This window comes from Antechinus flavipes, chromosome X (genome assembly GCF_016432865.1).
Source record: "Antechinus flavipes isolate AdamAnt ecotype Samford, QLD, Australia chromosome X, AdamAnt_v2, whole genome shotgun sequence".
NCBI lineage: Eukaryota > Metazoa > Chordata > Mammalia > Dasyuromorphia > Dasyuridae > Antechinus > Antechinus flavipes.
In genome coordinates, this window is record NC_067404.1 from 60,888,442 (window position 1) to 61,032,620 (window position 144,179).

Consider the following 144,179-nt stretch of genomic DNA (forward strand, 5'->3'; position numbering starts at 1 on the left):
GCTTTTGAGGCCATGCACGATCGTATCCAATGTAGCTTTTACGTTATTCTCTTTCATATTCACCTTGAAACCGATTTTCCACTGAATACAGCGGGAGGCAGGTGGTGCCAGTGGGCCTGGAATTGGAGTTCAAGTTTGGCCTTAGATGTACTAGATGTGCAGCTCGACCCAATTATCTGTTTCCTCGACAGTAAGACATTGGTCTCCCAGGACTAGCTGTTAAGAAAAACAAGACACTCAGTACAGTGTCTGGCCCAGACTAGATGCTACATAAATGTTCATCTTCTGATTTCTGCCTCTCAGAAACCAACCCATCCATTTTCTCTCCAATATCACCGGTTCCATAAAAACCTTCATGATAGTTCTTCTTTTGGCTTTCATGCCACCCTTTAAACCTTAAGTATTTATCATACTCTTATATGTGAATGCACACGTGTGTGTGCGCGCACACATACACACACACACGCACCTAAACTCGAAACTATAGAATCCTTCTCAATTTAGATCCAGCCCAGCCCATTGCACATACTAAAAAATTCATTGGAAGGCAGGGTTTTTTCCTCCTATGTCTTGACTCAGGACCTTTTTTAGGTCCCAGTCACCAAAGAAACCCTTATGTTAGGAGCCAATTGTTGCCACGGCATGAGCAGCCTTACCCAAAGACACCAGTCTGTGTTTATATATGGTGGGAACCCATCTGGGTAGAAGATACCTTGATTTGTGATGTCTATCAAGAGGGGCATACAAACATCACAATTTTCCAGATGGAAGGAGGGTTGCTGGCTATCCACCCATGTACTAAGCCATAAAATCCACCAATACAGATCTTGTTCCCTCTACAACCTAAGTCATTGAGGCTGAAAAGTTTCATTATTTGGGGTTGCAGCCCTTCTAGTGATGAGCTTCGCCAATTGTCCTCAAGACAACCGGTTCCTGGTCTTGTCACACTGGTGGTCTTTCCAGGAGGGAAGGACCTGTCAGAGCTTGTGCATTTCTGGTACAGCATTCAAGAGAGCTTACTCCCGCCTCCCCTCCCCAAATAAAGCATCTAATAATTTATTAACACCCTAGAGTAAGAGACCCACTTTATCAAACACATCTGTCTCAGAATGGCGAGAGAAAAAGCTCACTTCTAGTTTGATCCCTCGTGACTTCCAGATTGCAGTTCTTCAGGACATTTTTTGCTGACTGTGACTTAAGTGAATGGCATGTTTTTGGGAGGAGCAATACCCAGTTTTGTTTTCATTTGCTGTACACAAAGAAATCAGTGATTCAGCGTCAAACTCATTATGTGTCCCAGAAGCACAGCTCCGAAGGCCCTCCTTGATCATGCAGACCAGCCCTAAAGTGAGCAAAAACCTCCTCTAAAATTTTCCCAACAGATGACTAGATTTCTTTCTGAAGAACTCCAGTAAAGGAGGCCCTCATCTCCTCAAGCAAATACTTGTGCAGATAGCTTTTTTTCTTACCAAGTTCTTCTCTACTATATCTGTCAAACCTCAGTCTGCCTCTCTTCAGCTTCTACCCATTCCTCCTGTCAGCACTTAAAAAAACAATACTTCAGCACTGTATTTTTTGGTTGTATTTAGCTTTAAAAATAATAATAATAATTTTATGCAGGAATAAGAGTGCCACAGAGCACAAAAACCACCCAGGTGGAAATCAGCTTTCTAAAAACTTGGGAGACCTTGAAGATGATATGCCAAGTCAATATTTAGAATTCAGTACACATCTTGAAGATGAAAAGACAAATTCCAAAATTGCTGGAAGTAAATTCAATCGAACGGGATACCGAATGGGACTACTCTGCAAAGAGACTTATCGTCGCCAATTAACAAAGCGATACAAAAATCAAATCCAAAGCAAGAGTTTTATCTTTTTTATTAAGACAGCTGGAAAACGATAACATCTCAAATTACATAAGTGAACTCCCCCCAAAATTTACAGATTTACATGTTTATAATACAAACACTAACAGCTCATTGCATATAAATATTACATTTGGTCTGCCATCATTGGGTGGCATTAAAAATCCCTGAAGTATATTTATTTAAAGGGACCTGAGATTGAGGCTGTAAATATATGGGCATAAATATCCCTTGAAAATCAACACCCAAACTAAATGTCTTAGTTCAATCTGTTTTTGTGCATTTTTGGTGGCCTGCTTTAAACTGTCAGGAACACATAAAATTTTAAGAGGTTAGACAGTACTTAAACTTTGTTCTGAGCTCAAGTGGAAAAAAACAAACAAACAAACAAAAAACCAAAACCAAAACCAAAAACACAAATGAAGTCCAAAGTGATCTTGCCCAATCAATACTGCTGCAAAGAATATATTATTTTTTCCTAATGAGAAACAATATAGGAAAAATTTTAAGACCCAAGGAAATTTGAAAAAATGTTTCTGTAATGTGTCAAATGGAATTTTTAACCTAATAAAAACAAACAGCTTCGTTTTTTTTTTAAACCCTCCCAATCCTATCAGCTAAAGGCCATTGTCATAGCCACTGGGGGTGCCAGAAAGAGATGGGTGATAAGATTTCTTAAAACAGTTTATTTCTTGAATTTTGTATAACAGAAAGGAAATGCGTAAGTGTAGTCCGATCCTTGGCCAGCCAAATAATCTTGAAGCCAGTGAAGTAAGTTCTGGGCACTGGGAGGGAAGTACATGGCTAAACACAGAAGGTAAGGAACTAGGCTGAAAAGTCCCTATTAGCTGACAGAGTGATAGCTCCTTCAGCTTCTGGCTCATGGTCACCCCCACCCCCCTCTATCCCTCCCAATCCCACCCAACACCACAAACTTTCCACCCTTTGCCCTCCCCACACATTTTAGTAAAGCACCACTTAAAATATTACAGTTAAGACTGCAGGCAATTCTGCCCAAAAAAAAAAATCAAAAATTTCAGGGCTTTGTGGCTCAACTAGAAAATCTTGTTGTGAGCCAGAGGAGGGTCTGAAACATCTCAGTCTTGAGGTCTAAAACACTTAAAAAGTGTTGAGACCAAAGTTTCTAAAGTTGACATTTCAACACAGCGAGCCGCCCAGATTTCAAGTGTAAACATCAGATTTACCACCACTAAAAGTGACCCCAAACGTATTAGCAGTAACTATTTCCAAGTGAAGGAGAATCCTTCATTCTTAGATAGCAGGAGGCTCCTTATGTCTCTCAGGTAAACAACATTTTTAAAACATTCTATGGCAGAGAAAGAACCAAAAAAAAAAAAAAAAAAAAAAAAGTAAACGCCAAGAAATGACATCTTTCTAACTATTCAAGTTCCCATCTGGACCTACAGTGAGAAATTCCCAGTGTTATCTGCCATCTTCTTGACGCTTTGCTACCGACTCTCCTCATAACCATGAGTTAAGGCATAAAGTAGCAAGAGTGCATTTTGGCAGTGAGTTAGTCCAGTATTTCCCCCCTCAAAGAGTTTCTAAAGAAAGTGTTCCTTTAACCAGTTTTGTTTTGTTTTGTTTTGAAAGCGAAGTCTCATTAGCTTGGCTTCCTCACTGAAATTTTAGTTTCATAGACCCTTTTATTCATAAAACAATATATCAATTACTTCAGGGTCATTTCCCTTCTCAAAACATGGACCCTAAGGACCAGATCACTGTACTATTAAATACTACGTAGGGGCTTACAAAGGAACAGAGTGATAAAACACAGGACCAAAGAAGTCATTTCCTGATTGCCATCACCACACACTATTGGTTAAGAATTCGAATTTTTAGTACCTCCTAATAGCTAATATCTGTTTATATAGAATTGTAAAAATATTTCCCAACCTAGATTTCTAAGGAGTCTGCTATCCTTCAATTTTGCTTTCTAGAAAGTACTAATCATTCTCTTCTTAATCCACGAAGGTCTCCTTCTCTAGGTTTAAGTTAAGTGTTACAATAACAAGTGAGTATATAGTTAGGAAGACAAACACACCTTATTTAATTCTAAGCTGTAGAGAATTTCTATTTACACAATTGCCAGTCCTGCTGACTTGTGCTAATGTAGGTAGCAGTTTTATATCACAGAAAGTGAAATAAAGAAACTGGGCATGAGAACACCAAGAAGATGGTGGGAAGAGGGGAGGGGGGGGAGAGGAAAGGAGGAGATTAAGAACACAGATAAAAAAACAAATATTAGGGAGATCTGAGTGTCACTTATATGGCATAAATGTAGCACCTGGAAAAATGGCTTTAATCTTTATACTGGCATCAAAAAAAATTTTGTAACATGGAAATAATCACTTTCGTGTCAAATAAAAAAAAATAAAGGAAAGAGCATGAAAAATCTCCCAAGATGTTTTTCAAAGCAAAAATTCTTTGGAAAGATGTTGCAAGATTCTGTTTCCATTTTGACAGTTCTTCAGGTATCATAAAATGTCACTTGATTAACAGTCAAAAATGGATCTTAAATATCAAAAAATGTGATCTTTCCTAAATAGTGTAAATTTCAAAAATCAAAACAGTGATGATCATTTAACATTCCAATAATAAATAACTAATTATAGTTAACTTGAGATGTTTTAAAAATTGTGCAAAAATCCCAAAGTCTTAAGTGAGCACCTGTTGATAAAACTGCATGAACTCATTGTCAAGATACGCAAAACCAGCAAAAGGTACCCTCAATTTACCATCGAAGCCAGAATAATATACTTGTGAAAAGGCTCAAAAGAACAAAATTTAACAATATCATCCAATTTCGATAAAGCTACATGGGAAGTGAGCCTACAGAAAACTTTAAAAAAAAAGAGAGAAAGAAAAAGGAGGAGGAGGAGGTGTGAAGTGAAACAAGTTCTACTAAATTCTGAACGTGCTTTGGGAGAAGGGGTGGGAGAAAAGAAAATTCCAAATGTGGACATTTTGTTTAAGACCCCAGTTTTACAGAACAAGTTCTATGATTTCTATTCATTAGGTTAACCTACACTTCCAGGATGGATGGGAGCAGTAATACAAAATCTTCAGGGAAGGAAAAAAGGAGAGGAAAAAAAGAGGGAAAAAAAAGGTCAGTAAATTAAGGTTCAACAGAGGCATCTGATGTGTACCTAAACTGGATTGACAGCAGTTAAGTCAGGAACAGTAGGAGAGATGCAAGAATTGGATAACCATGGAATAAGTTCCTTTTCCTGTCTGAGTAACAAAAGGTGTGAAGATTTGGGGGAAATATAAATGCATTAAAAATGCAAAAACTAACCAGGATGGTGGGGTTTGGGGAAAACAGTTCTTACCGCTGGAAAAAAGAACCCCAAAAGAAACCCCAATACACCTTCCAGACCCAAACACTCAAACCATTTTTGTTTTAAATTTACTCATCGCGAGACTCTTAAAAGCATTAATATGATGGAAGCCCATAGGCTGGCTAGCATCTCTGCTAAACCACTTATAATCTACAATATAAAGACCAAGCTCACGACATGTGTACATAAATACCTTATTGGAGCTAAAAAGAAGTGGTCTTGCCTAGGGATGAAAAATGCTATGTCCATCTCCCCCCCTCCTTTCTCTCAATTAATCTCTCCTGCTTTACTTTTCCTAGGGCCCAAAGTCTAGCTTAAATAAATGGGCTCTGAGAAAAAAGTGGGAATGACAAGGTAATGAAAAGTTTAAAAAACTCTACACAGCATCCTATGAGACTTTCAAAAATACTATCTAAATCGGAAACCAAAAATTCAGATATGAACATAAAGACTCCTCCAAACTGAGGCTATTTTCATGCATCCAGAAGGTCTGCATGCAAACGGATGTTTTGCAGTCAACAAAGACTGCTTTGCTCTGGCACAAGCTTCTGTCTTGTTCTTACCATTCCAACCCAGAAGATTAAGACTCACACTTGAGCCAAATGCTGCTTCACTATTAACTTCACAGTATTTCAAAAGACATAAACTAAACTCTTCAAAGAAAACACAGTTCACCTTATCAAAACGATCTCACATCAAGAAAAATGTCTTGGGGACTAAACAAATTTCTCTTTTTTGAAATAAATAAATAATGCTTAAACTAGCTAAGATTAACATAAATGGCAATTCTACTACAGCTGAATAGAGGAATGTAAAAATTATGCTAAGAACCTCGGATGGTATGTATTAGAGTGTGCATACTAACTGAAGTGTATCCATGTTACACTGTTTACTGGAAAGTCCAGGAAAAGAATAGCACAAACTCTTCCAAGTGCATAAAAGAGGAGTGACTGAAATAGTGCACATAGGCAAAGATCCATGTGAAGACCAAGATTGCAAAAGAAATCTTGAATTCACGCCTAGAATGGAGTTTGGAATCAGTGAAGAAAACAACAGAAAGGTAGCAGTGACATTTACCGTACCAAAAAGCAAAGTTAGTGCCATTAACGTTTCACAATAACACTTCTGTTAAGCCCAAACATCATTTGTATGACAAAACAAAATAGGCTCAAGGATGTCAGGCCAGGATGTCCTCCTCCATTTCATTTGCCCAAAGTTTCATGCCTGTGTGTGTATCGTGTGTGGATGTATACACTCCTTCCTTTACTTTTGATGGAATTATCAAAAATTAAAGCATCCAAAAGCATGGAATGATTTGTAGGTAGCTTTGTAATTAAGTACTGATTTAGGATGGCTGAATGAATCAACCGCTTCAAGGCTGATCCCGTTAAGTAATGGTCAAGTCCAAGAAATCTGCTACTACTAGCTGAATCGGAGCCGATTTTCTTCATTCCATCACAATCAATACCTGCTACTCGATGAGTGCGAATGTCTCAAATTCAAGAAATAAAACAAGTCTTTTGACCCAAACTTTCTTATGGCACCATATGTAAATTCTATTGCTGTGAACATGAGCACGAGAGTTTTCAAGTCTTTCCCTATCCCCGGGAAGTCATAGATCAAAACATCAGTATAGAGTGCAACAACAGGTCCTTTTCTAAAAGACTGTAACAGAAGAGCCCTTTTTTAAAAAACAGTATGAACAGAAGCTACAAAAGTTGACCCCAAATATTAGTCAGTTAGGACATCACAGCGCAAACTAGATGTTAAAAGTTTCAAGATCTGAATGAAAACCAAAGCCACATCTATTAAATAGTAAGTAGTAGCAGAGACATAGAAAACAACAGCCCAATATACTACTTACACAGACAAGTTCTAATATAAGCTAAGGTAGAGTACACAAGGCTTGTGGAATTTTGACAATTACTGCTATTAAAGTCAGAGCCAATAGGATCGTAGACAACCTTTTGGCTTATCATTTGTGAGCAAAGCATTTCTAATGATTGGCTACTTCTAATTTCTTCTTAGTAATGCAGAACTGCATCTATTTTCTTTTAGGTTTCCAGTAGTTGTAGTTTATGAGAGGTAGCTGAGCTACTGTATTCAGAGAACTTACTCTGTGCAGATGAGGAATTTTTCACCTTTAGCTACACAATGTCTAATGCATTAAAATATAAGAAAAAGAAAATAGATGCAAGTAACTTTTGCATTTGGCACCTTTTGTCTAGATTTTGATACTTCTCAAGTATTGTTTTTTTTTTTTTTAAATAAAGTTAATGCACACATCAGGACACACCACAGCAAAGATTTGCTACATATTTACAAGGCACCAACCCTTTTCTCACTTTTAAACATGAAGAACCAATGAAAATCATATCAAGATTCTCCCCCCCCCCAGCTCCCCACCTTCTCTCTCGCTCAGGTCCCCTCCCCTTCCCCCTCCCCCCAAAAACCTGTCGTATAAATATACTTCAGCTCAGTACAATTTGTGAAAGTTTGGCCTGGGATGATTAAAATAATCCAGATCCTTCTTACAATATAGAAACTGTAAACATTTTATAGCTGCCTTTTAGGATTGCTGTATTGTGCAAAAGTTATCATTATTACTGTGTATAGGAATCAAAATGGTAAAAAAAAAAAACAAAACAAAACAAAACAAAAAACAAACTATATAAAAACTCTGTAAGAAGGTGCTGTAATTTCTATAATACAAAACCAAAAAAGGGCGATTTCCTTTTTGTGATAAAAATGTCATGCTACTGTAGAGAAGCCAGAAGCTCCTTTAACATAGTAAATATGTAGTGTGTGGGGGGAGCAGAATTTCTTTACTTTAAGGCCTAATGAGTAAGGCTTGCAGGGAAAATTGAAGTGTGGAGAGCTCGAGTCTCAAAACAAACTTATACTGGCATAATGAAAAAGCACCACTGGAAGGAAGCAGAAAATCCCCACACAATTTGCTTGGTAGATTTGCCTGGTATATTCCCTGTAGGAGAAGGCCATTGGGATGTGATTTTTAAAAATTTACCTAAAGGTTCATTTACTAATAATTCCATCCCATGAGATGACTGACCCGGGCCTTCTCTGTCATTTTACGTACTCTGCCAGATCTGGACGTACCAAGATTCAATGGATCTTCAGCGGGAACAAAGCTGTCATTGTCGGAATCGTCATTATACAAAACAGTTCTTCTGCCTTGGTTTCTTGTTTTAATTCGGGGCAGTCTACTAAATCGAACTGACAACATGTTGTCAAATTCATCATCCGCAACGTGTAAACGTTTGGCTCTAGAGCTTCCTCTTGAGATTCCTCTCCCTCTTCCTCTCCCCCTTGCGCCATTTCCTCTTCCTCGACTTCCACGACCTCTGTTTCCTCTTCCTCTTCCTCCTCTGCTCCACCGGCCCCATCTGCCCCATCTACCACCTCTTTCTGCATTTCCTCTGGTCTTCCACGGTCTCTTTCCACTGGCAAGATTCTTTCTGAGCTTTCTTTTAGGTCTGGTACGAATGACTTTGCTGTAGTCGTGGTCTCCCTCTACATAATCACGGTCCGTTCTGGAACTTGAATCGGAGTCCGTATCAGAGCAACACGAACTTTCAGAACTGGAATTAGACTCCCCACTCTCTGATGAAGATGAACATGCTCTCTCTCGTCTTTCTTTCTTCTGTCCTTCATCATGGCTTTCATCATCTTCTGATGTAATAATTAATTTTCTCTTCACTCCTTTTTGGTGTTGTTCTCCATCGCCATTTGTAAGGGGCTCGGCAAGGGACTGATCTAAAACAGGAAGGATGATTTTTAAAGGTTAAGATGGAGTTTGCAAAGATGGCTCAAAACTGAGCTAAGAAGAAATGAAAGAGGGGCAGCTAGGTGACACAGTGGATAGAGCACCAGCCCTGAAGTCAGGAGGACCCGAGTTAAGTCTGGCCTCAGACACTTACTACTTTCCTAGCTATGTGACTCTGGGCAAGTCACTTAACCCCAATTGCCTCAGCAAAAAAAGGAAATTTTTTAAAATGAAATATACAAGGGATCTTATATACCTTAATAGCAAATAGGCATATTAAATTCATCTTGCTTTTACAACCCAGAAAAAAATATATGGTCTTCAAAAAATTCTTTGGGGGGAAAAAAACTACTTTAAAGACTCAGTTTCTATTTACAAAGGCCTTATTTAATTAATCTCTTAATTTAAAGTCTGCATAGAAAACAAAACTACTCTTTCCCAAAAGGTTAACATGAAAAAAAGTGTATCAGCTAGTCTTCAGTAAAACCAAAAGGGAGAAATTTGGGGTTGTGCGAGTATCTATGTGTGTACATATGTGCACACAAATCATTCCATGTACTTGTTAAGAGATTTCCTATCACATGAGCATTTCTCAGAACTCATTGCCATGGGATTCTTGATCAGATCAGGAAAACTTTCCTTTCTACCCAATCCCATGCAGCACCCTAATACCATTCTTTTGTCTTACTAACAAATTATAACCCGTACCAAGATAGAGATAATGTGCTAATCATCTCCCTGCAGCATCTACCGTGTTCTTTTGTAGTTAATAAGTCTGAAGGAATGAGGGAAACTTTTGCAAAGACTGCATGAATCTGTCTAACATAGTGCCGGCCACGGAGTGAGCATGTAAAAGTTTGGGGATGCAAATAAAGGGGAAAAGGAAGTTCCTGCCCTCAAGCTCCATGTCTCAATACACCACAAATCCATATGGTGTGAAGAGAAGAGTCATCTCAGAAAGAATGGGGAAAGCGTTCCTGGAGAAGGCAGAATTTGAACAGTCTTGAAGGAAGCCAGAGAAGCTTTAGAAGCAGGAAGAAGACTCGAGAAAAGCCAAAGAAAAGGTAGGAAGCACAAAAAGGCCAGTAGTGCTACATCGGAGAATATATATGTGAAAACTGGAGAAGCAGGAAGAGGCTGTGTTGTGGGCGCTGCACCAGACAAATGAGATTGTGTATTTGATTCCCGAGGTAACGGGGAGCCACTGGGGTTTGCTGCATAGGGAGCTCAGATGATCAGGCTTGATCTTCAGGAAAAACATTTTGGGAGCTGAGCAGAGAAGGAGGGAGTGGAGTGAGGAGAACCTTAAGGATGGCAGCCCCACCAGCAGGCTACTACAATTGTCCAGGCATGAGGTGATAGAGCCTGTACCAGGGCAAGGGCGGTGTTAGAGAAGAAAAGGGGAGATGGCATAAAAGTACAAATGACAGGACTTGGTAACAGAACGAATACCGATGGGATGAATATAAGCGAGAATAAAGATGGAAGTGCGAGAGTCTGAGTGACCACAAGGATGTAGGGGATATCTTGACCACAACACTGAATGTTTAGAGGTAAAAGAAAATAGGTTCAGTTTGGGACACGTTGAATTGAAGATGTCTACAGGATATTCAGTCGGAGATATCCAAAAGACAGTCGGATGGAGGTGCCGACAAAGATTGGGCTTGGATATATAGACGTCAGGTCACCAGCAAAGAGATTATAAAAGGAATCCATGAGAGCTGATGAGATTACCACGTGGGTAAAGAGGAAGAAGAGTCCAGACAGGGGTCACCCAGGGTTAACAGACAGGATGTGCATGAAGTTCAAGCAATGGAGACTGGGAAGGAGCCAGCAGAGAGGCAAGCAGAGCACAGCATCACGAAAGCAGAGAGGAGAGACTATTCAGGAAAAGGGAACAACCAACAGTGGCAGAGGCAGCAAAGAGGTCAAGACATACAAGGACTGAGAAAGATGACATTTGCCATTTAAGAGACCCCCTTCCCTAACTACAGAGAACGCCAAATAGAGAGAGAGAGAGAGAGAGAGAGAGAGAGAGAGAGAAGGGCTTGATTTTATAGGACTTTTTCCTAAGTTTAGCTATGAATGAAAGGAGAAAAACAAGGTAAGAGCTGGGGAGTGATGATGGGATTGAGGAAGAGTATTTTAGGAACGAGGAAGGGAGCAGTTTGTAGACAGCACCGAGGCGGCCAATTTACAGGGCAAGAAGAATGGTGGTACCAGAGGGTGCAACTTGGAAAAGAGGACATGGAAAGAGTGCACATGGAGACATTTGCCTTGGCAAAAGGAAAGAAAGGCCCTCTCTTCACATGAGATAGGTAAAGGAGGAGAGAGTAGAGAGAGACATCTGAGATGAAAGAGGAGAGGAAAAGAAAGAGCTCTTAGTAAATGGCTTCATTTTTCCCCCCAGATTAGAATAAGGCCAGGTTCTCGCTATAAGTGAGTTTAAAAAGGCTGAAAACTTTTGACAAGAATTACTGTGGGGAGTGAAATATTGAGTCATTTTAGGGAGGTGTAAAAGGATTACTTTACTACAGTGAGGACCCATCCAAGATCCACTAAGTGGATCAATTCAACAACTTCATAATTGCTCTCGCTGCTCAGCATTGTATCAACAGAAAAAGAGCCTATGAGAATTTCAATAAATTAAATACTCTTGCATGGGTTTAGAAGACATATTAAATGTATAATGAGTGGCAGCCTGCTCCTTTTCATCTCCTTTAAAAAAAAATTCTTTGTTATACAGAAGGACAGTCCGTTATGTAGAAGAAAGGAAGAAGAAGAGACACTGGGAGAACCGGAGGCAATGGAAAAGTTAATAGTAAATTAGAAACAAACAAAAACTACAAAACAATACGTGGATATGAATGGTGGAGGGAAAGCCAAAGAAACTTTGAGATTATAGGTATGGGAGGATGAAGAAAGAAGGTGACATGGAAAGAAATAATGAAAACAATAGAAGGGGCAGATTTAGGGAGAAAGAAAAAAGATTAGATACAGTTTGAATATGTTCAATTTGAGGTGCTCGTGTAAGAACAAAGTCTTATAGGTAGCTCGATATGAAAAAAAGGACAACTAGATACTTTATCCAAATTATTCAGGCTGGCAATTAAAGGGAAACACCATAAATTTAGATTCCCTTTTTTTAAAAAAGAAAGAAAAAAATCTAGTTTTTATACTTTAAATATAATAGTTCTTAAATGACTTATCTGTTACTTAAAAAGAAAGACTGTAAAAGTCAATCAAATTAAATTATCAACAAGTATTTATTAAACAGCTCCATAGCTAGAATAGGGAAGGAGAGAGGGAGGAAGTAAGGAAAAAAAGAGTCCAGTCCCTGTTCTTGAAAAGCTTACATCCTACTGAAAGGCATCAAAAGAAATTATCGATTTATTTATTTCCTACCTCTTTCAGCTGATGTAACTTTACTCTGGGATGATGTACTTTTGCTTGGAGCAGTACTATTTTCATTTTGGCTTTGTACATTTGGATTGGAAGAACTTTGTCCCTCAGTAGCTTCATCAATTACATATCCACCAGGATCATCACCAGGCTCTGAAACTTCAATTTCAAAGAGACAGCACTGAATAACAGATCTATACTGTAATTTGGGACCTGAAAATATGGCTCGTTTGGCTATACTATGTTAGAATTGAAAACGGCAAAGTTCAAAACTTGATTACGATTATAGTGAACATCAACTTGTTCTAGGAGCTTTTGGTCAACGGGATCTATGACAGCATACTGGAGGAGCCATACACACCCACCATTTCATTTTTTCATGTTTCAGAATGAGTTCAAATTATATATGACCATATAACAGCAACAGATACATGGCGGTTAAGTTTAAATCACGTAGTCTGCACAAAATCCCAGATTTGGGAGTGGACCCACAAACGACTAGAGATATGATCTAGTCAGAAAACCTCATTTCTAGGGGCAACATCATTGGCTGGCCTCTCATTTGCTAACACACAACAAAGCATTTCAGGTTTCAAGGCCACTAATTCAGAGCTCCTACAGGTGAGAGGCAAAAATGGAGGTACAAAAGACAGCAGAATGAACTTTTAAGACAAGCGTCTAACAGAGGCAATAAACAAATGAGCATATTTACCATGAGATGAGACAGAAGAACTCGTCCGGGTCAAAGGGAGGGAGGTATTTGGGTCACTTTGAGACTCTGTCTTCACTTGTTTCTTTTTCCCTTTTGGACTAAAAAAAAGAATGTTCAATCATAAGTAGATAGGCTATGTTAAAAACCAATTTACAATATGAAACAAGATATTTTTATGATGAGGTCATTTAGAAGATATCCCCAAACAACAACACATTAGCAAAATTTATTCCTCCAAGTTTTATTGAATTGTTAACAGATCCCAATAAGAAACAAAGGAATAATAATAGCTAGCATTTACATGACACTCAAAGGTTTAAAAAGCACTTTCCCTATTTCAATCATTTGATTCTCACAACAATCCTGTGAGGTAGAATTCATTTTACTGAGCCCACTTTTAGATATGGACACTGAGGATGAGAGAAGCTCATTGAGCTTCAGATTAAATTCCTAAGGTAGGACAGAAACGTTGATCATCCCTGACTCTAATTCCAACACTAGCCATTGTGCTTTCTAAGCTAAATTATCAGTGAATTATTTTAAATGGATCCATACCTATGGACTACCTACTCTATCCATTCCACAGAATTCCAGATAAATCTGTCAATGCCATTCAGGAAGCTGAATAAAAAGAATATGCATATAAAACTGCTTTGAAATGTATAAAGCATATGGAAGGATGGACCAGGCAAGGCCGCAGAATTGAAAGAAGCAGTATTGGCCAAACCACTAAGAACTGATCATTCCCAAAAGATTTAGAAAATGTACCAGACCAAATGCTAATTAGGAAACTCAAGGGGGAAGAGGGGAGGCTAAGTAAATCAGTTTCCCAGTAGAGAAATAGAGAAAGGTCTGTGCACATTGGAGATGGGCTTTAGGACAAATTTTCAAGGAATTCTTCCAGCATGAGAAATCAACAAGGGCTTGTAGCTGTGAGACAAAGGAGGTCCCACGTACCAGAAAGAAAGGTGCACAGAGGGACCTGATTTTGGGCAGGTAACAGAAACAGATGTTAACTGGCAATTCTAAACCTTCATTAGCCTCTAGTTGGCCATTGATGGATGAATGCGGCAAAAATCTATCTATGTGAGCTTACTTAACTGGGTGAAATCAACAGCAATGTCATAATTGTACTGCTCAGATCAAAACTTGGGCTAGCAACTATCAGAACTTAGAAGAGAAAATCAACACCAAAACTTCTGCCTGTATTAGATCACTTGGGGATCGTGGGATTACTTAACATTCAATAGCTTAAGAAAGCAACAGAAAGATTCAAGAGGACACAAAAGTAGATTAAGTATGGCCCAGTCATTCCTGTTAGAAGTAAACAGGCACCAGACCTGGAGTCAGGAGGACTTGAGTGCAAATGCAGCCCCAGACACTTGCTAGCTATGTGAACCTAGGCAAGTCATTGAACCCTGACTGTCTTTAAAAAAAAAAAAAAAATGCAGAGAGCCTGGTCAGAACCCAACATGCAAAGACAGGAGATAAGACCAGAAGAATGAACAAGCAAAAAAAAAAAAAAAAAAGGAATCATATCATAAAGAACAATTATGGTGACACGGATGTTCAAAACACATAAAAGAGACAGACTCTTAAAAGAAAGACAGCTTGGATGTGAGTTCCCCTAGAATTCCTGAAAGATATGAAGCATTAGTTTTAAAATGATTTTCTAAATGAAACGAAGAGGTGCTATAGGGGGGAAAAAAGCCGGCTAAGAAACAAGAGTTTAAAAGAAAGAAGTGAAAAAAGATCAACAGCTTGGCCCAAGTTAAAAACTTGACCCAAGCAACAGAATGCTTAAAAATCAGAATGGATCAAAGAGAAGCCAATGAATCCCTAATGTGAGAAAAACAAAAAGAAAGCTAAAAGATTGAAAACACACCCTCCCTGCCAAAATAGAAGGTATTTAATGTAAAAAGTGACCTAGGAAACAGATCAAGGAGAGATTACCTAACAATCATTGCACTAGGAAGATGAAGCACAATCACTGGTAGCACAAAGGTGTAAAGTGAGCTCCTGTTCCAAAAAGATCTAGAAAAAATGTTACACTGAATCCTGATGAGGAAATTCAAGAAAAATTCCTTTTCCTGTCCAGATAGGCACAGGGAAAAAGAGGGAGTGAAGAACTTTGAGGACAAAGCATGTCAAGCAAAGATACCTCACAAAGAATGGCTGTGTACTACGTCAAATTCATGCCAGCGGACTTGGACACAAAACGGGAGACAGTCTGCCCAATACTCATTCTCAGGTCAAAGATGCAAGGCGGAATGAGGAGGGGATCTGTACCCAGTATTTGTTCAGAATAAGTCCTAGGCTGTGTATCAAGGGAAGCTAGGAAGCTCAATGGATAAAGAGCTGGGCCTGGAACCAGGAAGCCTCAGATAGCTGCTGGCTGCATAATCCTGGGCAAATCACATAACCTCTGTTTCAGTTCTCTTCTTTGTAAAACAGGTATAATATTAGCACCTACTTCTCAAGGTTATTGTGAAGATCAAATGATGTAATATTTGTAAGGGGCTTAGCATAACACCTGGCACACAGGAGATGTTCCGTTAGCTACTTATTTTTACTATTAGTAGAAGGCTCACTACACCATCAAGAGAGGACTACTTTCACAAACAAACAGGTTGTTCCGACTGCAGGTCCACTAATCTATCCACTGTACCACCAACCAGCCACAGAATTCATTTTTTATAAATTTTCACTCCAGTACGTTTCAAAACATTTAAATGATCGTGTCTCAGGTGTATATAAAGAAATGAGACCATTAAAGGGAAAAGCAGGAGAAAAATGAGCACTATGGAAGAAAGAATTGGAAAGGGACTTAATAATACTTTAGCAAAAGAGGCATAAATCCTGCATTCAACAAACTCTAAAAACCAGAAAAGACTAAATAGAAGCCAAGGAGGATTTGATAAGAAATATCAAAACAAAGTCCAAGGAATGAAAAAAAATATATATATAAGAAAATGTGACTGAAGACAACGGAACCAGAAAACATGAAGAAAAAAATTTCAGAATCTCAGGAGTAGCTCAAAAAATCTCCCTTCTGCTCCCCCCCCCAAAAAAAGGAAAGGGGGGGAAAAATTTACTTCCAAAAACATCTCCCAGGAAGATTATGGCCCCAATCTAGAGCTTTCAGATCAAAGAATCAATACTGCAAGCAGACAGAAAGAGAATTCAAGTACTGAGGACCAGACACAGTTTAGAACCACCATTATGAAGCAGTGGAGCATTTTGAATACAATGGAGCAGAGTTTTGAAAAAGATAGGTTAGTCAATAATCCTTTAACTAGCTAAAACTATAATCTTGGGGTGGAAGAGAGAAAAGAAAACAACCTTTAATGAAACTGAAAACTTCTAGGCACTTGAAGAGACCATAGAGATGTAAAAATCCTAAGATTTCAAAAACCTCGCGAGTAGAGAGAGAAAAAAAAAAGATAAACACGAATGAACAATCACAAAAGACTACACAAGGATAAACGGCTGATATTTAAATAAGGGTAAGATGTTACATGTTACCCCTCGAAACCCTATTCTTATCAGAGGTCAAAGAGAGTCTACTTAGATAAGACAGGTAAGTGGTCCTGTTATGTCATAATCTTAAGAGAAGGGAAGAGGAAAACACTAGGGATGGCTGGGGTGAAGGGAAAGGAAGGAAAATTCTCTCTCAAACAAGATGTAGAAGTATCTAGGAAAAAAAACAAGGAAAAAGGGGGTAGGACCCTTCTAATAATTGCAACACCACCCTCATTTAAACTAGTCAAAGGAGAGAACGCACATTGTGACACAGGGAAGAAATGCTGGAAGAAATGATGAACAGATCATGTCACACAGACCTGGGAAGACTTGTATGAACGCATGAAGGACTGAAGTGAACAGCAGATAACAACGAAACAATATGGCAAAGATGTAAAATTTTGAATTTTGAATTTCAATACAATAAGGTCCAATTACAATTCGAGAGGAACCGATGATTAAACATGCTCTTGACAGAAAGATGGATTCAGAATGCAAAATGATGCCTATTTTTTAATATAAGCAATGCTGAATTTTTCTTTATGCTATACATCTTTTTAATGTAGATTTCATTTTTGTTTTTATTTTGTTTTCAACTAGAAGGTTGGAAAAGAAGAAAAAGTTGTTCTTTGTTCCTTGAAAAAAAATAAAACTTAAAACCAAAAAGAAATCTTAAAAGAAGACAGAAAAAACCCAGCAGTCAATCGCTTTCTTATAGCAACTTCAAAATGAAACTTTCTAGGAACATCATAGTCAAAATCCAACGACAGCTCAAAGAAAAATTACTGCAACCATCCAGAAAGAAAGAAGTCCAATTACAAGGAGTTACAGTCAAGACCATGTATCATGTAGAAGCAACCATTATGAAGGAGAAGAAAGCCTGAAATATAAGATACAGACTTATGACGAAGAATTAACTTTAACTGGAAGGCCAACATCTAATCCTACAAAGAGAGAAATGGATCTTTAATAAAACAGATGGATTTTCTAGCCATGGCAGACTTTAAAAAAAAAAAAAAAAAAAAAAAAAAAAAAAAAACCAAACTGACTAGAAACTCTTGAGATATGAGCAAGCAATCAAAAGAGACTAAACAATGATTAGTGATTAACATTTGCATATGGGAAGATACTACACATGCCCCCTCAGAACCCTAATATATCCTGATAGTTGTAGAGGAAATTGAGACAGGGAACCATTTTTCTATGTTTTCAGGATCTTAAAAGAAGGAAGAAAAGGGAGGGGAAATGGAATACACAGGAGGAGAAAATACAAGAGCTGGGTAATTATCTCAAATAATTGGAGTATGCTAGTGGAAAAATGTACAATCAAGAAGGAATGGATAAGAGAACAGGTGACACTTGAAATGATCAGATGAGAGAAGAACAGTTGGATGCAGAAATACATTTCAAACAACAGAGAAAAAGAGGAACAGGAAGCAAAAAAGAAAATTAGAGGAAGAATTAGTTCTAAGCCAAAAAAAAATCTCTCGATGAAGCTTTTTTCAGGAATACATCATGTAAGGACGTTTTAAAATAAAGAACAAGAATATGTGAGTGGGTTCCAAAGAGAGCAAGAGGGCAGAAGGCTAAAGAAAGCTCTGGCGTGGAACACACATCTCAATCTCTACCCTCTTCTTTATAAAGGAGTGACAAAAAATAAAAAGGAAAGAATAAAAAGAGGATGGAAGGGAAATATATATTTCCTAATTCTGTGAATGAGATGATCTCACCCATAAAGAAAAAAGAAAAGATCACAAAATATCATCCAACAATATATTGTTTGCATGAAACACACTTGAAAGAAAGAAGCACAAAAAATTAAAATAAGGGAAAAAAGTTCATGTTTCAGCTAAAAGTTTTAAAAAGGCAAAAAGGTACAATCATGATCTCAGAAAAGACAATTAAGAAAATAAAGTTAACATATGCTTTTCAACTTAGATTAACTCTGCCACCCTAGTGTGCCCGCCTCATCCCACCCACCAAAAAAGGGGTTTAAAAAGGCTGAACAGAATTTCCTAAGAAGTAGATGTGACAGTACTCTGGTCATCATTGCATTGGAATAAAAAGGAATATACATAACTTAGCTGTGCATGGAACCTGTATAAAAATGACCATGTGTTACAGGATAATAATCTCACAAACAAGTGTAGAAAAATAGATAATGACTATGTAACAAAATTGTTGAGATGTGGTCAAGACGGTCCTTAGGGGAAATTTTCTCTCTCTTAATGCTTTCATCAATAGAAAAGAAAAAGAATAGCTCAACAAATGAGACAAGCAACTACACAAAAAGAGAAAATAACCCTAGAAAAACGAACAAATTTTAAAAGCCTAATTAGATACCAAAATAGCCATCTTGAAGATCAAAGATATTAACAAAATGGAAGGCAAAACCACCACTATTTAATATCAGGAGCTGCTACTGCTGTTGGTTCTTTTTGGTTTTTCTGTTGTGTTTTTTGTTTTTGAATTGGGGGGAGGGGGGCGCATGGCAGTACCCCACATGTGCACGTGCCAGGGCAGTGGGGTTATAAAGAAATATATCTGTGTTGTTATCCATAAAAATTTTTTAAGAGGAAATACCAAAAAAAATTTGATACCTAAACCAAGGGCAGTCAAAATAGAGAAAGAACATTCTACACAAATATACATAATGAATACAGATGCAAAAATTTTAAATAAAATACTAAGGGTGCTATAGCAAAATGTCACAAAGATTGTACACAATGACTAGTTTGGATTCATACCAAGAATTTAGGGTTGGTTTAATACTGAGAAAAGCAAAGAAGGAAAAAAATGGAAACAAGCATTTACTAAATGCTTACTATGTTCCAGGTACTTTGTAAAGATATTAATCATATTAATAACAAGAACAAAAATTCTATTATAGTAAGATGCAATACTCATTCCTAGGAAAAATACATGGTACGGCAATCATAGGATCTTTCTTTAATTACATACAATGGGAATAAAATCGAGTCTTTCCCAATAAGATCAAGATGACCATTATTACCAGTGCTATTTTATTTGATGTAGGGTTTAAAATGCTTTAGTTATATATTTAACATGTATTGGTCTACCTGCCACCTGGGGGAAGGGGTGGAGGGGAGGAAGGGAAAAATTGGAACAAAAGGTTTTGCAATTGTCAATGCTGAAAAATTACCCATGCATATATCTTGCTCTTTTTAAAAATGTTTTAATTATTAGAAAAAGAAACAGAATAAACATAGGCAAACAGAAAATAAAGTTATTTTGCTTTCTGCAGATGACACAATGGTTTACTCAGAAAACCATAGTGTCTAAAGAAACTAAAAATCAACAGAAGCAATACAGAAGCAATAACTTACAAATTTGCAGGATGGAAAATAAACCCCCATTAATCACAGTATTCTATATGTTATAAAGAAAACAACACTGGCAAGCCTATTGGAAAACTACATACTAAAATATCAATGAAGGGTCCAAGTAATTTAACTAAAATACAGCAGGAAGAGAAAAAAAGAAAAATTCCATTTAAAATAACTCTGTAATGTGTAAAAACCTTGTGAGCCTACATGCAAAGTCATGAATTTAACAGAGGCAGCCAGGTGGCGTGGTATATGGATAGAGCACTTCACCTGGAGTCAGGAAGACTTGAATCAAAAAAATCGATCTCAAAAAAGCCTCCTACTTGTTTGATCCTGGGCAAGTCATTTAACCTGTCGATTTCAGTTTCTTCAATGATAAGATGAGGATAATAATTACCCATATAACACAAGGCTGTTGTAAGGTTTAAATGAGATGAAATTTGCCTAGTTTTTACAAATCTTGATGTGTTTTAATACTATGAATGCTAGCTATTTATGACAAAACAAAGACAGAGCTAAATAATTAAAGACATTAATTGGTCAGGGGTAGACACCAAGTCAATATAATAAATTTTGACCACATGGCCTAAATTATTCTACTTATTCAGTCCCATACCAATTACATAGTCACAGGATTACTAAAAGCTATCTAAAAATAAGAAAACAGACCTGGAAGAATAAAAAGTCCAGACTTATAAGAGGAAAAAATGGGGGTGGGGAGAAGTGCAAAGCAAGTCAAATTATAAAGCATATTAGTAGTTTACTACAATAAGTAATAAAGGGATAAGAAAGCCAGAGAAGCAAATGAACCTAGTAGTCTAGTGATTGATAAACCTATAGATTCCATACACTGAGCTAAGAACATCATATGACAAAAATTGTTGGGAAAACAGATTCTGGCAGAAGCTAAGACTACAAAAATAGTTACATGACAGACATACATAGGGGAAGATTTATTTTTTTAAAAAAGTAAGGAAGAAATTATCTTTCAAAACTACAGATGGGGGAAGGGTTTCCGATCAAACAAAAAATGGATACGATGCCCACACGTGAGAAACAGTTTTGATCACAAAATTGCGTTGGAGAGTGAGATGAATTTCTGTTGACTGAAAATGATTGTAAGTAAGTTCATTGAAAGTAAGACATCATTTTCAGCCCTGAACCCTGTCCCAGAACAAATTCACAAAATATATTTTGGCAGGAAAAATAGCCTGGATTTGATTAAGTCATTCTTTTTAGGGTAAAATAGAATATCCCTAACTATATAAGAGAAAGTCACCATGATTGGACATCACCAATGCAACCGATTTGTGGGATTAAACTACTGACTAATGATTATTAAATAACTAATTATAAATAATAAATAAATAAATATTTTTGGTTGGTCACTTTTTATACTTGCTATGAAAGTCAGGGCTAGGCAAAGGAATTTCTGGTGTTATTAGTATAAGGAATTCTCAGCTGAAGAAATTCTGCCCAAATCAGGTAGATACCTTCTCTGTAACTAAATCTTAGAAAAGTCACCTGGAATTCAGGTATAGAATTCAAATAAAAAACTGACTTCTGTAGCTGCATGTGAAATTTGAAAATGACAAATGAGCATTACTTATGGAGTATTGTATCTTTCTAATTGTGTTAAACACTTCACACACTTCTGGTTTGTAATGCTAAGTGCTAAGAGTCACACTGGCAGAATAGGGCAAAGAGAGCAATTCTCATCACCACAAAACATTTCTTATCCATTGGACCACCTTTTCATATTCAAGTTCTCCTCGCACCCTAAGGATGAGCAAAGAAATAACTATAATTTCGTGTTAAATTCTTACTGAATATTACAGGCCTGTGGTCTACCCAGGCTTCTTTTGCACTGCACTATAAACACTTCTAATGCATCATTCCCCTCCCACTTTGGGCTTATTGTTCATTTTAAACTCAGTGTTTTTATAGAGATGATCTATTTAATTATCACAATAAATCAGTGAGATAGAATGAAAAATGCATGATCAATGATTTGCTCATGATCACACATTGATAAGAGTTCAATGGACATTCCAGGTCTCATAATTCCCAGGTCAGTTATCTGCTAACTAAACAGACCAAACACTGGGAACCATTACAAAACAATGGTCCTTTTATCCCTCAAACTACTATTTTAAAGAAACGACTTCCAAAACGACGATGATGTTAATAATAATGATATAATTTGATGACTGACGATGATGGTGATAGCACATAAGAGGAAAAAACCCTACAGTAAACACGTGGAGGAAAAGACAATAAAAAGCTGGGCAAAGAAGGAGCGAAGGACAGCAAAATTATTGGAGAGTTTGTTCTAAGTATAAAAGGGGTCATTAATGAAATGGAAAAAACAAGAGTACAATTACCTCGATGCTCTGCTACTATTTGGTGAACTACTGCTGCTTCGGATCCGTTTTCTGTACGGGGGCTGTTTCCTCTTCTGACACTGGATGGTAGATTTATAATCAGAGATTATATTTTTAATATGATTTTCAAATAAGGCAGATAAGCGAAGAGTCATGCTGTAGATCTGAAACCAGGAAACATAACTTAGTTCTATTAAAAAATAGAGTACGAAAATGCATAGAAACATCTGTATCATCATTCCAAACAAAACTTATATTCAACAGTCCTGAAATTTCACTCACCCAAATGATGAATTAACTACAGTAGAACTCATTTACATATGACTATTTGGTGAGAAAAACCATTGTTGAGAATTGACTCAATGTAAATGTGGTAGCAGTGGAGACTATATATAAATTGCCTATTTTGCTCAGACAGGGTATCGGGAAATACTGAATGCAATTAAAATGTTAAAAGTTCCAAAGAGTGTTTCATACCCAACTATGGAAATGAGGATAAAACAATCTACAGATCATAAAAATATTTTACTTATGCCATCTCCACAATACCAACCACCTTTCTCGCAAACAATATTTATCAAAAAATTAACACTGGCCTAATTTTTCACTTACTACTTACTATTGTCTTGACCTTTCTCTGATAGCCTGAGGTAAATATGCAAACATGAATAGGAGGCAAGTGAAAGGAAGACAAGTTAATTCAGTATTGCTTATATAACAAAAGTACCTTGGTGTGTAACATGCATGCTTATTATTAAACCCAGGTTTTAGTAGAGATATTTCAAGACACTAAACTAGTATATTCATAGTAGCACCTTTTTTAACTTTAAAAAAGTGATCAAAGATAACTGTTTAATACAAATGACTGGTTGCCTAAATGAGGTTCAAGGAATCTTTTTTTTTTACAAAATGGTTAAAATAATTATTCCATGAAGAATACTCATACCCTTGACTTTTTATTAGGAGTATAAGCTTTTGAGTTGGTGAATATTAGGCGAACATCCTTATAAAATTCCAAAGGACTGGCATAGTTTCCTGCTTCCAAAGTTTCTTTCACAGTGCTGAAGTCCATAGGAGTGTCTATAATATCTTGATAATCCTAAAAGTATTAATGTATGTTATCATATCTAAATCTTGGCAACAGTGTTCAACAATATACAAGAGAGAGGTTTGCTTAGTATAACGAGTAACTCTATAAGCTCCATTATGCTTTAGAAAGTACCACCCAAACCACCCTAGACTTCCCAACCTTTCAAAATCAAAACAACTATATCACAAAGTAGGGATGTCTGATGCGACTAAAACCCCTAGAAGTGAAAATAAGCTAAGAAGGGACCTTAGCCCTATTTCCATTCTGCAAAAGCACATGGCTATGCAAGGATTCAATAGAGAAGATCAATCCTTAAAAAAGTTTAATTTCCTTTGCTCTAGCCCTGAACAGTCTCCAGTGCAGAAAAAGGTTCTCTTGACAACCATCCCAGCCCTTTCCCAACCACAAAAAGGATTACTCTTCTCTAGAATGGAGTGACAGAACTAAATATTTTCAGGAATCTAGACTCTCATCACAAACTCCTCCTGTGTATAGGGTTATCACAATGGTTCAGAATTTGATTGGAATGTTTTTAAAGAAAATATTCTCTAATTGTTTCACCTTGAACTCTCCTTCTAGTATAAATAACTAGACCTATATGCCAACAAAGGGTTAAAGTAAAAAACCTTTAGTGATAAAGTCTCAAAATGAAATTTCTCTCTATCCATGCAGAATTATGAGACAATAAAACCAGCATATTCTCTGAAAAGAAATCAAATAACAGAAATTTTTAAAAATTCCTCTTTAGGAAAAAAAAAAAATTCCTCATTTTCTTCAAATGAGGGACTCAAAGAACCCAGAAGCAACTTCTGTTTGTTTAAGTCATTTTCTAAAAAGCTAATATCTATTCGGAATGGCTTTTTAGATAATCAATTCAGTCCAAAAACCAAATGTCAAAACGTGATAACTGAAAACCATAATGCAGAGCTTATCAAGGAAGGTGTTGAGCAGGTAAATGCTCGATCAGTCTGACCTTAGCGCCTCTCAACAAACAAATGCCTTGTGGAAATGGACAAGAGAAACTTGAAAGTAGAAATCCATTACATAAATGGCTTGTAACCTTTTCTGTGCAATTTTGTTTAAATGGCAAAGAAAGAAAAAGGACAGAAAAGCTGTTGGACACTTTTGTCAAATTAGAAAAAAAGTTCACTGTAATATGGGGAATAAAAATCAATTTTTTTAAGTTGGTTTTTTAAGTAGGTACTGAGCCTGTACCATAGGGAGAAGAGATTCTTTTGATGCAAATGCTACAATGGATTTCAGCATTTTTCTTCCTTGCTGCTGCTTATCCTAGGAGAACATAGAGCACATACTATGTACCCAGAATGCTATTACAAAAATATTAAATGCCAATAACGCAAGAGTTTCCAAATAAGAATACTATATTAGTATTAAAAAATAATCCTGAAATTTCCCTTTTTCATTATTCTTTGAAATTATCCCAGAAAAAGACAAAACCTCTCTATCCTTCAAAAAAACAAAGAATGAGATTTATCAATTGCTGTTTGCAAATGCCTTCTCTGAACTAAGGTGTTTTTTTCCAAAAACCAAAAAAAAAAAAAAAAAAAACCCAAAAAACCCAAAAAACATGTTGATAGAGGAAGACATCTTGGGAGTGATGAATTCAAGGCTGGGTCTGATCCAGGAGAGAGGCATGAATTTGCTCTTTAAAATATTTCCTTAACTATTTTAAAATAAGTGGTTACCTTTGTAACCTTACATATGTTTTTATGCATTTAGAAACATTTCCTTAACTATTTTAAAATAAGCGGTTACCTTCGTAATCTTACGTATGTTTTTATGCATTTAGAAACATTATTCTGAAAAGGGGTCCAAAGACTGCATCAGACTGCTTTTTAAAAAGCCAATAAAATAATATTAGAAATATATTCTAATGATCATTTCCTGTATAGTCTCTCCCTGCTAAAATAAAAAGTAGTGTTATCATTTCCTTGACTATTTTAGGGATTGCACCAAGTAAAAAGATCCAGTAAGAGTTAAGTCAAAGTGGAATATTTTGTGCACTTATGCACTCAATGTGTACAATGTGCAAAACTCTACTGTAATTAAAAATATATATATTAAGGAAAAAACTTTAAAAGAAAAATAGATGACCAAGATAAAAAACAGAAAAGAAGCACAAAAAGAGTTGAGTCTCAAAGTACAGAGTATAATTTTTCAAACTTAGCATGCACAGGCATCCCACAAGTCAATGGCATTAGCAATGCTGAATCGAAACTTCCTGTATGTAGCGAGTATGAATTCTGGTTCTCACTGAATGTAGCACACACTTACCGGGTAAGACAATTGATCGACTGGTTGTCGAAAGTGCTCAGAGTCTTCACGTTCATAAATGAGGCTCAAAAGTTCTTTACACTGTTTTACCCATTCAACAGGAGTTGCTTGAATGGAAGTTTTGGGTGGGCATCTTACCTACAAGTTTTATGGGAAACTACATTTAAAAGCTAAGTTTGGAGCAGGTAAAAGGGATTTATTTCTACATGTTAGATACTCAAAAAAACTTTCTGAAAAATGATGTTCCTTTAAAAAATGTTTTCCCTTGTTTTTAAAATTGATATTCAAATAGGTACCTTAAGTAAGTCTAACTATAATAAAATGTTCTCCTCTTAAAATGGAGGTTAAGTGCATTTACTGCTTTAAGAATATACTTCATGAAAATTCTAACCTAATAAATATTTTAGCCTTTGGAATCTCCAAAAGGTTTAAAAAAAAAAAAAAAAAAAGCACACTTGCAAGGGCCCCATCCATTCTGGCAACTCAAGTTTTCCATTCTAACACTTAGAACAACATTTACTCTTCTTACTGAATCAATCCATTGTGGGGATATACAAATTTCACTTGACAGTATCCTTTTTAAGAATCCCCTCCGCTTTACAAGCGAAAATGGACCTTAAAGAAAGTTATAAATTTACTAGTATGGAAAATCTTGGAAAAGGTATTTTCTTCTCAGCAGTAGGCTCCTTTACTTACTGTTATTCCAGAGGATGTTCCAGGACCATCAGAATCTACATCTGGCGCTTGTACCACCTAGAATTTAAAAAAAGAAAAACATTATATACTCAATGTTAAAAACTACTTGAATAATTAATTATAAATCAAAAATAGCCAAAACAGTCCTCAGACTTCTCAGAGGGCTCCTTTCTTGGTGACAACAACAAAATGAAAGCTTCAGGAGGTACTAAAAAGCTTTTCTTCTCTTCAATCTGGGTGGCAATGCCAGAGACAATCACTAGGACTGATTGCTTGCTAGTCAAAAAGAACAAATAAGCAAAATGTTTGCAATATTGCATATACGTGCATGCAGATACACATACACATAATTAGTGACTGATCTCAATGCTTTAAAAAACTCACTTTCATTAAAAAAGGAAAAAACCCTACACCAAAACATGAATGTGGAGAAGTGCGTGCTATAAGTTGTGGTTGTACTATAGGAAACATAGCTGTAACAAAAACAAAAAGGCTTAAATAACTTAGGGCTGCACATACATGCAGGCCCTGAAAATGAGGGTCAAATGCCCGAGGAGGATGGAAATAACCTTCTAAATGCTAGTAATTCAAAACCAAGGCATGAATCAACTGAAACCAGCATAAATCCCTTATAGATATGCAAATGTTGAATTCATTCTAATTAATTTAGGACTTACATTCGGTGCCACATTAGCTGGAAGAGAACTGTTGCTATATCCTAACCCTGAGGCAAGTGCTAGGTGAAAAACAAAATGCCAGATTATGAAAAGGATAATGATCTGTGTGATTCGTGGTAATAAAAAACCATATGGGATTTTCTGTGTTTTCCTGATTTAAAGAACAAAATCTAACTCACTACAGCAATACATAATTACATTTTCCATCCTCCTATATTTGCCAAGAATACTGTAAATGATGTTCATGAAGGCAAATGAAGACATCTCATCAAGCAAAAAATTTGAATCAACTCAAAACTAAGTTTAAAATACACTAAGCTAACATATATCATCCAAAGAGTAAAAAACTTCATACATATTTCAATTAAATTAATCGATCTTCTACCAAATAAATAGTAAGAAACGTTAAATGATTTCTTTTAAAAACCTTAAAATCTGAAATACTGATGCTTCATTACTGAAACCTCTTAAATAAATAACAGGTGACCTATACTTTAACAATAGCCAATTTGGAATGTCCCTACAAAAGATAGGGAAGAGAACTCTTCATTTTAAACAGATGCAGACGCTGAGCAAACAAATTGCTCACAGCCAATTAAAACACAACCATTTTAAATATTCACAGTCATTCACTTTTTCTTACATTCTTACCTCATTGCTACAGTCCTGGTCCCCATCTTCCTCAGTGCTTATAAAATCTTCTGCCTTAACTTTGTTATACGTGGACAGAATATCAGTACAACTCTGATCACTGCAAAACACAGCATCAAATCAAATTTTGGCCCATGACAACTTTTAGAATTAAAAAAAGTTTATCTCTATGAAAAATCAAATTATTCTCTTACCCAATAAAGCGAAGTAAAACATCAGTTACAACTTTGGCTGCTTTAACTATAGGACTGTTTGGCTCATTAAAAGTCCTGGCATTATGCTCAATGTATCGTACCTCCCACATCAAAGCTGATATTCTCCTGAAAAAAGGAAAACTTATCTGTCAGGTGCCAAAGATAAGTACATAAGCCTTAATGCAGATATTCTAGAAATTTAAAAAAAAAAAATCTGAAGTAACACTTTGCATAACACATGAAAGGTGATCAAGCTGATGTGCGCGACTGACATGCCCACAGAAAAAGAGGAAAAAAGAGATGATGTAGAACCAGAACACCAAAAACTTGAGATAAAAATGAAATTAGCATGTTCTGGGTAAGAAGTGATTTAGAGGATTATAAGGGAATGAGAGAAAATGGAGAAAAGGAAGAACACTTTAACAAAAGTTCTTCTAGTAGTTACTTTTATCAAGCTGGATTAATGTACAATTTTTTTTATTTTTTTAATTATGTGAATTAGGGATCCAAATTTACTAGACAAAATTGTGATGAGTTATTTTGAACAATTCCTCATTTCCCACTATAACAATGCAAACATTACTAGTTCAAACTAGCTCCAAGAAAAACACACAACCAATGTTTTACATTTTCAACAAAGATTATAAGGACTCAACTAACCTATAAAACCGGTTTTCAAGTCTCCGTCTAATTGTGTTGAGGTCAGTCGGATAAGCGACTACAGTGCAATACAAGGGATAGGCACTAAGGTCCACGGGAACAGCAAAAGGGCTAGCAAAATCTACAAGATCAAACAAGATAATGTTAAATGCGGAATGACACTTTTTTTTATTAACAAATGAGATCCATTTCTCATCAGTGCTTATAAGGAGAGGGAATAAGCTACACTTTTATATCATAGAACAATGAATGTATAGCTAGTTTCAATTTACAAAAACATTAAGCTTAGAAAGAATAAAATCTACCCCTCCTAATGAAAATTTAAATAATTTGGTAGAACACATTTTTTAAAAAAAATCAAATGGGAAACTATAAAATTTGATTTTAAAGTCATATTTCAAAGAAGTCTGTGGATATTTTATAAGTAAACTCCATGTTTCTTTAGTCATATAATTTATGACATTAAGCAAACCTTGCAAATAAAAGAAATAACTTTACCCAATGTCTCTCCCAACGAACCCAAGTGAACAAGAAAACTGTCAGGGGGCAAAACTCTGGGGAGTTATCTCCTTATTGCCAGTCACAATTAAATGGGAAGGACAAAAGTACCTGAGATCTGGCAGACCTACCTTTACCATTAATCCCCTGAGAACATCAGAAAAAGCACAGCAGTCATTACTTTGGACAGGTATTGAAAAGCTCTGATACTAAAACAAAAATCTGTTTCTTCCCTACTAAGAGAAATGTGTAGCTGAATATGACAAACTGTGAGATCAGATTATATATAAGTTCACTCAGTCTTTTAAATCCATCATACCCAGGGTAAGAAGATGATCGATGCCCTGAATAATCCGTTCACACTCCTCATCTCTAGAATGCGCCCCCCATTCTCCTTCTTGGGGCCTATAGAGCAAAGCAGTCAGTTCTTCCTGAGATACAGGGACACCAGCACCAACTTCATCTGGGAAGGGAGCTTGGGGGGAAAAAAAAAATCAGAAACAATTAACTAAAATTTCTGGGGAATGCCATGATAGTTTCAGAAGAATGAATTTTCAAAAGGATATTTACTTCCTTCTGGAATTGGTTCCATGTCCCAGGGGCTCATCTTTTCTCTTTCGTTATTGTCCCAACTATTAAAAAAGCAAAAAGAGAAATCAAATTCACATGCACTCATCTTGACAAACATAAGAGAGAACTTTCTGTGTACTATTTTAAAAAGTACAATGCAATCTTCTGTGAGAACATTTTGCCCAGACATAATTAAACTTAAGAAATAAACATGGGCAGACTGTGACCTTCAACTTCTCAACCCAAATTTACATCTAATACTGAGTCAAAAAGAACTTTGGGAAGGGGATCCATTCTGTAAATTTCTTCATTCTATAACTTAACAGTTCCCTGTTGCCCTTAGGTGTGGACCCAAAAGTTAGGAAATGTCTTTTCCAATCTGTAAAGAGTAAACCCCTAAAATCAAGCTCTGTTGAATGATTTCTCGGAAATAAAACAATATAAAAATCTAAGGATGAAGAGTGTGTTCATCAGGAATCCTCAAAGTACAAAATTAAATAAAATGCAGAACCGTTTCCTGATGCTTTAATCAATTACATCAAATCAGAGGATGCCATATTTTAGCAAGATGGTCTCAGAAGAGAATCCTTGTATAACACACATAAAAACAGACAAGAAAAAAACATGAAGAAGAAAGAAATAAGATCCCATTTATACTTCCTTGTTTGGTTTTATGCAACGGGCCAACCATGAAGTGGTTAAATAATGACTTAATATTCTCACACAGAAAATACCCAATGAGATTTATAAAAGCCATGGATTTATGGATTTACATATTGTGGCATTAATCACTGTAATCAAACTTACTGAACACTATAACACTGGAAAGAACTGTCAGGATACTCTGGCTGGAAAGGTTGTTGACTCTCCACAGTTCCAAACCACCATGCATCATCGATTATACTGCGAAATCTGTCACCTAAAATTTTTATTAAAGAGAATTTTTAAAAGGTACTCATACATCTTATTGAACAAACTAAAATCTATATACCTAGAAAAGTAAGGATTCTAAGCAAAGTCATTTTTGAAATTAACAGAATCTTACACTTTTCTAGTACCACAGCATCTTAAAATAATTTTTAACTAATTATAATTCATTTCTATGAATTTTTTCAAAAGGTATTATATTTTTCTCTATTTTCTTAAATGTACAATACTGGAAATAATGTATGGTTTTCAACATAAAACTATCTATTGCTTACTATTAAAGAAAATAGTTATGCTCACTACTGAGTATTTTTCTTTCGAAGTCACACTGCCTAAAATCGCATCATGTTTCACTGTGCCTAAACCTAACGGGATGAATGAATACCATCCTGTTACTACTTTGCTCTGGCTCAGAAATTCAGAATACCAGATTGATTAATTATAGTTCGATAAATATGAATGAGACTCTAGATATGCTGGGTAAGAATGCATGTTTTCTTAATAGGAACTTGCTGGCAATTTCTTCAAGGAACTAAGTTTAAGATGTGAGGAAGAGAATAGCACTATGGAGGGAATCAAGACTATATATATATATATATATATATATATATATAGTCAACTATAAGTTAGAGGCAACTTTCTGATTTTCATTTAGTGCTTCTGAAATTACACTGCAGATACTTCCATAACATCAGAATTCCTTTACTGGGGGTGGGCTTAAGAGGAAAAGGCTGTGGATTGTGAGTTCATCACTAGAGAAAGTTACCAGTGAAGAAATTTCCTCTGTAATTCATCTGCAATTTTTATAGGATTAGAAAAGTTGACAGGAGAACTAACAGAAGGATTAAATGACTTTTCCAGGATTACACAGCTAGTACATTATATGGGAGAAGACATAAATTCAGCCTGTCCTGACTCTATCCACAGTTAAACACTGTCCTCTTTGGTTTCCACTAAACTAAAAGAAATGATTACTCCAAGAACAAGGGGATTCTATTTTATTTGGGAAGAGAGGTGTTAATTCATTTAACACTTAAGGTGAAAAGAAGTTCAGGAACTGACATTAATTTAAATGAAAAATTTGGGGTGCTAAAAAAGGTAGAAAAAACAAATATTCCTTCTACATTGGGACAGGAAGGCATGGAATGCTGATTACGTTGTCAAGAAGTAGTTCCTTTATTGTTTGGTTTTGCTTAAAACTAGATTTCTTTGGGGCATGGGAAAGATGAATATACTAAGATGTCACTTATAGAGATGAAAAGGCATGTTCAAAAATAATGATGGAAAATATGTTCGTGAAAAAACATCTAATCCTATTTGGTCATTGATAGTGGAAGAGGTACACATTGGCAGGTGACTGATAACACACAACTTATCACATGTGGTAAAAATGACTTATCAATCATTCTGTAAACTACCGTAAAGCTTCCCAGCAGAATGCAATTGCCATAAATTACAAAACGACTAGCATCTTTAAGCCAAATTAAAAGATTATTGAAATGGATGCATTAACACGTGCATGTATGTTTATTTATTTGCAACAATACAGCCTGTTGCTGATTATATACAAAGACATATGTATATTTGTTTTCATACATATGGACAGATTGATATTCATTCAAGAATCATTATTTTAAGAAATAAAACAAAAAGTTTGAGAACAGGGGCAAATCAAGTGGGCATAATTATATAGAACCGAAAACAAACCAACCCACAAAAATCTATTATTTGGTTTCATGCCAGTATTTTGCAAAAAAAACTATTCATGGAAAGGAAACTGGCTCATAAGTTCCAATGGTGAATAGGATCATTTTACGAATAGAAAAGTATTCATGGTAAATATATGGCCACTTCTGTAAAGAGTAAGATAACTGGGTAGGGAAAGCCTGATTTAAAAGTTGTACAAGTGACTATGGAAGACAACACAGGGAACTATATCATTCAGTTTTCAGATAAGCAGTCAACCCTTCTGGATAGTGAAATTTCAAGGATAATAAAAAAGAAAAAAGGAGAGAGAGAGAGAGAGAGAGAGAGAGGGTTGAGAAAAACTTCAAGAAGACAGAATTGAAATTATACAAGGAGTATCTTCAATGTGGTAAGGTGCATCACTGGTTTTTGACCCAAGCCAAAAAATCTGAAGTGACCAGACAGAACACTTAGAAAAACAAAGTAAGTTAGAGGAAAAAAAGGCCCAAGATTCTCCTTTGTTCAGAAAGGCCAGTAAAATACAGGGTATGATTAACATCAACATCAAATCAGATTACAGAAAAACAAAGGTGCATCTCAATCTGAATAAATAGGAAAGCTTTGATTATATCAACTCAAAAAACACATCCGGAAATTAGAGAAGGTCCAGTGAAAAGAAACAGTGCTTAGCACAGTGCCTGGCACACAGCAGATGCTTGATATATTTATTGACTAACTAGTTAATAAAATGATCCCCAAAAAAGTTCAGCCACTGTGTGAATACAGTCTAAATTCATCCACTTTTTTGGTTTCCAGTTCACTAATCTGGCAAAAGAAGGGGTTACATAAGATCAAGGCTTAAAGAGGGATCTATTCATCTCATTCCATTTAACATTTCCAAGGGGCAATAAACTTAGGAAAAGAATTAGAACCTGATTTTCACTAATCTATGGGAAATTAAGGAATTCTTTCAAATATTAATTTTTTTAAATGAAGCTTAAAAGTAATCAATAAGCACCATCAGTTTGCCAAAATTTTCCATGATACCAAAAGTTTAAGAGAAGTCCTGAATTAGATGACTTGAAGATTCTTGTAATTTAGGTAGTGTGAATCTCTACTTAAGATTACTCAGGCTGGAAAGATTGAGAACAGACAAAATTGAAGACCAAAACTACAGAGACTGTGTACCAAGATCAATGTTAATATTTGGGTTGGTAAGAAGAATCCCTGGACCTAAGAGAAGTCATTCTTTACACAACAGAGAGTATATCGTGCAGGCCTCTGGCTATTAAATCGTTAAGCAATGAGATGTAGAGAATTAAAACAAAGAGGTCTACAAAAGGTTAACATAAATTTGATTTAGATCCATGGGGAATATGTATACTATCTGTTAAGTATTATGAAATTATGTCACAGAGAGAAACCCTTGTCTTCATTCAACTTTCCTTTGTTACGAATGCCAGAAACAAAATTCTGTGCTAGACACATCTCATGTCAAATATCCCATCCACTAATCACTTTAACGAATTCATCAACAAACTGAAAAGCAATGGAGATAAGCTGATGCAATTTTGCAGTTAATAACCTTTCTTCACCATTAATACTACATCCTTTTGCTCTAATACAAATGCATTTCTGAGATTGGTTACTCACCAACAATAAGAAAATCCCCACTTATTAACCTTGAAAGATTGGCCATAAGAGGTGGTAAGAACTTACCATTCTGCCAGTTCCTTTCTTTGGCTTCATTATAAAACTGGTGGAGAACAAGGAAATCAATAACATCTGGCATATCGTGGTACCTTTGTAGGGGGAAAAAAAACACTTCTATAAATATGTCCTGTGTTCCTCTACATTAATCCATGACAGTACTCAAGAGTAGGAATTGTCCCTTGGGGATTTCTCTTAATACTCACCTCACAAGTGACAAGCTGATTAAAAAAAAAAAAAAAAAAACTTGTTCCTGAATCAGACAAATAAGATTCTATGACCAGAGTGTGCTACTTACTTAATGGAAAAAGATTCTCCAGTCATTTTGCCTGAGATGGGATCCAGAAATGCGAGCTTCAAGCAGCAAAGTGTAGGTGGTCCAATTTCATATTTGATTCCCACAGTTTTTACAAATTCTTGTTCCTGTTCAGAAGAAATCAAAAGAAATATTTTTGATGGACTTGCATTACATATATATCTTATTTTACTATGAGGAGAGTCTGTAAACTACCCATTTTTACCATCACAGGGCTATAAAGTACCTTGTTAGATAATCCCATCATGTGCTTTTCTCAAAGAACTCCATATAGTTTCTTACCCTATTTCTAAATCTGCAGAGGAAGTCTCAATTACAGTGCCCAGCATACCAAGGACTTAATTTTTCATTCACCTTTCAAATTTCTACTACTAAAATAAAATACACCCCTCCTTTTATCTTTATGGGAAAAACGACTTCAACAAATATTCATGGTGTATCAGCGACATATAAACAAAACACCTTCTCAGCCTCTTTTGCTTAGATTTTCATCCATGTCATACGCACTAACTATGGGTGCCCCACAAAGCTCGCTTCGCCCTCAATGCATCTCACATGATGACTTCATCAGCCCCCATGGATTCAAGGTCCAGCTTTATACAGATGATTCTCAAATCTAGCTCTAACCTCCCTCCTGACCTCTAGCCTCACATCTCACTGTCTCCTAGCAGCTGCCAACTATCAATGTCCCATACACACCTTAAACACATGTGTAAAAGTAAATTCACTGTCTTTGCCTCTAAACCTTCCCCTCTTTCTAACTTCCCCATTACCGTAAAGGGCACAAAATCTTCCCATTCAGCCAGGCTCCCAACATGGAGATTATTGTCCCTGACACCACACCCTTGCTCACTCACAACATCCAAAACATTTGTGAAGGCCTGTCAAATGTTTCCTATCCTGCAAATACTTGGTAAAATATGCAGACCACAAAAAACATGGGAGATTTTTTCTGGAAATGGGCATGAGGGTGATTCTAAAGATAAAGCCTTGTTTCTCTTAGCCTGTTTCCTCAACTATAAATAGTGATAAGAAGAGCACCAACTTCACAGTTGCTATGAGGATCAAAAGAAATCATTTTTGAAAAAGCATTACATAAATCTTGAAGCACTCTACAAAAACGAGCTCCCATCATAATCTTTCCCCTAAACACTCATCTCATTCCGGAACTTCCTTTTTACTACAGATGCTACCACGAGACCAAGCAGGAGTCTCTCAATTAGGATAAAAAGAAAAAAACAGATGAGAATGAAAAAAAATCAAATTAAATTAAAAAGTGGAAATATGACACAACACTTTGAATTAAACTCTGGATGCCATAGGTCATTTTCTCAGACGACTCCAAGCCAAACTGACTTCTACTTGGACCATTCCCTCCACCTGCTTCCCACCACTACCTTGGACTTTGCCCCTACCTGCCCCTTCGGCTCTCATGTGGCTGGCAGAGCAGAGCCACTGCCAATCATCCAAAGGAGGAACTATTCCTGCAGCCCTGATGGTAACCACAATGCCTGGCACAGATCAATACTAGTTCGGTATATGTGAGCACTAACTGGGCAATTCAACAATGACTGACTGACTGACCTCAAGGAACTTTTGCTCTTTCGGAAGGATAAAACATGTACACTGATCAAGAAAACACTTGACACTCTAGGCACTTTAAACTTTTAACTAATTTGATCCTAACAACCTTGTGATGTAGGTCTTATTCTCCCCTACCCCATTTTACATATGAGGAAACTGAGGCTGAGAAAAAGGCTTGGCTCAGGGTCAACGAACTATTAAGTGTCTGAGGCAATATGTAATCAGAGTTCTCCTGACTCCAAATAGAGCAATTTACCCACAACAGTTTGAATGGGGACTCTAACGAGGACTTCCCAGAACCCAGAAGTGGGAGGATACAGGAAACGTATGGAAGATGAAGGAATGTTCTAAAGTTTATTGGGGAGACTTGACTACAGGAGTCCACCTGTGAAAGGTCTGGAAGTCACTAATATTCTGTGCATAATAGCGAAAGGACATGCCCTGTGTTTTAGAGCTATTGATCATCTGACTGTGTGGAACGAAGAGAAGCGGGAAGGAGAGAGTTAATTGCAAGAGTACAAAAGAGCAAGCCGATAAAACTGTCAAGAAGTCACTGAATTCATTTGCAATGGTACGTCAGAGATATAGGTTTGTGAAATTTGGTAAACTTACCCTGAGGTCCATTTTGTTCCATGGTTGTTTCTGTAAATTAATACTGTATATTTTTGCTTTTCTAACAGCCCGCACATAAGCTTCATGGCCTTGCCTAAAATATATAAGCTAAGGGAGAAAAAAAAGAAAGGTATTGAAGAATATGGCATTTTGAATCTACCAAGCATTATCTTCTGTTTGTGTCACCCACCAAACTGTCCCCAGTGCTCATCCTTGGGACCTATGTACTATAAGAGGAAAACAAAACAATGCCTTAAACGATTTAATGCCCAGGTAACAGCAATCATTCACACAAAAAAAGACAGAAGATAACACAGAGACATGTTATTTAATAAGCAATTTAGTAGTGACTTTTCATTAAGGCAGATCTTCCTGCAACATTATCTGCAAAGTGCAATATAAGCCATCTTCCAAACACACAACCATTAACGATGAATGTTTGGTATGTTCATAGTTATAAAAGGGATGAGGTTTCCCTCACATCAAATACAACTAGGTAAGAGTCCAATGTGAAAATGTCGACTGCTCAGTAGTATAAATCAGTACACTGCACAACTGCAGGAGTTATGTAAACGCTACTACTTTCAAAGGGTACTTTAAGCATTGACTTAATTTTCAATTATGAGGACCAATATGTTTTTGAGACTATGTTACCCTGATAGGTTGAAATAAACTAAAAGAACAGAATTCAGGACTTAATGAAAGTAGCCACATGGTTACTAATTAGCCAGTTTTGGATAACTGCTATCACATTAGGTTTGCATGGTTTCATTTGGAGGTATTGATACCATGATCATGCTTGCTCTTTGGGAATTCACCCTTCTCTGAGATAACTTAAAGATGAATCCCTAAATGCCTTGAAAATTCTATCCTCTCTCACAGGGATGTATTCTTGTCCTCTGGGTCCAGTTTCTTTTCCCCCTTTGCTTTCCTTGAATGCCATTTCCACTTCCAACTAACATACTGATAGACTAAAATGTGATCCTTACGTTACTATCAATTATGTGAATGATCTAAATATGTGCCTTAAAAACCAATTTGTGGTTCCCTTTTGATTTTCACTTATAAAAAATGTTGGTGGGTTGAAAATGACTTAGTTGAAACTAATGTAAAGCTAACAGAGATTCATTTTCCCTAACAATGACTTCACACTTCCAACTAATGTTATACCTTAGCCGCCATTTTTATTTTCAAAGAGATATGTAAGCGTTTTCTGGATAAAGTGTTTTCTTGGGTTTCCTTTGATATCCCTGTGAAAGTGAATTACTTCCCAACAAAACTGTTATTAAGCTAGACTCGACATTCATCTACTTCCTATTTTTCAAAATCAAACACCTATTTGAATATAGACACCACACTAATAAAACAGCAGCTTGGTCAAATAGACAGACTGGGATCATATGTGGTACTTTTTAATCTATAGTCTTTCATCCAACTTGATTTTAAATTTAACTTTTGCTCTTATCAATTGATCTGATTATATAATTTAGAAATAACTACCACATCACTATGTCATTTTTTGCTCTAAGAGTTCATTTCATTTTTTAAAGTTATTTGGAGTTCACTAATCCCAGGGTTTTTGGACATTGATCCTAAAAAGAGTCGACATGGAACGCAGGATTGCAGATACTTAATAATCTTTGACCACTTGCCCTCTATTCCCAAACCACATAATTCCACATGCCTTTCATCATAATTCCCTATCTCTTCCCTATTGTCACCAAGTAGCAAACTGGATAGAATTGGTTATAGTCAAAGCATGCATTTCCTCAACGATACTTGTTACAAAGGTAAGAGATAGGAAAATTGAGATGCTGATGCCAGCAACTGAAGAATGAAACAATAAATGCATAGAAAAGTATCAGAGAAGTCTGGAAGTAGACAGCGGCAAGGGAACTTGATTGTAGGGTAAAATTTTAATATTTGTTAAGTTCATATTAAATGAAATTTGAATTTTAAAAGTGAAAAAATAGCAGTTAGGATTAAATTGTCAAGTTCTTCATAGAATTTCTCTCCTTCAATTTTAGAAACATGTTGGTACAAAACTATTACCAGCTTTACCACACTCTCAAGGCATCATGAGAAATACAAAGCAGGATTATTAAGTACCCCATTTATTGATGTTTCTTGTGATCTTTGGGCATGAGGCTATCACCTTTGCTAGTGTTTTTTGTTTTTTTTTATTTTTAAGTCTATGAGCTACTCTTCAATTTTGCTGTGATGTCTGTTGTCTTTCTATAAGACCAAAATGGAATGCTTTCAGTTCCTACACTTAATGTATCAGCCAGAAGGATATCGACTACACTGCAGATGGAGCAAGGTCTCTCATTAAGACAACCAAGAGATTTTAGTGTTTGTAAAATAGTCAAAAAATGATGTAGTTCTTAGGACCTTTTGCACTAAACAAAATACTTAATGAAAAATCAAACTTTCTAAACGCAGTCTTGCAAATAAGTTCTGACATTGCAAAAGTATAGATACTTTCAACATCTCCTTGCTCAACGAAGGCTGTCTTCAGCTGACTCCTAACCAGTGTGGTAGTAACCGAAAATTTTCCAAGCCAGCAGAGCATAGAACAGAAACTCCCTCAAAGTTCTACCTAGGGAAAAAGGCTTTAAGTACATTTTAAGCAACAAACTGTCTGTCTCAGCCAATGAATATTCGGCCAATAATCAAAACTGAAGTTCTGCTAACATGTTGGAGAAATGATACAAGTCTTCTGGTTCTTAAGTGATAACATCACCATTTCCATAAAAAAAATTAAGAGCTATGATTTCTTGTTTATAGATTTCCTTAAATTTTGTGCCAATGATTATGGTTAATTACATTCATTAATTTATTCCAAAAAATGCCAAAAAGGAAGAAGAGCTTTTATGTTTTTTAAAACGTTTCCAATTAAATTGATGATGTTCTGAAAAATGCCAATCTTCCAGAATTAAAACTTGCATGTAGGATCAAATGGCAATAGTTTATTTTTTAAGTTAAAAAACAAAACTTAAACGATGTTGTTTTAAATTAATAACAAATAAAATGGGCATTTTCATGTAGAACAACAGAAAAAGAGGCCTACACATAAATCTGCCCATCTCTTCCTTCTCTTTGGAAATTCAAAATGCAAATTGCAAAGATTCCTCTGAGTTTTTGTTTCTACTTTTGTTCTCAAATGTGCACTTACAAATATGTTCCCAAGGAAAGGGACTGATGGGCAAACATGATTGTGGAAGCCCTTTTAGGGGCAAGAAACTACAAAATGAATGGATGACCATCAGTTGGAGTTGAATGAGTTATGGTATATGAATATTATAGAATGTCACTGTTCTATAAGAAACGATCAGTAGGATGTTTTCAGAGAGACCTGGAAGAGATTTACATGAACTGATACTGAGTGAAATGAGCAGACAGATCATTGTACATAGCAACAAGATTATACGATGCTCAATTCTGATGGATGTGGCTCTTCTCAACAGTGCGATGATTCAGACCAATTCCAATGACCTTCTGATTTAGAGAGCCATCTACAACCACAGAGAGGACTGTGGGAACTGAGTGTGGGACCACAACATAACATTTGCACTGTTTTTGTTGTTTGCTTGTATTTTATTTTCTCCCTTTTTTCCCTTTTTGATTTGATTTTTCTTGTGCAGCAAGATAATTATATAAATATGTATGCCTATAGTGGATTTAGCATATATTGAATTACTTGGTATTTAGGGGAGGGGGGAAAAGGGGTTTATGTTGAAAAATTATGCTTATGTTTTGAAAATTTAGAACCTTTAATTAAAAAATTTTAATTTAAATTAAAAAAAAAAAACCCCATACACAAATATCTTTTCAACTCAAATATCAGAAGTGAGGTCATTAGAGAAAGTAATCATTTTCATGACTGCGCAAATCAAACAACAAAAGTCACCTCATCTCCCATCTGCGGAACTAATGGGGAGCGGCGTGGGAGAGTGTCCAAGATCCACTGGGGTGCAAGCCATTCTTCACTAGGTTCACCTGCTACTGCAGGCAGGCCACTTGGTTTCTTAAATATAAAATTAAGACATCTAGAGTCATAATAAATACACAGACAATGACATATATCAAATGCTAAACCTATCTGGTCCATAGTGTTGCTTACCAATTCATTTTCAAACATTTTCCTTCAAGGACTAATAAAAAGTTTTATGACAAGATAAGCCTTTCAGGTACTAACCATACTGAAGCAAGAAATATTAATTATTTTAATCTGTTCCAGGAGAGTACATGGTATCAAATGCAATCCATGTAAGCCTTTTCTGATTCTAGATCTCAATCTATCAATGAACAGATTTGTAAAGTGCTAGAGTATTTTACAAAATAAAGGGATTACAAGTTATCATCAGGTTAAGGTTAAAATGGATAAATAAAATTGTCACCAACAGCTACAAAATGAAACAAAAAATTAATAGTAAAGGAATTATACAGCATGCAATTTACTTTTTGCTACCTTTCCATAGAGGCAAAAAAAAAATTATATAAATTCAAGACTATCAGAGAAAGAATTTGCAGTGAATATTTTAACTCTGACAATTTGAAACAATCCAAAGACCAAAAACTACCTTTTGAGAAAAGGAAAAAAACAGTCTAAAACTAATTATGTTATCACAAAGTGAATTTTAAATCCATTGAGTCTTTCAATACTAAAAACATATGAAAGGCCAAAGAATCTAACCCTCAAATTCCAGACCTTTTTTCTTGTCTGTTTTGGTTTATTTTTCTTGGCTTCTATTGATTTAGATTCCTTCAAATTCTCTTCCTCAGAGCTGATACATATTTTCCGTGTTGTCTGCCTGGTTTGTCTCTTTGGAGGTTGCAGATTTATTCCAGCATCTGCTGTCCAATCAGAATAGTCACTTGATGAATCACTGCAAAAAAAAAAAAAAAAAAAAAAAAAAAAAAAAAAAATTTTTTTTTTCAAAATACATGCAGAAACTTTTTATAACATTCACCTTACAAAAACTTCCAAATTTTTCCCTTCCCTCCCATAAATAGCAAGAAATCCAATACAGGTTAAACACATGCAATTCTTTTAAACATATTTCCACATTTATCATGTTATACAAGAAAAATCAGATCAAATGAGAAAAAAATGAGAAAGAAAAAAAAAAAAAAAGCAACCAAACAACAAAAAAACGTAAAAATACTATGTTGGTTTACATTTAAATTTCACAAGTTCATTTTAAAAATGTATACATGATGAGTATTTTTGTCAGCATAAAGAGAAAAATTTTAACTATAGTAGTGAAATTATTTCTAATGAGAAGCTTTTTAATTAAAAAAAGAAGGCACCTAAAAAAAATCCAAAAAGCAGTATGAATGAATTTTGAAATAGGTTCTGAGCAGAGACTTTCTAAATAACACTATTATCTCAAAGACTAAAATACAATTCACATGTGTAGTGCTGAGACACACATTATTTTAATTTGTATTTTAGCAAATTCATGAACTTTCAGGATCTATCTTCACCAATACAGAAGAAAAATTTGGATAAACACGGTTATAAAAGTACCTGGAAGAGCTTTCCATTTGCCATTCAGCTACAACATCATCTGCAGATGCATCGCTCGTGCCTCCAGTTTCCTCTTCCTGTAATCAAAATCAAAGTCACCACTCTTTCCTCAAATCACTATACCTCAATTGTTCTGCTGTAACACCTGTTTTTACAACTCCAAATTTGTCCCAATGTGATTAATATATCAGAGAACATCTATAACAGAGGGCAATTTCTCGTTTGCTTAGGAGAGATCTCCTCCATGAGAAATATGGGAGAATGTAGACAACTGTATTTTCTCCACAATAATTCCTAAGTTGCAATCCTAAAGATGTCCCACTTACTGGGTGGGGGTTGACTTCAGATTCTTGAATTGATACATAATGTTCTTTTAAAGTCTTTTAACAAATTATTGGACTAAACATCAAAAGTTAAGCCCACATTTGCACTAAGGGCAACCTGGTGCAGGGACACAGGATAAAAAACATGGAGAGCAGCCTATGAGAGGAATGCAACAGTGCTCTATTTATTGGATACCTTCTATGGGCTGTGGGTCAAGGAAATTTGGTTCACACCCCCTCCCTTGTCAGTCCTGAACCTTGAATCACCCAATGGCCAAAGATTTGGCCACACTGGGTTCTGTGGAAATTAAGAGGCAGGCCGACCAGTATCCAAAGGCATCAACCAATATTTATTGTAGTATTTCTAGATTTCTGAACTAGTTACAATTTTTCAAACACCGCAATCATTTTTATTAGGTTTCTTATTTATTAGGCAAAGTAATGAGTGTTGCACTCCTATTATTTCCCATAAGCCTCGCTATTTTTATTTGAACAATTTTGTATAGTTTGGTGATTTGGAGGAACATGTATCATGAGATAGCAGAAATGACTATATGACAAGGCACTGAACAACTTGAGTCCCAGGTAAACTGCAACATTGACAAGCACTGAACATCTTGAGCCCCAGGTAAACTGCAACATTCTAATTAAGTATTTGCAGGATTTCTTCTATGCATCTTTGTGACTGAATATAGTACATGCTTACAATAAAGCACAAGTTATAATTTCAATACCAAATATTAATGATGCAATTTTCAATATTTAAAATCCCAAAGTATCGCTCTTAAGCCTCAGAATCTCCTTAAATTCAGAATTCATTATTTAAAAAAATAAGTAGCTATCTAATCAATGAATACCCAGTTGTTATATTAAATCAAACATTTCAAATATCAAGACTTCTCAAGCTGGGGGAGGCAAAACATGTAAACCAAGTGAAGCAAATGTAGAGGAAATATTATAACATTTTAAAAAACTGATAAATCCTACAGTGGAGTGGGAGACCACAGGTGTAGCACACATGCTGTCAGGTAAGGCAAAGGTGGTATTCCTGGGTTTTGCTTGGCTGTCCTTTGTGAAAAAGGTGAGGAATTGGGGAAAAGAAATAATAAGGGGAAAATCACCAACAAAATATTTTAAAAATTGTTCAAGTTTTTAAAATTTAAATAAAAAAAAGTCCAATAGTACACGACAAGCATCACATCACTGTGAGAGAAAAAAAAGTTAAAACAGGTGAAAATGAATGGGAAAGTGAGGCAAGGAGGGAAAGAGAAGTTTTATCAAGTTGTTTTCCAAGTTCCCTTATATTTTCATGTGATGTTGATGGCTTGTTTGTGTGTGTGTGTGTGTGTGTGTGTGTGTGTGTGTGTGTGTTTGTTTTGGAGAACTCCTCATTTATACCCTTTTTAGACTATGGATCTTAAACTGACATATTAGTATCAATTCCCTTCGTTTCGATTATGAGATCCATACTGGGGAAAAATTGGCTGCAAAGATCATTTACCAGTTTGCTGTTCTCCTTCTAATTGCACCAATGCTATTTATACAAATGATCTGCCATTTTATGTCTCATAAATTATACGGTTCTTTTGGAAACGTCACCATCATTTGTTCAGAAGCTCTTCTAGCCATAGTTACTGAAGGTTATCCCAACACGCTTATGCTACGACTCTGCTCAAACATCCTCAGTCCCATTAAATGGGAGGGGGGGTAACTTCCAACAAGCTGTTTGGATATATCCTACCTTCCATTGTATCATTCTACATATGACTTTTACCTAGCAGTAAAGGATCTACCAGATAGACAAAAATGCAATTAAGCCAAATATGCATACTGTATGGATTTCATCAACACCATTTGCATTTCAGTTTCTTACTGTCATTAACTATATTATCAATAATTGTTGAAAATACATAATTTTGGAAGCATTTTGGCAACAAACAGACCAAGTAGATAATAGTTTGATTCAATAAATATAAAAGTTCTGTTCTACAATGTGGCCTCTTCAAAATGACAAAAGGGAATATGATTAGAGAATTGCAGCTGTGGAAAAGGCCCCAGAGTCCACAGAGCACAGCCAAGACTGATACATACATCCAAAAGCAGGTATCACTTTTAGCATATATAGCTATAATTATTAAGCAGCTATTCCTTACATGAAGCTCAAATTTGCCTCCAATATATTCTAATTTCTATCTCTGCTCAGCAAAGATCACACAAAATAAATTTAATCCCTCCTTAATCCCTTCAAATATTGAATAATGTCTATTATAAATCCTATCACACAGGCAAAGCATCTCTGGCTAGTTCCTTCACACAAGCCTCACATGGCAATTTCAAGGCCTCTCACCCACCACTCAGGGAAGCTCTCTACATTAAGGTCCTTCTTACCAAAAGTGTTTTCAGGAAGCAAAGTTCCACAAAGTGCCCTAAGAGCGAGAGGGGTGCCTGTCTAAAAGAGGAAGAAATCAAAGGCCCATAAAATCAAGTGACTTGCCCAACATCAAAGAACTAGTAAGTAGCAGAAGCAGGATTCCAATGGAGATCCCCCAAATTCAGCTGTCTCTATTCCACACTGAATTTGCACGGCTCATTTCAGTCAAATTGTTTTGAAAATCATCAGCTAGAAATCCATGTGCCTTAAGAGCTTTTGGCTTATCCCATCTGAATCTAGGAAGCAGTGATCTTGAGCTGAACAGTCTTGTTTTTACTAAGTTGACTCTATCCCCTAGTTCATTCTCCTAGTTTCTATCAGTCCCTCTGCCAGAAGCTGCAGAGGGACAAAGGAAGAACCTAATCCGGAAAGGGCAATACCACGTCACCACCCTGCCTTATCTCCATACAGACTTATCATGGCAAGAGGAGCAGGAGGCTCATCTAACAATGGGTCTGCTCCCTCCCAAGACTACTTCAAGGTGGTATCAACTTCAGTGGAACTTCCTTGCCCAGCCCTAAGCCAGTGCAGAGCTTCAAACTCATCAGCCATCAGGGAACAAAAACAGACAATCAAGGTCATCATTGAGAGGCCTGCCCCCATTCTCTAACCATAGAATCTAAACAGAGCTGCGGTCCACTGCCTTTTTTCTCACAGGAATACAAAAGGCTTTTTACAAAATCCACACAAGAGCTTTGTTAGCAAGCCTTCCTTTGTTAAGCTGCTAGGTGGCGCTGCAGTGGCAAGAGTGTAGAGCCTGAAGTGAAGACTCCTCTTCCTGACTTTAAATCAGCCTCTGACACTTTCTTAACTGTGTGACCCTGAACAAGTCATTTAGTTTCCTCCTCTGTAAAAGAAATGGCAAACTGATCTAGGATCTCCGCCTACAAAACCCCAAATGAACTCATGAAGACTCAGGCAAGTCTGAAAAATGACTGAACTGACTCCTTTTGTAAATGTTTTATTTACCACCCCTTTTCTTTTAGAGGCAGGATGGTGGAGAGTGGAGTCGATTGAAAAACAGATAAATAAATGGCAGCCAGATTTGGATCAGAGATTTCCTTAGTAAAGGGAACTCACCTAAATTAGTAGAAACCTTACCTAAGAATAGAAAAATCTCTCTTATCTAGACTCACATAGGTAGCACTTATCTAAGTGCTTAATTAATTAATTAATTAATAACAGAATCTAAGGTTTTATCATTAACTAAAGTCAACTTATTAGATCTATAATTCAAAAATTTTACAATCTTACCTGGCTTGAAAATCATCAAGTAAGCTCTCAAGTTCTCCATGCTCATAGCTGTGCTGCTCAGTAAGCGTATCCCCCAATTCTTTCAGTAGGTTGGGAAGTACATTTTATGGTGTCTGTTGGCTTGGGCAAAGTCCAGCTGAACTCATGGGGTACTTCTGTTATTTTCTTACATAATCTTAATCTTAATCTCCCTAATAATCTCTTTGGTTCCATTTTCTCCATTCCAGCCCCTGAGAATCATTTAGTCTAACTCAAGTAAAATGATTGTGGCTCAAGGTCACAAAACTTGTAACTGACACAAGAGAAACGAGAACCCAAGCCTCAAAAGCTTTGTCCCAGCCTCATTCCCTTCAGTTGCTGTCACTGCTGCCATCACCACTGTGGCCGTCACCATCGCTGCTGCCACTTCTTCCTCTTCTTCCTCCTCCTTCCTTCCTTTCCAACTCCCCCTCCTTCCCCACTCTCTCCACCCCAACCTGACTATGACTGCTTTCTCACAGCCAATCAATTAAGAAAGCGTTATTAACAATCTAACATGAGTGAGCCAGTGCACTAAACTCTGCTAGAGATGAAAAAGAAATGGTGCCTGCCCTCAAGAAAATTTATCATCAGTATAAAAAACTTGGTAGTGAACTTGCTAGCAAGATCAGAGGGATGGAGAACGGTGGCGCAATCAGAACATATAAGAACATATAACATATAACTTGAGCTGAATTTTGAAGGAAATCTGGAATGTCGAGCTACAGAGGTGAAAAGGGAGTGCATTCCTAGAATAAGGGATAATCAGTATAACTGAAAGGAGACAGCAGATGGAGCACGCCTGAAGTTGCGATCAGTAGGCTGAGGCAAGTACGGCAAGACTGCAAAGAACAAAAAGTAATGATAAAATAAAACAAGACTGGAAAAGTAGGCAGGGGTCTTTGTGGGTCGGTCATAGTGGGAAGGAAGGTAAAATGCCAAACAAAAGAATTTATGTTTGATTCTAACTGTAACAGGGAACCCTTGAAATTTATGAAGTGAGGGAATGAGCAGCAAGAGTGACCTGGAGAGACACGAGCCACAGAGATCAGAAGGTCACTGCTGATAGTCCAAGGCTTAACCTGAGGGTGTGAAGTAAGAAATGTCATGTTTTTGCAAAAAAAAAAAAAAAAAACAAAAACAAAAACAAAACAAAAAAAAAACCCTAAATGTCCTGAAACAAAATGAAGTAAAACCGTCCTTGGGAGAAGAAAATGACAAAGAAACAGGAAATAAACAGGTCTCAAGATGTCAACTGTTTGGAAATGCAAATTTAATAAATGCACCATTATAAAAGGAATGACATATGTCTAACCTCTGAGGAGCTTTCTGATTCTTCCTGGGCAGCTGTACTTTGACTTGATACTTGTGGATTATGCTCTATGGTAGAGCGTGTTTGGTAAGCATGTTGGCGCTTGCGCTGCGTTCTTCGTAAAGCTCGTCCACTACCAGGTTGAAAATCAGTCTTCGGTAAATAAATGGAGAGGAAATTAAAGATTTGAATCTCATGAATATAGCATGGACATATCCACAAATACAAGCAATTAGAGAATGAAAACAAATATTTAGAAAAATATGAAGGAAAATGATTAAGATAAATTTAGGATTCTGGTGCATAACATGTCATTTAAATCTTTAAGTCTTCGTGTTCATAGGACATCACAATCAGAGGAAACACCAAACATCCAGTTCTAAGTAGTAATTTTGCTGATTAAGCATAAAGAAACAAGGACTGAAAACATTAAAAATTTGCAAAGAAAATTAACTCAAAATAAAGGAGGTATTAACCAAAAAATCTTCAGAGGTTTCACTAGAAAAAAGTAGGCTCTAACTACATCAAATAGATCATCAAATGATGTTTCATATAAATTACCAACCCATAACTGTTACAGTCAACAAAGGACTAATAAAGAGGTTACAGTTAAACCTAAATTGCAATTACATATGAAGGGAAAATGATATGAAAACTTCAGACAATCACAAACCATTTGTCATTTGGTTTTAGAATGCAGCATAACCCTAACATTAAGACACCAATTTGCTTGAGGTACACGGTGTCCAACATCAACCAAGATCAGACTTAATCCTCAAAGTTCCATCCCAGAAGGAAGTGAACAAGATACAAATTGGATATCTACGGATGAACTTGGAGTGAAAGTTCAAAGGCAGAAAATGCATACACTTAATAGATGAGCTATAATAGACTCATATAGCATAAGATATGGAATAAAATGGATCTCAAAGGCCATCTAATCCAAAATACTCAGTTTACTCTTGAAGAAACTGAGGTAGAGGAATACTGATTGACTTGTCCAATGTCACACAGGTCTTTTGAACAGAGAGACCATATTTTTTTACAGTCAATCATGAAAAAACCATAAATGTTTCTGCCACTTTCTAAATGTTAAGTTATCATTTTTCAAAAGCAAGTTTAACAGTCTTATAAAAATTGATGACAAGGGAAAATTTTGAAGTAGCTTTGTTGCTCAGAAAATATTTGTTATTATTCTTATGCTTAAAAAAAAAGTCCTATTTTTGAGTGTGAACAAAAATCTTTCAAAATCGCATCTCTCTTTTTAGATCATTCTGTCCTTTAACAAACTGGATTACAAGGAAAAGAGATTAACTGGAAGCAGTGCTTAAGATTGCTATGAAAAAAATTCAACAAAACAAATTCTACTTATAAAAAAATCATACTACAAAATGTAAGTATTAAAACAATAAGCTAAAAAAACAAACACCATGAACATAGATACATTAAAATGACCTAGGTATATCTACAATAAAGGTTGGGATTTTTTTTTCCCTTTTGGAAAATTACCTAAAATGACCAACCAAAAGATTTCCTGGAAATCTGGCCATCAACTTTTCATTTATGGATTCATCAATATGCCTACTTCTTTTCCTACTCTAGTTCATCCCGAGGTTTCCAGGCTAGGCAACTTTTGGAAGAATCTGGATATTTAAAGGGTCACGTGACCATTCTCCCAGGTAGAATAAAGAACTCAAGGCTTGCCAATGAATACAATCACCATTTAATACAATTCAACAGACATTTACTAAGCCAGATAATGGATGGGATGCTGGGAAAATGTGGCGATCTGGTCTGAAAGTGCAATTTGAGTAATATGACGAAATAAGAACCTAATCATGTATTATAACTGTATAACAAAGGCCAAATAAAAAGAATTGTCTTAAACTACAAGAGAACTGCTGCAGTACTATGTCCCAAAGCCCCTAGACATTTACAAAATAAAAAATGTTCAATGTATAAAGAGCACATATCAACCAATGGTTAATCATCAAATACTCACTCGCTGGATGGTGTGAGATGGTTTTCTTTTCTTTTCAAAAGTATAAATATTAACTTCTCTTTCACCTTTGGCAACTCGACACTCCTCCTGTACCCTAATGAAAACAAGTAAAAGGTCAAAACGATGCAAATTTACCAAGATGCATGCTCATATGCACAGTGGGAATGAAGGACAGAAAAGGTCTCTACGGGCAATGGGAAGAGAGACACTCTAATAAGGGATAGGTGTAGCAATGATTTGGTCAGGTTCAGAATCACCGAAATGGGAAGGATATGAGTATGGTGAGAGTGTGCTGTTCAATGAGAAATGAGGCCAGATACAAAGAGTATCAAGAGCCAGAGAGTTGTCCTTTGAAGGTGGCGGATGGTTGGATTGTTCTTGGACCTCCTTCAATCATGGTATCTGATGATGTTAAGTCCTGACTTCAGGAAAGGCTACAGGAGCAGTTAGAGTTATGACCTGAGGGAGTTTGGACAGGAAGCAAGAATCAATGAAAAAGGGTTCATATATGCCAAAATATTCCATTTAAAATAGAAAGTAGGTGGTCATCAATTAAAGAATGACTGGCCAAAAGAAATAATCAGTACTAAGATTTCATTGAAATATGCCGAGGCACATATATCTATTAATACAGAGCAAAGAAAGAAGAATATGGATATACTCGGTCAACAAGGATCTATTACGTGTAAATAGCTATAGCGAAAGGAAACTACTAAGATTTTCTGAGCCCAGCTTGTGGTCTCTTCCCTTCAATAGCTTCTTAGGAAGTACTGGGCCAACTGTGGAACCAGGCCGTCGATCTATGTCTTCATTACTGAGACGGCCCCCAATGATCCCAATATTAGGCCAAATCTCAACCGCAGATTTCCAGGGCATAAATCAAGACTCAAGTTGCCTTTCTCAGGTCAGACTCATACAGAATATTATAGTGACGAAGACAGAATACTCTTTGCTCCATTTCCAAACTTTTCTACTACCTCTCAACAACTTTTCCTCCTCTGAGGTTTATTCAGTTAAAATAGAACACCCACTCAAGATTCTGATGTCATCAACCAACTCTCATTGGGCATTCTTTCCTTCCTCAGTGAGTCCAATGAGTTCAGTCTTTCTCCCCACCTAATTACTCCTAGGGGACATCAAGATTGACACGTCAAGTCCCTCAGAAATCCTCTAAGTTCAAGGTTGCTCAATTTCTGATCTCATGATCTACTTCCTTCTCTGCTCTACCCTTAGATCATGTCATTAGCCATAAATATTCTTGGATGTTCTCAAACTCCAAACTCCAAAATTCCCTTATTTATCAGATACAGATGATAATTTTTCATCATTTCAGCTTTCCCTGTGCCTTACAACTCTTAAGCCTGCTCTTCATCTTCACCAGGCCATCTAAGATCTCCACCCTTAGGTTCTTTCCCAGGCCTTTAGGCCTACACTAGCAACACTCTTGCTTACTTATCTTCATTCCTTAGTGAACCAGTTTGATGCCTGTAGTAATAGACTACCACCAATCAGGCCTTGCCCAGCTCAAACCTTGGATTCTCCTACCATCTGTTACCTTCCTCCAATTCAAATGCTACTTGAGTTACAGATAATCCGAAGACTATTCTGGGTCCATTACAAATTTACGATATGTAATCTCAATTGGGTCCTCATGAAACCAAGGTAATCCTTTCACACCTTCCCAAGTGATTCCCTACCTGACTCACGATAGGAACTATCCCAAATGTCAGGCCCTCTCTCTGCCTCCTAGCTGAGGACCTTTCCTTCATGCTGCCATGAAAAAAATTTTTAAACAGAGGCCATTTTCCCAATATAGCTCCCTCTTCTCCGCTCCTAATCTGACACCTTTCAGATATTATTCCATGGTAACCCCTTTACATGGATCCTTGCTCTCATTCCATCCCTTCTTCCCAACTTCCCTAGTCTTATCATGGATCCCGATGTACTTATCTTTCACTCATTACCCCCTCCCCCATCCAAATCAATCTTTTCTCAAATCCTTTCATTCTACTTGAGCTTCATCATTTCTATATGTCTCCTCTCTTCTCTGACACTGCCTCATCAACTAAATTAACCCTCCTGGTTAATTTCCTTGACTCAGATGTCTCCTTAGCTCTAATACACCCTCCATTCAGCTGTGAAGGGGACTTCTATAAAGTCACTCCCTAATAAACTGCAGCAGCTCCCTATAGCCCCAAGGATCAAATTTAGAGTTATCTGCATGGCTTTTATGCCATTCATAACCTCACCTCATCCTACCTTTCGAGTCCACTTATACATTACTCCACTCTACATACACAAAAGGCCATTGACTCTAGACTCCCTATTTCTTGAAAGGCACTCCTTCCACTTCTTATTTCTCTCCTCCACATCAACCTCCCACCACCCCCAAATCTCACACTTTCTACAGGACTCAGCTAAAACCTCACCTTCAAAAAGAAGTATTTCACAAAATGTTTAGTGTTAGTGCCTTCTCTCAGAGATTGCCTGCATCCAACCTGTATATATCTTCTTTGGAGAGTTGTTTGCACGTATCCCCTCATGAGAATGTACATTTCTCCAAAGTGAGGACTTTTCTTTTTTTAAATTTGTATCTCTAGCACTTAGTAGAGAGCCTGGCACAATTTTATCCCCTTGTTGTCATCTCTACGATAATGCCCTTCCATTTGCCATCCAAGACTTTCTCATCATTCTTCCATATCTTCCAATCTCCTGGCTCTTTCCCCACTGTCTACAAACATGATCGGGTCTCCTACATTCTTAAAAACCCTAATTTAATTCAACTATCTGCTATTTCTTGTTCTTTATTTCTTTTCCCTTTCTCAGAAAAGGTCCTTAAGGAACATGTCTCTAATAGGTACCTCTACTTCCTATCCTCTCACTACATGCAAAACCCTCAACAAAGTGGCTGCCAACAGCATTATTTAACAGAAACAACACTCTCTAAATTTACCAATGTCATCTGAGGCACGATTTTTTAAGAATTTTATTTTTATTTTCAGTTCAAAGTCTCTCTCCCTCTCTCTCTCCTGCTCCAGTCATTAAGAAGGCAAGAAAACAATATCCAACATTCTTTTTTTCTTTAGAGTTTAGTTACAAAACTTAAGTCTTTCTCCCCAACCCTCATTCTGCTTGACTTCTCTGCAAGCTTGAATACTTGGTCAACCTATTCTCCTGGGTCTTGCTGTTCTGTTTTATTACAAGCCTATCTCCTGGCTCTCTTCCAATCTATATGACCACTCCTTCCAAGTCTCTATTGCTTGAAACTTCTCTAAGTCACATCCAATAACCCTCAGTGGTTTTTTTCTTTTTTAAAAGAAGGCTCTGTCCTTGATTCTCTTACTCCTTCTATAATATCTTTTTCAGTAATCTCAATAGCAATCGTAGGTTCAACTATCACCTCTCTGTACAGCTCTTTTTCCAGTTGTCCAAACTTTCTCTCCTGACTTCTAACTCCCATCATCAAATGGCCCCAGCAACCAGCTTACTTGTCTTCTTTATCTACTCATTTACATTTGACCCACGGATCCGAACTGTTGTTAAGTCTTCTTGTTCTATCTTCATGAGGAAGAGTCCATATTTGGACTTCTCAGTACATGCCTTTCACTCCACTCGTTTTATCCCCGATGGCCTTCATCCCCTGATGCCTAAACTGTTTTCCCAGTCTCAAGTCCCTTCTCCTCTACTCCCAGGCTCAACTCAAGTTCCAAAGTACTCTTCCTAAAAGGCATATCTGACAATATCACCACTACCCTTTTCTTCCAAAAAAAAAAAAAAAAAACTCTCAAACTAGCTCCCGATTACCTACAGGACCAAATGTACTATAATGCATTAACTCTAAAGACAAAAATATTCTACCTCTCAAATCTGGGTCTTTCCATTGGCTCTCCTCTTTTTATCTCTGATTTCTAGTTTCCTTCAAGACAACTCAAATCTCACCTTCCCTGTCAGTTACACTGCTGGTATCTACCCAGTGAGGTCACCTGCTCAAAACATATCCATCTAACTGGATAAATCTTGTACGTATTGTTGTTGCCATGTTTTCTCTCCTCCTTTAGGAGAGGGTCTGTTTTTTTCTTTATTTCTCCAACAGGGTATGTTATAGCTTACTGACAACATTATTAATGAAAGGAAGCTGCACTCAGATCAAATGTCATCATAATTCTTGGTCCCTGTGGAGATGATGAAACACACTTTCACTCATCTTAATAGAAAAGCACTGGACAAATAAAATGTCAGATGTGTGAGACAAATCAGGACATGACCAGGCATAAACCTGATCGAGGAAAGTACTAAAGTGCAATTATTGCTCTACTCACATAGTCAAGAATCCAAATTATCAATCACTTATATCCTGATAACTCATCTCTTCCATGCCCCCTCCTCCACGTAAACATGTAACACTGCTTGTGGCCAATTTACCCTGCAATCAATAATTCTATCAAAAAAACCTCTTATAAAAAGTCGTGGTAAAAGAATCGGTCATAATAGCATTTGGGGATTATCTGTAGATGGTTTCTTATATGAGACTTGTCATGTACCTAGACTTCACTTTCCAGCAAAGAACTTACTCAAAGAATAATTATGTGATATGGTATATAAATAAAAATAAATAGCAATCACTATTGCACGACTGTGGAATAAGAATCATTTCATGGATGTGACACAATAATGTGAGATTGATGCTTACCTTAAAAAAAAGTGAACTCAAAGCAAAGTGTGAAATGATTCTGACCTCTAACTTACCTACTAACACCAGGATGTAGCTCACTGACCACTACTCTTCGGTTCCATGACATGAAGTCCCTCTGAGGGGACAACTGACCATGAGAAGAACTAGGCATTTCTTCATCTTCTTCCATCTGTTGTTCAGTGGATCGGAATCCAGTATTTGAGGAAGAGTCCATATTTGGACTTCTCAGTACTGAAAAATCGGTAAAAAAATAACAGTTTTCCAAAAAAGTTCCCAATACATTTTAAAAGAGAACTAAAAATGAAATGAAGAATTGTAAGATGGTGTTGAGGAAGACATGGTGTGGAAAAGAAAAAAGACTGATGCATAACCCGCAGTATAAAGATGAATAAAAAGTGACAAGGAATTAGATTCTCTCTGTCTTTTTATCTCATAAGCAGACAATGTATTATAAACTAGGCGAGGGGAAATCTCCTCCCAAAATGTTCTGACCAATTGCAGTTAAGATTCTTTATGGAAGATACACTTGAGTCTTTCCCAGTGGATAAATGGATCTTTGAAACTCTAATACAAGGGAGGTCCAGTTGAAAAATATGGTGGATTTTGAGTTACACAAGCAAGATGCAAACTCCACCTCTGCTACTTACTATCTGTGTGACCTTGGGCAAATGAGTTGTTGCTGTAGAGCTACTGTGTATAAAATGAAGGGGCCAAACTACATGACTTAAAAGGTCCCTTTCCTTTCTAAATCAACGATTCTAAGATTTAACAAGTCATCAGGAATTGCTCCATGACTTCTAAATTAGAAAAAAGACAAAACAACTATTTGACAGCAGAGGATCATTGACCTTTGTTAGCTTTTACTAACATTTAACAAAACATTAAAGAGTGTGTTTCCTACATAAGATTAAAATATTAAGGAGGTACTAAATCAAGGATGTAATCCAAATTTTATAACTTAGGAAGAAAGGGACTTAGAAATGTTAGCACCTAATACTTGGCTTGATCCAGAAACAGAAAATATGTTTAGGTTTACAATTTTAAATGATCTAAAAAGTAAAGACAAAATCAAGACATGGGCCTAATATAGTATGAATCACCTCAAGTTAAATTATATTTTGTTATCTGGCCACAAGAAACCTAGATTAAATGATGTAGTCCCATTATGGCAGTACAGCAAAAAAACTAAAAATCTCTCTTAATATTTCCAATACGAAGCAGCACATGTTTTTAAAAAATGAGACTTTGCAGCTCATTCCTAACATTGAATGTATGCAAGTATCTATATGAACACAATACTTATGCCTCAAATACATTTCACATACTTTAGGGAAAATATACAATACATAATAACCACATGAGAGCAATTTTGTCACTTTCAGTCATTATGAATGTTCAACTTTTGCAAACATGGTTTTAAATATAAAAGCTTAAAACAATGCACCTGAAAACAAGAGGGTAGACACGCCTGAAATGCAGGTTTTTAAAGTCCTGCAGATCAAGGTGGAGGACAAATGTCCAAAAATTAAATTTTAAAATAGAATGCAGCTAATATTAGCCACGTTTTAAATCAGTAAACATTTAAGGATCTCTTTTATGCCAGACACTATTCTAAAATTTTCTAATATTCTAAATTTTTCTTGTACACATGTTTAAAAAAGCCAAAAAACAAAGGTATTATGTAAATAATTTCAAAATATTTTCAAGCGTAATAAAAACCCTCCATCTGGATTGACCTCACATAGGCAAATAATATGGCAAAAAGTATAAAACTTCAATGATAATGATACATACCTCCACTAAGAGAATATGGCCTATTAATATGAATAAATGAACTTCCTTCTTCATTCAACAGTCTTAGGTCCTGCTCTCTCTGCAGTTCCCTGATCATTCCATCAAGAACATGCTCATCTTGATCAATGGTCTGCTGACCAATCACCTGTTCTATCACTTCACCATCACCTTAATTAGAAAAAGAAGACGGAGGGGAAAAAAAAAAAAACCCACACGTAACATCAACAAAATAAGCATTCAACAAGTACTTCTTAAGCCACTAATTGATGCCGCTTGGTGTTTATAAGGCGTACAGGAAAAAAAAGTTAAGAATTCTGATCTCAAGAAACTACATTCTTGACATCATCTTAAAGAAAACAAATATAATTTTTAAAAACATCAGTTCAAGCTACCACATATAAAGTTCTTTTTAGGTGATTAATCAAAACGGAAATATTTTTAAAAAACTAGAAACATAGTACACACGAACTGTAATTAAAAATGCATATTTGTAGTGATTTTTTTTTTAAAAATCTGTTGGAAAAAAAAGCAACAAATTAGTAAAGTTCTCAAACAAGCAAACTTGATATATTATCTTCATTTCTCTCGTCTCCAAGAACATTCCATTAATTGTGTAAAAAGGAACATACTTTAAAATTCATTTTTACAAGGAAATGACAGAGTAAAGGAAATAATTAAGATTCTACTTAATAAAAGTCTGGTCATTATTTTGTATTTATTTTATGACTATTTGTGAAATACACTTAGGCCCTTTTGAAGATTTCCTTTTTATACCAAACGCTAGGAAACAACAATCAGCACTAAGGAAATTCTCCTTTTAGGGAATATCAAAAATTAAGATGTAGAAATATATTAAAAGCAGTATACACTTCTTTCTTCCTACCCATTCCCAAAGAAATCTGATAGAGGGATATCTGGGAAGGAAGTTGATTTGCTTCAATATGGAATTATAGAATCTAGCAAACACCTTTGTCTTCCAAATTACATGTCTGTCTCCCACTCTGAAAAACTAGAGAAATCCTTCAACATCATCATTTTCAGTCACAAGCTATGAAGAACAAATAGCCACTTTCGAAATGAGGATTAAGCATTATTTTTCTCTACTTACAACTTACAGGCCAAGAAAATGGAAATTTCCAACCAGGTGAAGCAGTGTGTAAAGGACTAAGCCTGGAGTCTGGATGACCCACGTTTCTATGTAGCCTCAGACACTGAGGTCAGGAAACCAATTTGACTTGTTCACCACTGCCTGGCTCAGTTTATTCATCTATAAAAAGGGGATAAGAGCACCTACCTTCCAGGGTTGTCTTGAGGTTCAAATGATATATAATCTTTGCAAAAGTTAAAGTGCTATATATAAATACTAGTTATATTTATTATAAACTCATGAAATGATACAGAAGCTCTATCAATAAGAACCAACATTTTCAACTATATTTGAAAGTAAATGCCACAGGGGACAGCACAAGTGTATGGTCAATGTTCTTAAGTAAGAAAGGCATTATAGTTGCCCTACCTTGAGAAAAAAAACAGTTTGTCCTGATGGCCCCAATCCCACATAAAAGATTCTTCTGCCAAGGCAAAGCAAGCCAGTAATGTACCACAGTGAGATCAGAGACAACGTAACACCATTAATACTGGCAGGGACTACTTTTGACCATGTCAGCAAGATAATGGATTTCCAATACAACTAAGGAGTTAACATACCATTAGCAACATATCCCAGTTGTGGTATGAGGTGCTGATCCTTGCAATGTTCCCGTCCTGGTACCAGCCTTTGGAATTCTGTAGGATGGGGGTTGCCATCCACATCCACCAAAAAGGGGGGAGGCATTAAATGAGGGGCTTGTTGAGTCTGTTCATCCAATACAAAGTTGTTAGCATCTCGAATGAGGGGTCGATAATCCGTATGGAAGAACATCTGATCTGGAATCTAGATAAGAGATTATTGGGCAATTAAAATATATCTCTCTCTGTGTGTGTATTTATGTATATGTATTACACATACACGCACACACATCTATCAGCACTTTATTTTCTTTTTGGAACTCTTTTGCATTCCAAACTAAGCATCTTTTCCATTTTCAGCACCTGAAACACACTGACCAATCAATCAACAAGTATTTATTAAGTGCCCAATATGTATAAAAAAGTGTTGCTCAAAACGCTGATGTGAAGCCAAAAAATCAAACAGTCCTTTCTTTCAAGAAGCTAACATCATCTTATGACAGGCAAGAAGCAAAGAAGAAAGAAAAAGGAAATGAGGGAGGAAGGAAGTAGGTAAAATGAGGGGCATAAAGACAGAAATCCTCAGGAGAGATTTCATGGAAAACATAACACCTGAGCGAGGGTTTCAAGTAAGCATAAGATTCTAAAAAGGAAAAGTGAAGTGCGAGTATATTTCAGGCCCACAAGACATTGGAGACAAATGTGGATTGTTACAGATGAGACCACTATTTTGGCTACACTGGAAAGTATAGGAAAGAAAGCAATGAAAATTTAACAAGATCAGAAAGACTGTTTATTAAAACCATAGTGAAGAGCTTTAAGAGAAGCAAAGAAACTCATATTCGATTCTAGAAGAAGCAACCATGTGATTTAACTGGGTAAGAAGTCATACTTCTGCTTTAAAAAAATCTAACGGGTATATGGAAAAGGCTGGATACATAAGGTCAGGAAAGCAATTAGAAGACCACTGTCAGAAAGCAGGGTAAGGGGCTGGCTATACCAGCTGATAGAGGGGACAGGCACAAGAAAAGGTAATATCCGGCAAGTGATTGCTTGTGTAGGCAAAGGGAACAATCAAGCAGAACAGCAACGTGTGGGAAACTAGGATAATGGAAAGGCCAGGCTGTACCACTGACACAATGGAGAAAAGTTCGAGAAAATTATGCATAGATGTTGGGAGCATATATAAAACTTTACTCTATGGTTTTAAATTTTTTTACTTTTTTTCTATATTCATTTAATAAGAATAAATGAACTCTATCAATGATTCTGTACTAGAAGTGGCACGTCTCAGTCAAATAAAGAGGACTATATAATTAACACATTTATTACTTGACTTCCATAGTAAAACAACCAATTTCTGGGGCCATACTTCAAAATGGGGGGCACAAGTCAGAGCAATCCAGAAAAAATGAACCAGGAATTAGGATGTTTAGGCAAAGAGAAGAATGAAGGCTGAGGGAGGTGCTTCGATGGTTTGTCTCTTGAAACATTTGTAGGACTATAATATCGAGTAAAGTAATGGTGCTTCACTTCCAAGATTGCAGGATTTAGAGCTGGAAGAGATTTTCAATATCATCAAGTACAACCTCATCCCCTCATGTTACATTTGAAGAAAAGGAGATGAGAGGTTGCAACCTTCCATTCTGTCCATCCTCAAAAGACCAAACTTCTACAAAAAGCTATCAACTCAAGGCCTTCACTTTCTGACTTTCTACAACCTCTTGCAATTGGGGTTCTGACTTAAAATTTAACAGAAACTACAGAATCCAACAACTTCTTAATTCCTTTTCTTAGACCTTTTGTTGAACTTCTTATAGCATGTGAAACGATTATTCCTCATGCCTCCTCCCCTCTTTGCTGGTTCTCTTATCTTGTTGATCCCTTCTTCTAGGCCATCTTTCTGAATTACCCTCTGTACCCTACTCCAGGATATACATCTATACTTCAGGATTCTGCTTGGGCCTTCTCGTCTCTTTTTGGGTCAACTTATCAGCTTTCATGAATTTAATTGTCATTTCACTGCAGATGACCAGCTCCAAATCCCACAGATATTTCACACTATTATGCACTATAAATCACAATTCTCAAACTTCACTGCATTTCTAATCATTTTGGTACATACCTTAGCTCAGAATATTATCAAGCTACCAAGTGAAATGAGCAGGACCAGGAGATCATTATATACTTGAACAACAACACTATATGATGATCAAGTCTGATGGACGTGGCCCTCTTCAACAATGAGATGAACCAAATCAGTTCCAATAGAGCAGTAATGAACTGAACCAGCTACATCCAGCAAAAGAACTCTGGGAGATGACTAGGAACCACTACGTAGAATCCCCAATCCCTCTATTTTTGTCTGCCTGCATTTTTGATTTCCGTCACAGGCTAATTGTATACTATTTCAAAGTTCGACTCTTTTTATACAGCAAATTAACTGTTTGGACATGTATACATATATTATATTTAACTTCTACTTTAACATATTTAACGTGTATTGGTCAACCTGCCATCTGGGGGAGGGAGGGAGGGGAAGGAGGGAAAAAGCTGGAAAAAAAGGTTTTGCAACTGTTAATGCTGAAAAATTACCCATGCATATACTTCTAAATAAAAAAGCTCTAATAATTAAAAAACAAAAACAAAAAAGTGTTCTCCAAATTTGCATTTCTACAATAAACAATGCTTGATGTTTCACTGTAAAATGAAATAAATTTTCATTATATTCTTTAAAAAAAAAAAAAAAAGAATATTATCAAGCCTCCTCGGGGTCACTCCTCACACCCAAACTTCTCATAGGCCAAATCTTGTGAACTCAAACGCATAAAAATCTTCCCCATCTTTATTGTTTTTTCTACTCACACAGCCACCATAATAGTTTAGGCTCTAAAGACCTCTTGCTTCTTAACCAGTATCTTTGTCTCTAATCATTCCCTTTGGGAATCTATCGTTCACAAAAATTATCAAATGGATATTCCTAATGCACAGACCTGCTTCAAAAGCTTCAGTGACTCCCTAGTGTCACAGAAATGAGAGAAACTAATTCCCTGGGCACTCAAAGCACTTCAAAAGCTGGTTTCCTTAGCTTTGATTTCTACCCTAATTTCACATATACCATCTTCTAATGACTACCCTCTATGCCTTTTGCAGATCTGGAATATGCTTCATCTTCACCTTCCCATCTTGGAATCCCAAGCTCCTTAGTCCCTCAGTTCAGCTCCACTGCCATTGCCACATACAAACTTACAAGATCTCCCCCTATGTGTAAGTACCTAACACCCCAATTACTTTGTGACTATTCAAAACTACAGAGTAGACCTCAAAAAGTAGAAATCGAATACACACAAAATTTAAAAGCAGACTCATATAAAAAAAGTAACAAAATGAAGTCTGAAAATGTGACCAATACATGTGCATTTTCATCTCTCATTAGGGAGTTTCAATGGATGAGTACAAAGGAACACCTTTATTTGAATATACATAACCATCAACAGTAAAGAATTTCCCAAAGCAGCTAGGTGGGATAATGCAGAGTGCTGGGCTGGGAGGCAGGAATAACCGAGTTTAAATCCAACCTCAGATACTTACTAGAGCTAAGTAACTTTGGAAAAGTCACTGAGCCATTGTTGCTATAGTTTCCTCATCTATAAGAAGAGGATCACAACAGCACCTGCCTCCAAGGTTTATTGTGAGCAACAAATGAGATAATATTTGTAAATAGCTTAAGTGTCTGGCACATAGCAGGTGCTACATAAATGCCTGTTTCCTTTGTACATGTTTCACATTTGCTTATCTAGATGCATCATTTTTTACTCTGTTACTATTTAAGCTCCCTGAGGATTAGCACTATTTTCATTTTTGTTCCTGTATTCCCAGTGGCTTCCTTCCTATCTAGTATTTTTTTCTATTGCTCTTTCATGAACCTGACCAGAGGGATCAAAAAAACTAGCATCTGACTGCAGCAGAACTGGAGGAAAATGTAATTGGGAAATGTTTAACAACATGATATCACATCAGGTTTTCATTTATTTTATTAATGTACCAATGACTGGTCTCTATTTCCATATAAGTTTGACACCACTGATCTAGGCAATAGACACTTTCTTCTTGTTGATCCAAAAGGATGCAGCTCAAAAGCTATAAATGAAAAGGTGAAGAATTAAGTACCATAGAAGAAAGAACTTTCTATCAATGGAATAGATTGCCTCACAAAGTATTAAATTCCCAGATACTCTAAAGTATTCAAAAAATCTTTGAATAATTAACTATAAGGGAGTACTAATTATAAAAGGGTTTACTGCATAGGGCAGGAGGTTAGACTATATAAGTGGGAACTATATATGGGGAAAATCGGGTCACTCAGAGCTGAAGTGACTTGCTCAAGTGGCAGAGCCAGGATTCAACTCCAGGAACATTCAACAGCAGGCTCACTAGCAGGTAAAAGAAATAATAATGCATATCTTTAAATGCACCAGCATATTTTCCTTAAGAAGAAAATTCAGCCAAAAGAGCACTATTGTATGCTAAATAAGGGGCAGGGGAGTCTACCAGATTCTTTTTCTCTCAGCAAGAAAATTCTTTCATCCACTTTTATGAATATACTGCCCCTAAAGCTTAGTATGGATTTCCATAGGGCGACTTCTTCATTCTGTATTTTATAAGCAACTCACAATTACCATGTGACATCCAAAAGGGCTCACCTAAAAAAAAAAAAGTATGAAGTAAACTCAAAAATATTTCCTGGACAAAAACAGAAGAAAAAACCCTAACCTTGTCATAATCTCTACTGCATCCAAAACCAAACAGCAGCAAATGCCCATGAGAATCTGTACATGCAAAATGTTGCCCATCTGGTGAGAATTTGCAATCAAACACAGCACCATGGCCTTGGCCTTCGATCTGAAACAAAGAAAAACAATCTGAGATGCATTTGAAAATGGTAATAACAACAGTTAACATATATGTATGCTAACTTATATGCCATACAATCGAGCTAAATGTATAACAATTTCCTCATTGGATTTTTTAAACCACCCTGGGAGGTCGGTGCTATTATGATTTTTATTTTACAGGTGACAAAAATTGAGGCAAACACATGTTAGGCAATGTCTCCAAGGTCACAAAGTTAGTAAATCCCTGAAAGTTGTATTTGAACTCAGATTTTCCTTACTCCAGACACACCATGCTGTAAATTAAGTTCTGAATAACCATTTGTTAATATGCTATTTGACTCATCAGCAATTCAATATGCTCTATTGATACCAATTTGGACATGGTTCTAAGTAAACGATAAATCACAGAACCGTACAATTTTAAAGTTGGAAACATCATTAAGTACAATGGCCTCATTTCAAATGAGAAAACCAAAGCTCAGCCACTCATGTGACCTAAATTGATATTGGTAGCAAACAACCTAGCCAGGATTCAAAGCCAGGTATGGATTCTAATTCCAAAACCAGTGTCTTTGCCTATAAAATCCCTGAGATTCAGGGTGGTTATTTGCCTATGGTCACAAACTGTTATCAAATGTCAAAGCTGGATTTCATACCCAGCTTGCTTCACTCTAGATGCAGCCAACAAATCTTTCAAGTCATAAAAATAATTTTTAAATAGAAATGTTTAAAATTTTCCTACATTTTATTCAAAATAAAAACCTTGTAAGAATTGATTATCATCAGAAGATCTCTGCTTGTCTGGTGTGGAAAGAGGAATTCCATCTGGGGTTTCTAAAAAGTTCTACTATAGATTTAAAAGAATAGGTGACTATGAAGAAAAGCTTAGAAAACTCTATGGATTTCATTTAGCACAAAGACATGACAACTAAATACAGAATGATCTCATGATCAATTCAAAAACAGTTTGCATTGTAATGTCCACAGATTTTTCCAAGTGCAACTGACTGGCATAAAGAGAATAATCACGCTCAATTTCCTCTCAGATGTATTCCAAATTTCCCTTTGAAAAGTAAATGATGCTAATCATCTCATTTATTACCATCTGTTGATAACATTATGATCTACTGGAAGGAAGTTATTTTTTTAAATAAAATAAATCACAAAATACCCAAATGAATTTCTGTCAACATTTATAGAGTATCTACTAAGTATAGTTTATTTATTTATATTCCAATGTATCTCAATGACTTGAAAAATCCCATCATGGATAGAAATCAAAATCTATCCTTTAGTGACCCATGCTGCGTAACTCTTGTTTTATACCTTCAAATTAATTCACCACAGGAGGTTCCTCCTTTTCTCATGAAGATGTATGTTTCAAATGACACATGGGCTACCAACTGGCTATTACTTTTATTATTATCCTTTCTTTTTTCTGGCCAGGCATTCATATATATTCAGGAAAAGACAGAAATACCTGACTTAGCATTTAAAAAAAAACTTTAGGGTAGAAATTAAGGGATTCTGAGAATATATCTTAGAAAGTTAAATATATAAATGTGCAATAAATAAAATGCTTATGTCCACAGAGGCAGTTTAAAAAAAATTATCTTCATAATCACATAAAAGGACAACTAAAATACTTAAGATTTTTTATTTTTTATTTCCCTGAAAATGCCCATAGGTCATTTGGAAATGTGGGCACATTATTACCATGTCATCTTCAATAGCCCTTTTATTATATGCATTACAAGAGAAATAAGAACACTAAGGTGATTTAAAACTCAGCTCTAAGATTAAACAACCCAAGCTTCTCTCACCATGTTAAAATAATTTCGAATTTTGGTTCCTCGGTCAAGATCCCAAATAAAAACGTTCCCATCATGACCTGCAGAAAGCATGATCCTTTGGTCAAACGGATGTGCTTCCAAAACGAACACTTCATCATCGTGTCCCTATGGTACAAACAGGGTTTAAGAAGAAATGTTACCATCTGCTTTTTGTCTTCCACCAAAGGCCCAGGAAGAGATTCATTCATAGTACGCACGGTGAACTGGCAACTGCAATGAGGCAATGCACACATACTCATTTTACACTTACATACTAATAAAAACCACAGAGACCTTTTACATGTCAGCAACTTTTGAGGAGAATCTTCAAAACTCAGAATATCAAATTGAAATGAAGAAATCAGACAATCCAAATAACTAGAAATCATGAAGAGAAGTCTTTGAACAGTGGGGCTGATGTTTCCCAGCCTCACTGTTTGCAGGGCCTCAGAAAATTGAACAAAGGTCTTTGAGTGACCATGGGCACACAGACAAAACCGTACTTTCATCTACATTTTTACACAAGCAGCTGCATGCTTTCACCAATAACTCAAAAATAAAAAAATAAATCAGTGAATATCACTACAACATATCCATTAGATGCTGCTATTTATTTTACTATTCCCTTTCTGGCCAAAAGGAACATTTATAACTGGTGGCTCAAAAGGCAAAGGGGAAGGGCAGGGCATCCCAAGTACCTTCTTTGGGGAAGACAGTTACATAAACCCCTTCCAAACATCTACAGCTGCCTAAAAACTATTTTGGTCAACTTGCAATACTTGCAAAAACAAAATAACAGAAATGGAGTACTTTTCCCTAACACTTTCTGGTTCATAGAATATTCTTCCATAGTCCTAATTTATAGAAAGAAAGAAAGGAAGGAAGGAAAGGAAGGAAAGGAAGGAAGGAAGGAAGGAAAGAGAGAGAGAAAGAAAGAAAGAAAGAAAGAGAGAAAGAAAGAAAGAAAGAAAGAGAGAAAGAGAGAAAGAGAGAAAGAAAAGAAAAGAAAAGAAAAGAAAAGAAAAGAAAAGAAAAGAAAAGAAAAGAAAAGAAAAGAAAAGAAAAGAAAAGAAAAGAAAAGAAAAGAAAAGAAAAGAAAAGAAAAGAAAAGAAAAGAAAAGAAAAGAAAAGAAAAGAAAAGAAAGTCTCATCAAGTGTATACAGAGAATCAGTCATTGAAGCCCAGATTCAGAGAGGGAACTGAATTCGGGTTTTTTCGATTTGAAATCTCATTCCACCATGTCAAGCTAACTGAGCTAATATCACTGTCACTACTTCAATGAATAGTCCACTATTAAAGCATGCAATGTGAACATGTATGGAAATACTGAATGGAAACACATGATAACTAAAATCTTTTTGATGAATATCATAATAATGGGTTCCAAATAACAAACTAGACTTAAGTCCCAACAAGTGTCCCCAAACTGGCTTCTCTAGGATTTGATCAAATTAGGACAATTATTAAAGTGCTGATTCACACATATATACTGGAAGAATAAAAGGAGGGAAAAATCAGAATTGACCTAGTACAAAAACACATAGCAGCTTTTACCTTCTACCTTCCTCAACTAGTTCCCCCAAATCCAAGTCAGAAACATTCCCAAATTTTCAAAACCATCTAAATCATTCCCATTCCCAAAAAAGATAATGGATCTTAGTGGTAAAAAGATGTACACATAAGACACCTCATTTCTCTTAAGCTGATAGAGAAAAACCATCTTGGTTTTGCCATATCTAGTTCTTCAAATGGCCAATTACTAGAAATGCATTAATATAATAAAATAACAATTAACAAAAGAATTTGGATATAGCATGGAGTACATAATACTGTACATATTAACATAATTCTGCCAATGTGACACACCACAGCTATTAAAAAACATTTCAAAAGTCAATCTGAAATAGTTAAAAGCTGTGAAAAGGCAGTTTTCAAAGGAAGAAATCCAGGCTATTAACCACATGGAAAAAAGTGTTTTGAATCACAACTAACTAGAAAAATGTGTACTTAAACAAGTCTGATTCTATCTGATATTCAGCACAAATTCAGCAAAGACGACAAAAGGGGAAAATGACAAATATTAAAGGGAGTGTGTGCAAACAGGCACACTAATACAGCTCTGGTAGAATGCCAACAAACCAGCTAATCTGGAAAGCATCTTGCAACATAGCAACAAAGTGCCTAAACTGTCTATAATCTTTGACCACACCATTACCAGGTTCACACCTCAAAGAAAGCAAAGAAAAAAGAAAAAGGTTCCATATGTACAAAAATATTTATGACACTTCTTTCTGTAATAGTCAAAAAAGTGAAAACTAAAAGGAGTCCAACTATTGCAGGATGACTAAGTTATAGCATATAACTATAATGGGATATAAACCTTAAGAAATGATGAAACTGACCAGTTTCAAAGGAAATTGGGAAGAACTTTATGAAGTGATGCAAACTTAAGTGAGCAGAACTAGTATATCTCATAAAATGATTCAATAATAAAGAAAAACTCCTTTTTAAAACTTTAGAACTCTGATAAATACAATCATGCATGAATCATGGTGCCAGAGGAATAAAACTGAAGGACAGAAATATGTCTTCTATTATCTGCCAGAAAGGGGATGAACATTAAATGTAAAATGAGACATTCATTTTTGGATGTAGCCACATTTGGGGCTTTGTTTCACAAAACTATACCTATTTGTTATGGGATCCTTATTAATTTTTAAAATTGTTCAAATTGGGAGAGGCTATTGGGAGGAACAGATAATAAATGTGTAAAAAAATAAAATGTACTACACTGGGGGGGGGGGGGGCAGGGTGAGAAAATATTTACTTGGAGGTAAAAAATAGAAAAGGGTAATCATTCATATCAGGCAAAAGCCTGGTTTTGACGAAAGGAAACTTCAAAACACTTTTAAGTTACAAGATCAAACTGTAATTTAATAGAAAGCCTATTTTGTAAATTTGGGAATATAATTTCTTTCTTTCTTTCTTCTTCTTTTTTTTTCCACAACTTAAAAAGTGAGGCAACTAACATGTATTTGCAAAGAAGTTTTTTGGTGATGGGTTATTTATACACAAGATTATTGCAGGTGCTTTGGGATAAAGGAAGGGTAAACGGTTTCTTAGTAAGGGGAAGACAAATGCTGATATTTATCAATACTCTGCTTTCAGAATGAAAGAATTTTAGACTTCCAATATCATCATTGTATTGCCATAGCTAGGATCCTCTATTCAGTTCCTCCCTTCTCCCATATCTCAGCCACTTGAATCTTTGGTATACTAACATCTCTGAAGGTGTAAGGATGATATTAAACAGAAGCTAAGTATTTTACTTAAAGATACTACAAAGTGAAGAGAACAACAAAACTCTTGACAGATACAGAGTCAACAAAACCAAATCCTAATCTGTACTTTCTGTTCAAGGAAATTATACCTGCTCTTTAGCAAAATTTACAGAAACCAAATAAGGAAAAAGACATCTATCAGGCTTATTTTTGAGATGTTTGAGCTTCAGTGAATAAAATATTCAAAGGCATGTGGGAAATACACAATGGATCCCAGAATGGTATCCTTCCTTAGAATCCTAAAAAGCTAAGGCCGTTTAATGTAGGAACCAGGAGGATGGTCCACCCTCAGAAGTCTGGAGCAGGAACTGGGAGGTGCAGGTTCCATTCTAGACTTGGCTACTGTGACTAACTTTCCAAGTCTATAAAGGGAGCCAATTGAAAAGAGATCCTTCTCCCAAGATGCCTTTCAACTCCAAAAGTCTTTGATTCTATGTGAAAGGTATTGGAATTAAGCAGTTAAGAAGCAAAGCTCAAAAACTCTCCACTCAAGAGTGTGATCTAACCCAGAGAAGAGCATCCTACTGCCAACCCTATTCTCAATCATGCAAAATATCTTGAGTTGTTCAAAAGACTCTGACATAGAATTTATAGCAATATCCTAATTGATATATCAGACCAAGAGACTAATTTTATATCCTGAATTAGGAAGAGGGGAAGAAAAGGCTATCAACACTTCTAGATATTAAAACCTTAGAAAGCACTATGTCCTCCAGGTAGCATCATAACTTTTCACTGGTTTTGAAAGGGTCATTGATTAAAAAGAAGCACCCACCTTCAACTTTTAGACAAGATCTCTCTTTTGAATGGATCAGGAAAGCAAAACAATTTGCCCCAGAGATCAAAAACTAGCAGTGAAGGTCATTCTTAGGCTTTGCAAGAATGAAATGAGTTCAAGAAAAGAAGCCTTACTTGAATCATGAGAATATTCAACCATTCCGAAAGGATAATAATACTCACAGTCAGATTATGAAGAAGCTGCCCTGTGCTGGAATTCCATACTTTCAAGAGGAAATTATTCACTGCTGTAATGACAGTGGCATCATATCGGTCCCAAGCCACCATAGTCACTTTTAATTTACTGACTTTGTCTTCACTGGGTAAGTTGTGCCTGAACAAAACAATGAATAAAGTTGGCAATGATGGTTTAAAAAAAAAATTAGAAACTCATGATAAAAGGCCTATGGAAAGATATGCACAATAAGCCCAAGCTGATGGGAGGTATAGATTTGTTCAGCTGTTCTAGAAAACAATTTAGATTTATATAAGCTAATACATGGTTAATATATTTTTGAAATTCAGAGAATTCAAATAAGAACATAAAAATATTTCTAGCAGGAACAGTTCTGATAACAAAAACTGTACCTAAGAATAGATAAGTAGCTAATCAAGCTGTGATGTATTAAGGCAATGGGATGATAAATATGAAGAATTCAGAATAACATGGGGAAAATTTAATGAAATGTTCAGAGTGAAGAAAACAGATAAAAAAGAATATATAGAATTATTACAACCCTGTAAATAAAGGCAATACTAAGAACAAACAGATACTAGTCAAATACAAAAGTCAATGTTAACACTAAACTATAAAAGTTAAAGACCTTTGTTTTTCTGTTAATAAAGTAAATTTTAGAGGAATATACTACGTGCATATGTACACATATATGCATGGAGGAAGGTGTTCTTTGTTTCTTAGGAAATATCTTGTTATGTCAAAATAAAACTCTATTCCAAAATCTGAAAGTAAAATAATAAAATATTCATAACCCTGTAAACTTAGTAAAAGAAAATGAAATTCACAAACCATGACAGAATTTAGGAAGCTACATGTATTTTTTTTTAACTCACGATGTTTAGAAAATACATAATTATAGAAAAGGGGGAAATGTATGCCTCAGACATAAAAAGCTGTAATCTAATAACCATGTTCATTATTTTCTTTTTCAAATACCATGAAATGCACAAAACAAAACAATATTAGCTACTAGCATATATGAATAAGAAATTTTGTTCCATCACCTTTCATTTCCTTCTACAAAATGTGAGGCATTACAAATAAAAGGGTGTAGGATATAGTGTATATCAAATTTACTAAGGTTTCTGACTTTATCTAATATATAATAGCTTTGTGAGTATGGCATGATTTGGTTAATAGGTTTAGAATAGCCTTTGGGGTCACATCCAAAATGCCATTCAAGGGGGGATTTACAATCCCAAAGAGGTCATTATTAAATATTACTATCAGTGAGTCAGGTGATGAAACAGAGAGCATACTCTTTAAATGAGAAGGTGGTAAGCCAAGTGAGGTTACTGACATCCTGAAACATGTGAACAATAATACTGTCTAATGTTAAATGTCCTACATTCAATAGTGACATCTATAAGATAGCCAGGAAACAAAAATAAACTCTAAAGAAACAAGATAGAAAATGAATGTTTAGATCTGATAAAGCAAGGAAAAGTGTAAGAGAGAATAACCAAGAAAGATCATGGGTCACAGTGGAATATAACCCGACTATAAATCAGCTATGGTCCACTGTTCTGAGTGTGCCAGTAGCAAAACATCAATTACTGCATGACTGAATGCTGACTCAACCAAGAAAGTTGTGTGCCACCTACAATAGATTTAAATGATTTCCAACTTAAATGATTTCCTAAACAATTTCTTTTTCTAACTTTTTGAAATATTCTTTTTGTAATCTTTTAAAATTCTGAGTTCTACATTTTCTTCCTTCCTTCATCCCTAATGGTAAACAATTTGATATAGGTTATACATATGACTCATGAGAACATATTTCCATCAGCCATGCTGTGAAACATACAGACCAAAAAAACCAAGAAAAAATAAAGAACAACATACTTTGATATGCACTTAGACTCTATCAGTTCTTTCTCTAGATGAGGATAGCATTTTTTTTTAAATCATAAGTCCTTTGAAATTTTCTTAGACCACTGTATTGTTGGGAATACCTAACTCATTCACAGTAGATCATCATATGATATTACAGGTTTTACTGGGTGTTAAAGGATATGCAGTTTCAGAATCCTTTGAGCATAGTTCCAAATTGCTCTCCAAAATGGTTGGAATACATTCCAACTTCACGAAGAGTGCATTCGTGTTTCAATTTTCCCAGAACACCACCAACATTTAGCAGTTCCGTTTCTATCACCTTAATCAATTTGATAGTGGGAAGTGGTGTCTTAAGTTGTTTAATCTATAATGGTTTAGAGCATTTTTTTGTCACAACTATTGAGAACTTTGTCTGAAAACTGCCTGTTCAAATCCTTTGAATTTTTACCAAGTGGGGAATGACTTGTATTCTTATAGATTTGACTCAGTTCCCTATATATTTCAGAAATGAAATCTTTATTAGACACGTGCTATAAAAAAATCTTCCTCCTAGCTTTCTGCTTTTCTGTTTAATTTTGGTTTCATTTGTTTTATTTTGGCAAAATCTCTTTTTATCTATTTTACATCTTATAATACTCTCTCTCATGTGGTCATAAATTGTTTCCTTATCCATAGATTTGATAGGTAAACTATTCATCACCCTCCTAATTTATTTATGGTATCACCCTTTATGCCTAAATCACCTACCCACTTTGATCTTATATTGGAATATTGTTTAAGATGCTGGTTTAAAAATAGTTTCTGCCATCCCATTTTCCCAATTTTCCCAAAAGTTGTTGTCAAATGAGTTCTGGTCCCAAAACCATTTTCAGTAACAGTGACATGTCAATATAATCAAACTTGGTGTCTTACCCTGTTGCTTTAGTCGTCATATCAAGCACCATTTTCTTCCATTCTTGTTGCTGATACTGCCAGATTTTTGCAGTTCCATCTCTACTTCCACTAACAAATTTCAAGCTACGGAACAAAAATTTTTTTTTAATTTAAAAAAATTCTCTAATAAAGAAGAATACTACCTTGTAGCTACATAGCTTGTCTAGATTTGAAAGATCATTTTCAAACCACCTTTCAGTTTCCTAATAAGGTTTGATATAGTCATGAAATCTCCAAATTTGAGTCCCAGTTGCATTTTATGTGGAATCAGTGCCCTTGGGAACTTTGGGAGTCTCTCTCAGCCTCACTTTTTTATAGCATGGGGATAACAAATATCCTAATTATCATATAAGGTGCCTATGTGAATTTTGTGAGAAATATATAAAGTAACTTCAAAAGAATAAGTATTCTATTTTCATAAAACCTTGCCATTAAAAAAAAAGGGGGGGAGGGGCTACTAAAATTACTTGAGAGAATTTAAACTTAACAGAAAAGTCATCAATGAGAAAAAGACTACAGAATTAGTGTTTGCAGCCTTAGAAAACCACTCCAACAATGTTATAAATGCAACAGAAAACTTGAAAACATCAAATGTTTTAATATTAATTATGACTCTAAGTTAATAACTATGCTTAATAAATTTTTTTAAATACATTTTTCACACATACTAGTGTCAAATAAACATGAGAGTATAAGGTATTCTATCTGAGCAACCACCAATGAAAATATTAACATGCATAAAATATGACAGAGCTTATACTCATTTTAGGCAGCAAAATTTCATACCTTATCAAGATACTGAGGGTATAAACTTACAACATAACTAAATCCATTAATGATAAAGTGTTATGTATATGAGATTTACTATTTTCCATATGTGAATATAATTTCTCTAAGTACAGTTACTAAACAATGAAAATACAAAGTTGTTAAGAAATAAGCCAGGAATCAGTGATTAAAAATGATAATGATCAATCTGGGGCTCCAAGAAATATAAGAAAGTAGCTCTGTCCATTCCTCTGCAAAGTTAGAAGCCTCTGAGTGTGAATTGCTACACATCAAGCCACATCTGATCAAAATGGTGGTTAGTTTTGCTAAACTTTTTTCTCCCTTCTTTATTGTAAAAGTGGCTCTCTGGGAAGAAACAGAAACACACTGGTTTAAAAAAAAAAAAAAAAAGGATGGGAAAGCAAAAATATCAATGGAGAAAAAATGGCTTTTAAAGGAGGGGAGGAACGTCTAATAGGCAGATTTAAATGGCTAGGATGAGTAGAATAGATCAGTCCTGAATATTAATTTAGAGCTCCAGCAAGATTAGATTAAAGAATATTTACTGTATAGCCAGCCTTATTCAGATTTATAGGCAATAAATAACTCATTGCAATATTCCCTTTTTAACATAAGATATTATCAAATAATGAGTTGTAAAAACAAATGTCTTCAACATAAGACTCAAAGTCAATTAAAGGGTTTTGGCCTTTTTTCCGTCCCAGGTCCCATTTGCTTAATACAAGGAGTGGATATGGGAAAATGCACTGAATCCTTCCCTCATTTGATTAACTGTATTCTGGGAGAGGACACAAAAAGGCATACTCCCAATCAATGTCTTCAAGCAACTTAGGTCAGAACTCTCTCCAAGAACAGAGTCGTTTCAACAGATAAGAGCACAAGGAGGCAAACAGAAAAATGCCAAAAGTAGAGTACACAAGAAGGACTACAACCCAGCTGTCAAACTTCCTGCTTTAATGAAGTCAGCAGAACTCCGGGTTAAACCAAAAACGGATTCAAATAAATCCAAATACAAGATAACATACATAATGTAGACCTGTGGTTTTCTAAATCTCCCATGTGGAAGAACAGTCTGGATATGTGGGGAAAGGCAAAGGAACAAGTAAGGCAAAAGCCAAGAAGACCAAAGTATGCAGGCTTCTGAAAAAGTTTAAGAAGCCCAATGAGAAAACACACAGGAGGACAGTGCTTAAAGAGAGAGAACAGAAACATGGTCTACATGTCTAGCCACAAAGACTAAGAGAATGAGATGGCAGTCACAGAAAGTTGGAAGGGAGCTGAGTGGTACTGTGTTTGTACTGTGGGTGAAGAAGGAAAGGCACTAAATTACAAAGGTAAACAGATTTTAAAAGAATAAAGAAGCTGTCGCTCCACCAAACAGATGTATGAGATAAGTCAAAATTACACTAAAATCTAGACCATGAGCTTACCTGTCTCCATTGTTACAAAACTGAACTGCAACAACTTTGTCCTAAGATATAAAACAAAACATCTTGATTACAAAGAATTCAATTTTCAAGCAATAAATACAAGGTGTGGGCTTTCTCTTTTCATATTCATATGGAAAACGGAGAAGGAAATTTTGATAAATGGAATCTTCAATCATTCTGGATTCCTAAAATTAAAAGTGGAATATTTCATTTCCTGAATCAGCAAATTAATAATTAAATGATTATCAGCATAAACCTAAGACAGCTCAAATAAAACCAAGATTTTTTTTCTTTCTCTGTTTAGCAGTAAACTAGAATCCAGGTAAACTGGGCAGTTCAGGATGAAAACTATACACATCATCTTTCTCCTAACACAATTCTAAGCTCATATGCCACCACAAATTAACTATATGTAAATGTAACTGTTTAGATGAAAATCTATAAATTTATGTTCTATTTTAGTAGGCAAATGAGTCACACCCTTGAGTTTCATTATACTGCAACAGAAGTATTTGACATTTAGTCTGTATTACATTTCAGGCACTATTTGAATGTATTTTAAAAATAATTAACCAAAAATTAATAAAGCAGCTCTCATTGTTTTTCTTCTTTGTGTCATAAGAAATTGTTCTCTGGGCAGTGAGAGGAAAATGAAAGAAAAAAATTGCAATAAAATTTTTTTAAATGATTAACCATTTTTTTAAGCATATGTGTCTGGGTGATGGATTTACAGTGAGGTCTAAATAAAAAAATTGCTTTATTTTATCCTTACACTCCAGTCACTTAAAACAAAAATTTCAATTAAAAAGATACCTCAAAACTACATGTCTTTTCACAACTAGTAAATTTGCACAGCTACACTTATGCTGAATTTTTAATAAAAATACAGAATATTAATTTTTTCCTCAGCTTAAAAAAAAGTTAATACATTGTATTATTATATTATTTCTGTGATATTCAGAAGCATCCCTGACTGATCCTGTTCCAGACCGCCTTACGGTATGTTTCGGTACAGGATTTGGCCTTCTTTGTGAAGTCCAACAACAGCCGCTGATTTTGATCCGGGAGTGTGTTTCCTCTGACTTCTCTTCATTATTTTATGCTCTTCCACAAATGAAAATATGTTCATTTATGCTGTTCTACATCTTTCCCAAAGCCCATTTATTTTCTCACAAGTCTTTCCTGTATTACCCACCTTCAATTCTTTGCTCTCAATCCTTCAATATAACCCCAGCACAGGTATAGATTTAAAAATGGATCTTTTGCCTCTCCCAGCACAAATGAGTCGCTAACCTAACCCACTTGGGATAGTAGAGGAATCTGTTTAATAACCTAAGTTTCAAGATTTTGCTGCTGCACAATTATTAGTAGCTACCCCATGACTGGGTTATCAGTCTCAATATAGATTCTTAACCTAAGGAATCAACAAGTAGAAATATTCCCAACATCATGGGGGCCAAGGTTCAAGACAGAGGTCTATACTGCAGCTATTTTCTGAAACATGAATCAAATTCTGTATCCAAATGTATTTTTTTTTAATCCATGTTTCAGGCAAACTTTTATTAATGTACAAATACCATTCCAGAGGCTTCAATACTGATTGGAAATGAAAACATACAGAAACATAAAGCTGAGGACTTTTAATTTCTAAGCTTGTTAGGCATACAGTTTACAAAGCAGCAGCAGCAGCAGCAGCAGCATTCCCTCACAACAAGTTCCAGAGCCAGTAAGCATCTAGATTGTGGGAAGGTGACGTGTGGAAGGTGAACAGGGCAAGAACTGTGCTCTAGTGGCTCCACATTTCCTGAAAAAGCCACAGGGGAGTGAAGATAGCCAGAGAGAGAAAGGTGCCAGTCACCAGTGGCTGTCACCCCAAGCAAGCAGTTGTTCCCTATGTGAAAGGCTGTTATTGATAACTAAATGGGATTACTTTCGATTAAATCCTTGATGAATTTCTGAAAACAATCACTGAGATCAGCAAACTCAATTCCATGAAAGTAACTTTTTCTAAGACATACTTAATATTATGTCTTCTACTAAGCAAGTAGATTTTTAAAGGAACAAGTAGGATAACTACTAAATTTGGTTTCTTATTTTTTTAAAAAGATTTTCACAAAATTTTAATGTGGCTTTTAAAAGAAACAGTCATGTATGTTTTCGTTTCTTCCAATGTAGCTTGAAGGAGAATTTTTCATCAACATTTACAGAGATACTAAAGCCTAGAGGGTACTCTGAACTATCTTCATTTGTACAATGAGGCCTTGTGAAGGTAAAAAATCCCTCTAAATTATATAACACAGACATATATATTAAACAGGATACAAAAAACAGGAAAAAGAAATGAAACTAACTGCACGGAGGAAAACTGAAATTTCTCATTTCACTCTTACCGTATGTGACTCTAACTCAGCAATTTTTTCAGGGGACTCTGATCCCAAGTAATATATTCTAATCACATGGTCAGTGCTACCTGTAACAATGAACATGCCACCTAGAGGGGGGGAAAAATGAAAGGTGACCAAAAGAACTTAAATCTTTGAGATTAACGTTCAGGATAGTATGCTACATACTAATTTGAGTAAAATGCTATCAAGGTATATAAGATTCTCCCCTTACCGTCAAAGAAAAAATACTTTTTAAAGAAACAAAACCAAAAAGAATATTAAAACCCAAACAATACTGACAACCCAAAAGCAATATAAAAAGCTAAATCAATTATTCAACCAAAAACACAAAAAGCACACTGAAAACAGACAGTAACTTTAAAAAGCAGCCATAACCAAAACAAAGTCAATTCCTTAAAATTTATGTAAAAGCAATACATGAAATTAATTGTAAGTTAAATTCTATTGTAAAACTATCCACTGCATAGAAGACTCTCAATGGAAAATTTTTCTTATGTAGGTATTAGACTTTTAATACTAACAATACTTTAAAGCTCACCGAACAGCCATGCAAGATTTTAAATCATAACTGAACTTAAGGCCCACCACCCAGTTAAACAAATTTCCCAGAGATTCGATTTATCTTGGATGATTATATCTCTATAATAATGTCTCATTATCATTATGCAGCACATCTCCAGTTCTCTTGAGGCAACAGACTGGATGGTGTGCAAAAAAACATTTATGTATATTGTACCCAGCTCTCTTGGGGCTTTTGGCCAATCAAAATGCTTCGTTTTACTTCTTCCAAATAAAATACATGCAATATTGCAGAAAAAAATTAGGGCTAGAAGATAACTTATACATAACTTATGCATTCACAACTCCCAAAAAGAAAGCACCCAAGAGGATAATTTTATAAAGAAAAAAAAACAAAAACAAAAACAAAACAAAACAAAAAACAAAAACACCCCAGTCTATACACAATTTCTGTATCTATAAAAATATAATAAAAATAATAAAATAAAGAACTCTTAAGCAGCTATTTCCCATTCAAAAAATAAATTAATATGGAATTCAATTGAAGTGGCAGTCTTTTGATGCTACATATTCTGTCTATCATCTATCTAACATGTCAACTTGTCTTCCACAAGAACTGGCAGGGGAAGACACTGCAGTTTAGCCAAACATTCTGATTATATCAGACTTATTTATGTGTCATGATACTGTCCACCCAGAAGACTGCACTATAAAGTCCCTGAGGTAGGGACCACAAAATTTGTCATCTAGCTCAGTACCTTGCAGTAAGCATTGTAGTAAATATTTGTTAAATCGAATTGAAATAACTGAGGATGTGAAGGTGTGGAAAAGAATCATTCCTAAGCTCATTGCAGCAATGGGGAAATTTTGAATGAACTGCACAAAGAACAAAAGAGCGTGTATATGTGCACATGCATGTATGTAGAAGCCTGCAACTGGGAGACATGCCTAGGAGGGGGCAAGATTTTACCAAAAATAACAACACAAAGGATGATTAAATGGAAATTTTAAGATTCTGAAAACGCTTTAAATGTATCATCTCATTTGATCTTCACAATCCTTGAGATATGAGCTATTATTTTCCTTTTACAAATGAGGGAAATTAATCTGAAAAGGGTTAAGTGACTTGCCCATGTTAAGAAATTAATCACTAGATGAGTAGGGATTGGAACTCGGGCCTTTCTGAATCCAATTTCAAGATGTAAAATCAAACCTGTGTCATGTTCACATCATTGTCGATCAATTCTCAGTATCAGATGGTGATTTCCCAAATCAGTAGACTAGCGACTAAATTGGTTACTTCTCATTCATTCAACAAACATTAAATGCCTACTGTGTACAGAGCAACCACAATAAAAACAATAAAACTGTGGGTGTCTTCTAGGAATGTGCATACTTATGGAAATGGGAGGGGAGATAGGAAGAAGACAGGACAATTTCCCCATTAAAGGTAGAATCTGATTAGAGTTTTAAAGGAAGTTAAGCATGTGAGAAGCACATCCCAAGGCATGGGTGGGGAGAAGCACCTGGAGGCACAGCACAGGAAGCTAGAATGCTTCAGTAGGCTGCTTAAGACCAGGTCCCTACCCTCAAGGGCTTACAGTCTAAGAAGGGGATAAATACAAACACAGATAATCTTAACATTGAGTCAAAGTGGCAAACAAGGGCAAACCAAATGCCATCTTCACCAATCGAAATGCTATTCTTATATTTAATTGCATCTCCACCCAAAATTTGGAGGTAGAGAGTAAGAGATCAAACATAAATGAAGCTACACTTTTATTTGCTATTTGTTACCTGATCAAGTTTGGTAAAAACAGGAAGTGGACTAAAAGTTGAAAGAAATGAAGCTTGGGAACCCTCTTTAGGTTAATCCTTCATGTTCTTTCCCCAGTCTTGCATAGCAATTGTGTTTAAAAGACTAAACTGGCATTACATTTCACTTCTAGTCCCCAAACGTCTGTCATACCTAGATTAGGTAAGCATCCATTCATTAAACCTCAGAAAGTGTCAAAAGATAAATTTTGTTACCACATCACCAAAGAGGAAAACTGAAATCCATATGTGCAGGAATTTCCATAACAATTTAACTGTTTAGTGAAATAAGACCAACTTTAATATTTGTATATATACATACCAGAACTGAAGGAAGAACAAGAAATCTGAACCCCAGGCCTGGATCTCTCTGTAAATTTCAGTGGACGGTCCCTAAAAGCACAAGAATTTGCTGTCATTATCTTCTAACAATTTTCAAGAGAACAATCATCACTGAACCAGGAGCTCAACACACTGATGTAAGGCTGATCTAAGGCTTCTGTTGCGGTATATCCAAGTCTTAAGATGTCATTCTCTAAATGCAAAGTCCGGCATCAAAATGCTTTAGTTAAATGCACCAGGAAAATGGTAGTTGGGATTCTCACGAAGATGTCCAAATAGACTTTTCAAGGTTTATAATCCATCAGGTATTACCCATAATCGTAATAATACTAGTTCACATTTATATAGCACTTAAAGGTTTGTAAAAGAGCTTTTTGATCCTCACCACTAGAAGTCAGGTGCTATTATTAGCCCCATTTTACAGAGGAAAATAGAATTAAGTCACACAGCTAACATATGTCTGAGGATAGGTCTCAACTGGATAAGCAGATCCAGGATTCTCCCTACTGTGCCACCACAATGAATTTCACTCAATTTGGCATGTTACTTAACAATTTGATTACAATTACTCTACTATTCCAAATGGACAAATTCTGTATACCACAGCAAATAATCTCTTATTTTTTTACTTATTAATAAGGAGTCTTATTCTAAAACTTGCCACATAGATAAACTGAATCAATAAATGTATCTCCCTTTCAATCTCAGCTAAAGAATCTCTCAACCCAGAACATTTTTTTTAAAGTAGCTTTTTTTTTTTTTTTGAGGAAGCTGCTCAAGCCCACCCCGGCTTACTTGAATTTCATTGTGTTCACATGCCACTGCCAGAAGCAAATTGTTCCATCAGCACCAGTTGAAGTGAGGTAACGGGTTGTTCCTTTCCTTGCTGGGCAAAACTATAGAGGAAAGCATCCCAAAATTATTATTTTCAAGCCTACATTGTTTCAAACCTTTAAATAACTATTCATTTCAATCAATATACTTTAAAAAGTTACCTATGGTACCAAGTTTAGCTCTCACACGGATCAATTAGTAACTTGTTTATGAAAAAATTGTTAAGAAAACCAGTAAAGAAATTAAACAAATTCAATTTAAAACAGGTTTGTTCCACAAAAAACCATGAAGACTCTCAATTTTGTCATCTGTAAAACAGGGGTGATTCTTTTAGAGGATCATAACTTGGATCAATCTAAAATACACATTTTTGCATTTACAATAAAATAAGCTAAAAAAAGAACTCAGTATCAATGTGGTAAATCATATACATGTAAAACTCCATGAAAAATCTATTTTTTTCAATTTCAGCAGTCTTCAAGCCAAGATGGATGGCAGAACAGAGGTAGGCCAAGCTTTAAAAGACATCCTGCGGAAAAAATATAAAATTTCAACCATACCTAAAGTAAGGATCACAAAACCCAAAGAAAAACTATAATAACCAATTCATTTCATTATAGAATTGTAGGAAAAGTCAGTCAGAAACCTATAAGCAAGAGGAAAAGAAGGCACCAGCAAAGCCAGTGCTGGTACAAACAAATCTATAATCTCCCAGTGGGACCAGAGATACTGATAATCATACAAGGGTCTGCGCTTCCAAAATGAAATTTTTCAAAGGGCAAAATATTCAGAGTGCACAAGCAGGAAGAACTTAACTTATCCTACCTATATAGTCTGCTCCCCTTGCCCCTCATCAAAGGGTAGGGGGGGGAGGAAATGGACCCTCAAAGATGACTTCCTATCATTTCTGACGAAAAGAACAAAGCTAAGTAGAAATTCTGAAATTCAAACATTAGTCAAGAGAAATCCATAAAGGTATATTCATTGGGAGGAGCTCCGATAAGGTTGCAATATTGCCAATCTAATGGAGAGGGAAGAAATGTGTTTCCCCCCAGAACCTTAATGTTTTCAAAAGGTACTGACAGAATTAAGAGAGATAAAAGACCTGGAGGGAGAACAATTCTATTGGGAGAATATGAAGAGAAAAGAGAGAAGGGAGTTTCAAAGAAATACTGATGCAGCGAACAGGGAGAAGAACTTATTCTTCCTAATTGGGGAGTCAGAAGCAGAATATAACAAATGGAGAAATGGCTGGGGAAAAGGGACAAACCTGACTCCTATTTATCTGAAACAGACAAAAGGGGGTTAAATACACACACAGTGTTTTGTGCAGAAATACAACCAACTCAACAGTGAAATAAGCAAGGCTAGAGAGCAGGGAGGTTAAGAGGGAGTTTAATACTGAGGAATGAATAGCCACATGCAAAACAAACTTCCTGATCCTGAAAGGGGGATTAAAAGGGAAAAAGAAAAGAAAGTGCCCATCAATTGGGAAATGAAAAGGGCAGTAACTATTCATCTTCCAAATTAAAAATGCACAGATTCTTTTTATTTCCATATAAAAACCTTTTAATTCCCAAGAAGCCAATAAAAGCCAGTATGTGCCCAATTCTGCATGAATTCATGGGGTGGGATGTCCCACAAATAACTAGTTGAGCTCAAATTAACAGAAGGATGAAAAGATGCACCAAGTTCTCCATCCAGAGCATGGTGGCCCAAGAGTTCATTTCAAAAGGCTCCCCGCTGCCCTTCTGCTCACAACACAGAAGAAAAGTACAAGCCGATTCAGTGGTTTGGCCAAAAAGCTCACTGAGAAGTCTCCAAGACAGTAGAAGTGGAAGAAGTGTTCCCCTGGCCAACATTTCAAGGAGATCCAAACTGCAACTTCAACCAAGCTCATGTGAAAAAGGGTAGTAAGTTGGTGGTCAAATGTCTCCATGACCAAAGTGCTTAGCAAAGAGCTTGCAACAACATCTTACTCACCAAACGTGAAGCCCTGTACATATGGAAGCAAATCAAAACCTGTTTCTATTCTCCCAAGGTTTTCTGTAGTGCTCAAGGCACTAAAATCTTTGACCTTCCCAAACTGCTGAAAAGCACCCTTTTCAAAAAAACACTTCTGGGTCAGCCTTTCCAAAGAAAAAAGGATCTCTTTGATAACACAGCATTTCTTCCTTCCCTTTCCCTTCCCCTTCAACAAGAAATAGCTGGGCAGCACTTCTACTCCCTTGCTGACCATATCCCACCCCTTGCTCTTGCTCTTCCCCTTCCCGCAGCCAAACATAGGGATGATGGGAAGTTTTCTTTCTTTTTCTCACCTGTAAGGAAGTAATAGAAGCTGAATGTCCCAGAAGGACCGCAACTGGCGCACAGGTTTGAACACACCATACTCTGATCACTTTGTCACAGCTACCAGCAGCAAGAAGTGTATTTTCATAGTTGATGGCCATGTCGGAAATTTCGGCAGAATGCCCTCGTAGTGTAGAGAGGAGGCGCCCATCATCAGTAGCCCAGATTTTTACCAAACAGTCATCTGAACCCTGGAATTACATGGACACAGAAATGACATCACAGAAGTTAAGAAGAAAGTTAATGGAAGTAAGAGGAGAGTTGCATCCATTTCTAGGCTTGAAGCACTTCTCACTCAAGCCTTTCAGGCGGTAAGTCACATAGGATTCTTATGAGAATGAGAAACTGACTATATAGGCCTCTAGTAAATCCTGGTGAGGAGATGCCAACATGACTCATTCTAGGCCAGTGTCTTTCCACCGTACCATGTTGGGAGTCCCCAAGCATTACAGTTTTACTCTATCTCCCCCACAACATCTAGAGCAGCATTTTGTTGTTGTCATAGTCAAAAACTAGAAACAAAGTAGGTTTCCATTAACTGGAGATTAACTGAGTCAATAATGACAGCATACAAATGGAAGCAAGTATTACTGTGTTATAAGAAATAATGAAAACAAAGAAACCTGAGAAAATGTTCATCAAATGACAGCTAGTGAAGTGAGAAGAATCAGAGACTAGAAATCAGTATGGTAGAAAGATCTAGGTCTGGTGTAGAACATTCTGGGTCAAAATTAACAATAACAGGATCGGGGCTGCCTGCTGACTCAGAAAACCACAAATTAACATGAACTACTATATTTTATGGTATTTTTATTTATGGTGTTAAACATTTCCCAATGACATTTTAATCTGGCTCAGCAAAACTTGGCAGGAAGTTAGAAACTCTGGCACTGAAGACCTGAATACAAATCCCAGTAACTTATTTGGACAAGGTACAACCCTTAGAACTCATTTAATTTCTCTATACTTCCAGTTTCTTCATTGAAAGGACTGTGAATGGATGGTCCAGAGTCCCTTCCAACTTTCAAACTATAATTCTAAACAGCTCATATTTCCAGGCTAATTACCCCTCACTCCTCACCACCCAAACTATGTTCCACTCAACTGGCCTCCTCACTGTTCTCCAAATTCACCCTCTGCCTCGTGCCAGTCAGCCTGCAGAGAAACCTCCCCTTTAGATGCCCTAACTCCCTATAAGTCTCAGCTGACTATTACCTCTTGATGAATCTCTTCTGTTTGCATATCCTCCCTAACAACTTTTTATTTGTTTGACATCTAAATTCTGTATGGACTTATATAGAGGGACTATTCTGGACTAATACACAATGAACAGAACCAAGAGCAAAAAATAAATGACTAGAATTGACTGAAATAAAAATACTGCAAAAGTAATAGTAACAAACACATAATCCGATACCTTTTCTCTCTCTCAGGATGTTGATAGGGTTGCTGTTTTGATTACTTAACTATTTTTAACTTAAACAAAAGACTCAATGGGGTAAGGAGCGCCTATATGTAAATCAGTGGGAAATGAAGAAAACTTTTAGTTGAAAAAATATATAGGCCAGGCCTCCTTCAATTCTTCTGCACTTTTCATAAATCCACTAGTCAGCCCAAAAAGTAGGCACCAAGCTGCTTGAAGAATCCAAGAAGGCCACCTGTGACCTCCTCAAACAATCCATTCTCTTTTGGAAGAGCTCTGAATGCCAACATTTCAGTACACTTGGCTTAAATGAGCCATGCCTCTCCAAGGACAAACAGAACAGGTTTAATCCCTTCTTCCTCATTGCAGCCTTTCAAATACTTAAGAGACAGCTAGTGGGTCCCTTTCAAATTTTCTGTAATAACTTCAGATCAACTGAAACACATATCCTGATATATGCTCTTTATTACTAATTTCAAGTTTGACTATCCAGGTATAAGGAGCATATAGATGTAGATTAAGAAAAACTGGTCAGCAACATTAAAAAAAAACACAACCAGAAATGCATTTAAGAAAATTTGTTAAACATTAACCTTTTCATCATAAAATTTTAAGGGTTTTAAATTTTAAATTTTTAAATTTTCAAATTTTAAATTTTAAGGGTTTTATTCAAGGTTTTAAATTAAGAAAAAAGCATGAAGTGTTACTACTGGGCTTATATACCAAAGAGAGCTTAAAGGAGGAAAAGGGACCTGTATGTGCAAGAATGTTTGTGGCAGCCCTCTTGGTAGTGGCCAGAAACTGGAAACTGAGTGGATGCCTATCACTCGGAGAATGGCTGAATAAATTGTGGCATATGAATATTATGGAATATTATTGTTCTGTAAGAAATGACCAGCAGGAGGATTTCAGGAAGGCCTGGAGAGACTTACATGAACTAATGCTGAATGAAATGAGCAGGACCAGAAGATCATGAGATACTTTAACAACAATACTATATGATGATCAATTCTGATGGACGTGGCCCTCTTCAACAATGAGATGAACCAAATCAGGTCCAATGGAGCAGTAATGAACTGAACCAGCTACACTCAGGGAAAGAACTCTGGGAGCTGACTAGGAACCACTACATAGAATTCCCAATCCCTCTATTTTTATCCGCCTGCATTTTTGATTTCCTTCACGGGCTAATTGTACACTATTTCAAAGTCCGATTCTTTTTGTACAGCAAAATAACTGTTTGGACATGTATACATATATTGTATTTAACATACACTTTAACATATTTAACATGTATTGGTCAATCTGCCATCTGGGGGGGGGGGGGGGAAGGAGGGGGAAAATTCAAACAAAAGGTTTTGCAATTGTCAATGTTGAAAAATTACCCATGCATATATCTTATAAATAAAAAAAGACTAAAGCATGATATGAAGAATGAGAGGCTATCAAAGTGAGTTTCCACTGATATCTTTTTCTTTATTCAAAATCCTTACTGAAGGAACATGGCGCTTATGAAAATGCATTTGCATGAAATCTCCCTTCATGACGAATTCTGAATATGACATGGTATAAATTTTAAACTCACTGTGAAAATTCTTCTCCCACTTCGGTCAAATGCTACGCAGTAGACAGAGGATAAGTGACCCAGAATTCTCTTATGCATCTTCATTTGTTGGTAAGAAGATGAAGGGAATATATGGCTGAAGCGACCACATCCGGTTAACTGTCTGGCTGAAGTGATTGTTACTGGAAAAACAAATAGGATATAGCTTTTAAATCTATCTCATGATATTGTAGTGAAATGAGATTAGGAATACCTATGAGAAACATTGACAAAATGGGATACACAACGCACAACACCTTATCTCACCCAGCGGTAGGTCCAAAAGTGCCTTTCAAATGTTAGAAATCAACAATCTGAAGGTCACTTTTGGTTCCCACTTCAAAAACCAAATTCCACTGTTTCCACATTTTCTTTTCTCACATTTCTTTTTCCAGCATAGTACAGCACATGGACAACTTCAAGTATACAAACTACTCTAAAAAAGGCCATCTCCAGTTGCCCTGTTTTAAATCTTGCCAATGGACCTGGATGCCTCCAGAGAAGAAAGTATGGCTAGTGACTTCACACAGCCTTCCCTTACTTAACTCCAACTTACCTGCACATCATGGCATCACCTCCCTGATGTCATAGTCCTTTTCAAAAACAAAGAACAAACAACAACAGCCCTAACTTGTAGGACTTTTAGAATCTATTAGAGCAGCACAGACATAAAATAAGAAATAATCTCTTCTGCACATTCCTGTGGGTCCTTAAACATTTAATAACTAGGGTTCTACTATCTTTCCAATAGTGGATCTATTTTATCATCTCGGCTGACACTGGCAAAATACTTCCCTTCTCTGGCTGTCAGATTCCTCATTTCCAAAATGAGGTGTAGTGTTATCCAGCAATCAGGAGATAGGTGAACAAAATGTGATATACAAACATATTCAAATATTAAGCTAGAAGAAGTGAGAAAAATTAAGTAAAAGTAAAACAAATCATTGCCAAAAGGGATTATGAAACCCCATTGTACTGACTGCAGACAAAAACATACAATAGTTAACAGAAAACATAGGAAAGAAAGCTTAAAGTGAGATGCATCAAACTGAAAATAAAGGGTACCTGTTACTTGTTAAAGAAAAATTATCATTTTTGATTTTAACCAAAGTGGAGCGTCGTAAACAAATTCTTGAAATGTTTTAATCATGTATGAGTCTGGTTCTATTTTTCTTAATGGTTATGGATTATGAATGAAGAATGAATATACCAGATTATTATCCCGGGCTCCTTCCAAAGCTCCACTTTCGTAGCTGTGCTGGAAGGGGCAAGGCCCCTCTCACTCGGTGGTCCCTCAAGTAAGAGGGGCCTTGCCTCTTCCAGCACTAAATATATCCACTTTGGGGCTTTCCCCCAAATAGCTGGCTAGCTGTGCAATCATATACTTCAGTAATCTAACAAATTCTTCTCTGGCGCTGACCCAGAAGCCCTCGTCCCCCAGACTTTGATACAGGCTCTTCTAGGGATGCAAGATCAGAAAAAGTACAGTGACCAAAGTCCAGGTGACAGGACAGCACAGTGCACACTCTAAGGAAAGCTTGGAGGTACTGACTGTTCAATTCTATGTGCTATGTTTTAGGATGAACACTGACGACCCAGATGACATCCAGGAGAGTGGAGAGACAAGATATGTCATCACATGAGCAAGAGCAGCAGGAACAGAGGAAAGAAGACCTTTAGGGCAAACATAAGGCCTGTCTTCAATTTCTGGAGGAGTCTTTTCCGATTCAGTCCTTGAGATCAGCAATAATACCAACAGAAGAAATATCAATGAGGTAGATTTGGGGAACATGACAAAGCACCTCCTAACAAATTAGGAGACTCAAAATTGAAATGGTATGAACAGGCTAGATACCCTTTGAATGGAGATCTTATAGAGCAAAAGCTTTTTAAACTGCGGATCTCGAACCCATGTGGGGATGCATAAGCGAACTTGGAGGTTGCAAAGAATATGGCAGTAGGAAAAGGTTTCTGAATACAACAATCAGACATTAATTCAAAATCCAACACTTAATAAATCCGAGGCGTTCCTGGCAGTGATAGCCCATGTTGCATCACTGTAGCCCCAGTTCGAAACACACAACATGTGCACTTCGCCAGAAACCCCTCAACTCAGATTCAAGACAGATTCATGCCAAAATTTCTCCGGAGAAAAAGGATCACAAGTGGAGAAATTTTAAGAAGGAAGGCCTGTTGTAGAGAAGCTTAGAAGGGGAAGCTAGATGATGCAATCAAGAGAGCATCAGCCCTAGAATCAGGAAGACCTGAGTTCAGATTCTACCTCAGACACTAAACACTTCCTACCTGTGTGACCACAGGCAACTCACTTAACCCCAACTGCCTTACAAAAAAAAAAAAAAAAAAAAAACTGAGAAGTTTAGAGGGGTTCCTTTGGATTAAGGACTTCTAAATGAATTGGATTAAGATCTTCTAAATTCGCTGATAACTGCTCAACTCCAGGAGGCAAAGTGTTTCCATTCTAAACCAAAATAGCCTAAATAGTCTCCTCATTTGTAAAAGAATCATCCCCTGGCTCTTTATAACTCAGTATTCACTAACCAAAAAAACAAACTGGACAACCAACCACTCCCCCATTAGACTTTGAGAAGGAACAGACTTTTGCCCCTTTTTGTAACCTGAGCACTTAGCACTGTGCCTGGCACGTACTACGTGCTTAACAAGTGTTTACTGATAGACCGGAACCAACCCTATGGCCGCCTATCTGCAGGTTGGAGCTCCCCATGAACGTGGCCCTTAATTTTAGGAGGCATGATAGGACTCCATGACACAGAGAAATTCCCCGAGGCCTTCCTTATAAAATTTAAAAGAATTAAAACACTATTAATATTTCAAACTAAATTCCCTCAACTCATAGTCATCTCAAGCTGAAAAAACATTTTGTCACACAGTGTAAAAAATATAGTATTACTTATGATAGGTAACAATTATAGAGATTATGACATAGCAGACATCATCCAGAGTATTTTACAATGATTATCTCATTTGGATTGTCACAACAATCTTGGAAGATAGGTGCTATTATTTATATCCATTTTGCAGATGAGGAAACTAAAGCAAATAGGAGTGAAGTGACTCGTCCAGGACCACACACCTGGCAAGTATCTGGGGCTGAAGTTTTTCCTAAATCCAGGCCCAGCACTCTCTCCACTCTACCGTCTAGTTGTCCAACTCCAAACCTGACTTAGAAGTACAATTATTTCTGTCTCATATAAGGGAAATTGATGGCAAGATTATGGTCCTAGTTAAACCATAAACACTTGTCATAATCAAAATTATAAATTAATCAACTTTTCAATTTGGTTCTTCTCAGTGGTTCAGCGATCTAAGGTAATCCCAATAAGCCATGGATAGAAAACACTACCTGCATCCAGAAAGAGAACTATGGAAATTGAATATAAATCAACACATGCTATGTTCACTTTCTTTTTCCTGGATTCGCCTCTCCCCTCCCCCTTCCTCGAGTGGTTTTTCCCTTTTGTTGTGATTTTTCTCTTCCAACATGATATATAAAGCAATATGTATTTTTAAAAATTAAATTAAAGGCAGCTAGGTGATACAGTGGGTAGAACACCAGCCCTGAAGTCAGGAGGACGCTGAGCTCAAACCTGGCCTCAGACACTTAATACACTTAGCTGTGTGATCCTGGGCAAGTCAATCCCAATCACCTCAGGAAAAATAAATAAATAAATAAATGGTGGGGGGTGTGAATTAAATTAAGACTTTAAAATAAATTAATTTTTAAAAAACCAAGCTAATCAACTTTCCAACAGAGAAACAGTAAGACTTAGCAGCCCTTACTAAGTTCAGAAGTTCCAGTCTCCAGGTCCAGATAAACTACATTCTGGGATAATGAGAGAATAAGCAGGTATGACTAGTGAGGCTCTCACAGAGATTAGAGCACCTATGAAAAAGTAGTGAGTGCCAGAGAATTAGAGAAGAGGGAAAATGTTATCTAAATTTTCAAAAAATGTAAGCTCAGGTGGTATATAAGGTATAGGCTAAGAAATTTGCTCCACATTCTTGGCAAATTCCCCCAATGTATTAATTACTGAACTATTCTAATGAAAAGCTATGCAGAAAGGAGAGAGTGATCAGAGATGGTTAAAAAAATTCTATGTCATACCAGACTAACCTTAATCTTTTCTTTTTTTTTTTTTAAACAACAGTTCTGAGCTTGGGAACTTTCCTGAGCAAGGGGACCACGCTCTTACAGACAGAAGTGAGTTCAAAGAGTCATACACAATGAAGCAATGTGACTCTGGGAGTTACTGGACCTCCTCATACCAAGTTTCCTTACCAAACAAAATGAAGATAGTAATAGCATTAAATCTCTAGGGTTTTTGTAAGGGTCAAATGAATTAATATGTAAAATGCTTTGAAAAGTCTGTGGGCTGTCACTATCATTAAGATTCAGACACCTCAACTTGGGAGGGAAGTTTCCAAAACTAAGCCCAGGCTGTGTTGAGATCTCCACTGTCTGCTGAGGCTCAATTCCAGTAGGCCAGACATGTGTCATGAATTATTTGGCCAAAAAAACCCATCAACTATACAAGAGTATAAAATGCCCTTCAATTCTGTCTGGAGCCAGCCGTTTCTTCACTGAAAATGGCAGAGTGCCAAGAAAGGGCCAAAGTGTGCCAAGAATATCAGTTTTACACTGGTTACTGGTATTCTAACTAGGAGATCCTTATCTCATCACAGAGTGGACATAATGCAGGAGCAAATGAATCCTCGCAACCCTGACATCCGTGCTATAAATGAAACTCGAAAACAAAAGAAAGTTATAGCTAAAGTGAAAGACGATTCATAACTTCTCCTTAGAGAGAAAAAGAAGGGATTTGATGGAGTAGATTTTATCGTGTAACCGTATCATTTTATACAGCATTTAAGCAATGATGCCTGATAAGCATTTACAGGAAGATCACTGCAGCTCATAGACCAACATCTGGTGCCAAGCTGAAGATTAGGAAGGGAAATTCTACAAGGACCTGATAAGATCTGTCTCCAAAGCGAATTGACAAGAACTTTAATACCCAGGGATTTCAACGAAAAGGGGGAAACAAAAGGCAGATCAGTGAAAAATATGTTAGAAATCATCATATCATAATAGGAAAGGAGAACTCAAGTTGTTAGCTGCACAGAAGCCCTACACTTAAAAGATTATAGGTAATATTTTCTTTAAGAAAAGGCACAATATTGTAAAAAGAGAGAGAAAATGAATGACAATATCAAAATGAAGTTGAAATGCAGTGGAAAGGTAACTTCTTAACCCAGAGAAAGTTATCTTGCTTAATTAGCAGATTTGTGGGGTTTTTGGGTGGTGGTAGTAAGGGGCAGAGTAGGAGAATGTCTGGAAATGACTGATATTTTTTAAAAATAATAAAAGATGTATGAGGTCTTGGACTTGACAAGCTTCAAACACCACCAAAAAAAAATTGACAAAAAATTCTATTTTGACAGGAAGCAACTAGTTATAATTGTAGAAGCCGATTTTGAATCAGTTATGGGGTTACAGTCACTTCGGAGAGAAGCATTTGAGAAAAGATCATTATTGAAACCAAACTAGGAAAGTAAGGAGGAGGAAAAAAATGACTTATAATCACTCCAATCTGGTCAATTTTTTTTTGAAGCAATATCAAAAACTAGGAAATGGACAAAAGAGACATCAACACCGGCTAGACATTTCTTAAGGAAGTATGACCATGTACGCCAACCATCTACAACAAAGAATCTAGGAAACAAAAAAGCTTGATCACCTTGGCAAGTGGAGAAAGAAAGCAGCCAAACTATTTACGTAATTGTGCAGGACATGGTAGAACTACGTGAACAGTACAATCTCATAAAATAGCAAGCAAGAAGCAGTCCAGATTCAAACAAGCTTGACAAGAAATCCATCTCAATAAAATCATTCCAAGTGTATTTAAGGATGAAGTTGGAAGAATAACAAACCACAAAAGAGAAATGATCTGTAAAGATTTCTTATGCCTTTCCTTTAACAATCATAAGACAGCCACAACATTCGTAAAGCAATATTAAAGTCCCCAAAATGCTTGATGAGGAAGTTCAAGTTGCACTTCAAAAAGAAAAAGGAAAGAACAGCCCCGAGTATACAAAGAGAACACCAAGGCCGCTAACAGTTCTGAGACTTATAAAAAGACAGGTGGATTTAGGCATATAACAAAGGCATAGAAAAAAATCCCATATCTAACCATTTTCATGAGAATAATATCCATACTCATGATCAAGAGCATCTTTGATTAAGGCATAGTAAGAGAACTGATAGGCTTTTGCAAATAGTACCGGACGGACAACATCTTTATAGTCACAACAGACTTGAAAGACATAAAGAATACAAGATCTCCTTGTGTTTATTATTAATGACAAGAAAGCATGTGATTCAATGGAACAGAGACTCTTCTCCAATAAAATTTCATCAGAGGCATAACCAGAAAAGGCAGAGGTAAAAAGCAAAGGAAAATGGAGAAAATGTATACTTCACTGCTCTCTACACAGTGCCAAAATATTGAAATAAATGAGAACCTTTACACATTGAGCAGATCTCTTGTGGCATATTTATAGGTAGGCATGGATGTTTTGCCAATTGCCACTACTTCAGGGAGTATTCATATTGATGATACCAAAAACATACAATACTACTAGCCTGGGAGGTCAGTAGATGCCTATTTGCGATATGCATTTGTTAAAATCTCTTAAAGGCTTTGGTGGAAAAGAAAGATGTTGGTTATAGTTAGATGCAGAAATGGATGAAATAGTCATCATTAGGATAACAACAGAATTGCCATCCCCCCCTTTCCAAAACCTAGTTTCCTTTTAAACTTGCTTATTTTTGGTGAAGTCACCAGCATTCTTTGAATCACCCAGATACAACTTCAAGGGCGTCCTTAACGCCACACACTCACCTCACAGAACTAATCAGTGACCAAATTTTGTTGATTCTACATTCAGCAGGGCTAGTATCCAAAGAACACTACAGCTGAACTCTTCCTTCCCTTAAAAGACCACATTTGTTCAGGTCTAGGTGCATATTTTTAAAATACCTTGAAAAGCTAGAGTGGGTGCACAGTTGGCAAGTGTCATCTCAGGACTGGCTGAGGGAATTGAAGCTGACTCAGAGGAAGACTGATGAGGGAATCTGAAATCTGTCTTCAAATAGATAAAGGACTCTCATGGAGAGCAGGTAACTGGGGCAAAGCTGGCTCCAAAGCAACCATGGGTCTTCCCAATATCCTGCTCATGGGTACACCAGGGGTTGGAAAGACCACTCTTAAGTAAAGAGCTCGCATCAAGAATGGGACTGACATATGGTAACGTGGGAGATTTAGCACAAGAAAGACAGTTATATGGTAGATTTGATGAAGAATATGAAATAGCCTGGTTTGAATGAAGACAGAATAGTTGATAAGTTAGAAAATAAAATGAAAGGTGTGACTTCTTCCATGAATGATGGTTTGCTATAGTTTTTGTGCTTGAAACACATAATTTTGTTCTTTATACAAGACTTAAAAAAAGAGGGGATATGGTGTAAAAAAAAAAAAAACTATAGAACAACATTAAGCATGAAAATTTCCAAATTTTTTATGAGAAGCCATGGCCTCCTACAAATATGAAATAGTATACCAGATGCCCAGTAATGTACCAGAAGAACTAGAAAGTAATTCAGATCAGATAATGAAATGGATTGAACAATAGATAAGAAGTAATAATTGAACTTTGAGGGTGAAGCATAGACTTTCAAGGCTTTCCACATGATAGTTAAAGATTTTCTTGATTTCTCCCTCTCCATGCAATAGAAATTAAGACAACATACACCAAATTTTACTATTCAAGATTGTGCTGTGGAAGTTGAACAGATGGACAATATCTAAGATTGAGTTACATCTAAATTAAATTTTTTTTTCTCCATAAGAAAACAGAAAACTCTCAAACACGCTGAATAAGGTACTAAGGACTTTAGTTTAGGAATATCCAGCATTCTCATTTATTTTGCTTAACCGCTAAAGAATAAGCAAATTTGAGAAAATAGGTAAAAGTCTTTAATACTTGACACAAAAAAAGAAAAGGAAGGCTAAGAAGAAATGCTGACTTATAAATATGAGCCTAAGGATAAAGCTATAAACATTAAATATATATATATGAAGGACTGTTATGTGGAAGACTTGTTTTTCTTGACCTCAGAGGACATAAATAAGAGTAACAGAATCCACAAGGTTTAAAAAAAAGGAAGGTACCAAAGTAGAATGGAGCACCCTGAGGAGTTCTATTCAAGCTGTGTTTGGATGAATTGTAAGATTTGCTATGTAGATTAAGTTAGGTTTAGCTACTCACTGATCTACATAGGACTTGGACTACTTGGCACTGCAGTAGATAAATAAGGGCACCAGGTCTGGAGTCGGGAAGACAAGAGATTACTGAACCAGAGAAGGAAATGGCAAAGAATTCTAGTATCTTTACCAAGAAGAGCCCAAATGGAGTCATGAAGAGTTGAACGTGACTAAAACGACAAAACACCACCAACTGAACTACAATAATCAGCTGAACTAGATAGTCTAGCTTTCAAGCAAAATAAGAGCCACTGACAAGTTCATGTTGACAATAAGGAGAGTGAAGACTTTTTAAAATAAAAGAAATAAATAGAAAGCTTTTGAATTTTTGAGGGAAAATATTAACAAAAAAAGCTAACAATTGGATGGCACAGTAGATAGAGCACAAGTCCTGAAATCAGGACTTGAGTTCAAATCTGGTCTGACACTTAACAAACACTTCCTAGCTGTGTGACTCTGGGCAAGTCATTGCCTCAGGGGAGAAAAAAAAGCTAACTATTTGTGTAATATTGGAATTTTGAAATACCTAATTTTCCCCCCTCCTTTACCAGTAACCCTCCCCTTCCTAACTCAAATAGCAATTGTCTCTAGGTAGTCAACCCACTGTGATGAGGCTCTTCATTTAGCTAGGCTGGCTCTAGATTACTAAGTCACCCTTAAAACTTTCTTTAAAAAAAAAAATGCTCTGGTAGAATTTGTATTTTGCTGACATAACCTGTAAGAATACAGGATCATCATGCATATCCTTTGATCTAGCAATACTGCTACTAGATCTGTATCCCAAGAAGTAAAAAAAAAAAAAAACCCATAAAGGAACAGGACCTATGGACAAAACATTACTAGGAGCTCTTTTCTGGGGACAAAGAACTGGAAATGGAGGGGATGCCCATCAACTGGGGAATGACTGAACAAATTGTGATATGTGATTATGATGGAATACTATTGTACCAGAAGTAATGATGAGCAGAATGTTCTCAGAAAAATCTAGAAAGGCTTCCATGAACTGATGCAAAGTGAAATGTACTGTGTATAAAGTAACAGCAATATTATAAAATAATCAGCTATGAGTAACTTTGCTATTCTCAGCAGTACAATGATCCAAGACAACTCTGAAGGACTTAGGATAAAAAACACTGAATAAAGTGGAGAGAAAAATCACTCTCCTTGAGGGCCACAGAGCCTTCCAACAGATGGACACACCACCTTTGTTATTAAGGTCACCACCTTGAAGTCACTTTGAATTCTACTTAACTCTAGCTACCCAGTGTAGCTATGTTTATAGAAGTATATTTGGGACCAAGAGGGATTAATTTCTTTTTAATTCTTTATTAAGTTTTTATCATTTAAAGGCAAGGCAACACTGATTTTTCTTACCTTAAGTCAATAACTATAATTAACAACACGCAAGAGACTGGAGTAGACTTACTAGGTAAGTTACTTTACTTTGTTTGCCTCAGTTCCTCATCTGTCAGATGAGCTGAAAAAGGAATTATTCACTATCTTTGCTAAGGAAACCCCAAATGGAGTCATAAAGATTCAGACAACGCTGAATAATGGTCAACAATAATGGAGTTAGGGTCATAAAAAAGGAAGTAACCAAAAGAAATTCTTCTGAACTGAAAACTACATCAAGTTGATATTACTTATTCAAATACAAAAACCTAAAGAAAAGGCTTTAAAATAAATCAGTCTTTTTTATACACACAGATATACATATACACCTATGTCGTAATGTGTGTATCTATTTCTATATCTATCTATACAAACACACACACACACACACACACACACACACACACACACACACACACACTGTCCTTCCTCTGCCTAAAATTTTGCCAGGGAGATGATAATCACAAAATATATAGGTCAGCCTGACTGGAAAAGTTTTGTTTTTCCTAACCTTTACTACTAGCTATTGAGAAGAACACCAACAGGTGGTGTGCTAGCTGTGACAAATACTGAAAAAGGAGAACACTGCCTTGCCTCAATATTTTTCGTCTCTATCTCAGTGGTCACGAATATAACATGTCTACATTTCCTTTGTAATAGAGACCGTCCTTTGGCTCTCTGCAATAGAACATTGTGTCCACACTTTGCTCTGGCTTGGTGTTCCATGAGGCCCTTCTTCTAGAAGGCTGTGCACGGCATTACTGCAGGAACAGAGCTCCTAGAGGAGGAACTTTGTCCACAGCTGCTAATGGTTAAGAACTAAGTTCTAGGATCAACTCTGGGCTCCAGTTGTCCTTTCACTGGGAAGAAAGAGGAATTGTTCTTCTGATGTGTGCTTCAAATAGTCACTTTTTTCTCTAACTGTTCAATACCATTAATATTTTTTCCTTCAAAACATTAAGGAAACAAAAAGAATGGATCAGGTCAGAGTAAGAAACCACCAAGGCTGAAACATAATTTAAAAACTTGTTTCTACTTTCATTAAATCTTAAGAAAAGTTTCCAAGTGGGTGATTCAACTTCTACAGTCATGCTGCAGAATGGAATACTACAAATAATAACTATAAAGGTGGTACAAAACATGAGAAAAAAAATTCTTAAAACTTTGGTTCAGCTTTTCAAATATTTTCTAAACCTTGCCTATAGCAATTCTTCCCAGTTACATAAAAGATCCAAAAATGTGTTAATATTTGCAGTCGGCTACCAAATATAGCAATTGGAAAAGGAATACAAAAAATCCCACAAAATACAAATAATACCATACAAAAAAAACAAACAGCCTTATTCTGGTCACTATGATCTAGAAAGGAATTCTATAGCACAGAATAGAAATGCTATTCTAGGAGGTCTAGATAATGCAAAACAGATTCATCAGCCACAGTTTTTCCTACTTTTTGGTATGTTGGTTTTTGCTGATTTTTACATTTGCTTTTGCTCCCCTTAAAATTTGTTGTAAGGGAAGAAGGTAAGAGACCAAAAAAATTTGGAACTCAAAATCTCACCAAAAAATCCATGTTGAAAATAAATTTTCATGTAATTTTTTAAAAATACCATTAAGTGAAAAAATAAAATTTGTTATGAGGGATGGCTGGGAAGTCGGTGGGAAAGGACAGGGAGGTAACTATAGTGTTAAATATATATATATATATATATATATATATATATATATCAAGTCAATAAAAATCTATATTTTTAAAAAAGCGACATTCAAAATACACCTACTGAAATTCCACATGTGGATTTAAAACCACCTACTTCCATTCTTCCTACTACATCTAGGCACCAATACAACTGTTTATCCCCTCCAAAAGCACATACTTACATGAAAGGTAACAAGAAAGAGCATAATAGGCTAAAAAGAACATTCATTTAATGAAGTCATGAAATCCAGGTTCTAGTCCCAACTGTCACTCTCTTTGAGCCAGTTATCATCTTGGGTCTGTTTGCCTGCTTTTAAAACGATAGGACAAGCCTGGCATGAATTTGTAAGCCTGTAATCCCTGCTACATAAGAAAGGGAGGTGGTGGATCACTTAAGCTCTGAATTTCTGAGCTACAATGGGAGAAAGCCTATGGGGTGTCCATACCATAAGCCTGGCAACAAAATAGTAAAACCCCATAATTGAGGGGCCACCAAGAAAGCCTATGGGGTGTCCATACCATAAGCCTCGCAACAAAATAGCAAAACCCCGTAACTGAAGGGCCACCAATCCACCTAAGGGTTAAACAGCCGAAGTTGAAAAGAAAGTGAGATAAAGCCTTTCTGCCACTGGTTAATAGTGTAATTGGACCTAGGGGATGTTGCACTTCTACCTGGGATGAGATAGGAAGACTATTTCTAAAATATCAAAATTAAAATATAAAGTGATAGGGTTAATTAAATTAGATGATCTCTCAGTTTCAATCTTTTTATTATACTGCCTATAATTCTTCAAATTTCAATCTATGTACATCTGTCTTAAAATTAGAAGCTCCTGGAGGCTAGATAAGAGATGTCTTTTTTTTTTTAAATTTTTAATAGCTTTTTATTTTCAAAATCCATACAAAGACAGTTTTTAACATTCACCCTGGCAAAACCTTGTGTTGCAAATTTTTCTCACTCCTCTCCCCTTCCCACCCCTCCTCCTCCCTCCCCCCTCCCTTAAATAGCAAGTAATCCAATATAGGTTAAACATGTGCAAGTCTTCTAAACATATTTTCACATCGAGAGCTAGGTCTTACATGTGGAATTAGGCATCTAGCAAACATCTGTCAATGTCTTAACTGGACAATGTCTTTACCGTCAGTTTTTGTGTAGAGAACTTGCTCTATTGACCTAATTTGGACCAATTCTACTTATTTTTAATTTAAAAATGGTACCATGAATCCCAAGTTCATATTCCAGAGAGATGTTGTCACAGCAATTAGGAGTTTGGCTAGTAAAGGACAGATGCAAGCAAGTACCAAAACCTCATTTTAAACATTCATTTCAATCTTCTTCCCTAAAGATCTTATCTAAACTTGTCAGAAGCAACACAATTAAGTGCCTTGACTTCTACTTCAGATCTTTAATTTTAAGTGATAATGAACAATAAAATGGGCAAAAAAAAAAGATGTAGAATAAAGAATATAGATGATAAACAACGTTTTTTCAAAGGAACTGGCATCCCGAAACTGTGAAATTATTCAAAACTGGCAAATTTTTATTTTAGAAGCTTTTTTTTTTCTTGGATTTTAAAAATTCTATTAAATTACCTTTAGGATCTGGGGAATTTTTAATCTTTGAAACAGGTCATGCAGAAAAATGGCACATTTTCCAAATGAAGAACATGGTTTTGTTGTACTACGTATTTAAAAACTAGACATCTGATAACTTCAAGTTCTAATCTATTATCATAATTCACACTCTAATCTCAGGATTTGTCGATACAGAACCTTTGTTCAAAAGAATCAAGTCTGATCTAGGCTGAAAATATGCTCTCTCGATCAGACATAAGTCTCCTTTCCTTGGCTCTTCCCTTTTTTCAGGTTTTCTCACTTTTCGCCTCCTTTCCTTCCTCTCCCCTTCAACTTGAGCAGATGACTATATGAAATAATACCAAAAAGTACATTTTTTAAAAGCTTTGGCAACTGCCACTGGGCCAGAAATCAATGAAACCTGTCTGGATGGATTTTAAAATGACTATTAGATAAAGTCTCGAAGAAATGTCTCATCATTCCACAAAGGATCTAGATGAATTCTCAGGTTTCTCCCATTCCAACTCAAATCTCTGATCCTTTCATACTACATACCAGAAAAATCTATGCTGGAACCTGCTACAACAGGAAAAAACTAAGACATGTTCATTAAGGCGCTCAGAAAGCATCTGAACTAGCAGAGAAAAAAGGTAAAAACACCAAGCTAACAAATAACCACACTTTCCACTTTATACTCCATTTCAGGTGCTTGTTTTTGACTTGTGGTAAAAAAGATAAGTTCAGTTCTAGCCTGACACTTTCTAACTGTATAATTCTGTGCAAGTATAAGTCACTTCACCCTGTTTGCCTCAGTTTCCTCATCTATCAAATAAATGAGCTAGAAAAGGAAATGGCCAACCACTCCAGTATCTTCCCCAAGAAAATCCCGAATTGTGGCCATGAACAGACAGACCTTTGATTGAAAGAACTCTAGGAAATGGTTTTTCACACTCATCCATTTATATCAGATCATTTAAATATTTAAGTAGCAAGCCTCAGATGGAAGAAGGAAAACATCAATTGAATTCCCTCTAAAGCACAGGGCTCTGCATATAGGAGGGACCTAATTCATTTTTGCCACTTTTCTACATATGACCTTTTGCAACTAAGGCTGTCTTCTTTTACTAAGAAATTAGAAGAGCAACAGATGGCTAACAGGGACATGGTCAACGTAAGTAACAGAAATGGACACTTATGGGGGGCAAACCACATTTCTGTGGGCCCAAAGGTCTCTAAAATAGCTTGGCTTAAAAAAGTAGTCTAGAAGAAAAGTACTTAAACTGATTCTTCTTTCACAATATGAACAATGTGGAGAAATGTTGAATATGATTGTACATGTATAACTTATATGAGAATGAATGTCATCTTGGAGAGAGGAAGGAGAGAAAATAGAAATAAAAACATTATAAGTTGAAAATTGGTAAATTTTTTAAAAATAAAAATTTCAAAAGGGAAAAAGAAAACTACTTAAAACTACTCTAGAATCCCAAATTTTTCAGAACATTCCTTGTTCCAAGGAAAAAAGTTTCACTTTTCTTCAGGCTTTGTAAAAGCTCCTTTGTGAGAACAACTTTTTACATCTCAAAAAATGATCATCCCATCAACCAGAAATTCTGAGCAACTGCTCTGAGAACTCAAGAACAGTTGCTAAATTCACTACCACAGTCATCTTAATTCCTAGGATCTAAATCTTGTGATGAGGCTAGCTTCCAACAGCCTCCCAGTGAATCTGGTTTACCACTCGGCTCATCTTCCGTAATTCCCCAGTCTCTAAGGTAGCCACAGACTGCGCTACTCACAACCCTGAATATGGCCCACTTCAATGTGCTTCCTCTTCTTCCATGCTCTTTCTGCCCAACTTCTTAAATGCTTAGGGCATGTTCTCTATCATCACTGCCCTTCAGGACTGAGCTCAGAAGTAACAGAGGCAATTCCTGATAATTTTGCTTCCCTACCCCTCACGCATATCTACCTGGCCCTCAAATATGAACTCTTCTCAAGACTAGAGTCTTGCCCTTCTTCTTCCTCCTCTTCCTCTCCAATATCTCTCCCCACAGACTCAGTTCCTTGGACTATGTTTTATTTATACTGATATCCATAGGATGTGCAAACAGAACCCTCAATAGAAATGCTTCATATATGTATGAGTAAGGATATAGGAAAATACTTTAAGAAATATTAAAACTACTAAGAGTATTATTAGGCAGTATAAGAGAAGAAATGATTCTTTAAAAAAAATAGTGAGCAAACAGGACTTTTTTGTTTTAACCATCAAGCCATTAGAGAGCAGATACTAAATCAAGATAATGCCTTTTATTTATAGAGCAACTCTCCTTTGAAGTACAGCTCACAGGATCTTGTTTATCGTGAGAACATTCCTATGAAATGTTGGAGTTGAAAGTAAGAGTTGGAGTAAGAAGATCCTAATTTGACAGAAAATCTCATGCAAACACAAGATCAGTAACTTGAAGAAAGGTAGAAGTCGGCTTCAAATACTTAGGTCCTTCCATTCCTCAGCCTCTTCCCCACCAATAGGACTGTATTTGGAGGAAAATGTTCTAGTTGGCAAAGAAGGGTCCCAAGCCCTAATATATGCTCAAGATTAAGACTGAAACAGGAGCACAATGGATACTTTGGAGTCAAGAGGACCTGACTGCAAAATCCTGCCTCAGACACTGACACTTAATAGCTGCCGTGTCCCCAAGTCAAAAAGACTGAGGGAAGCAGATCTTCAACATCCGGTGCTCTTTCCAGTACACTCCAGATGTTTTACAACAATTCTCATGCTGTTTGATAAAAAATATCTCATGGATGTGTATCTATCCGTGATTTAGCCCAAACTGTGGAGTCTTTTATCTAAATTCTTCCTCTCTCTCTCTCAATGCCCCACAAAATACAAATGACCTAGACTGGGGCTACACAAATGTCTGGCAAATCAAGAAACCAAAAGAGCACAGATTCAGAGTAAAGAGTTAAGTGGTGAAGAGGCATACATACTCACAATTTTCACCTTCAAATAACATCATCAAACTACCTACGGCTTTCCAAAATCCATTTGTGCTGCTTTTAACATTCAGCATGAACATACTTGAAAGCTTGATTTAAGGAGTTTCAACTTTATGCCTAGTTCAAGAAAGTCTTTGGGGGATAAAAATCAATAAAAGCACAGGTAAGTCCCTAAAATAGTCCTTTTAGGCAGCACAGATTTCTTTATTGTAAACCAGTGGCTCTTAGATAGCCCAATCATATGGTTGCCCTGAAGCAGTTTTTTTTCCCATAGGGTTCAAAGCAAGATGAGAACCACTACTACTCAATGAAAACATGGTGAAGGAAGGCATAGGAAGGCAAAAAGTGTTATAGGGAGTTCTGATAACCCCCAAGGAAAAAAATCAATTATATTTATCCATTAACAAGCACTTTAGACATACATTACAGTATTCAGTAAACCATTGTGTTAACCACTGAGACCATGAAAATCGCTAGGTCAAGTTCTAATGATCTCGTGATGAAGAGAGCCATCTACACCCAGAGAGGACTGTGGGAACTGAGTGTGGATCACAACATAGCATCTTCACTCCTTTGGTGATCATTTGCTTGCATTTTACTTTCTATATGTTTTTTCTTTTTGATTTGATTTTTTTGTGCAGCAAGATAACTGTATAAATATGTATACATATATTGGATTTAATATATATTTTACCATGTTTAACATATATTGGATTACTTGCTATCTGGGGAGGAGGTGGGGAGAAGATGGGGAAAAATTGAAACACAAGGTTCTGCAAGAGTTAATGTTGAAAAATTATCCTTGCATATCTTTTAAAAATTTAAAAAGCTTTAATTAAAAAAAAAAAAAAAAAAAGGAAAATAGCTAGGTTAGAGTGCCAAGTTCCAAGGGTTTGCTGAAGAGCTCAGGAGGACAAAACACCTGAAGCATTTAAAAATAATTACAACAAGGCCAGAAGAAAACACTTCTTCCTATTTGCGGTAGAAGTTAAAAGAGAACAAACAGGGTGGCAAGTGACTGGAGCAACCAAAGACTCCTTAGAGGTGGCCAAGAAAAAGGAGTTGGGAGAAAGCTGGGAAGGGAGAGGGCAAGAAGAGACAAGGGGAGGGAGGGATAAAGGAAACAGAGAGGAGGCAAGGTAATGGAGGAATAAAAGTAGAGGAAGGGGAAGGAAAGGAAAGGAGGCAAGGAGACGAGGAGGGGAGGAGGGAGCAAAGGAGGGGGGAAACAAAGGGAGGGAGGAAGCAAATGGAGGGAGGGAGAGGACAGCAAGCACCTGTTAGGCAGAGAAGTGGTAGAACAGCTGCAGAATGAGCAATGCATGTCTCTGTAGACAAGGCCTGTGGGTTGCTTTCTTTTGCCTTGCAATTAGGAGGACTCCAGGGTGGAAAGGGAAGAAAGGGGGAAAAGAATTATTAACAAATGACAGGGATGGGTTTTTTTTAAGTGTCAATAAAATATGAGAAAAATGGTCTTGGCTCCAGCACAACTTGTTTCAGGCAATTTAATCCATCAACTGCTTTCAGTATTTAGTGAAGCAGATTCCACCATACTGGTAATGAGAAAAGAGAGCGGCAGAAACAATCAAGAATATGGTAATCCAAGTTGGGAGTTTCAAATAATAGCTTTGGGTCAAATGCAATCGTTCTAGAGTGAGCTAATGTGGCAAAGAGTGCAGAAAGTCGAGGCTCTGGGCGGCCACGCCTATGGCAGGCTGGGCGGCAGCAGCCACCTGGCCCACACGGGAGAATGTGCTCCCAAGTAGCCAGAAGCAGCTGATCACAAAAGGATGAACAATCTGTCCAGCTTGTAAAGGTCCCCCTTCTGATGCTCTTACATGACAACATGAAGAAATCATGAGGGCAGAAAATGATGTCCTGGATCTGTTACATCTGAAATCATCTCATAGTTCCCATTCCCCTTTTTAGCTCATCAGTCTTGCCTCTCCCATCCCTCTCCCTACCAAGGAAAGGGAAGCATCTTTTAGGCCTAATAAAAATCATAATTTGAAATGGACATGATTTTCGAGATCATCCAGTCCAACTCCCTCATTCTCCAGAAGAGGAAACTGATTCAAAGTAGGTGACTCAGCCAGTCACAAGATGGCTGGGCAGCAGAAAGGATCAAGCCTCAGCAGACAAGAGCCCAGATGACTATATTCCTGGCTTCTTTTCAATGTCTAGAATACTTCTCGAAATCAAATCAACACATCTGTATGGTAACTTTGGAAGTAAAACAACCATGCGGTTCCTGAAGCTATTACAGGACATAATACTTAACCTCAAAGAAGTGAGAACAAATTGAGCACAAACACTAAAACATCCCCTAAGGCACCTTCCCCAGGCACTTCATGTCTGAGGAAGAGCCTGAACACCCTGGGTTTCTTGGCTGTCTCCTAAGGGGCTGCAGGAGATTTCACTAAGAGGAGGCAACACACAGAAAATCCTAACTCTGGCCTCCTTCAGAAAAGAGGACTGTTGCAGGACGAGAAGAATAATGTTGAACCCTTTTCCCCAAGCTGGCACCAAAGGCAAAAAAGGAATTGCCCAATGCAGTCCGTGATTTTATTTAGAAGACAACATACAACCCCCCCACCCAAAAAAAAAAAAAAAAAAAAAAGAGAAAATGCCCAGCCTCTGCTGTTCAACACAAATCAACTAGATGGCACAAAGTATATACACTGAAGACATCCCAGCTCCTAAAAGGACCGACAAACTTAAAAACCTGGTTATAACTATTAGGGGACTATAACCCTATTTTCTTTAAGAATCCTACCATGGTTATATCATGGAGATATTGTGTGAGGATTTCAAAAGCTTTCCCCAGCTTCTTCTGTCCCCACATTAGTGAGTTAACATCAAGAAGGAAGAGGTTACTGATGCTAAGTGAAGAGAGCAGAACCAGGAGAACCCTGTGCATGTAACAGCAAGGTTATGTGATGATCTACTTGGAGACTTAGCTCTTCTCAGTAATACGGTGACACAAAACAAATTCCAATCCGTGGAAAATGCCATCTACATCCATAGAGGAACTATGGAGACCGAATGTCGATGGAAGCCCACTATTTTCACCTTCTTACAAATTTACTTTCTCTTTCTTGTGGTTTTCCCCTTTTGTTCCGATTTTTCTTTTACAACATGACTAATATGGAAATATGTTTAAAATGATTGTACATGTATAACCTCTATCAGATTTGCTTGCTGTCTTGGGGAAGGAAAGGCAGAAAAGAAAATCTGAAACTCAAAATCTGAAAAAAATGTATTTTTACATGTAATTGGAAAAATAAAATGCTATCAAACAATTGAAATATATAAAAGTTCTTAAAAGCAAAAATTATAAAATGGGGAGTGGATAAATATCTTTTGAGGGTGGAAAAAAAAAGGAAAAGGTTAATTATGTACACCAGAGACTGGTCTCAGATGCTACAAGTGGATTTGGTGCAACAAATGATGCCACTTCCTCAAACCTGTATAGTATCAAATGTTCTTTAGCCAAAAAGCATGGAGGCAAAAGGAAAAATACTGAACAGATTTTTTTAATCAAACTGCACGAGACCCAAACAGCCCAGTGGATGGACTGGACTGGACTGGACTGAGCCCTGGGTGGCCTTAACTTCTCTGCATCTCAGCTTCCCTATCTATAACCCAGGAAGAGATCACAGCACCTACCACACAGGATTATGATGATGATCAAATGATAACACAGGAAAACATTTCCCAAACCTTCAACTGCTATGAGAAACTTTATCTTAAATCTTTGACTAAATGGTTAAGCACCCAACAGGTGGAAAGATTATCAGCTCAAGGGTCAGAGGACCCAGACCACTCACTACCTCTGCTCTCTGGGTTTATAAACTTCGTACAGAAAATGTGACCTTAAAGGCTTCTTCTCCTTCTAAATCTGATTCAATGATAGAAATGTAGTTTCAAGATGTTAAGTATATATGGGAAATAATTACATTCACTGATTAGTGTCAAGTTCCTAAATTAAAAGAAACTTTTTTCTTTAATGTTAACTTGGTGGATCCCTGACTAATGCTGTTAGCGACTGCTATCTTTGTCATTTGCTTTTTCTTCACAGCAGATGAGTGTTTGGGATTCCCACCATAAAATAACATACCATTCAACTAACAGTTTTATTTTTATTCCTTTTTAGTATGCAATTTTAAACAGATAGCTTTTTAGTAAAGTATTTTTTGCAGTTTTGAGAGGAAACTTTGGAGGAAAAAAAATTACACTTGTTTTATTTTTCAGCAGTGTAGATTCTCAATCTTTTATCTTGAATGATTATTTTAGAAAAGATTTCATGACAAAGTGAAGTAAAATGGCAACAAGCAGGGGGGACGGAAAAAGAAACATCATAAAAGATCGCTAAGCATATAGTGGCACAACTTTATGGAAAAAAACAACCAAAAAACAAAACAAAAGCTACCTTGTGACAGAGAATTAGAAATTGAAGAGACGCCCATCAATTAAGGAATTGCTGAAATAATATGATTCATGAAAATACTACTATGCTATAAGAAATCAGAAAAACTTGATAAGCCTTACATGAGCAGATGCAAAGTAAAGTGACTGGAACCAGGAGAACATTACACACAGTAACAACAGTATAACTATGATCAAAAATCTGATGAACATGGCTCTCTTCAACAATGAGTTGATTCAGGCCAGTTCTAATAGTCTAGTGATAAAGAGAGCCATCTGCACCCAGAGAAAGGATTGTGGGGACCGAGTATGGATCACAATATAATATTTTCACTCTTTTTGTTGTCGTTTGGTTGCATTTTGTTTTCTTTCTCATTATTTTCCTTTTTTATCTGATTTTTCTTGTGCAGCATATTTGTGGAAATATATACAGAAGAACTGCACATGTTTAACATATATTGGATTACTTGGGGGGAAAGAAGAGAAAAAAATCTGGAACACAAGATTTTGCAAGGGTGAATGTTGAAGATTATCCATGCATATTTTTAAAATTAAAAGCTTTAATTTAAAAAATATATGTGATCAGCTGTGAAAAACTTAGGTCACTCCAGGTCTAGACAACAACCTAAGACAATTTCAAAGGAGAGCAAGATAACTCATGCTATCAACCTCCAAGAGAGAACTGACAAACTGAGTGCTAAGCGAAGTGTATTTTCACTTTGTTTCTTGCTTTTTATTTTTTGTAACGTGGCTAATATGGAAATAGGTTTTATAGAACTTCAATATGCATAATTGATATCATACTGTTTGCTTTCTCCATGGGGAAGGAAGGGCAAGGATTTTGAACTCAAAATTTTTATAAAATAAACCTCAAGGAATTATTTAATTGCTTGATTTAAAAAAACAAAAACAAAAACATAAAAGCACCATTTTATTAATTTTTTATTATAGCTTTTTATTTACAAGATATATGCATGGGTAATTTTTCAGCATTGACAATTGCAAAACCTTATGTTCCAATTTTTCCCCTCCTTCTCCCCACCCCCTCCTCTACATGGCAGGTTGACCAATACATGTTAACTATGTTAAAGTAGAAGTTAAATACAATATATGGCTACATGTCCATACAGTTAAAAAAGCACCATTTTAGAACAGCATTATGGAATGAGGGAGAAAAAAATTACACCATCAGCTTATTATAGTTTTGTGCACTGTCTTTTTCAAACATAAACTCCAACATTTTTGTCTCTTGATAGGCTAAAAAACAATTTTAAAAAGGAAGGACTCAAAGGTACGGGAAACAACAGTGGAGAACAAATCACTGCAAGCAGCTTATGGAGGCCATAGGGCAAAGGGCCTTTTGTTCCCAGGTGAATTTTCCTTTGTTTTTCGCCCATTATAATAGATGCCTTCATCTCTATGTAGATTTCCCCCCCTCTAGAAAGCAGACCACGCAAAAGTCAAAAAGGAATAGTGAAGAACCTCAAGAGCTGGAAGGCATTTCAGGGGACCTATGGTCTTTTCATCTTTCAAGAAATATTCTATCCCATTCTCTGGTCTCAAAAGCCATTTTCAACTTTCAATCCTATGAATGTAGGAAAACGAACCTATTACAGCACATGAGAATCTCCATTTTCTTCAGAAAATCGATCTGAAAACTACATTTTCAAAAATCATTCAGTCAAATCCCCTTTTACAGATGAACACAGTGAGGCTCAGGGAAATTATAGCCCTTGTCAAAGATCATAGAGGTTAAGAGAACAAGCAAGAACTGGAACCAAGATCATATGATTTAAAGAGCCATTCTGGTGCAGAGGACAGAAAGTTAGATCAGGAATCAGAAATTATCTGGCTGGACTGCCATGAGCAAGGTGCAAGCTGCCCATAGAATTGCCACATGAAGGCTAAGATGAAGGCAAACTGCTGAAAATCAGTGGAAGTAGTATCTATATTCGGCCTTCCTCACCCCAACAAACCCACAAGTCTTTATCAAACAAAAACCATCTGATTAAAAACTTCGTCTTTTTACTATATCACTCATCTCACTTTATCACAGTACAATTATTGTCAGAAAGTATCACTTAAGACTTCTTAGTAATTAAAAATGTAGTCATAACTGATTAAAGAAGGTGATAACCACAGATCTACCTGCTCTCCCTCCCCCCCCCCCCAAATAAATGTTTGAAGTGAAGTGAACTGAAGAGATCTAGAATCAAACCAGGAAATGCTCCGATTAAGTGTTGATTCAAGATAACTCCAACTCTTGAGACCCAGTAGAGCCTTTTACATTAAGCTTGATGAGGTGAATTTGAAAAGCCTCTAGTTGAGGAACAAGGTCCCAAGTAAGCTGTAACAAACAAACAAATTAGCAGCTCTAAGCTTTCAAAAAAACCAGGATAAACCCTAATAAGAATTGTGAAACTTAAAAAAATACAGTCACTTGGCATCACAGAACCTAGAGATGACATGAATTTATAATACACTAGATGTCAAATGTCTATGAAACATACATGTGGTCTGCAAGGCTTCTGTCAAACCCATCACTCATCAGCATGATGTTCACGGTATGACTTCCAGCACTAGCAGTGTCCCCCTCAGGCTATTTATATTTGCTGTCCTAAGAGTTCTCATTTCCAAGATACAGAAAAGTATAGACAGCAAAAGAGAAAATTTGGTAACCTACATGAAAGCCCCCTACAAAGGCAGCCTGACATTTCTGATAAGAAAGACACACAACTTTCTTTATTCCAGCTTCTTTTCCCAAATGGTTTCTTCCTCAAATGCAACATCATGGTAGAGTGGAAGTTAGTCTAGATTTGGTACAAGAGGACTTAGGTACAAAACTTGGCTCCTCTCCATAGGACCTGGGTTTTCCCACTCTATAAGCCTGGTTCCTCAGGTGCAAAACTGACAAGTCTCTAAAACTGTCTTCCCTGTAAACGAGTCGCTGGGATATTTACTATGCTGTCAGAGATCAAAACCATAAATACAGAAGCATTCAAAGACCTCCAAGAACTGACACAAAGTGAAATAAGGAGCCGACTGTGATGACACCATCACCTATGGAAAGAATAATAAAATAACCAAAACTGAATGTGGCAAGACAATAATGACAACTAAGTTTGGTCCCTGGAAGAAGAGATCAAGCTATGAGAAAGATCTTTCCCTAATGTTTGTTTCTTTCTTCTTTTAGATGAATTGGCCTTCTGAGAGGAAATGGAGAGGGATACACGAAAACATTTAGGTGATAACAAAAACCAAAGATGGCACTAAAAACTTATTTTTCCAAAATCTTATGATCCTGTGAAAAAAATGTTCTTGCTTTGTAATGGATTTCTTTGTGTGAACAGTAACTTTGATATCTCAAAGACACTGGTTAAAAGCAAGCTGTCATGTTGGAAAGAATATCTGCCTAATAAAGACCTAGGTTTATTTCCTATCACTGCAGCTTAGGAGATATGGGTTGTACTAGATTGGAGAAGTCACTTTGGCATCAGTTTTTCCAATATATGAAACGGGGTTAGTAGGATTTCCAGTACTTAATATGGGGGGGGGGGGGGGGCTGTATGTGTGTGTGCACACACGTGCATTTGTATAAATGTTACATGTTATCTGTTATGTGAATATAAGCTACTATCATCCCATAGGACCAAAAAGCAAAGGGTTGTATAAAGAAATGTTTTTCAATACATGAATAAAGCTCAAGATACAACAAGGGGCTCCAAATCACTATAGTAAGAGAATGCAAATTAGAACAACCACAAGATTTTACTTTACCATTTGGTAAAATGGCCAACATGACTAAAACGTAAAGTCAAAGTTGGTGGTGAAGGGGGGGGGGTGGTGGATGGGAAGCAGGCACAATGATACACTGTAGGTGAAACTAAGAACTGGCCCAACTATTCTGCATTTCAACTTGAAATTAAAGAATAGCAGCAGCCAGACTCCTCATACCCTTTGACCCAGTGATCCTGGTACTGAACACATATCCTAAGGAAGTCAAAGACAGAAATAAAGGGTTAAAACATAGCTGAATAAAAGTGTAGTAGCCCAGAACTAGAAACCACATGGGTGCCCATAGACTTGAAGAATTATTTACAAAAAAAAAACAACAACAACAAAAAAAAAAAACTTAGTGTATGAAAGTTGTTATTCTTAAAATGCATTAAGAAACGACAACTATGGAGAATTTAGAGAAACAAGAATCTTTCCATTTACATTCACATTTTTCCTATCCCAAATTGCCAGTCAAGGCTGTAAGGATACAGCCCACATTAAGACCAATGTGATATTTGGTTTTGTCCCAGATACAGTAATTTCAGGAATCAGAATATAAGACAGACTCTTAAAAGAGAATTGGTTTTACTCTAGTAGTTATTTTTTTTTAAAGTTTAGCTTGGGTTTCCATGTAGGGAGTAATTAAAGTACCACCATCCATTTAATATTTACCAGCATAAAGAAAAGATTCTCTGAATTTATATTCTAATTACCTGCAGGTGTGGTATGTTAGGCAATCCTTACCACAAGCATGAAAGTAATGACTCAAAAAGCGACTTGTTTCATGCACTATTATGTGAGGACAAAAATAAAGGCAGGTGCCAAGAGAAATCTTTTGCACAAGACTGACTTGTGGGTAAGAGACTTGAGCTACACAAAAATTTTAAATAGACCATGACTTAAAGTGTATGTGGCAGAAATTCTACTTTCCTACATGAGAAGCCATGAAACTTAACATTTTCTTATCTAGCTGGATCTGTACATGAAAGAGACATTCGCCCTTAGCAGCCAATTCTGACATCAGTTTGTCATACTAATCAACAGGCAAACACTGCTAACTGGAAGTTTACAGCCAGATGTAAATATGAATTTGCTTTCTAAATAAACATTTGAGTTACAGCACTACCAGGCAAACTGGAAGACTCACTGCATCAGTGGCATGAACATAAAAGAAAGTGGGCCTAAAGCAGACTTCTGCATTATGCCCATGATTGAGTTTAGAAGAACAAGCAAGTCCATCTGCTGCCTGGGTGTCATTCAAGCTGGCCCCAAAGCAGAAGGGACAGGCTAATCCAGCTGGCTTGTTCAGAGAACGTATTTAGAGAAACATTACTTTTGTTCATAGAATAAATGTGTTTTCATAAAACTTTTCATTGTCTATGTTAACTATCATGCTGATTGATTGGAATAAGTAATTCTAAAGGAGGACTATCATTTGCACTCACTTCAATGACTTCTGAACTGATCACTTGGCCCTAAATCAGGATGATGTTTTAATAGCTAACTAAAATACTCATTTCAATTCTATGAAGTACAAACATCCACAAGACAAATTAACAAAACAATAACAAAATTTAGCAATGGTCCTCCTACAAGATTGCAATAAATATTACAAGCACTAATTACACATGTCCAGGGCCCGAGGGGGATAAGCATTAAAACTTTTTAATTTCGTTCAATTTGCTTGCTTTGATATGGTTTTTGCTACAATGCAAAGACAATGTGATCTATCAAACATAACCCAGAGCTAGCTAATGAAATGGAATGACGACAATGGCATCTCTGATCTGTCGTTTCCTTTGCTGAGACAATCTGATGCTCCTCAAATGTTTTCCCCACACCAGCACCACTGCCAGGGAGCATTATATTTGTGCTGGATCACTTTGATCCAGCCTCGTGCCACCATGCCTGCTAATTCCATTTGTTTTTTTTCAGAATGGTAATCTGTATTAGATTCCCATCTTCCAACACTGACTTCACCCAACAGTGATTATTCATAAAATCTTTTATCACCTTGCCCAATTTGAAGGGTAGTGAAATAAATTTATCCTCTATCCTTTCTCTTCTATATTATTTAAAATTACTAGTTTGAAGGAAAATACAGACTTGAACAAACGAAAAGGCATAAAATGTAAAGATTTTACTACTTTATACTCTGCACTTCAGTGAATGGAATTGGTCACTAAATATATTTTAGGAAAACAGGCACTAGTTGTCACTGAAAAAAATGTTATGTATTCTAACTTCAGATACCGAATTGTTTTTGATATTTATATGTATACCAGTGCATTGGAATCCTATGTAATCCTGTAGCCATTTTTAAAATAAATGATTTATATGCAAAAAAAGAAAAGAAATGGCATGAGGAAAGTTTAGTCCTGGAATAATTTGAAAATTATATAAACATGCTCTCGAGATTTGACTGGATTCCTTTAAAAATCCATAGTTAGGTATATTCCCAATTTCCCTCCTGTTATCCTTTTTCTCATCAGCTTGTGGAGGCATAAACATGGCTTCTTGAAGACTGAGCTCCAAAACACAAGCTCTGGCAGGACCTATACAAGCTGGCAAGGATTTGGGGACGGGTCACAATCAGTAGATGCCTGTGCCAGAGGACTAGACTGGTTAAATTGACCAGAGGGCTGCTCAAAAAGTAAAAGATTGTGAAAGTCAAGGTAACTATAGTAACTGTCTGGCATGGGAGGGGTTGTAATAATGCACACCCACACCTGTGACCCCAGGTCTGGCAATAAGGGAATCCTACACAAAGAGTTAGGGGATGGGTGAAAATAAAATCTGGAAATCAGGGACCACGCTCCCATTTTAGGAATGGATAATATTCTTAACTGCCTCCACTAGAGAAACAGTGGGCAAATACAGATAAGGTTACTACTTAAAATTTTTGAAAGTCTAACCAAGCAAAAAATGAGTGCATTGTGATCTTTAAAAAGAGTTATCTTTAAAAAAAACTTTAAAAACACAGAAGATAGTGTTAAAAAAAAAAGTCACATTTCAAAATTTTGTTCCCTAGGAAGAAGCGATCACATGCAACTTAGGACAAAGACTTCATTTCCAGGTCTGTCCTAAAGTCAGTAGTTTAAAATTTTATCACTTCAAATGGTTCTGCATGCACACACAGAACAATTTATGCATCAAGTTAGGGGAGTGTGGAGCACTGGCCTTGGATCATGGCAGTAGCTATGGCTGGGAGAGTCACAATCCAAGAGGATAATCTAAAAGCTTGCTCATTTTCAGCTTGGGAATGATGCATAGATGACTTTTCAAAGTAGATTTACCTTCCTAATAATTATACTTTGCTCAGAGTAATGTTAAAATTAGCCACTTTTATGGTGTTCTTTTATGGTAGCTTGGATGAGCTGTGGGCAACAGCGGGAAGGAAACCTGCCCAGAATTACAAATTTAAAAGGGAGTTTCCTGTTGGTTTTGCTTACTTTGCTAGGTAAATCCTACTTGAGGTTTTATCTGATACCAAATTATAAAGGAAGCTAACCTTAAATTAATTGACTATATCATGTGTTCTTTTTATGAGCTATTCAGATTATTATGAACTAAAAGAAATCACACATCTAACCACCCCATCCCCTCAGCAACCAAAAGAGCTGGATCCTAAAAGAATTAGAAGAACATCAATACTAGCCACAGCAGCATTTCAGAAAGACTTTCATTAAACATCAATCAGATTCTTGAGAATTCAGGCAGAACCTTAAATTTGCTGTGTAAAACCAGAACTTTGAGAGAAAAATAGATATGTTTGATTAAGATATTAGAGACAATACTAGAAGATGAAAAGAGGGAAAATAAAATACAAAAAGAAAACATTACTAATTGTATTGACATACACAGTACCACAGTGACACTCAAATAATAGGCACCTTTGTTAGGAAGCAATGAAGATTCACATACAGATTAACAAATGATCATAGTGTAACAGATGAATATATTTCATGTCAAAAACCCCCAGTGTGAATCTTGTCCTTGCAATCATTCATTTACTAACTTTAGAAACTTGCGTAATTTGTTATTACTTCTAAACCTCAACTTATTCATCTGTGAAATGGTGACACTACTTAAAATAAGTACTTCAAAGGGTTACCATGAAAATAAATGGATTTTTAAAATAAAGTCTTTAGCAAAAAAGAAATGGCAGTGATAAAGAGATGAAGTAGGTATATATTAGCTATGTTCAGTATAGTTACTATTAAAATCGGGGATACTTTTTCTAGTCTTTTCAGTGACACTCAGGAATTGCCAGCCAGACTGGCTATGGGGATGGGGGTGGGGGTGGGGGGACGCGGTGGGGAGAAAGCCAGTAGCTTCCATCCCTTAGCCATCTGACATAGTATTCTTGCTCAGTCAATGGCACCAAGAAATCCATTATGCAAAGAGCTCATTAAGGATTAATCCAATTAACTTATTTTTTCTTTTTTTTGGTCCCTTTTTTTAAATCTATTACTTTTTTTTTTCAAACATATGCTAAGATAGTTTTCAACATTTCAACCCCTGCAAAACCTTGTGGAGCAATTTTTTCCATATATTTCCAAATATTTTCCTATTTCTCATGCTGCGCAATCAAAATTAGATCAAAAGGGAAAAAACATGAGAAAAAATAAGCAAACAAATAACAACAATAACAACAACAAAAGATGAAAATCCTATATGCTTTGATTCACATTTAGCTTCCATAGTTCTCTCTCTGGATCTGGATGGCTCTTTCCATCACGAGTCTATTTACTGGTCCACCACAATGAATCAACCCATTTTTCCTGATAAACCTTACTATTCTAGAACCACTCTATATTTTCAACCTATGATGTCTCTTAAGCAACAAGTTCCATATCCAACATATATAGGACTGCTTGCCATCTAGGGGAGGGGATAGAGGGAGGGAGGGGAAAAATCAGAACAGAAATGAGTGCAAGGGATAATGTTGTAAAAAAATTACCTGGCATGGATTCTGTCAATATAAAGTAATTATTAAATAAAAACTTAAAATAGAAAAAAAAAAGCAACAAGTTCCATAAATTTATCTAGTGCATCAATATTTGTTAACCTTAAATTTACCTCTTTAAAACCCACTGGTTCACATTTAAAGGAAAGCTTGGGCACACACATGGTCTGCAAATGGATCTGCTTATTCGAAACTAGAGATGACTGCAAAGAGTGGGGAGGCCCTCCTGAAATTTATCCCTGTGACAGAGCTGCTTAAGTGAGAAGTCCCACCAGGGTTCTCTCATTGGCCAACAGAGTCCCAGCAAAGGAGGAAATCGGTAGGGAGTCCCCCGAAAAACGGACTCAATCAGGACGGGTCATCAGTGCCTCTGCTTGAGTTGGTACTCATCACTACATCTCTTTAGACTGAACTTTTCACATTTATCAAATGGAGACAAGATAGACTAACATCCTTTTAAATTATGATCCTAAGGCAGACTTTCCCTTTCAAGACTACAAGAAAGTGAAAAGGAATGAAGAGCATTAGGAAAGAGACTACAGAAACATTTCTTCCTCTTCAAAAATGAACACACCAACCAAATACATAAGATATTTTTTTTCTAAAAGGACCCCCTTATTTTTATTAAATGCAAAATAAATGAATCTTCTCTTGGTAACTCAAGGAATATTTGGGGAAAGTAGGGGAAGGCAAAGTTCTCTTGGAAATGGTGGCTGGGAGGAACGGGCAACTTTAAACCATTGCTAATGAGCTCACATTGGAAAGATGGCATAAATCTATCTTAAACCAAACCTTTCTTCTTAAAAACCAGGTTTTCATACTGATTCTGCTTGACTTGGGAGTATGGGGCTTATAAAAAAAATAAATAAATACATAAAATGGTGAGGAACCACAGGTGTGTTAGGGACAGGAGGCATAGAGTATCAATGCTTGCAAGAAAAGAAAAGGGGAGGTAAGCAAAGCAATTATGATGGATTTAAAGAAGCTAGCTAACTGTGAAGATTAGGGTCAATGTCACAGGCCAGAGAAAAAAGACTGAGACACCGGCCTGAAAGGGTATCAATAGATTTGACTAGTTAAAAGCCTGGGGAGAGAGGAACAGACCCGGGAGCCCACCCGCTGACAACAGGAAACACCTGTTACTACTCTAAGAGATTAGTGCTTGAAACCTCAAGACTGACTAAGTTAAGCATATTTGGGACACACCTCCAAACATCCAAGTTTCATCACACAGCAGTCAAGTTAGTTGTATAACAGAACCATCTGTTTGTGAAGTTCTCAAATGGACACAGTAAGAAAAAAAGAAAAAAAAAGGTACCAGGAGGAAGAGCAGGGGAAAAAGGGCCCAGATAGGTAAACAAAGGCTTTCTAAGATAAGCCTGGCCTTATTCATCTTCAGGTGGAAGCAATGAAATAAGACTCTTCCATCATAGAGAGGATGAGTTTGGGTACCACATATAGACATCTGTTTAACCACAAATCAAATGCTCCATGTCAAATTCAAAACCAAACATCAAGTTAACAATGAAAGAGCATTACTTAGAAACCACTCAGTCACCCACACGAAGTTCTCCCGGCAAAATGACAGGGGACTACAGTCTACAAACTCACATAATCAAAACGACTTGTAAAATCTGACTTCCCAACTGCCTTGTTCAAACTTCTGGGAACAACGCAAACCAAAACAACCAATTCCTAAAATTTCACAACTTTTTGCTTTATTTAATATTCATTAAAAACAATCTGGCAAAAGGGGTATTCAATCCTTTTAAAAAAAAAAAAAGAATGCATTTAGTGAAGAGGGTTAGGAAGTGAATACACCTTCATTTTCTTAATTTCAACGACAATAAAGAAGTTTGGCATTCTTACACATATATATGTAGTTAAACCAATATCGACATTTCACACATGCTGATCTGAAAAAGAAAGTGCTTCAGCTGATAATGACTCCATTCCCTCATAGAACATGAGCTCTGAGGCTGATGAGGGAGTTTTATTGCTTGTAGCCTCCAGAGCCACACAGGACGCCTTACACACAACCAACTAATAAATGTTATGTTGAAAAAAGCACGACTGATCTTTTCGATAAAAGCTTTGAGAATGGGGAGATATGCTATGAAACCTAGCAGCAACCTGATTCCATGGTCGATATAGTTATTATAAGTATTTGAGATTTACAAGGAGAGGAAATGGCTCTCACATATATCACTTACCAACATTTGGTGCTCTCGTATAGTCTGCAGGTAGCTCTGGAGGTCTGCCACAGTGAAGAGCTGCAAAGGCAGACCCGTTCCATAGTGCACTCTTACAGTCTGTGCAAAAAAGGGCAACAGTTAGTCCAAGGCTTTATTGGCTCTACTTTCCCTTCAGGATTTTTTTAAAACTACAATGGCAAACTTTTGGCTCTTCAAAATGAAATGTTTTGTCTATTTTTGCATCCCCAGTGATTGGCACATAAAAGGTACTTAATATTTACTGACTGAAATCGAAAACTAAGTGTAACTGTACATCTGATCCATCTAAATTTCTGAGAAACTGCTCACTTCATCATTGTTTAGATTAGAAAGAAATGAGAAATAAATACTAGTCAGTGGCAGGTAAAGCAGAAGCAAAACATGAGAGATCTGAAGCTTTGCTACTGGAAGTGGGGGGGGGAGGGAGCCAAAGCTGCTACCCCTGAGACATGTCCCTCCCCAGACCTGGCCGATCTCACTTTTGTGTCTGTAAAGATTAAAACTCCTACTTTTCTATGGTTGAAGCTAGCTGTCCCAGCTAACTAAGCAAAGCACACCTCTTCATTTTCCAAGTGCCCAAGAACAAGATGCAGCATTTCTCTCCCAAGTTTTAATTACCTTTCACATTCTCCCCCTTTTCCATCTGCCCATCACCCCCAAAGGCTAGGCAAGTCTTACCTTTTGCAGCTCTCAACAAAGACTGCCGGCCAACGCCTAGCAAAGTCTGTACCCCAGGAACACTCTGAGGTATCTCTCTGTCCAAGAGGGGACCAATCCGCTCACAAATTTTAAGGAGGTAGTCTGGAGGAATGTGTGCATTGGCTGTCACCTAAAACAGCAACAATACAACACACAAACGTTTGATAGTGAGCAAAACCTTTAAGACATTCTTGTATTTAAATTTACAGAAGATGAATAAAATTACCAAATTTGAATGAATCTCACAATTTAGGAACTTGAAACAAATATTATTTGGGACATCAAAAATGATCCAATTTTATTTTTATTTTAGGTTTTTTGGTTTAGTTTGGTTTTTTGATGTACCTAACTCATTTTTAAAACACGTGCCCAACTGTTAACTATGCATTTTATTCAGAAGCATCAACCACCCATCTCTATCCAAGAAAATCTTTGTAACTCCCAGAGCTTAGCTTAGCTTAGCTTAGCAGTGTCTGACTTGTAATTAGTGTTTAATAAATGATTGCTGATTTGACTTGAGCAAGAAACCCCAAGAGAATAGTAGCAGAGGTGGACTTCATCATATTGGGAAAAACATTTGTTTTCTTGGAGAATCCAGCTTTAACCTTTATTCAAGAACTTTGAGGGTTAATCTCTGCTCAGGGCTAGTGACAGTGTGATGGAGTACTTGGAAATAGAAGGCCAGTTCAAATCGTGGGCTCTGTTACCTCCCTTTCCCCTACCATTCCCCCCCCCCTTCTCAGCTATGTGACTTTAGTCAAGTCCTTTATCTCACTGGGCTTCCATTTCCTCATCTATCGAGACTGAGTAGTATGTCAGTATGGTTTCTTCTAGCTATCAATTCCGAGTCTCGTCCTGCTTTTAGCTGACATCTGGTTTTCTGATTCCAAATCACAAGAGGAGGAGGAGGAGGAAAGAAAATCAGTAAGCTACGAGGTTAAAACAAATTAGTCATTTAGCCCCACTGCTTTCTCTCTGGAAAACTCCAGTTCACAGATGCAGCTAAGTGCTTTGAGATCTGTGAGTGCAAACAGCATGCATAACCCAAGTGGAGCACTATACTATGAAAACAAAGTATCATTTTTGTTGCAAAAACAAACCTACCTAAAAGAACAATCCGGGAGATATAATTAAAGCAGAGGCAACATCAAGACTTGTTTATTACTCTCTCATTTGAGGTTCCTAACTATACAGATAATAATCTATTTAGATTAGCCCATTTCGAAGGACTCCAGTCTGGTCACTCGTTTTGAAGCTGGAACAGAGCTTATCTACTCTAAGCTCCTGATTTTACAGGGAACAGCCAACTGGGAGGTTAAAGGTCTTCCTCCAAGTCACTCCCCTCAGACTGGGAACTGAACCCTGGTCTAATCACTCCAAATCTATTACTCTTTCCAAGAAATCTTGCTGCCTTTCCAATTATTAACCAAAACTTTATATCCTGCTTTCCAAGATGAAAAATTTTAAGACAGTCACCTCAAAGTAGATCTAGATTTTAAGCTTCCATGAAAATTGTTGTCTGACCTAGAGGAGAAAAGCAACAAAGTACTTCCTAGACTCAGAAGCCATCAGAGCTGTGTGAGGCCCACTTGCAAAGCTGGGGGATCAGGACACTGGCCACACAAAACATTTATTTATTAGATGCTTCCTCAACCAGTGCTCCATTTAGGAATTGTCAGCTGGGAGTTCAGCTACCAGCCTGCAGATAACAGTACGAAGTGAGGGATTTCAAGAAACAGTGTAAGATGGTCCTTAAAAGCTTTCAGTAACACTAATGGCATCTCAATATAGAGTGAAATTCCTGGACACACCCCATAAAAGGGAGTCCTTGGCAAAAGTATCTACGAAGAGGGAAAAAAACCCCATCAAACTACAAGAACACCAACAGCTACGCTACTGTCAGAGGGGCAGTGCAGAACATGTGAAAGGTTAAACGAACCTATTTTTCATTTCTCTTATTGGTTTAAGAAAGAACTTGAGAAAATGTTCAACTGAAAAAACAAAAGGTAGAGTGTTTAAGATTAATTTACATATCCTAGCCAATTAGTAGGGGAGAAGAGAAGGAATGAGGAAAATACAAGATGACGCAAAGGCAATCACAGAGAAATACATGAGGAAGAAGGACAAATCAGTCTGAAGTAGTGGTCACAACTCCTGTTACTTGGAGCAATAAATAATCATATTGCTGTCCTTTGGAAAGCTACAAGCCATCTTCATTTGCTTTTTAATTGTTCTTTATTCTTGAATTTAAAGAAACTTTTCTAGGAAAGGGGGAAAAATAATGAAAGAAACCCCGGGGAAAGTGGAAGATAATTAAACATTTGGTGACTCAATAACCAAGGCAACATCATCCCAAGAGCAAATGAAATTGAGCCTGCTACCCCTGCCCTAAAAGGGTTACAAAAAAGAACCATATACCAGTAAATGATTGTCTAATAGTACTCATAGAGCTAAGAAAATCAAATCAAAACTGCCTGTAGATAAATGCTATTGTTAAAGACCAGGCTAGATACTTATGATAATAGTCTAAGTGCAAATGGTGCAAGATCTGTACTGACTCCAGACTCAGCTACTATTCACCTTCCAAGCCTGTGTAGACCAAAAGGTGTGGGGGGGAGGGGGGTGTCAGGGATCAGATTCTAACATTCCTCCCCTTCCAACTCAACATTTAAGATACTAACTGGAATGACTAAGCTATTCTGAATATTCTACTCAAATCAACTACAAGGGGGCTATGAAGAAAGGTGCTTTTCACTTCCAGAAGAATCAACTGATAAACAGAAGTATGTATCATATGATTGTGTGTATGTGTGCGAGAGAGAGAGAGAGAGAGAGAGAGAGAGAGAGAGAGAGAGAGAGAGAGAGAGAGAAATAGAAAGAAATGGGGGCATTTTTCTAGTGTGGGGTCAGGAGGAAGGGTGGGCAGGAAATAGTTCCGAGCTTAAAACATAACGAGGACAACAAAAAAGACTCTCACTCTCTCCTGGACACATCACTGAAGACGACTGGGAGATTTGGTTACCGACTGAAGGACCTTACACAAGAAGACAGAATGTCCCCAGAGTATTTCTTCTATAGTCCTTGGATGTGACAAACAAGCTTTGTTCCTTTTCTGAGAGCCCAACAGCCCACTGGCTCAAGCCACTATGATTTGAAACTCCTGGTCAGCAGTTTGAAGTTAACATGGCTTCAAAATATTAGGAATCAGAGCTAGGAGACTTGAGCTAAAATCCTGGTCCTAAAAACTTAGTCGTCATATACCTCAGGGAAATCATTTCATTCTGCAGAGCTTCCAGTCAGTAAAATGGGGAGAATTCTTGCTAACTTAAATCACAGGACTGCTGTGGGCACACTGAAATTACCTGTAGGCACCGGAATTATTATTGCAGAAGATCCTTCCCCAAAGAGGCACCTTCTAAGAGCTATCCAATTTGAACACACCTCTAACAAACTTTACTTTAGACCAGGCCTGAGATGACACACCAGGTCTCAGGCTGTGGTGATCGGCTGGCATTTGTACTCCTATTGAGATAAGACCTTTTAAAACTAGGAAGGAATCCAAAAGATCACCTGTTCCAAAACTTCGTTATCTTAGGGATAAAAAAGGCTCAGAGAGAAATAACTTAGTCATTCTCAACCAGGTAACCTTGAAACACGAAAAATGAAAGCTACATTTTACATTCCCAGCCAAGACAGGGTAGGATTCGCACCCCTACAAGGAAGAGACGAGTAATACTGGCAAGCGAGAAATGAGTGGTGAGGAAGAACATCTCAGAGAAGATCAGAAAGCCAGGACTCTAGGGAAACTTGAATGCACTACCGGTGCCTAAGACCAGAAACACTGGACTTTTATCATGAAAAGGAGGGGGAAGTGTTTGTGGGGTTTTTTGTGGATTTTTTTTTTTTGGTCTTGCTTTTTTTAAAGACTTAGAAAGCTATAGTACTGAATCTTGGAGTCAAGCTTAACAGCTCTGCTATTTGTTACCTGCGGGACCCTGAAAGAGTAACCTTTCTAGGCCTCAGTTTATTCATCTGTCCAATGGTGGGGTTGGGAGACCAGATGCCCCCAGAATCCCATTCTACACCCATAATTCTATGACTCTACAAGCCTAAGAATTTTAAAAATAGGTTCCTCATTGGCTAAAGATATTAGACATCTACCAATCTTCAAGAATAAAGCTAATAATGCTAATGGCAAAGCACTGTCAAAAAAGCATGTGCCCGCATGTGAATTCAGCAACTCACTAAGGAGGAATATGAGCCCCCCAGCACAGCCCTGAGTGTCACAATGCTTCCAGGCCTCAGGCCTTACCACGCCACCCAATAGTTATTGTTCTGTGCCACTCATGGCCAAACTGACAGCTCACGCAGTTCTTTTTTGTTCCAGCGTACTGCGGTCCCCAGAAAAGACAGTTCCCTCAGCACAACTGTGTGTACACATGGTAGTTAAGAAAACACACAGCTTAAAAGTGTTTCTACATTTGGAGAAAAACTACCCTCACTCTTGACTATCACTTGCCTGTTCTACTAAACACAGCCAAAGGTAACAACTGAAGCTAAACAAACAAATAAATAAATGTTTACAAGCCCAGGGTCTACAATTCATAAGTTAGGAACCACCTGGTAATCTGCAAGTTTATTCTAAGGCTGCTACAAACAGCTTGAGGGCAGGGAAGAAATAAACTTCTGTAACCCTGTTCCTTACAGATATAAAATTAAGTCTTTATTTACCTCCTTCCAAATAATGAGTCAATTGGTGCTGAATAAATGCAAATATTCTAACACACCATAGCAAATCTGCCCTTTACCATCTAAAACTCCCCTCAAACTGATAAAAGATTTAAAATCTCTAACACTTTAAGATTTTTTAAAAGTATAGTATTTTTAAACATGTATTAGCCAACCTATTTTTTTAAATAAAAAGCCTTTAAAAATTCCTGTTGTTGTTCTTATCAGCAAGCTTTCAGCATGCTTATCTTTGCTTTCAGTGTTCCTAAACAAAATCTACTGCTTTTATTCTGTAGCTATTTTCAATGATCTACCTGACAATAATTTTTTTTTTAAAGTGAACTTTCATTTATGTTGTCAACAATAGGGAACAGTGCAAATATATAAATAAAAATGTCTGTATCCAACGTGCAAAAATTGTCCCTACTATTTCCAAATAAAATTTCCAAACAGTTAAGAGTCGCTGCTCAACAACCACAATTCTGAATACAAAGTACACTTCTTTTCAAAGTCCCATTCAAAAATCTCATTACTTGTCTGAACTCGGTTACCCCATGGTAGAGTCTTATTTTTTTAAATAGATAACTTCAGACCCCAGCTATATCAATTCTTGCACAATCTTGGCTTTAACAAAAACCATGCTACCTTCCCTGTGTTGCAAATTAGGAGTAAAACACTAAATTAACTGCTTATTACAGATCCACAAACCTAGAAAGCAAGGAAACAGACTCAACAAGGGAAAGGAAAAGGTACAAAAAAGATATGGAAGTTTGTTTTATTGGCAGCCTTGTACTGCACTGAGGTCAATTCGAGGTCAGAAAGCTGGGGTTTAAGTTCTGTGAAACCTTGGGCAGGTCAGTTAAACGTTGTCTGGACTTTAGTTCCCCTATCTCTAAAATGAAGAGGGTTGGTCACCTCTAAGGATTTTCTTTCAGTTCTTAATCTATGATCTTTTAGTAGTCTCATAAGCGAATCACGTTAAACATTCAGAATGCGAACAATGGAAAGTACAAGGTCCCAGGCATATGCTTTGTTTCCAAATAAAAGTGTCCCTAATTTTGGAGAGCAATATTGAGTTCTTGGTGAAAATTCCTTGCCCTCTTTGTTACACATTTGCATTTTCTTTTTTCCCCCGAGCTCTTCCTCCCAAGAAATCTTTGTTTAAAAAATTAAAACATGTGAAATACTGCGGAGAAAATAAAACTGTTCTATTGTCTGATTTGTCCTAGTACTGTGTCACTCAAATCATTGCTCAAATATGAAGTATTAGTCAGCAATTTAATTGACTAACACTGCAGGACTTCTGGGTCAGGAAGTTTACTCCTGTTGAAATTCTGTCCCAGCCCTGCCCTACCTTATCCCCCACTTCTGAAGACTTTACATTGTATGAGCTTCCAAAAAATAGTACGGTTAACAAAAAGTATCCTAAACCGCTAGTTCAAAACAAAATATTTTAGAAAAAATGCCCAATACAAATGGGGACAATCAAATACTTTAAATAAAAATATTTTCAATATACAGTAGCATGAAAATTCACCTATTTTCAAAGCTCCACTATCACTAGTCTACCTAACATAATTTAAAAGAAACAAAAACGCATTTTAAAAAAGATTTAGTTATTCCTGGACAATTTTTCTTTGTTGATTTCTGGGGAACACACATCAGCAAAACGAAAAAGTCAGACCAAAAATTTAACGTTGAACTAGGGAATGTATTAATTGTTCCTAATTATTCAATTTGAATAACTTTTACTTCAGAATTTCCAATTTTTTATTTTAATGACTTAAAGCAGAACTTGCCAATCAAAAAGAATACTACTATCTCTTACCTTCAAAAGTTATGAGAAAGAAAAAAAAATCTGCCAAAATATTTGGACACAGTTTTTACAGCTTCTTCATTTTAACTTGAAAGAGAATATGCTCACTATCAATTTTTTAGCTGATGACAATTAATCTTGGCAACTATGAAACTTTTCATCTTTTTCCTCCTACTTCACACTTATCTAACCTCCCCCCCTAGAGATTTTGTTTATGTCCATCTTTTTCTCCTGTAATTTATACCCTATTTAAAGACTACTTTGATTTTTGAAACCTCGAGACACACCAAGCCACTTGCCCTCTACTAAACCAATACTTAAACCAAGAGAAGGAAATCGAAAGCTCTTCTTCGTGTCCACTGGGAACAGAAGAAAAAAAAAAAATAGATACATGTACAGTGAAAAACAGATTGTGAGAAAGAACACGAAGATTCTAACATATTTGGACATTTGTCAAAATGTAAATTATGTTTACCATATACATCTCCTTAGGAATCTAAAATCATGTTTTGACAAGTCACCAAAAAAACCTAACGTACATATTACCATTTTGATGAGAAATATAGTCACGCAAGCATTATTTATACATGGTCTGAATAGTTCCTTTTTTTAATAGATTTAACACATAGAAGACCATAGCTTTCGGTCAGTCCTCTAAACGGAGGAATTTTCGGATCCGTTCCTCCGTCCTAGCATTTTTTAATTGTGTCGTTATTGTCCCCCCTCTTTCTCCTCACTGTCTCCCCCCTTACTCGATTCACTAACACACACACCACCCCCCTTTCGTCCAAAGGGACTAAAAGGCTGGCCCCAGTTCCCGTATTTCAAGGCAGGGCCAACCAGGAAACAGTTTTCTTCCACTGAGCCGAAACTCGAGCATGTTAGCCGCGCTACTATTGGCCAGCGTCAGTGCTTGGTACGTGCCCCGAGATAACCCTCGGGTTTTTCTCCTTTTCTCTTCTCTCTCCCCCCCACCCCCCCCACAAAGGGCCTTCCCCAATGTTGGTAGCATATTCACGACACCGAGGCTGGCGTCCCCCTTACCCAGCCGAGCCTCAACACAAAGCTGGGGGGGAGGAGGGGGAAGATACCACAGGCGCGGCGGCGGGAGGAGGGAAGGGAGCCCCGTAGGCCGGCTTCTTTTCTCAGCCTCCCGGGAGGTCGGGGAGAGGGGGGAAGGGAAAGGAAAAAGAGAACTGGGCAGGGGGAAAAGGCAGCGGGACACTCGGAGTGGAGCAGAGGTCAACAGGGGGCCGGAGGCCGGGCGTGCCGTGCCACTCCGGGAGCAGCCGCGGGGTACCCGGGGGACGCCCGTGAGGGCGAGCGTCAGTTAGGGTAAGTTAGAAGAGCAAACTTTACTCACCAGATCTTCGAAGCTTCTCTGATGCTCTCTCCCCTGCCAATCCAGTCGCCTCGGGATCAGCTAAGGGGCGGGAGGTAGAGTAAGGGGGGAGGGGGGCCGGGAGCGGACGGGACAGACGCTCAGGGGGAGCCTGCGGCTGCCAGCGACCGCGCTCCCGTGCCCGCGCCTGTCCCCGGGGCCCCGCTCCCTCCAGCCCGGCGTTCCGAGCCCGTCTAAGTCCCGAGCCCGTCAGCGTTCCGACCCCGTCGGCGTTTCGGAGGCGGCGACCGGCCGGCTCCTCGCACGGCAGGACGGCCGTCAGCCCCGGCCACGGAGACGCGGAGCGCGGAGTTCCTCAGGTTCCGCTTCAGTGACAAGGGAACCGGCGGGGGGCCCAGAGCCCGGCCTCCCCAGCTCCGGTTCGGCCCGCCCCGCCCAACCCGCCCTGACCCGACCCGGCGCGGCCCAAGCCGCTAGTGCCTCCCTACCCCCCCCCCGTACCCAGGGGTGCCCCTCTCCACGCCGTACCTGATGCTCCTCCAGCTCCTCCACTAGCACCTGGAGCGACAAACACAGAAACGCGGCGCGTGAGAGATCGAAGCGCGGCGGCGGTGGCTCCCCCCCAGGACCGAAGCAGAGCGACTCGCCCCGCGCCGCCCTCTGCCCCGCACAGCGGGTCCGCTGCGCGGCGACCCCCCCCCCCCAGCCCACCCGGCCACTTGCCCGAACCCTTGGAACTCGAGTGGTGGCGCCACCCGCCCCAGCGTCGGGGGGGGGGGGTGGCCGGGGAGGGGGGAGAACCCAGGCCGACAGGGTGTTTTCGAGTGGTCCCGCTGCCCCGAGAAGCCCTCAGCGCCTTTCGCCCCCCCCCTCCCCCAGCGCCCCGCGCTCGGCACCCCACAGGCAGCCGGCCGGCCGATGAGCGGCTCCTCACCTGAGCAGATTTATTGCAGGGTCCGGACTGCAGGAACCTGGCGATCAGGTAATACAGTTCTACACAGGGGAGCGGAGAAAAGGGGGAGGGATGCGAGAAAAGAGAGAAGCGGTTGGAGAGCCGCGGACCTCCTAGCCTTTGCCGCCGCCGCCCCCCGGCCCCGGAGCCCCCCGCTTTCCACGACCGGGCTACCCACCGGCTTCGATTTGAGACGGGGCCGCTGCCTCCGCCGCCATCCTGTAACTGGGAGATTTGGGGGAGTCCGCTCTGGAGGGGGAGGGGGCGCCTCTATTGTGGTGAAGCCCCCATGACCCGGCCCCGGCGTCTCGCCGCTTCCGCCGCGTTCCGCGTCCCAGTTTCGGTCTCTCTCAGATTCATCGCATCACGTTTCGCCCCATAGATATTCTAGCCCGAGCGCTGAGGAGGCGGAGAAGGAAGGAGAGCAGTAGAGGGAGGAGCGGAGCGGCGCGAAGAGGGCGGGGGAGGAGGCTGTGAGGGAGAGGGAGGCGGCCTAGCGGCCGGGCGGGAGGCAGACCCAGCGCCGAGTGCGAGGGAGGAGCAGGAAGGGAGGGGGAAGAGCTGCGGCTGCGGGAAGGGCGCCGCCGTAACTGTAGACGTCAACCACAGGAGGCGCCAGAGCGCGCACGTATCCACCTCTTTCCGCCGGATGAAGTATCTCGGCTATCTTTCTAGAAGAGAGGCAAAGGAACAATGTTGATGGTGTTTCTATGGTATGCGACGCTCTAGTAACTATTCTCAGAACTCGATGGCGTCATTCCGCCAGTCGCTTTCCGGCTTAGTTACCTTCGCCGCGGCGTTGCTAAGTCCTTTCCGGTTACGGGCGATTCCCTCGCGCTTGCTCGGGAAGGGGGGAGGGGGGCGGGAGGGAAGAGGATGGGGGGAGGGAATGATAGGCTTTGGCTTTTTTGCTCTCCACGGGGGGGTCGGGGGGTCGAGCCTGTGCTATTCCTCCCCTGAGGGAAAAGAGGCCAGCCGCTTTGAGTCCTGATATCTGAACTTGACCCTTGGATGTCTTTCTCCTAACCCTAAAGCGACTTTTGTTCTTTTCCAAAGTTACCCGAAACACGTTAAGCATCCGGATCTTTGATTCTCCCAACTCATTCTCCCCGCTTCCCAGCCTCCGAAATAAGTGGGAAATTGTCCTTGGCTCGCTAGCTTGGGATTGCTTCTCTGGTTCTCCTTCATCCGCATATCAGCCCCGCAGCCTTCGATTCCCATGTCCTGATCGTTGCCAACCTGGCCCCAAAAATCGATTGTCAATATTTCAAAAGACGGTCCTGCCGTCACACTTCGCCTTGACGCGCCTTTGGCCTTATTGCACTTAGACATTTCTCTTGATATTCCGAAAGTCGACGGCTGGTGGGCCATTAGGTGTTTTCTTCATTTTTTTTTTTTTTTTAAAGCAGGGTAGGACCATGCCTGTTAATGTTTACCACGTGTTCCTAGATGCTGGACATCACTGAGTAACTTAGACAATGTGGTTCGTCAGACTGTTTAAAATCGTTTTTACAGGTGGTCTCCTTTTCTTTTCCCTTCCTCCTTCCGATATTCATAGGCTTATGTTAAAATTAACAATAGACATATGATTACCAAATTTAAAAAAATAACTTAGTACTTAGAATCAAATGCCTCATTGTACATCCAAAGATTCTAGGACTGAGGTCCTATTTTCAGTCATTTTGGTTCTTAGGCTCTGCCTTTGACAACCACAACATGAACAACAATACGTACCCTCTTTGGGGTCATTAACACCAAAAGAATTTTTTTTTCTTATAACTCCAACCAAACGTTTAACAAGTAGCCTTATTTTGGCTTAAGGAGGTGAGGAATAGGAATAAAAGACTCAAAAATTTGATTGTTTGACAATAATTATCCTGTGGTGACTAACACAAATAGGGTTACAAGTAAAAACCCAACCTAATTGTTTCGAGTAATATTCAATAAAAAAAAAATTGCAGTTCACTAGGAAAAAAATTGGAATTCGTAGTAATGAATTGTGGGACTTATCAGAAGTTTTGTTTGTTGTTGAGTTTGGCTTTTTGTTGGGTTTTGTTTGTTTGTTTTTTGAGAGGGAGATGTTTGCTTTTCCCCTTCAGGGTGTGGCTCCCTTGGGAAAAGTCAGTGTTAGAATATTTGTTTGCAAATGGATTGTAAATAGCTAAACTAAAATTACTGTCTCTGAGAACTAAAAGGTACTTCTATTTTCTCTTAATCTGGTTTGGGTTCAGTTTAAAGTAGCTGGTAAACCTTAAGGGAATCCATAGACTATTAAATCAAAACATACTATAGAAAATGAAAATTGGGGAAAGGATTCATTATTTAGCCAATGTACTTGGAAAAACTGCTTGGCTGTTTGGAAGGAAAGATATTTGGGCTCACACTTTATTTATACCCTCTATCCCAGTAAATTTCAACTCGGCAATAGGCTTAAACATAAAAAGTGAACTATAAAACTGAAATAAAAAATGACGTGCATATTTATCTCATTTCTGAGAAATTACTTTTTTTATTCCACAAATTAAAATAATTATTAGGAACAAGCTAGAAGTGCTTGACCCTATTAAAAAATCAAAGGGAGAATTACAGATTAGGGAAACTATTTAGAGCAAATAGGAGCAATGAAAACTTGGCATCTAAAATATATGAGGGAAAAAAGGGCATTTTAATATGTTCTTGGCTGAGCTTAGAATTGGTGCAACCATTCTGGAAAGCAATTTTGGAAATATGCCTTAAAAGCTACTACACTGCTCTATCCTTTGACCCATCCTTACTACTAGACCTATACTCCTAAGAGAACAAAGAAAGAGGAACAGACCCAGATGGAGGTACAAAAATATAGCATAATTTTAACGATAACAGTGAAGGAAGCGCCCACAAATTGGGGAGTTGTTGAACAGACTTCGCCATATAAATGTAATGAAATATTATTGTTGTATAAGAAAAGATAAAAGGGGACAGTATCAGAGAAATCTGGGAAGGCTTCTTTATATTGACACAAAGTATGTAGAACAAGAACAATTTCTACACGGGGACAACACTATAAAGCCACTAGTTTCATAAGACTTAACTCTGAAAAGCTTTGACTCCAGAGGACTTAATAAATTGTGCCAGCCACCCTCCTGCCAAAGTCATGATGGACTCAGTTTAAGACCTATATATATTTTTTTTAACATGACTAATTCAGGACATTGGTTTTGCTCAACTATGCAAATTTGTTACAAGGGTTTTATTTTTCTCCCCCCCACCCCCCCCATCCTTGGGGGAGGGGGAAAGAAAGAGAAAATAGCTTTTGTTTAATTGAAAAAAAAATTAAATATATCTGGAAATGTGAAATTTTTTCAGATTATTTGCTGCACTTGGATTTTATACAAGCCAGATTTGAGGAGAAAGGGCAGTTTATATTTAGACATGAGTGAAGTAAAGTATTTCATTTCAAGAGAGAAGTTGAGGCTAGCTTTCAGTTCCTGAACAAAAGCAACAGAGTATGCTTATTGCACATGCCTAACACTAATACTATAGGATCCCTGGGGCTTGCTATGTTATGCAGTGTTACAAATAGACATTTACTTAAAATGAAAAATGATGTCCTTTAGGAATCTGGCACTGTATGGCATCACTCTCCAGGCCAAAGTTGTATAAATTGAGAGTTAAGCTCAGATCGCTGGGCTCTTCCCACCACAGATGGGACTCCTGATGTTGAAGCAATGCTTCTCTCCTAGACACTTCAATGGAATGGACATGAGCTGTTGAATAGATGACAAAAGGAAACTCAAAACAGCTTTTGTGTGGTGAGCTGTTGAGGTAAAGTGGGGTAACCACAAGTAGGAAGGGCAGAAGATGCGTTTTAAGGATATGTGGCCACATTCAATATTGTGGCAGGACTATAGGCTTCTGGAAAACAATCTCGGCAAACACACCAGTCTGGCATGGAGTAATCAGGGCTCCTAGAGCCCCAGGCAGTTTAAAAGACAGTCATTTGAAGCAAGGTCTGCAAATAGTAGCAGTGACCATATAATCTTTATGCCGACAGTTCAGAAAGAAATGTTCCTTTCTTAAACTCCAAAGAGTGTAAGGGTCCCATTATTAGCTTCATCTTTGAATATCAAATAGATGATATAAAGTTGGGGGTTCCATTTGCTGATCTCTTTTGGTCTTCCTGCTGCTCTTTGTGAGAGAGAAATGTTGACATAAAAGGTTTGTTCTTGTTTGGGTTTAATCTAATGTTCAGGTTGGCTATATGGGAAGAATGAATTTCATTACTGCTCCAAATCTTTACTCTTGAGAAGATTCCTTATAGACAAGAGCTTTTAGCCCTGGTATGGCTAGCCTGTTAAAAAGCAAATTTCATAAACTAAAGGGAAAAGTGGATTCAGAGAAGAGTCTAGCATGTGTGTGTGTGTGTATTCTATATATACACTTTTGGAGAAAATGAATTTATGATGTCATATAATTCTTATAAATTATCTTATAATTCAAAAAAAGTCACTAAAATGTCCATATTTATTGACCTAGAGATTCTACTTCTGAGCATATATTCCAAGGAAGTCTATGACAAGAAAGATCCTACATATGCCAAAATACTTATTAGTAGCAATTTTGTAGTAGGAAAGAGTTAGGAACAAAATAAAATGCCCATTGATTAGGGAATAGGCCATAAATGTACGGTGTGAAAGTAGTGGAATATTCTTCTGCTATAAGAAATTATGAATATGATGAATACGGAAAAGCATGGGAAGACTTCTAGAACGTAATACTAAGTGAAATAGCCAGAACCAGTTAAACACATATACAGTTGCTAAATGGATCCCTGTGACAGTCTGGACCTCCTCTCAGAATCATGTTTTGAAATTTACAAAATAATGTACACAGCATTACAAAGGAAATAAAGTATATTGGAATAGAGTTTTCAGAATATTAAAAAAAATTAAATCCATGGCCAGAGGTTAAAAACCCTTGGATCAGAACAATGGAAATGGAAATGGCTAGAACAAAACCATCCCAACTGCATGCTATGAAATCATAATGACTAGTCTGGGGCCCAAAGAAAAGAGATGAGTGGCCATATCCCCTTTTCTTTGTAGGGTTGTAGTATTCTTGGAGTCAGACCATGAATATGGCTAGACTTTTTTCTGGTGTTGGTTAGCTTTGCTAAACTATTTTTTCCCCTCTTTTATTCTTTGTCTTAAGGGAGGCTGTCGGGGAGGGAGGGGCCTCATATTGGGAAATGTAGGGGATATGAAAACAATAGATAGAAAAATTTATCTTTAAAATCATTCCATATCAATATTATTGTTCCATAAGAAAAGATCAGCAGGATGATTTCAGAGAAGCCTGGAGAGACTTACATGGACTGATGCTGAGTAAAGTGAGCAGAACCAGGAGATCATTGTACAAACAAGAAGGTTATATGATCAGTTCTGACTGAAGTGGCTCTTTTCAACAGTGACATAATTCAGGCCAGTTTCAATGGTCTTGTGATGGAGAGAGCCATGTACAGGGAGAGAGAGCTGTGGGGACTGAGTATGGATCACAACATAGCATTTTCACTCTTTTTGTTGTTTGCTTGCATTTTATTTTCTTTCTCATTTTTTTTTCCTTTTTGATCTGATTTTTCTTGTGCAGTATGATAAAGGTATAGAAGAGTTACACATGTTTAACATATATTTGATTACTTGCCTTCTGGGAGAGGGGAGAGAGGAAGAGGGAAAAAAACCGGGAGCTCAAGTTTTTGCAAAGGTGACTGTTGAAAACTATTTATGCATATGTTTGAAATTCAAAAGCTTTAATAAAAAATAATTCCATATTTCAAAATATAGTCCTCCCCAAACAGGGAAATAACCACACTAGGGCACTGCCCCCCTTTCCCCACCCCCGAGCAAACCCCTGTAGTTAGCCCCAGCCTTAGATTACTTCTGTGCTCCATTGTTACTGCTGGGACTCATTACTTCAAAATTCTCACATACAATCTTACGATCTTGTCTTTTACTTATTTAATATTTATTATTCAAAGTACTTAATTGCAAAGTGAGATGATCATCCTCCCCCAGCTCTTGAAATGAAGATATTAGAGTTTTCTTAGGTGTTTCTCTTTTTGGATTTGTTTGCTTTTTTTGGTTGCATTGTTCATTTTATACTAGATGATTCAGTATGACTTTTAAGAGGAAAATGAAGGTCGAAAAGATAGCCCCTTTTCTCAGATATTTGAAGTGGGGGGAGGGGAGGAGAAGCTCAGGAAATCCTATGGGGGAAAAACCTACATGAGCTCTTACAAATGAATGATTGATCTGCTTTTCCAAAGTAAATTATTTATGGAAGCCTTTGCCTATCTCTCAAACTCAACCTTCAGCCCTTATTTATTCAAACGTTAGCGTGAATAAAACTAATTTGCTTGACTCCTGCCCCAACAGTAACAGCACCTAGCAGGGACAAGAGCCTACCACCGAATAGTGGAGCAGGACTCGATCAAATTTTCTCCACTCCCTCATGGACAAAAGAAGCCACCAAGTATCTAGAAGTCTCTTTAGACACTCCCTAGCTCAGGGAGAGCTTAATACATTATCATGTAGAGCAACCAATCCTAGGGTCCTTTGGAGATTGTCCATGGTGAAAGAAATAAGAGGTTTTTTGGAGAGGGAGGCTGGTGGCCTGGGAATCCCAGCAGCCTCTGAGGCGGCAGACCTGACGTAAGAATGGATATCTGCCTAGCTGGCCAGCAGGGCAGGCTGTACACAGGGAGGCTCCAGTGTGAGAATTCAGTTCAGTTCAATCCTACAAACATATTAAGTGCCTGTTGTGTGCAAGGCACATAAATAATGTATGTGAAAGCTATTCAAATGTAAGCTATTATTATTATTCTCCAAAAGCTGAAATGCAGATGACATTGATGCAAACATAAAAATGAAAAGGTACTGTGTTAAATATTCACAGTGCCCAAGCACACAGTAACCAAATATTTACAGCATGTACATTTTTCTTGCTGTATGTGATATATTGGCATAGAGGCCTTATAGAGGGGCTGGGAATAAGAAAGCCTTTCAAAGCGGAAAGAATGGGGTTACTAGATTAACAAATGGCTTTCCTCAGAGAGAAATGGAAACTAAGGGCAAGGGATCCTGGGGTCTGTGCTGTCATATCTAGCCAACAAGGAGAATGAATGACCAAGCCATAATGGCTAACCCAAGAAACCAATGGATGCTGCTCTTCTTTAGAGTAGTACTGTGGGAGAAATGTGGGGACTGTATGGCTTTAGCCTCCAGTTATTCCTTATATTCTCCAGCTGGTTTTGATATCTGTTATGAGAGAGCCAATAAGGTCCAGAATTCAGACTCTAGTAACGCACAATACTTCCTCTAGTAATAACTGTATAACCATGGTCAAGTCACAGAACCTCTCCCGACCTCAGTTTTCTCATCTGTTCAATGGGGATAATAAAATCAGTAGTACCTAACTTAGGGTGTGGCTATTTAGTCCACAATACTTTGCTGTATAAATATCAGTTACTACCTATTAGAGCGATGTTCCTATAACACAAATATTTTATAGCCACATCAGAAATCTTATCTCTGCAATGAAAAGATTAGCCAAAAAAAAAAAATCCTCTTAGAATGAAAGTAGTTTTCTATGCAAGAATTTTGGGAAATGAACTACACTAAGGCTTTTAGCTTCTGTTTCTATTGCTGTTTATTAGGTGATGTGTTAAATTGGAGTGATTTGGGGGGAAAGCTGTTTTTTACTACTCTCAGAATACAGCCAATCCTAGCAAACTCCTCTTCCTTATCCCTACTCAGGTATTGTCCTGTGCCTTCTCAAAAACGTCTCTCCTTTCTCTCTTCTATCCATACATTCCGAAGTTCAGCCTGACAAAGACAAAACTCCTAATGGCTTTCTTCCTGAACATCTGCAGTGGGTACTTACCATGCCATGAAAAGCCAATATGCAGTTTAGGAAGTACCTTGTTCCTGTGGCATTTGTTTCCTGAAGCATACAGTTCTGGGGAAGCATTTGGGGCAGAGCCCTGCCACTGGGAGCCCCTACTCCACCCTTCAGGGAATCAGGAGGCACTGAGGCTACTCACTGGCTACCTCTTGGAATTTGGCTTCTGATCTTGGAGAGGGATTTAGGAGACCCATCTTGGCCAGCTCCCAAACATAGGGTTCCTTCTCCTTTTCTTTTTGCCTACATTCCAAACTATTACAGTTTCTGAAGATAGTGGATTCGTCTTTTCTTCGGAATCATTCGCCCCAAAGTGCCTAAGGGGTGTCTTTCACATAGTAGGCGTTCGGTCAATTGTTCCCAAATGAATGGAACCCACTTCAATCCAATTGCCTTCTCTCGGGGCAGGCTTGAATGGGGAAAGTAAATCCCCTCGTCCCCTGCCGGGTCTATGGCCCGTATAAAGGCTGGCATGTCTCTCAAACTCAGTCCTTCAAACCACATCCCATGGAAAGAATTCACTTTTTTCTCCCCATTTCCCTAAGATACAATTATTTCCTTCATGACCTTTGCCTGATTTCGCTTTCGTGTAGTTCCTCTTGTCCCCCAGAGGCTCAATGCACAAGGGGCCTCTGTGTCTCCAGAATTCACTTGCACGGTGATAAGGGTGGTCAGTGTGGCCGGGGATGCTGGGGAAGGTGCACTGGGAAACAGGGAAACCTGTCTGGGGGGGATCAGGGAGTAGGGAGGAAAGCGCCATTCTGCCACCTCTCTTCGCTTGACCAGCAATGCCAAAGAGAAGGTAGGAGATGTTCCTTTCCTCCGTTCTCCTGACAGCCTCCCGCCGCCACATCAAGGGATAAGGCAATTAGCACACAGAATTATTTCAAATTTGTTTTAACGTGTCTTCCTTGATTTGACAAGAATAATGTTCTGTCTCTCTCTAAGCAGTGGCAGCTTCTTAAGGGAGTCACTGGATCTCCCCCCCTCTTCCCCCCACAGAATTTCAGAGCCTCCTCCCAACACCAGGCACCAGGCACCTAGTGGTCACTCATCTTAATTGGACAACTTGCAGCTGGAAATACATGATAATTACCTGTTGTTGTTAAGGAAGCTTAGTGTAGTGAAGTGGAGCTTCCTGGGGAGGCGGGGAGAAGGGGGGGAGGCTGACACAAAGGCCCAGCACCTTCACATTGGTGAGGAGCCCGGAGAGAAAGAAGGGACTGACTGGGGAAAAACTCTGAAAGCCAAAAAGCTGGACAGGCTCAAAGAGAGGCCCCTGCCCAGCTCGAGCCTTTTCTGTCAGAAACTTTGCTCAATTGCTATTTTCACCTTTAAATGTAGCTCATTGTTCAAATCCCATACATTGACCGAGGGGCGCCGGGTCCCGTGTCCATTCATGGTGAGTCTCCTTCTGGCCGGGATTCGCGTCCTCGGCGTTGTTCGGAGCTGCCCAGCACCTGGGACAGTACCCAGCCCGAAGTTGCCACTCAATAGATGCTTGTTCAACCGCTCGGTGCCTTTCAGAGAACGGGGTGGGGTGGGGGGAGTGAGAGCTGGAAATGTTGCAAGTAATAAAAAAAAATGGGAATTGAGAAAAGTTGGGAAATTAATAAGTGCGTCGCTTGTTTTATTTTGACACGGACCTTCACGATATAGTACAAGCATATCATGGCTGCCCTAATCCCTTTCTCCCACCCCCCCTCCCCATCCAACAGCTTTTTCAGGGATGGGATTAGTGCTTCTCTCTTCCTCTGTGTTAGCTTGGGTGTCAACTCTGGAGGCTTCTCTAAGGTGTGAAACACTTATTAACACCTTTTATTGAGACCCCTGTCTGGGATTGCTGTAGGAGGTGGGGGTTTGTAGCAGCAAATCTGGAAGGTGCCAAGATCTCCTCATAGGAACCTCTGTGTGCCTGTCCTCCCTGGCTTCTCAATAAACAATGAGGATATTTACCAAGTGTTGCTGAGGAAAAGTTGTGCAGATTTGGGTGGGGAGGGGGATGCTGTACAAATTACAGGAGTCCAGTATGTTAACGACAGGGGGAAAAATGTAATGGGTCTAGAGGGAGAAGGCAACCCTATAAATAAGGAGCTTCAGTGTATTTCTAAAGTGACTGCCTGACTCAGTAAACAGACTAAAAGTTCCCCCAATATGTACTACTGCTTAGTTTATTTGTCTGGTTGCCAGGGAAGCACCTTTATTGATCTTCAGTAATATGTAAACCACTGAACAGAACATAAAGATGAAAGGACTCCCTATTCTGCAGTTACAATCTGAACTTCTTTCACGTATTTATGCACATAGTAGCTGTATGTTCATTTTACGGGTTGCATTCCAGTGAGTATTTTGCAAAAGCCTAGTCCCAGATTATACATGTGACTAGGTGTTTTAGTGTCAGGGGTAAGGGTTCTGGGAGCTTCCTCCTCTTCCTCCTCCTCCTCCTGTTCCCCTTCTTTATCACAGTAACATTCTGTAATCGTAGAAGAACAACCTGTAAAAAAAAATCCAGGAAAAGAATTCAGATGAGCTGCAGCTAATTGCTGTGAACTGCCTAAATATTCCAGGAGTAAATTAGGATGAGTTGAGGGACCATAGCAGGGTGAGTGCAAGAAGACCGTTTAGTGTGTGTTAGCTGTAGTCCAAAAGGAGAATACTGGAGTTGACAGAGTAATCCCGGGCGTTCACCTAGCTCTTTCCATTTGAGGAGGCATTTTGCAGACGTTGTCTCGGTGGATCCGGGCGATAGCCCTGGGAAGTACACGGGAAGTACAAGTATCCCTGCTTTAGAAAGAGAGAAACGTGGGAGATTGTGACTTGCCTGTGGTCACAGAGCTAGGAGGCAGAAGGTGAATTCAGCAGTTCCGGCCTCATGGCCAGTGCTTTCCAAGCTTCCCTGTTACTGACCAGATGGTCTGGTTTCATGGAGAAGAGGCTGTTTTTGGGGGGATGGTGTCTCATGGAAGCTGAAGATGAATGTTGGGAGGGCTGAGGCCCTTTGGGGTCAGGATGGCTTAGAAGGGTGATTAACATGAATATTGTTGTGAGGATGGGTTGGAGAGGAAGACTAGGTACCAGGTGTTCACACTTCATAATTACAGCATCAGGAGACCCACTTCACAAAACAAATCCTGCGTCTTGGAGTTTAATCTTTAGATCACTTTTCCAGAAGTGTTAGTCAGTCTTCTCTTGTCTTTTCTCTTCTTGCTACCCAAAATAATTACAGCCAACTGCCGCTTCACATCGGGGCTTGGCAATTTGCTGGATTCTAAGCCCACGCCTTTCCAGTTTAACACCTGACCTTAGCAAATCGGATCACAGGCGTTGCTAAAGCAGTGCCTCTGTGGCCATACTTTCATCTGGAGATCTTAGCCGGTCATTCAGTTCAAAAAACATTTATGGAGCACTTACGATGTACAATGCTAAATTGATGTACGCTGATGCTAGAATAACTACAAAGACAAAGACTGAATAGTCCCTGCCCTTGTGCTTTCTCTGTGAAAGAAGCATTCTCCTTTTGTTTAAGCATGCGGTTGAATCTTTCTGTGGTAGTGGGATACAAATATGTTAGAAATTAGGCTGTGTGATTCCATCTAACCTTCTATAATTATAATGAGCTCATCTGAACTAATCTAGCATTGTGTGCAAAGGGAGACAGACAGCTTTCAGAAACAACAGCATATAGTAGGTTAATTACTGGATTTGGCCTCGAGAAAGATCCAAGTTTGAAGACACTTCCTAGCTGTGTGACTATGTGTAATTCACTTAAACTCTCTGAGCTCAGTTTCCTTATCTGTAAAACAAGGATAACAATACTTCCAGTAATGGCCTCCATCTCCACACTTTGTACTAGTTGTTTACTGTGTCATAATTCGCTTTCTTCCTCCTCCTTCTCCTCCTCCTCTTCCTCTTCTTTTCCTTCTCTCTCTTCTAGGGTTAAGTGACTTGCTCAAGGTCACACAACTAGGATCTGTTAAGTGATTGAGGTCGAATTTGAATTCAGGTCCTCCTGACTTCAGGGTCAGTGCACTATCCCTGAAACAATCATTTTAAATGAGAGTTTATTAGTGATGCCAGGGCTGACAAATAGGCTTTCTGAAAATCCAGTGTAAGGCTAGAGAAGAACTAGTAAAGTAAATATGAATTACCAAGTACTGTGGGATTGGTTCTAAAGGGTAAAAGACCCCAATGGAACAGTTAAGGGCTCTGGACTCATTCTAACTGCTAACATTGCCCTCTGGTGTTCTGGAAGAAAAACATTTCATTATAGTCAACTTTGAAACAATCATATAATTAGAGAAAAATCAGAGTCACAGATAATTAATTCAGAATAGTGACACTTTGTAATGAGTGCTTAGTTTTGTAATTCCAAGTCACCCATACAGTGCCCCAAACTCTCATTCTCCTACTGGGACATCCTGGAACCGGGCAGAACCCAAGCAAAAATTGGGCAATGGCTGACCCAAAAAATATAATTATCAACACAATCATAGATAATCGAGAATTTACTCTAATTAGGATTTGTTTGGGTCATAATAACTTTATGAAAATGGTATGTGGTGTTTTCCAGAGTCACTTGCAAGTGGACATCATGGAAATGATGTTATCTCTATGTACTGATTTTTTAACCTTAAAAAAACTTTTCATAACAACAGAAATTTGAATTCAGAAATATATAGCTGTCTTTTCAAAAGTGGCTACTATATTAAAGAGTTATAAGAACCTAGTTGTAAAGACCAAGATAAGTCTACTAAATTATGTTTATAATCCCCTAAACATCTAAAAGGTTACCAAAGGCTATCCTATATAGTGACGTGAGGCAATTGATGATACAGAAAGAGCTTTAAGATTGGAACCAAAAGACACCTGAGTTTGAATTCTGTTTAGGACACTCAATAGCACTTCATGTCTCTGAATTGCATTTTTCTTATGTGTAAAATGGAAATGATGGTATCAGTAGCACCCTCCTCTAGGAATTGTTGCTAAAGGACCAGGAGATCATTTTATACTTCAACAACAATACTATATGATGATCAATTCTGATGGACGTGGCCCTCTTCAACAATCACATGAACCAAATCAGTTCCAATAGAGCAGTAATGAACTGAACCAGCTACACCCAGGGAAAGAACTCTGGGAGATGATTAGGAACCACAACATAGAATTCCCAATCCCTCTATTTTTGTCCACCTGCATTTTTGATTTCCTTCACAGGCTAATTGTACACGATTTCAAAGTCCCATTCTTTTTGTACAGCAAAATAACTGTTCGGACATGTATACATAGATTGTATTTAATTTATACTTTAACATATTTAACAACAATATTGGTCAACCTGCCATCTGGGGGAGGGGGGGGGGGGGAGGAAGGGGAAAATTGGAACAAAAGATTTCACAATTGTCAATGCTGTAAAATTACCCATGCATATAACTTGAAAATAAAAAGCTGTAATTAAAAAAAAATAAAAATTCAAAACAGAAAAAAAAGGAATTGTTGCTAAGATCCATTGGTAATAGATATAAAAAAATAGTTATATAAAAATAAGCTAATCTTTTTGTAGTAGCAAAGAGCTGGAAATGAAATAGTTATCCAGCTATTTAGGGAATGAAGGGCCAAATATACTGTGGTATGTGAGTATAACAAATTATTTCTCTCTTTTTTTTTGAGTTTATATTTCTTTTTTTTTTAAATTATAGCTTTTTATTGACAGAACCCATGCCAGGGTAATTTGTTACAACATTATCCCTTGCACTCACTTCTGTTCCAGTTTTTCCCCTCCCTCCCTTTACCCCCTCCCTCAGATGGCAAGCAGTCCTATACATGTTAAATATGTCACAGTATATCCTAGATCCAATATATGTGTGCAGAACCAAACAGTTCTCTTGTTGCACAGGGAGAATTGAATTCAGAAGGTAAAAATAACCCGGGAAGAAAAACAAAAATGCAAATAGTTTACATTCATTTCCCAGTGTTCTTTCTTTGGGTGTAGCTGCTTCTGTCTATCATTGATCAATTGAAAAAAATTATTTCTCTTGAAACAATGAATATGAAGAATTCAGAAAAGCATAGGAAGATGTATGAATTGATAAGGAACTGGGAAAACACTTGTTTTTTCGTTCATTTTTCAGTTATATCTGACACTTCTTGATCCCATTTTGGGGTCTTCTTGGCAGACACACTTGAGTGGTTTGCCATTTCCATCTCCAGCTCACATTACAGATGAGAAAACTATGGCCAACAGGGTGAAGTGACATGCTCAGTGTCACACAGTGAGGTCAGATTTGAACTCAGGAAGATGAATGAATCTTCCTGACTCCAGGTCCAGCCCCAGCGCTCTGTCCACTGCAGTGCTGCCTAGTTGCCCATGGGGAAAACAATTACACAATAACTATAACTATATTGATGAAGAAGAACAACAAAAAGAAACTGAGATCTATATAACTCTAATATAAACAAGCATCAGCCTTGGAGAGGAATAGAGAAGTATACCATCTTTTTTGGAGGAGGCGGGCCAGGGGAAAGAGAGGGATGGGGAAAAAAGAATAAGGTGAAAAGTGTACTGCAGAGAACAAAAGAATAACCTACAAGGAAGCAAAGAAAATATGGACAGCTCTGAACACAATGTGTAACATTTATTATATAGGTTTTCTTGAAATATAAATGTTATTATTTCCTAAATTGAATCCTCTCTTATGTTCTGCTGTACCCATAGCAATGTTTTCTTTTCTCTTTTTCTGTTTAGTTTTCTATTTTCTATTTGTTTTAAATTAATTAATTATTATTATTTTTTAAAGAAAATATTCCTCTCTGCCTTTCTGGAAGAGGTGGGAGAACATGGATGTCTTGTGGAGATTTCAAAAAGCAACAGCAGCACTACTGAATATTACACCAAACTAGATTAAAATGTAATTGGAAAATAGTTAACAAAATATATCAAAATATGAAAAAATCTAGATAATGTTAATGTGTGGTTTTCAGTAATAGTTGCTCTACAGGGATCCTTCTGCACAGCTGAGGGGCCGTGTTTCTAGTAGTTTGACACCTCTGTGTGTAACTGTGGATCTCAATTGTTTTTACTGAACTGCCTCTTTTCCTCTCTCATTTATTTTTTGTCCCTAGGTAGATAGCTCTCTGGAGCAAAATATTTAGGAATGAAGGTAATATAGAAACAAAATACATCAATAAAAATTAAACACAACATGCTATTAAAAATGTTAAGTTAAATACACAATTGTCAGCTGTTGGGATGGTGATGATAGGGGGTGAGTTTTCTCCAAGGTTCTAGTAAGCTATTTCCTCCCAGCTTTTCTTTCTTTCTTTTTCTTTCTAAACTTTTTATTTTCAAAACATATGCATGGGTGATTTTTCAGCATTGACCCTTGTAAAACTTTGTGTTCCAGATTTATCCCCCCACCCCTCCCCTAGATGACAAGCAAACCAATATATGTTAAACATGTTTAAAAAAAGATATTAAATCCAATATATGTATACATATTTATACAATTATTGTGTTGCACAAGAAAAATCAGATCAAAAAGGAAAAAATGAGGAAAAAACATAATGCAAACCAATAACAACAGAAAGAGTGAAAATGCCATGTTGTGATCCACACTAAGTTCCCACAATCCTGTCTCTGGGGTAGATGGCTCTCTTCATCTTAAGATCATTGGAACTGGTTTGGATCATCTCATTGCTGAAAAGAGCCAAGACCATCAGAATTTTTATAAATTTGAGTCATTTCTCTGTATGTTTTAGAAATGAGGCCTTTATCAGAACCCTTGAATGTAAAAATATTTTCCCTAGTTTATTGCTTCCCTTCTAATCTTATCTGCATTGGTTTTGTTTGTGCAAAAACTTTTTTTTTTAATTATAGCTTTTTAATTTACAAGTTATATGCATGGGTAATTTTTCAGCATTGACAATTGCCAAACCTTTTGTTCCAATTTTCCCCCTCCTTTCCCCCACCCTCTCCCCTAGATGGTAGGATGACCAGTAAGTGTTAAATATATTAAATATATTAAAGCATACATTAAATACAAAATAAGTTTACATGTCCAAACCGTTATTTTGCTGTACAAAAAGAATCGGACTCTGAAATATTGCACAATTAGCCTGTGAAGGAAATTTTAAAAAATATGCAGGCAGGCAAAAATATAGGGATTGGGAATTCAATGTAATGGTTCTTAGTCATCTCCCAGAGTTCTTTTGCTGGGTGTATCTGGTTCAGTTCATTACTGCTCCCTTAGAACTGATTTGGTTCATTTCATTGCTGAGGATGGCCAGGTCCATCAGAATTGATCATCATATAGTATTGTTGTTTCAGTGTATAATGATCTCCTGGTCCTGCTCATTTCACTCAGCATCACTTCATGTAAGTCTCTCCAGGCTTTTCTGAAATCATCCTGTTGGTCATTTCTTACCAAACAATAATATTCCATAATATTCATATACCACAATTTATTCAGCCATTCTCCAATTGAGGGGCATCCACTCAGTTTCCAGTTTCTGGCCACTACAAAGAGGGCTGCCACAAACATTTTTGTGCAAAATTTTTTTAACTTAATATAATCAAAATTATCTATTTTATGTTCAGTCATTTCTCTGGTTCTTCTTTGGCCAAAAATTCCTTCCTTCTCCACAGATCTGAGAGGTAAATTATCCTTTATTCTTCTAATTTGCTTATGACACTCTGTGTTTAAATCGAAAACCCATTTTTACCTTATCTTGGTGTATGGTGTTAAATGTGGGTCAATGCCTAGTTTCTGCCACACTAATTTCCAATTTTCCCAGCAGTTTTTGTCAAATAGTGAGTTCTTATCCCAAAAGCTGGAATCTTTGGGTTTGTCAAACACTAGATTACTATAGTAGCTGACTATTTTGTCCTTTGAACTTAATGTATCCCACCCATTGACTACTCTATTTCTTAGCCAATACCAAACGGTTTTGATGACTGCTTCTTTGTTATATAGTTTTAGGTCTGGTCCAGTTAGGCCACTTACATATGCATTTTTTTCAATAATTCCCTTGAAATTCTTGACCTTTGGTTCTTCCAGATGAATTTTGTTATTGTTTTTCTAGATCTGTAAGAGAATTTCTTGGGAGTTTGATTGATTTGGCTTCCTCCTAACTTTTCAAAGACTATAGGATGAAGTTTTCCACACAGGCAGAGCCAGCAGCCTTAGACCCATTTCTAGCAGATTAGCCACCAGATGGGGGATTTTTTGGCCTCCGAGACCTCCAAAACAGATAAAAATTTAAAAGGCAGTAGAAGACTTACTTTCACAATACTGCTTGAAAGGACAGTGGGAAAGGGGGGCAGATAGTGCTAAGAATCACAGATCTACAAACATCACTGACTAAATTAATTACAGAGAGTACATCACTTTCCTTGTTTAATCTTTGCCTAACAACTGGTTCCTACATTAGTAGAGAAATTGAATATCAGAGGCAATTCTGCCGCAAGTGGGAGAGTTCTGTGGAGGATTTCTAAAAAGAAAAAGATTTTTTTTAAACCCTACCCACAAAAAAAAGATGAAAAAAAGTTTGCACCGGCTCCAGAGAAGGTCTGAATAGGTTGTGGTCTTGCCTTCAGAGGGTTTGAACTAAAGAATCTCATCATTTGTGCAACATATTACTATTCAGGAGGTACCAAATTAGTTATAGGAACAGGAATATATACATTGAACATGTCACAGAATATATACAGAATAAATATAAGAGAAGGAGGATGAATTTCTTTTTGACCAATTTTAACAGGATATAATTATTTTAAGGTCTTTTAACACAGAATCATTTTCTTTTTTCAAGCCTACTGTAAATATTGTTCTTGTTTTTACATCACAGACAGTTATTGACTTTATATGTGTATATAGAATCTAAGTTTATCTTATTTTTCATGTATCATTATTATTTATTTATTCAGAATTTCCTGATTGGAATTATTGTAATGTGGTGATAGCTGGGTATTTGCTTTTTAAATTATTAATTGAATAAATGCAAAATATCTCCTTCAGGCGTAGCACAAAGCCCTGCATATAGAAGATTAATCAATGTTTATTGTATTTACTTATCTGTGTATATTTTCATCTTCCCTCCCCCCAAAGGAATATAAGCTCCTTAAGGGTAGAAACTGTTCGTTTCTGTCCGGTGCTGCCAAAATAATTTTCCTTAAGCTCAGATCTGACTCTCCTATTTAATATTAGTCATTTCCTAGCACCTCTAGGATAAAAGAGAAATTTCTCCTTTTAACTGTTTAAAGCTCTTGCCA

The 144,179-nt window shown here is 37.3% G+C and overlaps 1 protein-coding gene and 1 pseudogene across 1 annotated transcript; one reads left to right on the forward strand and one right to left on the reverse strand.

Moving 5' to 3' along the window:
- Nucleotides 1–1,851: 1,851 nt before the first annotated feature.
- Nucleotides 1,852–117,263, reverse strand: BRWD3 (bromodomain and WD repeat domain containing 3). The gene is made up of 36 exons (XM_051967762.1): nucleotides 117,119–117,263; nucleotides 116,420–116,518; nucleotides 84,980–85,140; nucleotides 81,941–82,162; nucleotides 79,584–79,684; nucleotides 78,769–78,839; nucleotides 76,098–76,198; nucleotides 73,708–73,748; nucleotides 71,468–71,572; nucleotides 68,665–68,815; nucleotides 64,354–64,488; nucleotides 62,409–62,537; nucleotides 57,615–57,840; nucleotides 55,908–56,075; nucleotides 54,167–54,344; nucleotides 49,421–49,514; nucleotides 47,422–47,571; nucleotides 42,081–42,157; nucleotides 41,259–41,436; nucleotides 40,458–40,574; nucleotides 36,548–36,655; nucleotides 34,334–34,458; nucleotides 34,045–34,127; nucleotides 30,520–30,631; nucleotides 29,713–29,774; nucleotides 29,462–29,617; nucleotides 28,645–28,765; nucleotides 27,985–28,110; nucleotides 27,802–27,890; nucleotides 26,463–26,509; nucleotides 25,767–25,904; nucleotides 23,328–23,480; nucleotides 22,382–22,545; nucleotides 13,129–13,226; nucleotides 12,420–12,575; nucleotides 1,852–9,004 (listed from the first exon to the last, which is right to left on the reverse strand). The coding sequence occupies exons 3-36, from the start codon at nucleotides 85,061–85,063 to the stop codon at nucleotides 8,271–8,273; spliced, it is 4,800 nt and encodes a 1,599-aa protein (XP_051823722.1). The 5' UTR covers nucleotides 85,064–85,140; nucleotides 116,420–116,518; nucleotides 117,119–117,263; the 3' UTR covers nucleotides 1,852–8,270.
- On the forward strand, nucleotides 92,249–92,746 carry LOC127542302 (adenylate kinase isoenzyme 6-like; annotated as a pseudogene).
- Nucleotides 117,264–144,179: the final 26,916 nt, after the last annotated feature.

What these genes read in the sequence shown, in the direction of transcription:
- BRWD3 (XM_051967762.1), bottom strand. Translation starts at nt 85,063, where the DNA reads ATGAAGATGCATAAGAGAATTCTGGGTCACTTATCCTCTGTCTACTGC. An exon ending in GTGGGAGAAGAATTTTCACA is followed by an intron (nt 82,163 to 84,979) that starts GTGAGTTTAAAA and finishes ATGTAATTCCAG; the next exon opens with GGTTCAGATGACTGTTTGGT. An exon ending in TCGATCAATTGTCTTACCCG is followed by an intron (nt 23,481 to 25,766) that starts GTAAGTGTGTGC and finishes TAATACTTTTAG; the next exon opens with GATTATCAAGATATTATAGA.